We start from the raw sequence: 135,262 nt of genomic DNA on the forward strand, positions 1-135,262 counted from the left end.
CTTTAGCACAGGCTGCTTTAGAGCCCAACCCTCCTGGCAGAAGCTCTCCCTTGCCTTCTCTCTTTCGCTCAGCTGGGCCACCCACCCACCCCCATCTGCTGGTTAATTCTCCAGTGCTCCATGGACAATTGCAGTGTGGAGCCCCTTTCCATGCACTTTTCTTTTTCTTGACATGAGACCGAGTAGGCATACCAGGTCTACTGCTACAGTAGGAGACCTTCCATCCTCTGTCTGCTCTCACTGCTGATTGACAGGGCAGTGGGAGAAAAAAAGAGCAGGAAAACCACTTCCAGCAAGTAAACAGAAGTGATGTTCTAAGATCCCCCCCAGACTCTATGGTTCCCACCCCCCCAGAAGTAAGGTTGTGACATTGGCGTGACATCATTCCTCCATCCCTTATCCCCACCCCTTCCCTCTCCCGTTATGACAGAGTTATGTGACTTGCTAGCACATAGTTCAGCTCAGTGGCAGGGCCGGATCTAGGGTTGCCAGCGCCCAGGGCAACCCAAGTCTGGCTCCGCGTGCTTGCACACAACGCACGCACGCTCCCAGCGCTGCGTGATGACATCACTTCCGTGATGTCATCACGCAGGGTGGAGCGTGCCACTGGCGTGGCAAGCTGGGTGCCCTGGTGTGCCACAGAGTTGGTGGAGGCAGCGTGGAGGGCTGGGAAGCCGCCCGTGCCATTCGCCTGCCCCACAGGACAGGGGGTGGCCAGCTGCCCCCTGTCCTGCAGGGCAGGCGAATGGTGCGGGCAGCCTCCCAGCCCTCCACGCTGCCTTTTGCTTGCACCGCAGGACAAGGGGCATGCAGCAAGCCAGCTGCCCCTGTTCTGCAGGGCAGGCAAAAGGCAGCATGGGGGGCTGGGAGGCCGCCCGCACTGCTGCCTGCACGCTCCCAGCAGATGGCAGCTGTGCCCGGTGCCCCATCCGTGGCAGCACCGGGGGCAAACTACCCCCCCTGCCCCCCTCGATCCAGCCCTGCTCAGTGGATCCCTGTGCTACCACATGGGCATTAAAGATAGATCTTAGTTCTGGAAAGGTTGGAGACCTGCATGCAGACTTGAGGGAACACACACAGACACTTACCGCCTTATCCTGAGCAAGACCATTGAACTATCAAGGTCAGTCAGTATTGTCTACTCTGTTTGGTAACAGCTTTCCAGTCTCAGGCAGCCTTTCACATCACTACCCTCATCTTCATTCTCTGTTATGATAACATACAGGAGCTGAACTGGTGTCAACAATAAAAATATGAATCTTTCTCACTGAATTCCACTGACAAAAATATGCTGTCACTGAAATTGGCTTAAACTGCAGACAATCTGAGCGTTCTGCACACACATGGAAATATGAATTTCCAATATGTACAAAATAGTTTTACAGGTACTCATGAAAAATGTGGGAGGGACAAGGAAAAAGTAATATATGAAGGTTCCCAAAAAGATATGATTAGCTATTGAATTGCAGTCTCTGGTTGTTTTAATATTGGATATTTTAATACTGATTAAATTCTAATTATAAAGAAAAAATAAATTAATAGTACAGTAAAAACAAAAGTTTACTTTTAAAACTGTCTTTTCCATGATTTAACTCAATTTTAAAAACCACTGTGGTTTTTATACAGTGGGAACCACTGATGGCCCTTCCCTGCTTATTCACTGTGCTAGATCAAGATGGGTAGCCGTGTTAGTCTGTCTGTAGCAGCAGAAAAGAGCAAGAGTCCAGTAGCACCTATAAGACTAGCAAAATTTGTGGTAGGGGGTGAGTTTTCGTGAGTCACTCACAGCTCACTTCTTCCTTTGCTGTGCTGCATTTCAAGATGCCTCAGAAATCAGCATTAGCTGGTTTGCCTCCGGAGGGGGATGAGGGGTTGGTGGCGGTGAGGGTGATATGACAGCAGCAAAGGTGAGAGTGAAATAGTGGTGGTAGCAGCAGCAGCTTACCACCCCCCTCCACTGTCTCGGGCAATTGCTTCCCCATGCCTCATTATTGAGCCAGCCTCGATCTGAACCCACCGTTAGTCTCTGGAGTAGAAGTCCAACACTCTGTCCACAGCCATGCACTCAAATAAATGCAGGAATTAATAGTGGTCCTTGAGTACACAGGGAGGGAAATCAGGTGTCTTACTTTGTTTTCTAACTGACAGCCTTATAACCAGGGCTCATTTTGAGGGTGAACGCACAGGAACGCAGTTCCAGCAGTTCCCCAAAGAGGTCACATGTCAGGTGGCCCTGCCCACCTGATTCTTGGCCATTTTGGGCCCATTTTGGCCTGGATTGGGACCGAAACGGCCTGGATCGGGCCTCTGACGGGTGGTGGATCACTCTCCCGCTCATCAGCGGCCCAATTCTGACCATTTTGGGCCCCTTTTCAGCCATTTTCAGCCCCTTTTGCCATTTTGGGCCCAATTTTGGCGCTGAATAGCCAGGATTGGGTCCAAAACAGCCAGGATAGGTGATGTCAGGGGGTGTGGCATATGCAAATCAGTTATGCTAATGAACCACTTCCGGTGATGGCAAGGGGTGTGGCATATGCTAATGAGTTATGCTAATGAGTTCCTCCCACTCTTTTCCTACAAAATGACCGCTGCTTATAACCAAAAACAAAGCTGGGAATTGTTATGCACAAACTTGTGCCTTAGGTGTCCCTCTCGCCAATCACAATAAGAGACACACACACCACGGAGTCCTGTAGAATGAAGCAATATATGATTGTTTAATTTAAACAATGGAGGAGCCCCTTTTTCACAGGAGTAGGTGGTCTCCTTGTGTCCGGAGCTCATCAAAATTACAATAGAAACACAGGCCATTAATACTTTCAGATAATCATAACAATATTACAATATTCTAATATTTGATATCTTACTGGCTCGTAACATATCTAGGGTCAGTTCTGATTTGAAGATGCAGTTCTGGGCTGGCCCCTCTGTTTGGGGGAATTCCAGTCTTCACAGTTTTTTCTCCTCTGCCCTCATTTTGGAAGGACACTGTCTAACCTTTTACCTACTTTCTTCTGGGCATAATACTTTCAAGGGCGCCGATGAGTCTCAATCTGGTGGATAGGAAGGGATGTTTTCCTATTTGTGCCCTTTTCCCCAGTTTCTTATCAGCTTTAAGGAAGATAATACCACAGGTGGCCAAAACCAGCTTGCTGCGTCAAATCAGTTTTCTACAGAAGGCTCTCTGGTACTGATTTCTATTGGAATCTATAGAATAATATAACATATAATATAAGTGCAGCCCTAAAAGCAGTATACCAGTTCTTACAGAGTTTCAAGTCTTCTTGTTTCAAGTGTCAAATTCTTACAGGTTACATTACAAGTACTACTTTGGCTCCTGAGCATAGAAAAAGTGCAAAGCATGTAATACTGAAAAAGCATAGGTTTAGTATATAAAAATAAGTATATAAAAAACCTCCAAATCTATATCTATCAGAATACCGCCGCTTGAGCATGAGGCTAAGGCAACCACCTTTTCACTGGTCCTTAAAAGCCATACTGTAGGCTCACAGAAAGGTAAACAGCTGTAGCATTTTCCTACAAATAGACAGTGATGAGAAAAATTCCCATCTTGCATTTCTGAAAAACATGCAGCTTTAAAAGGCATGGGAGTGCTGACAGGAAAACAAAAAGAATGATGTGCGAATATAACAATGTCTCCTTTCCACGAAGGCTGCATTTGGACATTATTCTAAGCTTCAATTAAGCTCCGGTTTACTGTGACAGACACAAATGTAGCTTGCTGATCATGCCTGTGCACTCGCCTCCTTCTTGCACAACACATGAAAATGACCCCCAGTTGCTGTGACATCCAGATGCACCCAGCTGGGCAAATTTAATCTTAACACCCACAAGCCAAGATACCACTCTTAGTTTAGAATCGCAGCATGGGAGGGGGGAGAGAACAAACTCTAATTTGCCCAGGCACATTGTTTTTAAACATCATGCACAACTCAGGTTTTTTTCATATTCCATATGTGAAGGGAGGAATTGGGGAGGTCATTGGCAAGATGAACAAGCCACATTTGTGACCACTAGAGCAAACTGTAGGTTAATTGTGGCTCAGCATGCTGTCTGAATGCCCTAGCATGGGGAAGCTCTCTGATCTTAGCATTGTAGCTACAAGCAATATAACAGTCAGATGTCACCCTTGGTTTAGTACAAGTGGTTTATTTTTGAACAGGTGCATTTGCATAATGTAATGTGTGATGAAGTTGCATCATAGCTGCTGTTTGCTTCCACAAAGGGTCAGAGATATAAATAGTGAGGCAACGTTGGGAAACTTTGCTTTTTCTCATAATACAGGATGCTGCCAATCCTTCTAGCAAACATTGTGATCTTGTTTGATAGTAACACTGCCCAAAAGCCTGAGGAGATGGTGCCAAGGGAGAGTGGCAGAGCTAGTCTGGCTAGATCAGGAGTTTGCAACCAATGGCACAAGAGACAAATGTGGCTCAAAATGAAATCAAATACGGCTCTTTTAAAAAGAAACAGAAATCTTTAAGATAAGATATATTGGAGGGGTGGATGGGATGCTAGGATAACCCAGCATGTGAATGGAATGGCAGGCAATGCTTTGTATGCTTTACAGAAATGGAAGCGGTAGAGGGAACAGTTGCCTGCAGGGCTGGCGCCACCATTGAGGTGGTGAGGTGGGCACCACGGGGCTGGAGGGGGTGCCGGGGGCGGAGGCGCGTGCCACAGAGCTGGCGTGCCTGGCCCGCAGCTGCTGCTGCAGCCGGCCGGCCCCGCACCACTGCCGCCACACGCACCCAGCCGGGTGTAGCAGCTGCGGGCCAGTCACAGCAGGCGGCCAGGGCAGCGTGCGGAGCGCGGGCAGCTTCTTTGCGCCTCCCCAGCCACCTGCCGGCCAATGGGCCCAGCTTTGCTGCATGATGACGTCATCACGTGATGACGTCATCACGCAATCCGAGGGAGGGTGGCCGCAAGCACCAGAAACCCTGGCGCTGGCGGTGGTTGCCTGTAAACCAAATGCAAACCATGAGTAGATTTATGCCAGTGTACTAAAACAAGTGCATGTATTTGTGTATATTTATGATTTATTTATGATTTATTCATAACTGTGTATATTTATGACCTCATGGGTACCTTTTGCTAAAAAAAAGACTTGCAACAACCAGTGTTTGGACTGCAGAAATGTTATGGATATTCATCAACGTGTCCATTATGAATAACAAGTAGAAGACCCACATAGACTTGTGCGGGCCAACCACTTTTCTCCTATATTCCCCTCCGTCTCTATTGCCTTTTCCCTTGCCCTGGCTGCCCCCATAGCCTTGCCCTTTTCCCTGCTTCCTAAGAGTGGCCAGGCTATGCAGTGGCTGGATGGCTGGATAGTGGTCACCACCAAGGCTTTTTTTCTGGGAAAAGAGGTGGTGGAACTCAGTGGGTTGCCCTCGGAGAAAATGGTCACATGGCTGGTGGCCCCGTCCCCTGATCTCCAGTGGCTCAGAGGGCAATCTCAACTCCCCTCTGTCTGGAGATCAGAGGGCAGGGCCACCAGCCATGTGACCATTTTCAAGAGGTTCCGGAACTCCGTTCCACCGCATTCCAGCTGAAAAAAAGCCCTGGTCACCACTGATCTAGGCCAGGCAAGGATGAGGCAAGTTTCATAGTGGCTGCCACTGGACCAAGTTGTGTCGGTGATGAGTTTCCAGTAGCCACCACTGGGCTTGTCCCTGGTGAGTCCTCCTTCATCAGGACTCATGACAGTGTGGGTGAAGGGACATTTCCAGGGCTGATTTCGCCTTCCAGCCCACTCTTGCTCCACTCCCCACTTTTCTTTATGGAAACCATGGCTTGGAAGTCTTGGAAATATTATGGCTGCCTAGCAATCCAGTTCAGTAGGCATTGTTTTCTTAAAGTTACAGGTGTTGTTTATCTTATTTAGGGGGAATTATAATCCCCAATGTATTCTTTTTTCCCCCCAGACTTTTCTACAACCCTGGCGCTTCCTTCAAGTTTGTAGCGAAATCTCCCTAGTCTGTCCCTAGATCTGTTTTTCAGCTCTATCAATCATATCCTCTGTAGTATGGTTCAGAAATAGGTACACTGATGTTAAGTTGTATATTTTCAGTTATGCAACTGGACTCCTCCACTCCTCCGCTTGAAGCCAGCTGGGTGACCCTGGGCCAGTCACAGCTTCTAGGAGCTCTCTCAGCCCCACCCGCCTCACAGGGTGTTTGTTGTTGTGAGGATAATAATGACATACTTTGTAAACTGCTCTGAGTGGGTGTTAAGTCATCTTGAAGGGTGGTATATAAATCGAATGTTGTTGTTGTTGTTGTTATACTGGCTCTTTGTTGGTCTCTTGCTGTGAATGTCGCTATCATATGGTTATTTAATTATAAAAAATTGCTGCCCCTTGATCATGGATTACCATCTATATGATCTTATCTTGCTACAAGAGGCTCCCTCATTCAGTATATGACTCTGAACTTACTGCTGGAGCTAGCCAGCTTGTTTAAAACCATAAGAATACAAAGTCTGTTCTCTCCTCTTGTTCCCTATCACCTGAAATGGTACTTCTCTTAGCTTTAGAAGTGGCAGTACTTTTTATTCCTGTTTCGGTTTGCCCAGCAGGAGCAAGACTTAATAGCATCACACTTCCTGTTCTTTCATCCTCTGTTCTTAAATGGTTGTACATCCACGCCTGAACAACAACAACATTTATGTAACCTTTATCTGTATTGTAAGGCACTCTTGGATCGAAAGGTGAGCAACTGAGTTATTTCAATGTCAAAGAAGGGTAGTGAAGGGGAAAGGGACTTTGGCTGATGTTAGTTGAACTGCTGTGATCCCTGGATCTTTCTTTCCGGGCTGCAGTTGGCTCATGATGACTGAAGCTAGGGAAGGAAGAATAGGAGGTGTAAGGGCTCTACAAAAAGCGAGCTGAGAAGGCAATATGCCCAGTAAGCAGGGCTAGAAATAAATAGTGAGCATCCCATGGGGAAAGAGGTGAAAGCAGAAGAAAAATGCAGAGAGTGAACAGAGAGAAGTACTCATCATGACTTGGAACTCAGAATAAAAAGCTTGTTTTGAAATAAAAAGACAAGGCTTTGGCTGTATGCCTTTATAACCCATGAAAAAACATCAATTTGTTATATAGTCCTTTCGCTTTAATCTCACTTCACTTCTCAGTTTTATAAAAGCCTTGTTACCTTCCCCCCCTTCCTTCCACGTGTCTTTGCCTAAGAAGCAGAGGGGAATCTGTGTATGTGAGGCGATGGGCTTTGGCTTGCCTTCCCTCCTTTCTTTGGTTTGGCGGCCACCACTCAAGCTATGCCCTTCCCTTTTCTACTCCTAACTTGAGGCACTAAAAGGGCTTTGTGTATATGTATGTCTGTGGCCTGGTTCTCTCCCTCCTCCCCAGCCAGTTCACTGTAGCCTAGTCAGGATTTTCTGGCCTGTGTGTGGAACGAGCAGTCAGGCTCCCTGGGTGAAATCTTTGACCACATCCCGAGATCAGGGCTGGCACATCCATGGAGGTGGGTCTGGCAACCACCTCAAACGCTGAGGCACTGGAGGGGGCGCCGGGGCAGGGGCTCGCACCACAGAGCTGGCGGGGGCAGCACTGGCAGCTGAGCGGGAAGCCTGGGAAGCCACCTGTGCACTGCCCCAGCCACCTGCCGCACCTGGCCCACAGCTGCTGCGCTTGGCCAGGAGCGCGTGCTGGCTGTGGCAGTGCGGGGCAGTCTGAGCAGGCAGCCTCCTCCCAGCTCTCCCGCTCAGCTGCCCCGTGCTGCTGCTGCCGCCTGCACACAGCTGTGGGCCAGGCACGGCAGATGGCTGGGGCAGCACGGGGCAACTGTGCGGGAGGGCTGGGAGGCCACCCGCATGCTGTCCCAGCTGCCTGCCATGCCAATGAGGCCGGCTTGCAGCAGCATGCTGCGATTATGTCACATGTAGTGATGTCATCACGCAGTCTGGGGGTGGCAACAGCCCTGAAGCTGCCCCCGGCCTCAGGCGCCAGAAACTCTGGCACCAGCCCTACCTGAGATCTTTAAAAGGAAAAGATCTTTATTTACCAAAATAAAATCTCAATTCACTAGATAACAATGGCATTGGAAAACTATACCCAAACACAACTGGGCATTAGGATGTTAGATTTATAACAGTTGGATGTTATAGCAGTATAAAGGTTCTATTAAAATTTGAAATAGAGAAGTGGCAGTGCACTGTTATAGCACTATAGCAATTACCATTAAAAACAAACAAACCTCTGGTAGCTCAGCAGGATAAAATTCTGGTACAGTGTTGCCCAGAAAGAAACAGCTAGCAACAGGAAAATGATTTCAGTGTGAACAGGACCTTTGTAGGGCAGGAAGAAGTGCACCATTCGCCCCAGAGAGCGTGCCAATGTGCTTGGACTGCATTTTTTACAAAAAAGATCAGAATAAAGTAATATTGGAAAAGAGTGTACTGAAGATGAGGAAAATCTGGAAATAGTACTACATTGTGTGGAAGTGCAAAAAAAAAATGCTGAACCAAAGCAGAGAAAACCCTACATATGGGTGCAGGCTTAGAGAAACTACAAGTTTGCCTGCCGCAATTGGCACTCAATGTGCATTGATTGCTTCCCATTCATTTAAATGGGAGGAGGCAATTCTATGTACATATACATACCTTTGTGTGTGTGGAACTTCACCGAAGTGAATGGGGAAACCATCAGGAATTATTAGATTGGGATAAAGGGGTATATTTCCTCTCTCTGCCTAAAGATGTAGCAAACCAAGACAATAGCCTACCTTGTTCTAGTAAGAATTGCTCTACAGCTCAAAGGTCATTCAGGTACTGGGAGATACTAAGCAGTTACCATGGCAAGGGAGCCAAGTTGTTACTATGGCAACTTGGTGCAGGGACTAGTTGAGCAAGTTGTTGTGTAAACTGGGAATGCAAACATTCACGGACAAAGTTAAGGTGCTGAGGTTTTGACTGTCTGGGAAAACAGAATGATGTTCAAAGTGGTTTGGAGGATTATGTTTGTCTATTTTTAGGTAGCTGTGCATGAGCTGCTCTTTCTTTTTACCTGCTGAGTCCTTCAAAATATGCAATTTATGACCTTCACGTAGTATCTGAAGGCCTCATTTGCAAAGACTTCATATCTATCCAGGTACAGCGTGCATTTATTCACAGGCTTGTTGGCATCTTTTATCCTGGCCCTGCTCCTGGGCCTTCAGCAGTGGACCAACCCACAGAAATGTAACAGGGGAAGTATTTCCCATCGCTTATCTCCATGCCAGGAAAAATTTTCCTTACTTAATTTCTGCGGTGACTAGGGGTGCTGCGAATTTTGCCACGAACACATTCAACAGTCAGACTTACCCTATTCAAAGATGCAGCTCAGATGCCAGTCCATCACCCTATCTTGTTTAGGTCATTCCAAACAACCCCTAATGCCTTTCAAAATGGGTGGCATCAGGTGCACAATACTGCACATGTGCAGAGATGTTGTCGATTCAAACTGATCAGCTGCCATGAGCATCATTGGGTGTGGATTAGAGTGGGATTCTAATGTGTTTGGTGTAGTGGTTGGGAGCGGCAGGACTCTAATCTGGAGAGCCGGGTTTGATTCCCCACTCCTCCACTTGAAGCCAGCTGGGTGACTTTGGATCAGTCACAGCTCTTCTAGAGCTCTCTCACAGGGTGATTGTTGTGGGGATAATAATAACATATTTTGTAAACTGCTCTGAGTGGGCATTAAGTTGTCCTGAAGGGCAGCATATAAATCAATGTTGTTGTTATATGTTCAATGGTTTCAATTTTATCATATGGGCAGCTGCATGTTCTGTTAGCGTATGGTACTTTCCTGTATCTACCCTCCAAAACTGCCAAAGGAAGAGCATTCATTCTTGCCAGAGTAAAAGCTCTTCTGAGCTTTGGTACTGTCAAGTGATAAAAAAAACTTTGGCAGTTGCAATGGATGGGCAATACCTAAGTACAGAGTTGAAAATACCCTCTGTGCCCTAACAGACGTATTAGTAATATCCAACTTCCTAACATGCATTTTTATTATAACAAATTTGACTAAACAATCAAAAACACCAACAAGCCTGAGAAAATCCCTAGCAATTGGTGTTGGGGGTGGGCAGGTCATTCATTGCTTCAGTGCAAGGCAACTGATGTTCTCTGTGATGTGATTTTCTTTCTTCCAAAGCAAGTCCTAAAGTTAAAAGCATTATGCTGTGATGTTCTAGATATTCAGTGACTTCAGTCTAATGGTTCCAAAGTTCAAAGGAAATTACACTAACCTGCATACTTTGTCATCTAATGTTTTACATGAGCTTTTATGGGTCGATGGACAGCAGTGGTATTTAAGTGCAAAGTCTACAGTTACATATCAGCAATTACCACCCAAGCTTGCTCGCCAACTGAGTATGTAAACTGAATAGGTGAGGAAAGAATAGCTTTGTTTCTGTGCAGATGTACAGTGGTTAAACATTAAAAACCTTTATACTCCAGAATGCCAGAATGATACCAAGAATACTAGAATGATACCAAGGGACAACCTGCTACAAGATAGGCCCAAATGAGACAATGACAGAACACCACTGGTGGTCACATATACTTCTCTGCTCAAACCAGTTTGACCCATCATCAGACGATGTGTGTAACCTATGCTGGACAATGATACTCTTTTTCGCACAAGCATTGGGAGGCAAACCTTGTCCGTTTTCACACTTCTTACCGGCCATGGAACATTGTGCCAAGCTCCCGGAATGACAGCGTCTTCCTGGCGCAATTTCGTGCAAGAACTGTGTTCTCATGCAAAATCGCGCCAGGAAGACGCTGTCGTTCCGGGAGTTCGGCGCAATGTTCTGTGGCCAGTAAGCAGTGTGAAAACGGCCCTTTTCTTGCCCATAGAGAGCCCTCTAACCTTAAACAACTTCTTACTCATAATAATGTACTTCCCAACACTGAAATGGACTCTGGGACCAGGGCTTGTCATAAATCAAGCTGACAACTCTGTCCCCATATACCCTCTGACATCACAATCACTGGACCTAAAAATAACACCACTTATACCATCTCAGGTTCATTCCTTTGATCATCTTCCAAAGTTATCTATGTTATCAAGCGTCAGCAATGCCCCACTACTCTCTACACTGGACAAACAGGTTAGTCCCTACACAAAAGAATAAATGGACATAAATTTGACATTAGAAATCGCAACAAAAAACAGTGGGGGAACATTTTAATCTTCCAGGATATTCCATTGCTAATTAAAAGTGGCTGTCCTCAAACAGAGAAGCTTTAAGGGGAGATTACAATGTGAGATTACTGAAACTCGAGTTCATTCACAAATTCTGAACAATGGATCTGTCCCCACATACAAGGGTTGAATACGGACATTGAATTCTTCACTCACTACTGAAGCTAATTTCTGCACTAATCAAGCTGAATTTATTTGTTTTTGTTTGTTTGTTTGTTTATTATTTCAATTTATAAACCACCCATCCTCAGGGGCTCTGGGTGGTGAACAACAGTTAAAATAAATAAAAACAAGAAAACAATAATTCTAAAATCAACATACAATAAGCGATAATAAAATAAATTAACCAAATACATTAAGGTGCAATGGTGGGGAGAACCCCCCACCCCAAAGGTGGGAGGCCGACATGGCACCGCCCCCTTCAACCACCAAACGCCTGGTGGAACAGCTCTGTCTTACAGGCCCGGCAGAACGATAATATGTCCCGCTGGGCCTGGGTTTCCATTGACAGAGTGTTTCACCAGACTGGGGCCAGGACTGAAAAGGCCCTGGCCCTGGTTGAAGTGAGGCGGGCTTCCTTAGGGCTGGGGACCACCAGTAAACATTTACCCGCTGATCGAAGCAGTCTCCGGGGAACGTACAGGGAGAGGCAGTCCCGAAGATATGCCGGTCCCAACCCACTCAGGGCTTTAAAGGGCATTGTACCACTGATATCTGCTGCTACACCCCGTCCATCTAATCAAGCTGCACTGTACTTTTGCATTTTCCTTTAATACCCCGCTCACCTTCTGGCTGACATATAAAGGCTTAGGTATCTCCAATCTTACTTGTATCTGAAGAAGGGAACTCCGACTCTCAAAAGCTCACACCCTGAAAATCTCGTGGGTCTTTAAGGTGCCTCTGGACTCAGATCCTGCTATTTTACTGCAGACCAACATGGCTATCCACCTAAAACAGTACAGCGTGTAAAAGTCATCAGACAGCAGATGCAACATACCCCCCTCCTCTTAAATAACATCACCAGAAAGGCCTTCCCAGTGTATGATAAAAGCTTCATTCAAATTCATTCAAATTTTCTTCCATGCCTAGAGTCATGCAGAATACAAATATCTGGGAGGATTTTAAGCTAAACAGTACCCAGTTGGCAAAGAGTTATGCAGCATCTTCTCTCCTCACCCCAGCAAGTTCTGCACTCAAAAGTGCAGCCCCCCAAGGCTGTCTTTAAATTAATATTTGGGGTGCCATTAGATACGTTTAGTGCAGCTTGTAGCTGAGCCTTGAATAGGTTCTTGAATTGAAGCTGTTTTGTGTGAGACTGTTGTGTTGATGCCCTCCTTCATATGTGTTTTCTAATGCAAAAGCAACGAGGAAAGGGATCGAGGGCTGTCTTGAAGCACAAAAACCTCACTATTCTTTTCTACAAACCCCTCTTAAAATTCAAGGCCTTTGCGCTCAAAGGGCAGAGACTTGCATGTAGTCAGCGGTGGAAACGTTTTGCTCACTGCAAAGACTGGCCCCATGTGACTATGCATCTTCCTCTGCAGGGGTGTTCAGCCCATGGGTGGGGCCCTCTCAGAGCTGAACGCGCTGGGTTGCAAGCTCTTCTCAAGCCACTTTCCTTTCTTGCTGTCTGTGGGAAGGACCTGCTGCTAAAACACGAGGATAGAAAGCAAGTGCCTGCTTCTCTATGCACATAGGTTGAGAAGAGCCACAGGGTAGCGAGAGGAGGTCCCTCCGGCCGCACTGGGAAGGATTCCTCCAGGGTTCTTCTGACCATAATACCTCTCTTAGTGTTTAGCCCTGGATCGCCTTGATGCCACTGAGATCATAATGCTGCTTTCTGCCTTTTCTGCCATGTGACTTGGGGGGGGGTGTCACATGTTTATTGCTGAGTAAATCTTGGGACTGGAGATTTCACCGCACTAAGCAGAAGCCTTTTTTTAAAGAAGAAGAATGGTTTTTGTTTATAATAGAAACCAAACTCACATATAACCAGAGGGTTTAACCTTAAGTATATTTTACAGCAAAAGAATTTTTTCTAGAATGGACAAATCTGATACAGGGCTGGACACTGGAGAGCCAGTTTGTTGTAGTGGTTAGACTGGAAATTTAATCCTAGATCCCCACTCAGCTATGAGCCTGCCTGGTAATGCTGGGCCAGTCTCTCTCTCTCTCTCTCTCTCTGTGTATGTGTGGTCTCAGCCTATCCTACCTCACAGGGTTGTTGTGAGAAGAAGAGAACCATTTATTTTGCATCAAGCTCATTGGAAGATGTGTAGGATAAAAATAGACATGGAAAAGGACGAGTTCCAAAAGTCCTCGTGCCACGCAAGGCAGTGCTTCTGAATGAACAAGGTTCAAAGGAGAAAAAAATAACAAATATTTAACAGGACAGAACTTGGCTTGTAATTAATATAGTCTCCTTACATGGAAACATTACAGTCAGTCGACGGGGCTTATTATGAGTCCAGCTTAATGTCACTGTTAGGAATGACTTGGACTGTACTGATCCCAGTTAACTGTGCTTTTGAATTTTTCCTGGCCACGTCATCCCCCCATCAAACACACAGACGAACTTGGGCTCATCTTCCAGTGACTCAGAGAGATCACTTTGGAAGGGAGACTTTGTCATTGTGTGAAGCCTGCCGTCTGAATGTCTGGTGAACCTAAGAGTTAAGAGCAGTAGAAAGGGGAAATGAGGAAGTGGACTTAAGTCCATCGAAGCTTGTCACAATATATTAGTCATAAATGTGCTAAAGGACTCTTCTTTTTTCTATATTGTTTGATCTTGCAGTTTTTCTCCCTCTGTATGTAGAACCGCCTTCCCAAAACAATTGCCTGTTTTGTTTCTGACAAATATGTTTTTAGAATAGCAGGGGCTTTTTCACACTGCTTACCTTCACTCGCAACGACCCAGAACATCGCGCAAAAAACGCGGAAGATTGCGTTTTCATGCGCGAGATTTGTGCGATGTTGTGCAAATCTCACGCGAGAAAACTCGATCTTCCGTGGGTTTTTGCGCAATGTTCCGGGTCGTTGCGAGTGAAGGTAAGCAGTGTGAAAACGGCCCAGATCTGGAATTGTGATGCCTTATTGATGCAGCTGAATTTTAGACTTCCTCTGCAAGGAGCTAACTGGTCTATGGCCAACACAAGCAGCAGGCATTTTGTTGACTTTAAAAAATGGTACTAAATCACTGTAGTGAAATACTTCCATAGCATTCACATCCATGCTAAGAAACAGAATAGTGATGAAGCTACTACTGGTAGCAGCAATGGGGAGGAGGGAGGCACATGGGGACAGAGAGTGGGGAGGGAAGCAGAGGATTGGTGTGGAAGCTGTGCTGCTCCTGAGAATGCCTCAGCACTTGCAGTGGCAACGACGAGTACAGGATGGGGAATCATTCTAATCTGGAAGCGTCCTAGCTATAGTCCTCCTCCACTAAACAATTGATCAGCCAACTGTCTTGCCAATTATCTAACAGGTTATATGTTATCAAGCTTGCATGCACATGTAGCATATATCAGCCGGTTTGTTGTAATGGTTTAGAACGGCAGGACTCTAATCTGGAGAGCCAGGTTTGATTCCCTATTCCTCCGCTTGAAGCCAGCTGGGTGACCTTGGGTCGAGCTCTTTCAGGCCCACCCACCTCACAGGGTGATTGTCCTGAGGATAATAGTAACATACTTTGTAAACCACTCTGAGCAGGCATGAAGTTGTCCTGAAGGGCGGTATATAAATCAAATGTTATTATTAGTAGTAACCTGGTATAGCGTTGCCAACTAGAGATCTCCCAGAAATTACAACTGATCTCCAAGCCACAGAGATCAGTTCCCTTGAAGAAAATGGCTGCTTTGGAGGGTGAACTCTATGGCATTATGCGCTACTGAGGTCCCTCCCTAAACCCCACCCTCTCCAGGCTCCACCCACCAAATCTCTAAGTATTTCCCAACCTGGAGCTGGCAACGCTAAGCCTAAATCAGGCACATCATGTACAGAACCTTGGCAAAGAGGCCATGGGCTCAGCGATAAAATCTGCTTTGTACGCAGAAGGTCCCAGGTTCAATCCTTGGCATCTTCAGTTAAAGAAGTCAGACAGTAGGTGCTGTGAAAAACATTGACCAGAGAGCCTGGAGAGCTGCCGCCAATTAGAGTAAGCAATACTCACCTTGGTAGGCCAGTGGTCTCTGTATAGGATCGCCAGGTCCCCTTACCCTCCCAGCAGGAGGAGGGGAGACCTGGTGCTTACCTCCTTCTTGCCTTCTGTATTCTCTACTCACAGGGGGTGCACCCGCTTCACAGCAGGCCGATTTGGGGCTCAAATTGACCTATTTGGGGCCCAAATTGGCCTGCGGTGAAGTGCAGGAGTGCTTCTGGGGCGGTGCGATGACATTAGTGATGTTGTCGCGCTGCCCCAGGAGCAGTCCTGGGAGGCCCATTTCCATGCCTTCCTCCCCCACCAGCCAGGTAAGTAGAGGCGGGAGGCGGAGGGTGAAAGCGGGGGATCCCCTGCTCCCACTGGGGGAATGGGATCCCTATCTCTGTATAAGAGAACTAAATGTGTTCAAGCACTTATATTTGTAGCTCTTGGTAACCCCTTGGTGCCCTAGATAGCTCTCATCTCTTTTCCTACTCATTCTCTCAAAAAACTGTGCTAGAGGTCACCCTGTGACTAGATTAATTTGAACTGACCCGACTCTTCTATGCCTTTTCTATCCAATCACTATAAACATCTCCAAAATACAAGCATTTTGACTTGTAATGCCAGGAACCTTTGATTGGTTAGAACACTGCAGTGCAAAATTACTGTGAGAAAAATAAGACCTCTTTGGAAAAATCCGTACCGCCAGCAGCCACAAGTTTGAGGTTTTTGCCCATTTTATTTGTAGTTTCCTGCTTGTGCTTTGGTAATGGGATAAATTATCTACAGCCAAGCTCCCCCCGCCCCACAAACACAAAGTAGCAGGGCAATATTTGGCTGTTTCTGCAAGATTTCTGTTTCTAAATGCCAAAACCAGTAACAAAGCAATAATAGCAGGGCTGATGCACAGGTATACCTACAACTTTTAAAAATATCAGTTAAAGTAATACATTATAAAAGTACAGTACAAAAAGACAGGAAAAGTCCTTCTTTTTACTGATTTCTGCTGGGGGGGGGTGGAAAGCAGGCGGCAGGTTCAACTCTTTTCCAGGCTGAGTGGAAACACAGAAGATTTGCAGTCATATCAACCCTTTATATTCAGATTTATACCTACTGGAAAAAGTAGCACAAATTAGCCCTTCAGCAAACTCTAGATGGTTATGCAGCAGTACTTTTTCTCACCCTAAACTATCCTATAAATAAACAGGATTCTTACTTGTGGCACTGTAAAGATTAGCGTTTTTATTCCAGCATAACCTTTCATGGAGTCTAGCCCACCAAAGTTTGTGCTAGAATAAAAACATGTGAAGCTGTAAGGTGTCACAAGGTCCATTGGTTTGTGCTGCACTCGCTTCCCCTCTGAAAGTGCCACCCCATTACAATGGGCCAAACTACAAGTGACAAATGACACTTGAATGGCAAGTGAACAGACTTGCATGTATTCCTCCCTGTTCACTTGCGCTCCACTTGCACTCCACTCAGTCACGTAGTGGAGTGCAAATGAACAGGGAGGAATACACGAGAGTCTGTTCACTTGCCATTCAAGTGTCATTCGTCACTTGTAGCTTGGCCCAACTTGGCTCTGTCTTCCCTGGAAGAAAAGTGGAACAGAAATGTAATGCACGGAGATTAATTTAGCCATGGTTTACCCGATTTGTTGAGTATAATTATGCGAGCCAAGTACCTGTCCTCTCAGCATCTCTAGTTGCGCTGGTGTTCCAGTCAGACTTAGGATGTTGTAAACCATTTGGGTGAACAGTTCGACTGAGGGCGGTCAGAGGTGGTGTTACACAGTCGCCCAAAATTGTTGTGGAACACAGAACTGGGGCAAAGCAAAGGTGACTCAGAACAGCTACCATCTACCAGGAGCCTGCCAACTGAATGTTACAAAAGTATGAATGCTACAAAAGTATTTCACCACAGTCTAGTTTGGCCCTGATTGTTGCTGAGAATGTATTACCAAGGATTTGTAGCTAATTGGAAGCAAATTGAGATAAGACCTGCAACAGCAACACATCCAGTTCGACTTTCAGAAAGGTGATGAACACATTTCAGATAATGTGCACTGTTTCCACTACATGTCTATGAAGGATTAGATGATTATACATTTGGTTATTTCTCTATAGTCTATACACTTAAGGCAGTTCGAGTGGAGACCCAGCATGGTGTAGTGGTCAGAGAAAAGGATCTGGGAGACTCAGGATCAAATCTCCAGTCTGCCATGGAAGCTCACTGAGTAACTTTGGGCCAATCACACACACTCAGCCTGACCTTCTTCACAGGGCTGTTGTGAGGATAAAACGGAGGCACAGAGAATTATGCGAGTCAACTTGGGTCCCCATGGGAGAGAAAGGTGGGGTATAAATAAAGAAAATAAACAAAACAGGTTGAACAAGTGATATCGCAAGCCTCATCAACTTTTCCGTACCAGTAGTGGACAACATTTAAGATTTATAAATAAAGAAGATTTTGCCTTTCCTGACTGAATAATTAAAATCATACCTGCAGAAAAAGGAATTTGTATGTATAATACAAACAAAAGCTCTTACAGACACTTATACAAGAACTTTTTAAATGTTCTGTGCACTTCTATACATTGGCTTTAATTCTACCTAACATTTCTATAGATGAGAGCTCTGTCCATGGAAGAACAACTTTACCTCCCTCTGGCATAATGTTGCAGAAAGACAGTGACCCTCAGGAATAGCTGAGGGGTGGATGTCCCCTGTAGGCAGGGGTCATTTTGTAGAAAAAGAGCGGCAGGAACTCATTAGCATAACTCGTTAGCGTAACTCATTAGTATATGCCATGCCCCTTGACCAGGCTGAAATGGCCGGGATTTCACTGCTGTCAGAGGGGGGTGTTTCCCCACCTGGCAGTGGCCTGATCAGGGCTGTTTTGGCCCTGATCCAGGCCGAAAGGGTCCCCAAATGGCTCAAAATGGCCATTTTGGGCACATTTTGGCCTGGATCAGGCCCAAAACAGCCCAGATTGAGTCGGTGCTGGGCAGGGGAGTTCCCCATCAGGGTTCCCCATCAGGCACTGACTCAATCCTGATGAGGGTTCCCCATCAGGCACCGACCCAATCCTGGTGGTTTGGGCCCTGAACCCGTCCGAAAGAGGCCCCAAATGGCCAAAAATGGTCATTTGGGGCCCATTTGGCCCTGGATCAGGGCTGAAACAGCCCAGACCAAGTCAGTGCCGTGCAGGGACCGACCCGATCCCGGCCATTCCGACCCCGATCCCAGTAGAAAAGGGTGCCAAAAATGGCCATTTGGGGCTCGGATAGGAGCTGAAATGGCAGGAACTGGGTCGGTGCCAGGTGAGGGAGGCCAAAATGGGCTGTTTTGGGCTCATTTCAGCCCAGATTGGGGCCTAAACAGCCGAGACTGGGTCGATGCCAGGCGTGGCAGGCTTCACCTATCTGGCACCAACCCAATCAGGATGGTTTCACCCAATCAAGGCCAAAATGGGCCCCAAACTACCAAAAATGGCCATTCTGGGCCTGTTTCAGCCCAAATCAGGACCTAAACAACCAGGAACAGGTCGGTGCTAGGTGGAGAAGGCCCTTCCAGCACCGACCTGATCCGCATGATTTTGGCCCCGATCCAGGCCGAAACGAGCCCAAAATGGCCATTTTGGCCTGGATCGGGGCCTAAGAGGCCTGGATTGGGTTGGTGCCAGTCGATGGAGCATTCCCCCAACTGGCACCAACCCAATCCAAGCTGTTTCGGCCCCTATCCGAAAACAGCCATTTTGGCCCAGATCGGAGCCTAAACGGCTGGGATCAGGTTGGTGCTGGGCAGGGGAGGGTTCCCCCGCCTGGCACCGACCCAGTCTGGACAGTTTTGGCCCCGATCAGTGCAGTTTTGGCTCTGATCCAGACTGAAACAGTCCCAAAATGGCCTTTTTGGCGATTTTGGGCCCATTTCGGCCTGGATCAGAGCCAAAATTGCACTGATCAGTCGAAACTGTCCGGACCGGGTTGGTGCTGGGCGGGGGAAGCCTCCCATTTTGGGACCGTTTCGGCCTGGATTGTGGCCTAAACAGCCAGGATCATGTTGGTGCCGAGTGAGGTAGCATTCCCTCACCTGGCACTGACCCGATCCAGGCTGTTTTGGCCCCTATCTGTGCCGTTTCGGCCCCAATCCAGGCTGGAACGGACCCAAAATGGTTGAAACGGCTGGGACCAGGTCGGTGCCAGGTGGGGGAGCCTTCCCCCACTTCTCCCGCCTGACACCGACCCTGTTCGGATGGTTTCAGCCACAATTTGTGCCGTTTTGGCTCTGATCCAGGCTGAAACGGGCCCAAAATCGCTGAAAAGGCCATTTTGGGCATGTTTCAGCCCGGATTAGGGCCTGAATGGCTGGAACCAGTTCGGTGCCATGCGGAGGCTTCCCCCGCCCGGCACCCACCCGATCTGGACGGTTTTGGCCCCGATCCGGGCAGTTTCAGCCACAATCCAGGTTGAAACGGGCCCCAAATGGTCAAAAGGGGCCATTTTCGGCCTGTTTTGGCCCGGAGCAGGGCCTAAACGGCCGGGATAAGGTTGGTGCCGGGTGAGGGAGCATTTCCTCACCTGGCACCGACCTGATCCCAGCCATTTTGGCCCCTGTTTGGGCTGTTTCGGACCCAATCAAGGCCTAAACAGCCCCAAATTTTTCAAAGTCGGGTGAGCCCTGCCTATAGGAAAGGGAAATTGATAAAAATCATTTCATGGCAGAAATTGTAGGTGGGGTGCAACCCTGTTTGGTTTTTTCATGTACTACCAGTTTTGCTACCAGCTGTTACAAGAAAATAGACCTATATATATATATAGAATATAGAAATAGAAAATAGACCTCAAATAGCTATTTACTGTGATCCTGTTAAATTTCTTGAACTTTACTAATGACACTCAGAAATGATTTAATAGAATAACTGGTGCGTAAGCCTTCCAGCGTCCACAGGCCACACAGCCTCTGTTCCAATATATTACTTACATAAAACAGATGGCACAAAAAAGTCAGTGCTACCAGAATAGCTATCATGCTTACAAGTGAACATTATGCAATCTAGTTATAGTAGCCTCCGTTTAGGACATTTATATATAGGAGGCTTAAGTCACCTTTGAGCTTCTTGTACATGGTTTTATGGGATGTGAGGAACAGAAAGTAAAAGTGAGGCATTTGTAACCCAAGTAAACATTCTACTTGCTGTAGGCTTTATTTTTATATTAACATTCAAGCCCTGGTTTGGAGAGAGCAGAACAAACAATATTTTTTTTTCTCATCTGGATGTCCAAACCAGAAAGGCCTTCAAGCGCTGCACCACTTGCAGGGGGAGGAAGCAGGCAAACCTCATTCTTGGCATGAGTAACCTGAGGTTTGTTCATGAGGTCTACATGCAACCAGTGCCTCTCATTTTATACAAAATGTACCGTATGTTTCTACATTCAGAGGAAAACGTAATTCATCATTTTGAACATGAGCAGAAATGAACCACTTCTAATGTTCCACGCTCTTCGCTTCAGAAACATTATCAGAATTCTTTAAAGAATCCCCCAAACACAGAATTTTAAAACTTAACTATATATAATATTTATTATCAATCCACAGGGTAGTTTGATTGCTACATAAAGTCATTAAAAGCTATTTCACCTTTACAAACTGTAAAAAAAAGAAAGAAAATGTGCCACAAAGATGTAATAGTTGCTGACAACCAAGATACTGAATTGTAAAATTATAAATTTGCTGTAGAAAAGATAAAAAACCTGAAACAATTATATTCACTTTAGAATTTTACTTTGAATAAAATATTCCACTGTATAAAAAAATAAAAAAGCTTACTCTGGTTAGAATTAGAGTATTTTTTTTTAAACCTGGGAATTTGCATAATATATCTTAATAGACTTTCTTCTTCTATTGTACCACAAAGCTTTCAAGCATAGCAGATTAGACATATATAATACAAGCATTCTTTCATTTTTTAAAAAAATCTGTGAAATCTACACAAGAATTTTTTAACCTTCCTATTTAATTAGTTTTTCCACAGGCCAAAGCTATGTTAGCAAAGTAGCCTTGGGAAAGAATCAAGTTGGAAACAGGAGGCAGGACTTTAACAGTGCAGTCCTATGCAGTCTAAATTGATCCATTTCAATGGATTTACCACACAGTCCTAAACAGAGTTACATTTTTCAAAATCCATTGAAGTAATTTTGGTGTAGTGGTTAAGAGCGGCAGGACTCTAATCTGGAGAACGGGGTTTGATTCCCCACTCCTCCGCTTGAAGCCAGCTGGGTGACCCTGGGACAGTCACAGCTTCTAGGAGCTTTCTCAGCCCCACCCACTTCACAGGGTGATTGTTGTTGTGGGGATAATAACAACATACTTTGTAAACCTTTCTGAGTAGGTGTTAAGTCCTCCTGAAGGGCGGTATATAAATGGAATGTTATTATTATTATTAAATTGCCTTATGTCATGGAAATATAAGGAAATGCTAGATTTGATCAAGAAGATCATAGATGACGACTCTGCATGCAGGAGTTAGTCTAGCCTCACAGCTAGACGTACCAGAAAGGGAGTCTGCAGACTTATAACAGAATAGCCTTGGAGATGGGCATGAAACAAAGGAATAAAATAATTGTATGGCCTTGTGTAGATAAGAAGCCATTGAGGCCTAGGTGCAAAGAGCATCTGAGAATGGCAAGATTGTCCATCTTCACGGAAGTGAAGATATAATTCAAAGATGTGTGTATTAGTTAAGGGCCAACAGATATTCTTAAAGTAAAGAGTCCAGTAGCACCTTTAAAAGTAACCAACTTTATTGTAGCATAAGCTTTTGAGGACCAGTTCTCTTCATCAGATGCATGTGACGAAGAGAACTGTGGTTCTCGAAAGCTTATGCTACAGTAAAGTTGGTTAGTCTTAATGGTGCTACTGGACTCTTTACTATTTTGCTACTACAGACTAACACGGCTAACTCCTCTAGATATTCTTATGTATGAGAAACTTGTAATCACTGCTTTTACATAGACTTCATTATGACAAAAAGTAGCAAGAATAGACTAAATTTTTTTATATATTTTAAGAAGACACTTCAAGTATAGATAACCTTGTATGATGTTTGAAGTTATCAGATAGAATTATAGAATCATAGGGTTGGAAGGTACCTCCAGGGTCATCTAGTCCACCTCCCTGCACAATGCAGGAAATTCACAACTACTCCCCCCCACCCCCAACTGCCCCAGTGACCCCTGGTCCATGCCCAGAAGATGGCAAAACACTGTCAGGATCCCTAGCCAAACTGGCTAGATAATGAGTTAGCCAAGAATGTGTACCCTTTTCAAGTGGGACTATTACCATTGTTAGGAAACGATGCTAAAACCCTATAAATGTGAGAAGCTGAATTGATCGGAAGCTTCTTTTTAGAAGAGGCTTCTTGCTTCTTTAGGGTAATAAACTACTATGGACTCACGTAATTGCTGTCCTTTAATTATTTATGTAGCAAACGATGGACAGTATGATTTTTTGCTGATTTAGCCAATGTTAAGAATGTTGAACAGTTACATTTTAATAAAAGCTTAGAATGGAAACAGAGATTCTTTAATAGTGTTTTATTTGGGAACTATACCTGCTAACAGACCTAAAATGTTATTGAGGTGTACCACTTGCCAGAAGTTAAATGATCTGATATAGGAAAGCTGTCTAGATGCTTCAGGCTCCTTAAGTGCATGTCTATATTTGAATCAGGACTGACTGAAGTCATCCAGGACACTTAGCCACTCTGTTTAGGATTGTGCTGCTAGACCAGAATAACTGCATTGGATTGCATTGCTGGTGTGCCGTTAATTAGAGCAAAGTAAAGAAAGGCCTTTTTTTTGCAAGTGCTTTTTCATAAGGTGCAAAAGCAGACTGCAACATTGCTAGTACTGCGCTATGTACATATTCACAATAGATTATTTTTTAAAATCCAGCTAGTTCACATTTTCTCTTCCATTCCAAGGTTTTCAGTTCCATCGTGACCTTGACTGCAGAAGTGCAGCGACTCCATTTGTGGGGGCTATTGGTCCTCTTGAAGAACTGGAGGCGGCTGAAGTGGGCCTTCACTTCCTAGGCTGGAACCTTGTAACTCCTTCTGTTTCCTTGCCTACATTCTGACGGCTGGAGTCCTGAGTTTAAAACGCTCCAGTATTGGAGTTGGACACAATCATGCTGTAAAGGGTTTTCCCTTCGATTTGTTCAATGTACATTAGATGTGCTCTTCAAAGACACAAAATCAGCTGGGAACAGACCAGTTAATAGCTTAGCTGCTCTTGACTCGAGATTGGGTAATATCTGACGTTTTCTTAATGACGCTTGCCCGGTTTTCATGGTCGGGCCGGCTGCTATAACTGGTCGATGCTGAACACATGATTTGTTGGAGAGGGAGGTCTGGGAAAGAAGGCCACATGCTGTTGTAAGGCAGAGGGCAGTTTTCTTCTTTGATAGTGACCTGGAGGTCAGGCTTGTTGGAAGTCACAAAGGTGGCCATGCCAGGAAGTGGATAAGGGGGGGTCCGAGTCCCCAAGTTGCTATAGTACTGTTTGCTGCCAATGTTTTCTTTTTGCCACTGAAGTTGGACCTGTAAAAAGAGACAAGTCATTGAAACAGTCTGCTGTTTCTATTAGTACTAGTTTTCTACTATATTAGACACCACACAGAATACAGCCACACTCACAAAATGGCCACCAATATCCTGTGAAGAACTGGCAAGAGTCAACCTTGCCCCAAATTGAAGCTTCTTTATCTTGCCTCACATGTAGGGCCCCGTTTTTATGAAGTTCTATGTCTTGGCCATGCAAGATTATAGTAAAAACACAGAATATTCCAAATCAAACATGTGAGGCCAGATGTGTGTCCATGCATGCCCCCCCCCCGCCACAGTCCAGGCAAAGGCGAGACTGAGACAACATGCGATTGCAGGAGACCTGTGTCTTTAAATCAGGCCCAATCCTAGATAAACCGGGAGAGATGGTTTTCAGTCCCTCCCCTGAGGTATTTTCTCTCAACTGGCTTCTGATACCAGATGTGAATATGGCAATGAGAAAAGCAGTGGACAAATGAGACTTCAACAGCCTCTGTGCTTTCATCACAGGAAATCTGACCTGTTCACACACTCCCACCAAGGTCAGTAGGACGTGAAAGGGCTTAACTTTGGAAATTTACATAATTTGGCTTCGTTGCAAAGTTAAATACAAAAATTAACAACAGAAACTTGACTGCTATCATAGAACAAAACCTCTGTGTGGAAGTGACTGTAATCTCTGTGATTTCAGTGGCACTGCTCTTGTTTATTTATTTATTAAATTTATCACAACAGTTTAAAAGACATCAAATAAAACAGATAAAACCAGTTATCATAAAAACAGATACAATTTACAGATTCCTCCTCAGCAGCACACTAAACAGTTACGGGAGATTCCGAGATTATATGTGGATCAAATATATGTGGTCTGAGGAGAGCTTGCTTCAGTTTAGTATCATATATTGTATGCACCACATCACCGTCCTCCATACCGCCACCCTTCCCAACACAAGAGGAACAAACTGAAGCATATTTGAGGAACCCCCACCCCCCCAAAAAAGAGAAAGAAAGATGAGAATTGTTTTGTGTACTTTCGGTTACCTGTGCGTTTTCTTCCTCACTTGGGATGCTATCCGTTGTTTCACTCTCTGGAGGACAAAATGGGGATAAAAACAGACATTAATGTCATTCCATCTGAGCTACTATAAACCAAAAGGCTATGAGTGTTATTATCTTATGAACATTTGAAGTCTTCCTTGTCAATAGCGAGGATAAATGGGAACCCACTAGACAATTAAAATGATTTTTTTTTTAATTATAGGTTGTTTCCTCTTATACAAGAATGGACTCCAAGCCAGGCCTTCGAGGTTTACACAGACCTACAAGGTTTATGCAGAACCAGCCAGCTCGGGGTGAAACTGCTTGGGCAATAAAACATTGCCAGAGGAACAGACACACAACTGAAAACAGGACGAAGGAGTACCAAAATTAGAAGCATCAAAAGAAAAGCAAATGTAAAACAGTTCCTGTTTGAAGACTCAAAAAGGAATTGATTTTTTTTGTCAGCCTGCTAAAGAGGCAACAATCTTTTCTAATCTTCCCTGTAGCCACTACTTTTGCTACAGAGCTCTGTTTTAAAATATCACTTTATTTTGCATGTTTCTTTGGCTTGCATCCAAACCAGCACCCACACCCAAGGAGCAATAAAACTTCTTTGGCTTGATAACTTTTATCTAGGCTGCCAGGCTCAAGGACGTGCCATTTTTAACTGATCATGTGCTGGTATCATGCTATGCTGTTTTCTTCCTGAGCCAAGCTTGTGTCAGATGCACAAGCTTGGCGCTTGATCTTTCCCCATTTCACTGCCACGTAAGAGGGCTTGTAGTACCAGGCCAGATGCCAGTCCATGATTCCTAGATGCAGCAGCAGCCCACTGGTGGAACACTAGCTATTCTTCTGAGCCCCCACACAAAGCCCCTCTCCCTTCTGCTTGGTGGCCATGCCTATTTAACCATGCCTATGCAGAGTATATCATAAGGAAAGCTGGATTAGATCTAGAAGAAGGTGGAGTGAAAATTGGTGGAAGGAACATTAACAATTTGAGATATGCAGATGACACGTTGCTAGCAGAAAATAGTGAAGATTTAAAACGACTACTGATGAAGGTTAAAGGAGAAAGCATCAAAGCAGGATTACAGCTGAACATCAAGATGACAAAAGTAAGGAAGTACACAATTTTAAAGCTGACAATGAGGAAATTGAAATTGTTCAAGATTTTCTATTCCTTGGCTCAATCATCAACCAAAAGGGAGACTGCAATGAAGAAATCAGAAGACGACTGAAACTTGGAAGAGCAGCTGTGAGGGAGCTAGAAAAGATCTCTAAAGATAAAGATGTCTCTCTGGGAACCAAGATCAAGGTAATCCAAACTGTGGTATTCCCCGTTACAATGTATGGATGTGAAAATTGGATGGCGAAGAAAGCTGACAGGAAGAAAATTGATACATTTGAAATGTGGTGCTGGAGGAGAGTTTTGCATATACCATGGACAGCCAAAAAGACAAATAAGTGGATACTAGATCAAATCAAGCTTGAATTCTCCCTAGAAGCTAAGACCTAAAACGAAATGGCTTTACTCAATAAAAGAAGCCACGTCCTCCAGTTTGCAGGATCTGAGCAAGTCTGTTACTGACAGGATGCTTTGGAGGTCTTTCGTTCATAGAATAGCCATAGGTCGGAGGCAACTTGACAGTACATAACACACACACACAGAGCCACACATGTAACTATCTCATACTATGTAGCACATCACTTTAGGGTTAGGATCCAAATAGCCCCCACACATGGGGCTTCCCCGTGCACATCATGGCTTCTTAACCCCCTGCCCCTTCACAGCAGCCCCTTGTGTTTCTCCAGTAAAGACAGAAAGTAGAAATTAGGCGAGTGCTTGGTCACATATACAGGAGATTATTCTCAGAGTTTAAAGAAAACCATGAAAATTACATGACATTATGGAGGGAGGAAGAAAAAGGGTTGGAGTGTTTCTGCGGACAGAAGGATTTCTGCCCACTGAGCACAACTTCCTTGCCTCCTCACACCAGCTGCTCCTTGAATGCTGTTCCGCGGAGCTTCCTGTCCACCAGGTGCAGCATTTGGTACTGCAGCAGGAGGGGGGAGGTGAGAAAGTCATGCTCTACAGGTGGAAATCCCTCTTTCCATGGAAAGGCTCCAGTGGAATCAATCCATTGCTTAGGACACCATGTACAGAGGTTCTCAGGCGAGGCAGAGCAGCCAGAGGCAGCGTGAAGCAGGACTTCCAGTGGTCAAGGGGTTCAAGGCTTCTGTGTCTTGTGCATCTCTCACAAATGGGGGCCCAACTGGGTTGGATCCAAGAAGCATTTACATCGGTGAAAGAAGCGGTTCCCTCTGATCACCAAAAATGCCATACTGGGGATCATGGGACCTACATGGACAAAAGCCATGTAAGATGAGAGCTGCAGCAAGAAGGGGAATGGGCTGAGATGGAGTGAAAAAGCTGCCTGAGTCTAACCTATTATATATGATGATTCATTCACTGGCATGAAGCTCCCCACTCTGTGTTTAAAAACCAATTTACCATGTTAGGAGTGTGACTAAAGCTGCAGCTGCTACACAACAGTACGCATGAACAACCGCACGAGCACTGAAGCCTTCGACTCACACCTTGTCTCTACCTTGGGGCTGAAACATACTTTGGAATGATGTTTTGCAAATGGAAAAATATCTAATCCCTTTCTGTGCTTTCCTCTTATCAAAGAATTATAGACATGTACAGTGAGATTTTCTTAACATATTTTTAAGGATATATTCCATTTAAAATGTATATATTTATTTCAGCATAGGGAAAATGCTGGTATTTTATCCCTGAAAATGTTAATAAAATCCCAATAACAGGAAAATAACATAGAAAGAGCATCTACCAAAAATTCAACTCATGGCTTAGGCCAGGGTCTCCAACTGTTTCCTGGCGAAGGCTGCTTACCGGCATAGGAGGAGACCGGGGAGATCTGCAGTGGGTAGAGCTGACTCATACTGCTGGGCTGGTCGTCACTCTCTGTTGTCACCTCCACCACTTGGCAAACATCAGGCGGATTGGGAACTATCATAGGATCGTCAGGAATGCCCTCAAAATGCGACTCTCCTATCACTTCGTATAATAATAGTAAGAGGGTTAGGATGATTTATACCAACCAAAAGCATGTATTACAGTAACACCAAGAACTGCGATGGAACAGAGCCATTCCCTAAAATGGATAGGCACCATGTCCTTAAAATGGTGTATTATGCAGAGGCTTAATTGGGTTTGGGAACTGGGGCAAAGGACAACAAAAAAGTGGAGGAAAAAAACACTACCCAGCAGTAAAAGGGTAACCAAAGAGGTTGGGACAAAAAAGTGAATTAAGTATGACTAAAAACATAATACAATTAATTAAAACACCAGTATATAATTTAATTTAACAAATAAAAGTGCGTAAGTATGATTAAAAACATCAATAGTGCAGTTCAACACATAAGCACCAGACTCTTGTATACACAGTGAGTAAATTCACATGTATACAGGTATATTAGTACATTTTCAGCACAAGCTAAGCCCCCTCCCCCCCCCTAAAGTGCTCAGGAAGTCGACTAGCAGTGCAATCCTAAGCAGAATTACTCCAGTCTAAACCCACTGATTTCAACAGGCTTAGACTGGAGTAACACTTCTTAGGATTGCCCTTTAGGAGTTATGACGGTGTATCTTGGACTTACGCTGTCATAACCCCCTCCTACAACGGTGCAGCAGCCTGGAGCTACTCCACTTGGGACCCCCATCAATGCTGGGCCATGGCAGCTGGGCATTGGTGGAACTGGGCCGTAACGCCTTCCATCGGTGGGCTGAGGAGGCATGCCAGGGGACAGGCAGGTGTTAGTCCGTTCCCTAAGCTGTTCTAGGCACGGAAATGCCCCCAGAAGCGGCAGAAAGTTATGCCTCAAAAAAAGGTGGCAAAACCTGTAGGCACCCATTGTAAAGAAAAAGTCACCTCTCCCTCCTGCCCGGCCCTGCCCACACGGACTGGTGGAGCATAGGATGCCAACTACCAGGGCAAGCAATACGCTTGCACCCAGCGTGCCTATGAATCCAGGTAAGTGGGGATGTGTCTGGAGGCTCTGCCACAGAGACCTCTGCCACGGGGACTTAAAGCATGAAGTGGGAGAGGGTGAACACCGTGGTGGAGCAAGAGTGAGTGGGGTGGGGCATGCTGTGAAATTCGAGGTGTTCCTCACACTCGCACACGAGAAGAGAATGCCCAACTAACAACGTCCCCTCAAGTTCCCGTACAGATAACCCATCCTGAGTTACGGCTCGGGGTGGGGTGAGGGCGCACTGACAGGTAAGAAAGAGCTGAGGAGCCAGCCTGTCCTCCCCCTCACTGGCAGCACCACTCAAATGCCAGTCACCGTGATTGAGGCTTGGCGGGGGGGGCGGGCGGGCATGCAAGAATGTGCGGGTAGAAGCCTCCAGGAACCAGGGTGTGCCTCGCACTCGCACACGGGAGAACAGCTACATCCTGATTGTCTGACTGACACTTCCATGCCATTTTTATTTTTTCCCATTTTGTGCTGGGTCAGGTATGTTTGATGTATTAGTTATATTGATAGAGTGTTTTGTATGAGATATGTATCATTGAGGAAGGCCCTTGGGCTGAAATGTGCCTGGTTCTGGTTCTGTACATATGGAAATAAAATGAGTTAATATACCTGAATACACACCCACACATCCCCCCCACATACACACAAGGTATGGTACTTATGTGTTGAACCACACTGTTTTATGTTTTTAATCACTTATACACTTTTCTTTGTTGAATTAAATCATATGCTGGTGTTTTAATTATTTGTATTTCATTTTTAGTTATACTTAACTCACCTTTGGAACTAGAGCTCCATCTTCGATTAACTTACTGCTTGTTAACCATGGTACAGATACAATGCATGTTAACCATGGTTAAGGCCAACAAAAGGAGGATGGGAGAGGGAACTGCACTGGGGGCAGGCACATACTCTAAAGGCTGACTCTTAACCTGCAAACCATGATTTGCAGGGAACTAGATTTATTCAGGGAAGGGGGTAAAAATTGCCATACAAGCTGAAACATTAAATAATAATTAAAATAACTTTTTAGATATTACCAAAATATTACACTTTCCTTATCTTAAAAAGCAAGTGGAGGACACAATAAGTTTGATTCAGTGCAAGCCACTACCGCAGTCTTTTTCTTGTATTTTGGCTGGCTCAAGTGCTGTAGTGTAGGAGAAAATTTGGCCTTGAATCCAAATATACATATAACTCCATATGAAGCTACTTCCTTCTCCTGTCCGCCACTCAAACAGTTTGGATATCGATGCTAGCTGAAGGGAGCAGTCCAAACTCTTGTTTAGATTGTTCACTAATGTCAGAGACTACTTTCCTATTCTACGCCACACATATATTCGTTGCCCATGTTTCCCACAGTTTCTAGTACCTTTTTCTGAGAAGTTTATCAAGCTATTTTTAAATGAGAAACACAATAATAATTCTTTCATTTTAGTGGCAAATATAGTGAAATTGAACTTTTTTTTTAACCATGAACAAAAACAACACGTGGACTCGCTTACCTACAATATTTATTGTACTATCAACTTCTGATTTTATTGTGGAAGATAAGCAGTAATCGGGAAACCCCTGGCTTGTCCCATTACTCAGCTCACAGGATGATTCCTCTGGTTCTTGCTACAAAGAAAATGTTTGGAATACATTAGGATTGTTGCAAGGTGGGGAAAGGATAAGAGTATTTGGAAACACTGCCTCCTTTCACTCCATGGCTATCCCTTGGACACCCAGTCTCTCATGTCTCATTAATACACCCTCTTCAGCAATTAACTGGACAGCCAAACTAAATGAAAGTAAGTTAGTATTTCAAGCTTTCCACAACCACAGCTCAAATTGCAATCCTCCTCTCTGTATTCTTCATAAAAAACATTCACATACAAAACTGCAATCTGCAGAATTTATAGGGTATCTTACAAGAAATGTTAATGCCCGGTTTGTGATGAAAGAAACATTAAGCTTTATGAGGATGAAGTGCTGCCCCAGAGGTTTATTTACAGCAGCTCTTCCTTATTTGAATGACCAAGGGGAGGAGTCAAACAAAGCGTTGACTTCATTGCGGCACCCATTACAAGCCATCTCCTCCACCCATGCAGGACACACATGTTGTGATTTAGCAGTTTTTAACGTCACAGAGCAGGGTACTGGGCACAAAATGCAACTAACTGAACATGCCAGTTTTCATTTAGAAAACAAGTTTCTAGCCTTGAGTCTGTGATTAATAATGACTCCCCAAATCTCCCAAGCCAGCACAGAGGCAATGCCTTACATAATTACTTGTCCACAATTGTGACAAACAGCAAAAACTGCAGGGGGGGGGCGGGAAATGCAACATTAGCAAAAATATGAAAATATGCTTTATTTGCCTAATACATAGGGGTTGCAGAATCCAGGCTTTCTTCATGCAAAATCTGGATTGCCTGAACACAGAATTTTTTGTGTGTTAGAGCAGAATTCACAATCCCAACAACGCACTGTGCAATGCCCCCCTGTCGTGATTCATCAACACTATGAATTCTGCACGCAAAGCATGTTCAGTAGAACCAGTTTGTTGTCATGTAGGCTCTAGTCTACAGAACTGGGTCTGATTCTCCACTCCTCCATTCGAAGCCAGCTGGGTGACCTTGGGTCAGTCACAGCTCTTCCAGAGCTCTCTCAGCCCCACCCACCTCACAGGGTGATTGTCATGAGGGTAATAGTAATACACTTTGTACACCACTCTGAGTGTGGCATTAAGTTGTCCTGAAGGCCAGTATATAAATTGAATTTTGTTGTTGTCATCGTCGTCGTCATCATCATTGTCATCAGTAGGCCCTCCAAGAGATACCAGCGTGACAGATTCCTCTTTTTGCCATTAAATGTCGTTACAATGGTTAAGTGCAGAAAACTACACATACCAATCAGTGATTTAGCACCACATACGTTATCATTTGGTCATCGATAATGCCAAACGGGGAGGGAATTTTAGCAGGTTTCTTTACCTCATCAGAACTCCAGAGAGCAAGAGAGTGGTAAACCTGTCTTTAACACGGAGCGTAATGTGACAGATGGCTGTCTTAACCAGCACACTGGGGAAGGGCCTCTCGGTGAAAGGATCGTGGCCACTGGCTGCTCCTTCTGCTGTTTAAAGAGCCTGGATTTCTGTGACAGACTTGCACAGATGTATGTCGCAACTAGTCACATTAGAAATGCGTCAACCGAGACTGGCTGCTGTGGCTACGGTATCATCCTTCTACAAAGCATACTAAGACAAGAATGCAGATGATTTTCGGGTTACTTCAGCAGGAACCATACCATTAATGTTCCAGAGTAACTAGAGAAGCTCCGATTGTAATACTGTTGCCCATGAAATGAAAAATGTACCTTAATTTGTTTCAGTTTTTCATCCTTCTCTGACTTGGGTTTCTTTCCTGTAGAAATGCAAGAAGAGTTGTTGTTTTTTTCAAACATCAATTTCCTAAAAGCCTAATCTATTTTGCCCAACTCCAACGTCAAAATGCGACGCGTCTCCAAATAACAGAGAACTGTTATCTGTCTACAACGTTTTTCTTCCCTCCAATGAACTCAGGGCAGCAACATGGTTTTCCCTCTTCCACTTTATTTCACAACGTACCTGTGAGGCACGATAAGCAAAGAGTGGCCTACATTACCCTGTACACTTCATGGCCAAGTGGAGATTAGAAATGGGTCTCTCTAGTCTGACATTCTAACCTTCGCCAAACCAACTGCTAGCCCCACAATATTCCTCTCATCTACCTTTTTTAGACGGCCTCTCCGATAATGGCAGCATCCGGTATACTCTGAAAGCATTATTTCCTTTTTTGATGCTTTTGTCTTTGACTTCTTCGATATCAGGTAAGGAGTTCATAGCACATCGAAAGTTTGCCTTCCATGTCTTCGGATCTGCTTTGTCAACTCCTGGCTGGTACTTTCCTAATACAGAAGAAAAAGCACTTAAAACACAGAAATTTGTCTTTTAAGTTGAGGAGAAAGTTCTGGCAACAAACGGAACGTCATGGCTTCCGTTTCATGCAAGACAGTGCAGCAAACCAAGTCAACACTAGACAGCAGGCTATGCAAAAAAAGATTACTAGATTGAGAGAAATCATTCTAATAAAGACATGAAGTGTTTTATAGCTCAAAAAGAAGACACTGTTGGCACAATCTACTGTTTTACACAAATCTAACACAAAATTGTATGCTATTAATTCATAAAATAATTCTTCCTTGTTATTTATTTTGAAACCTTACTAAAACTATCCGGTAAGCATGATTTTATGAGGAAACTTCAATATGAACTTGGCTTTACACCAACTATGCAAATATCTATTAGCTTAATTAATTGGGGCAAGCAGAAATTAGCTCCAGGCAACTGCTTCCTGAGAGACTCCAATTTGCATGACATGTCAGTGTGCACCTAGCGTTTTACAAATAAACACGGCTGCACTTCCCTGTAACTATTGTTCATCAAGTATTTACGGTGCAGGCATACATTACGACTGTGCAGGCAAGGCCAGCCACAGAGAGAGATTTCGAGCTTTAGGACCCTGCGAAGGGGATCTCCTTCTCCAGGTGCATGAACAGCTGGATTCCCACCAAAACAGGGCGAAGTGAGACAGAGCTCCCCTCATTCCTGAGTTTAACTGAGCCACTGAAAGCAAAGAGGAGCAGAGAAAATACGAGTTCACAGGGTAGGAGGAAGGGAATGTACGCCTGCACAGTAGATACTTGAAGAACCACAGCTGCAGGTAAGGGCAACCTTGTTTTCGTCGTCGTATCTGACTATGCAGTCCCACATTAGGAGTCTAACAAGCTACTTACCAATGGAGGAGGGATGAGCCTGCTCACTGAATAAGGAGTGCAAAATTGCTATTCCAACTGCTGATTCTCCTCTTGAATTTGTGTCAGCAGAGTAGTGCCTGTTGAAGGTTATCTGCTGACGATCACATGACCGCTCTGCAGACATTATGAAGAGGAGTGCCCCTGAGAAAGGCAGCAGAGGAAGCTTGAACAAGGGTGGAATGTGCAGTGACTGAGCCTGGACAGGAGATACCTGCTTGCTTACCTGACAGCCTGATAGCTGCAACCTGGGCTTTTTTCTGGGAAAAGAGGTGGTGGAACTCAGTGGGTTGCCCTCGGAGAAAATGGTCACATGGCTGGTGGCCCCGCCCCCTGATCTCCGGACAGAGGGGAGTTGAGATTGCCTTCCATACCACCAAGCGGCAGCGGAGGGCAATCTCAACTCCCCTCTGTCTGGAGATCAGGGGGCGGGGCCACCAGCCATGTGACCATTTTCAAGAGGTTCCGGAACTCCGTTCCACCGCGTTCCCGCTGAAAAAAAAGCCCTGGCTGCAACTACCCACCTTGACAGAGACTGGGATGAAACTGTCTGACCTGTATGGGACTCGGCGTAAGAGATGAATAACCCCTTGGATTTTCTAAACTGTTTAGTTCTATTCAAGTGAAACAATAAATCTCTTCTGACATCATTTGTGTAATGTATGTTCAGATTCAGAACCTGGTGAAGGAAAAAACACAGGTAACGTAATACATTGCTACATGTGGAACCTTAAGACTATCTTGGGTAGGAACTCCAAAATTCTGTGCAAAACAACCTTTTCAGGGTCAAATTGAGTAAGGGGGGGTCACATCTGAGGGGGCTGCTAGTTCTCCTACATTCTTGGCTGATGGGATAGCTACTAGAAAGCTCTTTCCATGAAAGTAGAGTCAAAGTATAGAAGGACATAGGCTCAAAAGGTGGGAGCACGAGTCTTGCTAAGACCAATGAAAGGCTCCACTGTGGGGACATGGATGGGGAAAGGTGCTGAAGAGCCCCTTCAAAAACTTAGAAACATAGTGTGAGAGAACAGTTCTGCCATCTATTGGTGAAGGCTGAAGCCTGAAATGGCAGCTAAATGGACCTTGATGGATGTTACTGACAGACTAGGTAAGGAGAGTAGGTAGGCTAGAATTGTAGCCAGGGGATGGGAGAAGGGAGATTCTCCTCTATGTGCTACCCTGGAGGCAAAACAGTTCCACTTACGGCCATATGAGGTGCCTTATAGGTGCCATATGAGGTGCCTCAAAATAATTTGGGTCACTTCTCTGGAAAATTCACCCCTGGTGGATTGAGTAGCCGGGCTGCAAACCCGTGCACGTTGTGGTGGAAAGAAGGCCCGATTTGGGTGGTAGATGTATGTATCAGCCCTCTGGCTTGGAGGGGAGGGTGGAAAAACCATTCCTGTTGTGGCCAGAAGGGGGCTCTCAGGATGCAATGTGTCTTAAACTCCCAAATCCTGCAGAGGACCCTTGGCAGGAGAGGGGTACGAAGGAATGCGTAGAAGTGTCCTTCGGTCCAGGGTATCTGGAACACATCCCCTAGGGACCTACTATTGTACAGAAACTTCTCGATGTTGGTGGTGGAAGTGAACAGCTCTACCCGAGGGAACTCCCACTGGTGGAGGACTGGTAGGTTGTATTTGTCCGATAGAGTCTACTCGTAATGGGGTAGAAAATGCCTGCTGAGAGTGTCTGCTTTTGAGTTGTCCAATCCAATGTAAATGGCATGGAGTGAGACATTGTTTTGTATCACCCATTCCCAAATGGCTGAGGCTTTGGCACAGAGCTTTATTGAAGCCACACCCCTTTGTTTGTTCAGGTAGTACAGGGCTGTTATATTGTCTGTGTGAACCTGAACTCTCTTGTTGCATATTAAACCTGTAAAGGAAACAAGGGCAAAGCGAATAGCTCTCAACTCTAGTATATGAATATGTAAATCAGATTCAGGGAGGTCCTATGTATACAGTACTGAGGTGTCCTTGCAATGGGCTCTCCAACCCTGGAGGGAAGCATCTGTAGTGATGATGTCTATCTCAGGTGAATGGATGCTAACATCTCTTGTCAAATTGTCCCTATCTGTCCATCATAGGAGGGATCTCGTAACTGGTCTTGCAATAGAGAATTTTACGTCCTGGGAATGCTGGAGGGGATTATACTGCCTAACAAACCAATTCTGAAAGTGTCTCATTCGTAAACATGCAAATGGAACTGTAGTAATGGTTGAGGTTGTAAGTCCCAACAGCTTCTGTATCATTAGAACTGGTTGGAAGCATGCTGAAATAAAGAGGCAGGCCAATGTTTGCACCTGCTCATCTGAAAGGAAGGCCCTACCTGCTACCGAATCAAGTTTGGTGCTAATAAATTGGATGCACTGTACATGTTTAAGATTTTACCTTTTCCAGTTAACAAGTAGTCCCAACTAGGACACAGTACAGAGATTCAGAATGGGCCATTAACCAATTGTCCAGGTAGGAGTAGATTGAACATTCCCAGGATCTGAGGAATGCTACTACCACTGAGATGTATTTTGTGAATACCCATGGTTCCGATGTCATCCCAAAGAGCAGTGCTGTGTACTGACAGCAGACATCTCTGCACTGGAAATATCTCCTGTGTGAGGGACTGATGGAGATGTGAAAAAATGCATCATTGAGATCTAATACTGCGGCCTAAGATTTTGACTGCAATAACTGTATAACCTTAAACAACATTAACATGTAAAAATTCTCAACTTTAATTCAGTTGTTTAAATGTCAGAGGTCCAATATGGGCCTCAATCCCCTAGCCTTCTTTAGCACTAGGAAATATCTGGAGTAAAAACCTAACAAAGAGTCATATTTCTGAAATTCTTCCATAGCTCCCTTGGAAAGGAGATCAGTTAATGTCAGGTAAAGTCCTTCAGGGCAATCCACACGGGCAGTCGGCAGAAAACTTAGTAAAGGGAGCTCACTGAGGGGTCGCCTGTAGCAGCCCCACTTGATGATGGCAAGGGCCCAGGTGTCATCAGTGATGTTCTGCCAGGCTGAATAAAACAGACTTAGTCTGTCTTTGAAGTAAATGGAGGGGAACTCCTCAGACTCCTGTAGTCAGAAGAGGAACTTTGGTCCCTGTTGTGAGGTTCTGGGAAACTGAGGTTGTGATTGTTTAGGCCTCAACCTAGTAGGTCTCCTAATGCTCTGAAGACATGAGGTAGAATATGACCTCAGTGGGTGGAAAGGCTGTGTAGGGCGCCTGGGAATATGGTGGTGGCATTGCTGTTGTCATTGGTGACCCTGTAGGAAAACTGTGGGGGTGGTACTGTAACACCTAATGACCTGGCTGTTTGTTGGTTTTTCTTCATTTGTGTTAGTGATTTGCCAGTTTTCTCCAAAAGTAACAGGTGCCCTTTGAATGGAAAATCCTCCATTTTTGCTCTCTTCTCCTGGGGTAAAGCTATGGATCTTAACCAGGCATGCCTGCAGTTGCCACTGGACCACACTGAGTAGTCAGTGGCATGTTTCCTGGCATTCATCTGTTGCTTGGCCAGACCTGTTGCTTGGCCAGACCTCGCCATGCAGCACTTTGGCGAGAGCTTCGGAGTCTTCAGGGAGGTCCTGCATGTAGGTGGCAATGCATTCCCACAGAAACAAGTTGTACAACCCCATCATCGCCTGATAGTTTGAAATGTAGAAACTCAGGGCCGTGAGGCGTACACTTTCTTACCTATAGCATCCAGCTTCTAGCCCTCTCAGTCTGCTGGGGCTGAATGTGAGCCTTGTCAGTAATGTGCTTGGACCTTCCGCATGTAGCAAGGAGGGAGGTGGATGAGTGAATAGAAATCCACAGTCCTGCTGCCTCAGGTTATATGAATTTTCAAGCTTCCTAAAAGTGGCTGGAAACCGAGGCAGGTTTCTCTCAAATGTTGTGGGCTATGTCCAATAGGTCCTCTATTGCAGGAGAAGCTACAGTCAAAGGAGAATCTGAGTAAAGCACTGGCTCTTAGGTTTCAGAGTGGATGTCCAGCTCAAGGGCTCTAGCCTTTCGTGCCATTTGTTCTGAAAAAAGATGGTAGTTATCGTTGGAAGAATAAGAAGCTGTGTCACCTACAATTTCCTCCTGTGATGAATCCGATGCCAGCTCCGAAGCTATATCAGAATGTGAGGTGATTTCCTCATTGTTAGATTCGGACATCGTTGGAGGTGCTTGAAACCAAGGGAGGTGGTGCCATAGATGGCTGCCCCTGTGTGGAAAGAGCAGCTGCTCATTGTAAAAGATTGAGAAGCTCCTGCCAGTCCGCAATCTGATATGATTGCAGAGTCAGATAGGTTGGCCATGAAACCTACAAAGATGGAACCAGCTGCACCAACCACAGTGATGATATAGGAATTGCCTGCAGCAGGGAGATAGGTATCAAAGATGAAGCCAGAATCGGAACCAATGTCGGATCTGAGGTTGGGTCATCAGTGGTGACTGCCTCCTCTTCACCCCCACGCATAGATGGAGTGTGGGGTGGGGCAGGTGTGTGGAGAAGAATGACTGAATCCTCTTAGTTAATTGATGGAGCCAAGCTTATGGGATGGGTCAACTTTGAGTGCCTGGGAGGAGGTTGAGGCAGCCCTCTTCAGGTGTTTACTCTTCCCCTTTGCTTTTTTTGCTGGAGGCTTGGAAGCAAAGTGTTCACTGGCCGGATGGTCACGATAGCAATGCTGCTGCTCTGGATCTGGAAGCTGTGGACCCTGGGAGCGTCGAGGTCAGATCTGAGGACTGAACCAAAACAGCTGGAGACCAGTGCCCGAGTGGAGCCATCAGAACTGAAGCAGTCTTATCGGATCCGAAAGTTTGCTCTCACGTGGCAGATGTATATAAATCAAATGTTATTGTTATTATGCCTCTGCTGCCAGGGTATGTGAGCCAGATTGAATTTTGTTCGATAGGGTGACCTTTAGGCAAGAAGCCCTATCACCCCTGGCCTTGGGTGTGAGCCACTGACAGCGATGACACCCAGACACATTGTGAGACTCACCCAGGCATAGTAAGCACAAGTTGTGCTCGTCCATGTGCAGCACTTTAGTTTAGCACATGCAGCACTTCTTGAATAAAGATTTCTGTGACAGCTTGGATCTCGGTTGAACAGAAAGAAAATGATACTCCTGCAAGGAAAAGGAGAGGAACCCTCTTCACAGCAGCGAAAGAACAACTGAGGGAACGAGGGGAGCTCCGCCTCACATCACCCTGTTCTGGCAGGAAACGAGCCGCACATGCACCATGAGGAGGAGCTCCCCTTGCAGGGCCCTAAAGCCCAAAATCTCTCTCTTTGGCTGGCCTGTGCCTGCTCAGTCTCAATCCGGGACTGCACAGTCAGATATGATGATGAAAAACAGTTACTGCCCAGAGTGAACTCTTGGGATACATATTTCAGTTTCTGGGACACGCAATGCCTCTTGCTTTTGTTTTGAAAGCTTTTCATGCCTTATGAAAATCTGGAAACTGCCAGTGAGTCAAAGTCGGTCTTTTCTCTGTTCATTAAGTTCTGGAGTTCCTTGGAAGGAACTTCTCTTGCCTTTGATCACATTTCTCCTGTTTGCTCCATGCATGTTTACGGCAAAAGGATTATTGAGACACCGCAGCTGTACCGAACAATTTTTGTATGCTCTTTACTGCAGAATTTTTAATTGTAATCTGCTCAAGGTTGTACACTTAGTAGGAAAGGCTCTTTGTGTATGTTCAGATTCCTCTATTACTTAGTGTCCTTGAGCCAAGTCCCTGATAGAGAAAACCGATTTTGGGTTAATATTTTACATGACGGCAGCAGCTAGACTTTTGTATGCGCAAAAATGGAAAGTACAAGAAGTGCCAACTATTGAAGATTGGATCTACAAATTGCTGTACATGGCAGAAATGGACAAGATGACAAGAAAACTGAGAAACCTGGACTCAGGGCAGTTTAACACAGACTGGGAGAAGCTGAAACAATATTTGGAGAAGAAATGGGAGGTGGGAGGAGAACTGTGGCAGTTTAAGAACTATTGAAAAATAATAAAATGTAGAGGGGGGTGACTTTACCGGGGGGGAGAAGAGATAAACGTGAATCTCTAAGCAGTTAGATTAATAGATTGATATATATAGATTAACAAATAGAATATTGATAGAAAATAATTAACCATAAGGGTTAACTATAAGGACTGATTAACTAATAATATTTCTTTCTGGTAAGATTTGTATAATGTACCAAATTGAATATGTTTATCTGAAGATATATATGAGTTAAGTTGATTGATTATATAATGACAGTAATATAGATCTACTATTGAAGGGGAATAGAAATACTAAGGTAATTAAATATAATTAAAACAGAAAGATGAAGATAGAATGAGTAACACATAGAGTATAAGTCAAATTGTTTGATTTATATGAATGTATGATTTATATGGTTTATGATCTATATAGAAATTTGAACTATGAAAAATGGGATAAATTGTTTGTCTAATATGGAAATAAGGACTCATAGTTAGGGTACAGAGTTTTAAAAAATAGTTAAAGAAGTATTGCTTAGAATAAAGGGAGAATATACATTCGTTAGATAGAGGAACTTAAAAGGAGTAAGGGAAAAGGGACAAAGGGTTGGAAAACTGTTGGAAGTCAACAAAAAGGGGGGGAAAGGGAGGGGGTTAGAAATTGGGAAATGGGAGAATTGATTGTAATGTGAAAATAATTGATTCTAACCCAATAAAAAAATTTTCAAAAAAAAAGAGAAAACCGATTTTGGGGTTGATCCCCACTCTGGATGGGTCAAGGAAGAGAGTCACCTTTGCTGAGAAGAATTGCTCCTCTGAAGTTAATTCAGGGTAGAAATAAAATGTCAGATTTTTTTGCTTTTTGGCTTTTCTTTGAAAAACTACTGTATCGTCCCAGAATTCCATAACTCTGATTTGTAGAAGTTTGAGTCGTTTTTTTTTAAGCCATGTTTAAAACTCACATATATGTGAATGTAGGCAAGATGACTGACTAGTAAGATGTTTGGTGTGCTAGTAATTTTTGTGGACTTATCTGAAATGCTGTTGTGCAGATGCAGCAAGCCACTCGTTGTGCATTTTGGAGTTCTAGGCACTGAATCACAGAAACGGTGGCAGGTCACTGTGAGTTGTCCATAATTGGAAGGAGCAACCCAAAAAAACTGGCTAGCTTATAAGTCTAAATCAACCCTATGTTACAAATTAAAACCTGTGATTAGGGGTGAGAAGCAAGCATACTGGAGTCCTTCAACTCTGGCTTGGATCCATGAGAAGATTTCTGCATGTGCTAGAGTCCTTGTGCAAGTGGAAGTATGAAAAAAACCCTCCACTGTGCTAAGTTAAACACAGTGTATCCCTAACTGCTTCTCTGCTTGTGCAAGACAGTTTGCCAGCAATTTCTGGGCACTATATGGAAGAATGCATTGGATGTTGCACAAGATCTTGAGGAAGCAGAACTGTACTGATTATATTGATGTGAATATTTATATTTATTTTATTTATATTTATTTATATTTTCTATGAATCGCCGGATCCAAACCTTTAGAATTAAGCTGACCCTTTCTGAACCCCATTCGACCCATCAGCAGACAGCTGGGACAGGGACACCTTTTTAGGTGTATATGACTCTTCCGCAGTCACAGGGCTTCCCTATTCCTTTGAAAAGAAAGAACATTCCAGGCAAAAGGACACGAGTGGAAATAGAGGCAAGAGCCCTGTGTGCTGCTTGCACGGCACATGGGAGACAGGATCTGGGTGTGTGTGTGAAAAAGCAAAATCGAAAATGATATTACTGAAAGAAAAGAAGAAAGCACCACAAAAAACCTAACTGGTTCTTACCTGTGTGAATGGCCCAGTTTCGAAATAAAGGTGCATCTTTTTCAACATCCCACCCATGTCTTGCAGCATGCATCCAAGGAATCTGAAAAATCTTCTTTTCCTGGAAAAGGAAACAAACGGGAGATGCCAACCATTATTAGCCTGCAGACTGTGTTAAGCCTTCTTGGTTTTGTAAAGGAAATCCCGGGGGACAGACTGAAGGTGCATGACCCATGCTGAAGCTGGGTCTGTCTGCTTCTGCAAGACAGTTTGCCAGGTCTGTATCTGAACAGCGTTTTGCTGGGAGTCTACAGGATACTTCTAGTAGATGGCCTGGAGATACTTGATGGGAAAAGAGCAAGATATGAAAGTGCCAAGTCAACAAGCAATGAAATTCATTTTCACTTGCAAAATATTTATATCACTTGCTCATTTTCTGGCTCCATAAGGTTTACCCACTGAACAGAGATCAATGACTGAACATCTGTTGATTCTATTGGGATTTAGAAAAAAACATTTAACAGTGCAATCCTAAGCAGAGTTACACCCTTCTAAATTCTTTAAAGGCCTTTCTGAAGGCCTTATTATTTGCCTAGAATGGACCCCTTGAGAACGAAAATATGTATCACTGAGAGTGGCTATAACCTGCTCAGAGCACACTGAATGTATCCCAATATAAAACTAATATAAAATATGCCGTGGAAACCATGACTTCTAGGCATAGAAGGCATTAGCAAATCTCACAGATCAGTTTAGAAAAGCACAGAAAACTCTTAAAGTAGCAACCAAAGCCTATTTTTTTAAAAATCACTGTTTGAAAATACAGACACGCCTTACCTCATTTAGCCATTTGAGGCCTGGGATTTTGTTTGAGTTTATTTGTTCCTCTAACCATGGCCGCATCCTCATTCTCTCCACCGGCATTTTGTCCTGGGTTGAAGAGAAAGCACTGATAAATGATCTCAGGGTTAGACAATTAGATCTGTTTCTTTTAAATGGAACTAATCAACACTGAATGGACCCAGCTAATTCACAGAAGAGGCCCAACAAAGATGGCAGCCATGGAAGTCTTCCCATTTGGCTAACCTTTGGTCTAGAGAAGCAATCTCTAGAACAGAGATCCGCAACTTTTTGGGGGCCTCTAGGTACCTCTGGAATTCTGAGACAGAGCGGGGTGGGCACAACCACAACTGGCTGCCACAGGAGGCAAAGCCAACCACAAAATGTCAGGGAGTGACGTTATGCATAAATTTAATAGTAACTCTTCAACATTTCAGACAGCAGCTCTACTTATCAGGATGCCTGTTAAAATGAACATATTATTTAAAAGTGTTTGCATACACACAGCTTAACTTCAGTTACACAGTGAAAATTTTTGTGGTGTGGTGGCAGCCACTGCTAAAAGAAATTCTGCACAGCCAACCAGATCTCCAATGGCCATCCAGAAGCCCTGCTGGGCAAAAGTCCTACTCCCCCATCCTCACTTTCTAAAAAAACTTGGTAGGTGCCAGGAAAGGTAGGCACCATGGTGGACATGGATGCCATGCTGGGGACCCCTACTTGCGTTCAGTCAATAATTTCACTAAAATTTCAGCTAAGGCTACAGCCACATGAAAATTAAAAGTTAAGCCCTTTTAAGATCTATTGATTTCAATGGGAGAGGCAAGCACACTCTTTACTCTTTGCAGCGGAAGTCAACAGTGGTTCGACAGCACTTCTACATCCATTTATTGGGAGCTAGGTTTTATTACAGTGGATTTTTAACTACTATGCCTTTTTTAGTCTAGTGTGTTTTCCTTTTCCCCAGGCTGTACTTTTAGTCTGATACACAATAGGTTGAGCTAATGTTGTTTTTAGAAGTCAGCATTTAAAAGATTTTAATTAGTTTCTGCAATTTTAATATACTGTAGGCTACCTTGGTTACAGTTTTGTGAGAGATAAGCTATAAATAATATTTTAAATACAACTCAAATTCAGTAAGATTTACTTCCAAGTAAAACTACATAAGATCAGAGTGTAATCAATTGCCCTCTTTACTGGGAATGATCCAATGAACTCAATAGGATTTATTCTCAGTAAACATTCACAGAACCAGGTTGTAAAGCACTTCAGACTTTGGTCTGATTTATGCCTGGCTGTTTTTATTTGTTGTTTACACTACAGAAAAGTGGAAATCATACATTACATGTGTTCATATATACTATAACGGTGACCAATAAGCAGATAATAATAATAAAATAGTAACATTAATAGCACCAACTCAGAGCACCAAATTATGTTATTATTATCCCCACAACAACAAACACCCTGGGAGGTGGGTGGGGCTGAGAGAGCTCCTAGAAGCTGAGACTGACCCAAGGTTACCCAGCTGGCTTCAAGCAGAGGAGTGGGGAATTAAACCCGGTTCTCCAGATCAGAGTCCCGCACTCTTAACCGCTACACCAAACTGGCTCTCACACCAGTGCTATACAGTATACAGGGCTAAACTGCTATTCAGTAATTATCAGCCTGTAATGTAGCGCATTAGTAAAAGGAAACCAGTAAACTTTAGACAGCATACATTATATCTAAATGTTTTCATGAATCAGGAATGCACTAGCTTTTAAGTAGCTGTTATGTCATCCTTCAAGAAAACAGCCAGGCATGTTATGCTGTTGAGATCATGGCTAAATACAGAACTGAATCCAGGGTAAATCAACAAATGCAACATAGTATAAATAGGTATGATTAACACCATCAACAAAAAAGTTCCCTGACAATCACTAAATTACGTTCTCCTTGCTTGGTCAACATATCACCTAAAAGAAAAGAAACCAGTCACTTATTAGGACGTTGTTCTTGAGAGTCCTGATCTTCATGGGAAGATCTAGATAGCTTGCCATGGCATCCACCATTTCTGCATTTTTTAACAGATTAGGTCAATAGTTTCACAGTGACTATTGTTTTTTTGTTTTTTTTTACAAGGCAAACAGATGGTCCTTTGGAGACTTAATTTTCAGAAAGAAAACTAAGAAAATTATTTAAATTTTCAGAATTTTTTCAGGAAGAAAATTAAGTGCTAGTTAGACTGTATTTCTAAGAACACTTTCCTGGGAGTAAGCCCCACTGAACAGCATGGAGCTTATTTCCACGCAGACCTGCTAGGGACTGCTTCCTAAAAGCAGGGACTCTTCCTGTTGACTTGAGTGGATTTAGAAGGATGTAACTGTGTAAGAGAGCACCGTGAACATGTCAATTTACACAAATACTCTGAATCATTGGTTCCTAACCTGTTGGCCTGAGACCCGTGCGGGGTGGGGGGCATGGAGTTATTGCAAAGGATTCACAAATTCATACAGTTTGGGCAGTTTCTGCCTTCCCCCACCCTGGGCTCACCCTCATGCTGGTGACCATGCCCCCCAGCTCTCTGACAGTCTGGCTGTCTGCTGGCCTTCATCCACCAGTTGGCTTGTCACAGCATAGCCACATCGCCCCATTTAGGTCTACCTGCTCTGAGCCCCCATCCAGACATGCAGCACCAGCCATTTTCAGCCAGAGGTCCCCAAGCGTTACTGCTATGAACAGAATAAACTGTACGTGAAGGAACAAATGAATTAATGCACTGTTTAATCCCACTATGATGTTAAATATAATCAATCATTTAAATGTAGCCAATTTCAAGGTAGTAGCCAAGCAAACATCTTCCAGACACAAGCCGCTGCTACATAAGAAAACAGTATCAATCTTAATAATAATGTAGTCCAACAGGTAAAGTCCAGTGATTTCAGGCAAGCGCAAGTCCAAACAGTAAGTGAATACTTATACATAGAACACCTTACAAAATCCTGAGCAATAAGATTTTTTTCTTGCTCTTTATATTGCAGGTGCAGGTGATGCCAAAACGCAGGTCGCCCGAACAGACGAACCCGGCCACCCGACAATCAGGGCCGGCTGTGGTACCTGATGTTTTGTATAATACCTCTTCAGGGGTGGATATACTTTTCACCTATAAAGTCTTAAAATATATATCATACGTCCATACACAAAATTAATCAACCAGCCAAACTCAACAGTTACAAATCAAAGGCGGCAGCTAGGCTAGACTTTATAGGTCTAGCCTAGTGCTTACCTGAAATCGCTGGACTTTACCTGTTGGACTACATGATTATTAAGAGCGATACTGTTTTCTTATGTAGCAGTAACACTTCTTTGTGAAGGTGCCTTTTTTGTTGTTTGTGCAGAGGTCCCCAAGTGTGCAATGGCCCAGGAAGGGCTGCCTTCCTATTCGCAAGGAGAACTGCTCCTCATGTGGATTTGGGGGGGGGGCGGCATATTGGCTCCCATTGCCCACCCCCTTCCATTTCCACTGACAGTGGAAAATGCCTTGAATGGTGTGAGCTACAGTCCTTTAAGAAGCCCCTGTTTAGCTAGGCCCATCAGTTGGCTTCCCTGGTCCCTCCCACATCTCTGGCAGCTCAGGAAGGTCCAGACAGCATCAAGGATCCATCGGGGGCCAGGAGTTTCACCGGGATATGGCATCTCCCTCTTGACCACTCCAGGGTAGCCTGGTAAGAAAGGGGCAGGAGGGGCCACCCCCAGAGAGTTCTTGCATCTGAAGTGAGCTCTGACTCAAAGCTTATGCTGGAATGAATTGTGTTACTCGTTAAGGTGCCACTGGACTTCTCATTTATTTTGCCACCTTGATTAGTAATCACAACATTATCAGCTGTGGGAAAGCCCTCCAGTTTAACACATGTGCCTAGACATCTGACATGGTATTCTGGAGATGAGGTCCCCCTTTCTCCAACCCAAGTGCTGTCACTAAGGCACTGGGGTGGGAAGGGGGAGCAGCCAGGCACCCCTTGATCATGCCTGGATCCATCGCACAGCTGAACATTCTGTCCAATGATGAAATTAGAGCAACTGGGTCTTAAAAGGGCCAAGGTGATAAGCAGCCACCCAGCAGGCCTTTCATCCCCTCTCTGTGATGGAGCTGAAGCAGCAGGAACGTACAGCCCTCGGGGTAAGCAGCCTCTCCCTTTACTGCCCCGGGCAGAATACTTCAGTTTGGTACTAGTTGAGATGGAATAAACATGGAGAGATTTTGAGCCTCATATTTGCTGCAACCGTTTGTAATCATCAGGATTTCTGCCAACGTATTAAGGTTGCTTCTGGCATACTGAGAGGCCCATATCCTTACACTTGTCTGACAAGAATATGGAGATAATTGGCATGATGCTGGTGATCTGTGCAAAAAGTTACTCCAAGCATTATGACAGAGGACTGGGAAGATGAATCATCCAAAGGTTCATTAAGAAGCTCGTTCTTCCACAAGTTCCTATCAAGGTTTGGCAGATAAGGGCATGTGACGGGGCCTTCTCAGTGGTGATGTTGACACCCTGGAGTTTCCTCTCCTTGACGTGCATTTTTCCCAATCTCTTCTGAATTTTAAAAGTCACTGAGAAGGCCGTTGTCTTTCCAAGGGCATTTGAATCGTATTCATTGTGATGGTGGCTGAAATATTCTGTAGATATTGGATCCTGCAGATGCTAGATTTTGGTTCACGATGGGTTCTGATTTGGTTTGGATTTTGTTTTTGTCTTTTAATGTGATCTGTGTTTCTTTATTCGTGCTGTAAGAAATTAGAGCAACTACTTACCGCGCAGTCCTAAACAGAATCACAACCCTGGGCTTAGAAGAGTGTAACTCTGTTAAGGAAGGCGCTGTTAATTTCCTATTGGAAAATAAGCTTGAGTACAAATGAAAGTTGAGATATATGCTTTTAAAATAAAAATTAGTATCACTTAGTACTGGGAGACTTTTCAATAGTACGGGGAGACTTTTCAGTGGGAAGTGCATTGCTCATTTGGAACCTTATCGGAGTACACATGCAAATGGCACAGTGCCGCAGTGTATTCCATGCTGCTTTATGCTATGATGGTTACATGCACAGCTCTATCCTCCCTATTCAGGTCAGGGCATGCAAGGATAGACCCAGAGACAAGGCCAGAGGGAAGGCAGGCAATGTCAAGGAAAGAGGGAGAGGAAGTACAGGTGAATGCAACTGATGAAGACAACGATAATTTTTACTAGTGCCTGTGGCTTTTGCACAAGCACAAAGGGAGGAAGGAAGAAAAAAGTGGCTCTAGTGGTCTTTTAACACCCATGAAAGAAAAACAGGCCTGCTGCTTTTGACTTTATCCTACATGTGCCAATTGATCTCAGAGTAGATTAGCACTCTTCCTTTTGGCCCTATCGAGACTGAGGAGGAAGAAAGAAGCAAGAATTGCTTGGCTGACTGTATACGGCTTTCTCGCACTCTGAACAACTATTCTACTGCTGACTGAAAACTGCACTAGAGCTCAGGGAAGTCTGTAACCTGAGATAGACTTTTTGCATTCATGATTCCATTGTTTTTCCAAGCATCTTCATGATAGCCCGACTTGTAATACTAGAAGTAGCCCTCAAATAAATTAGCAACCTGATAGCTGAGTTGGGTAACAGAAAGAGAAGCTTCTCTTATCCCTCAAAGCCCCAGCATTTCTTTCCGTTGTCCCCCCAAAACAGGAGGTGATTATACACAAACACCAGTTGCACAATCTGTCCTCCCACGAGGCTTAGTGCCAGAATTCCTACACCTCATTCCTCCATAAAGGTTTACAGTGCCATCCGAAGCAGAGGTACATACATCTAAGCCCACTGACTTCAATGGAGTTAGAAAGGTGTCACTCCATATAGGATTGCACTGTTAAGCTCAATGCCAGAATTCTTGCCAAAAGACAGACAACCGCTTTTCATGAGCCCCAGCCTTTTTTCTATCACTGCTGACAAGATGTACAAGCAGGATGCTCAGTCAGGAAGCACTACTATGGTTTGCAAATGTGGAGTCCTTTCTGGCACATCCTAGATGCAGTATTTTTCCTTTGCAGTGCAACAGCCTGTTCTACTGGAACACCAAGAACAAGTTCTTGCTTCTAGTTCCCATCAGCCTAATGTCTCATACTGTGGTATAAGCGCCCCCCCCCCCCCGGTTAAGGCAGCATGAAGTTCCAAAGAAGGTGACGATCCCAAGACAAACTGAGCATTTCTCTTTTGCCAGCTGAGGTTTGGCAATATAGCTGCTTGGTCCAAAGCAGAATCAAGAAAGCCCTGGTGTCAAACAGAACCATGTCCTTCCCCATTCTGCTATCGACTAAAAGTTCACTTTGCAAGCAACTCTTTTTCTATACTTCGGAGAGATTTCCTGCCCTGGTGAAAGTTGTATTTGCATATGCACTTGACTATGTACAAGGCTCTCCATACAGCTCACCTGCAGAACAGATGGTTGGCATTTAGGAAGGGGGGCAGAAAATACCATCAAATTTAGAGAGGGAGGAGTTCAAAAAGTTTAAGACGCTTTCTTAACGTGTGTCTTAACACTAAGAAGAGCCTCTCATATAAGGCTTAACTGATGGGAAAATTCACAAGGGAGCCAACAATCCTTAAGGTGTTTCTGTCCCCAGTCATTTTGGGCTTTATAGGTCAACACCAGCACATTTAAATGTGTTGAAAAATGAACTGGAACAGGTGAAAATCTTTTTAATATTGTGCAGTTATGTCACAGCTTTGTAACTACAGGAGGGATTTGTTGTATGGTTGTGTGAGCTTTCTAATAAGCTGTTGCCCACTTCCTTCCAAGGTGACACAGTTCCATGCAGAAAGTACCCATGAGTCACTTAAACATTCGCATTGTGTCTACGGTAGTCATCTTATAAACAATCCATGTGCTTCTAACTGCTAAGATTAATCCTGAAGATCAGCAAGTAAATCTTTTTCGGGCACAGAGACGCAGAGAGGAAAAACTGTACCTGGTATTCTGGAATTTATTTTGGTGCTTACCTGTTTTGGGGGCTGGCACATTGGCATGTGGCATGCCTACTTTATTAACTGGTAGAGAGAAGCGATGACCCTCATATATGCAACTGAGCCTCCAGAAAGAAGGAAGTGATACAAAAGTGACAGAACTATGATCTTTCCCAAGAAAGCTCTCCTAGCTGGTTCCCTACAAATGCTGCATTTCACAGGCTTGACCTACACCCAAGAAGGCTGGTGCCTCAAGCTGGTATACAAAAGGTAGCAACTGAGTCAGGAGTAGAAGACGGCACGAACCAAAACATGAACCAAAGTTCATCACGAACCATGCCGTTTTTTGGTTTGTTGGAGGACATTTCTGGTCTGTTTTTCAGTTCGTCACTGCAGACAGCCTGGCACCGACTGATCAGTTTCTTAGGCAACGGGGGGCTTTCTGCAGACCTTCTGCTGCCCCGGAAGTGACGTATTCTCAAACCAAACGAGCTGCTTCGCAAACTGGGAAATTTCATGCCAGTTCGTGGTTCGTGAAACGCTACGAACCACAAGCTGCAATGAACTGCTATTTTCCCAGTTCATGTCCATCTCTAGTCAGGAATCATAAATTTCACCCAGAGGCAATTAGCAGGCATGATAAATTCTTCTGCATAAATTTCAACACACAGCACATACAGAATTCGAAACAGAACACAGCATGAAACTGCCCTCTGTTAACATTCCCATCTTCTGCAGCCTACAGTGTTCAAAGCCTTATCTTCTCCAAGGAAGACCCTCCACTAATAGCCCTGGCAAATTAACTATCACAAAAATACACATATCCGCAAAGTATAGTGCAGCTTCAGAATTATTCAGCTGTTATTCAGCCTCAGGCAGCATCTATACATTTTGCCTGAGAAACATATTAGGTGCCTGTTCTGTATTCTGCCAAATGAATATAATGCCAATATAGTTACCTCCATAATACAGATAGGTATGTGTGTACGAACAAGGATTCGCTGTCCCCCCCCCCCGAAACTACTTGCAGCTTTAGGAAGGGGAGATTCTGAATGGGGGATGACATGGGAGGAAATGGCTGAATGTTCCCAGCCCCAGTTACCACTTCCCCATCAAATTAGCCACCCTGCAAGTCTGCTTTGAAGTTTTAAAAAAGTGAAAAAACTTCTGATCACAGATCTCTTAAAGCCTGGTATATGCATGCAACAGGACGAGGTGGTAGAAATGTAAGGTGGTCAAATGGGCTGTACTATTTCAGACTGCACACAGAGAGACACTTTAAATCTCTTGGCACCATGTAAAAAGTCCCTGATTTTTAAAAAAACGTAACAGGGAGTAAGATTCTAGCCTAACCCTGTGTTTGCTGTGTTCCCTTTCCACATATAGAGAATCATTCATATAGGGGTTCTAAGCACAACCTTAAATGGCAATGCATATTTTACCACCTCAGCATTCCGCCTCCTTATCGCCACCTTATTCCACTGCACATGTACACCAGGCCTTTGTCTTGTCTAGTTTGGTGTAGTGTAGAGAGCCAGTTTGGTGTAGTGGTTAAGAGTGTGTAACTCTGATCTGGAGAACTGAGTTTGATTCCCCACTCCTCCGCTTGAAGCCAGCTGGGTGACCTTGGGCCAGTCACAACTTCTCGGAGCTCTCTTTACTTTATTTGGTATTTAGCCCTCCTTCCACACAAGCGGGCTCAGGACGGGGCACAACATTCATAAAATACATTATATAAATAAAATTAAAACCGTATCATAAAATCATAACTCAGATGGCCTATTGCACATTCCTGCCCTCAAATACAAAGAAGGAGACACCCGGACAGACGGGATGTCACAGGGTGTTGTTGTTATGGGGATAATAACAACATACTTTGTAAACCACTCTGAGCAAGTGTTAAGTTGTCCTGAATGGTGGCATATAAATCTGTTGTTGTTGTTTAGTCTGACTCCTAAGAGGGAGCCACATTGCTAATATTAAATATGGGCCCAAATGTCTGTAGGTCACTCACGCTTTATGCAATAGTCACCAACATTTGGACTTATGTAACTGCCACAAGGGTCTGTGAAAACTTAAGAACAGCACTGCTAAATTGGACCAGTGGTCCATCTAGTCCAACATCCAGCTGCCAACCAGTTGACTTGGAGCGCCAATAGGCATGGCATAGATACCAAGAACTCCCCCAGATGTTGCTTTCTTGCATTGCTTAGAGGTTCACTGCCTCTGAATTTGGAGGTTCCCTTTAGTCACTATGGTTAGTGACTACTGATCTTCCATGAATCCATCTAATTCCTTCTTAAAGATATTTAGGCTCTTGGTGTCACACTATGTCCACTTGCATTGAAATGAATTCCACAGTTTAATTACTTGTACCATGATCTGTGTTACTGCAATGGTGCAGCAGCAAGTAACACACACGCCCCATCCTAAGCACCTATTTGCTGAAGCAGTTATATCCAATCCAGACAATAAGGAAGAGACTCAAGGGACTGGATTACCTCTGAATGCAGGCACAGAACGCTGAACATCTGGATGCGTCTTATATCAAAATCACCCTGAATCAGGGAAAACTTTCTTGCCTAGTTTTCTTCCTTGATGTCCTAGCTTTCCATGTGCTGAGACCTGATGAGGTCAGCAGATTTACTATGTTAGTCTGTAGCCCATTTCTTTATGGAGCTATAAAAGAACATGTGCAAGCTGGCTGTCACCAAATTGCCTTAGGAGGGATAGGGGAGTAAACTGGCTTGACTTGAGTGAGCAAGAGTGCTGTCCTAAACAGAATTAACCTTCTGCTCACGACTGCACTCTTAGAGCCAGACATGCCCTGTTCCGTAACCTTCTCTCCTTTGTTTGCTTTCTTCTCCCTCACTCTACAACATCAACAGAAAGGGAGGCACTGAGCAGAAATTAGTTCTATACTACTTTGGGCCTGCATCTTCCTTTTTCAGTGGGAAAATTGCTTTGATGACTAAATTTGGGAGGGGGAGACAGAAGAGGCTGTGGCTCAGTGATACCGCATTTGCTCTGAATGCAGAAGATTACAAGTTCAATACTTGGAACTCCAGTAAATAAATGATCCTGAAGTCTGTGATGTGAAAAACCTCAATCAAATCCACAGATGATATTGCATAATCCACGACACTGCAACCCCGGGGGGAAATAAAGGTATAGTTGCCGAGAGGGTCATGCTGGGGGGAGCCGTTTAGAACTGCCAGGTTAAAATGGGTGCAAAGGTCTATCAGAAAATGGCCAGCCTGACTAACAATAGAGTCTTTAGACTGCCTGGGGAATAAAAAACGAAAAGGAGTATGGGAATCATCATCCCAGTGTAAAAGGCTACTTAGCTGGATATTGCTAGGACCCAGTCTTGCATTAAAATCCCCCACTGCTAGAAAAACAGCCTCAGGAAATTTATTAAAAAGCATATACAAATATGCATTCAAAGAGTTCCAGTGGGATCTTAAGGTATCATAATCGGAAAGAGGAGGCATATAGGTGTTAACTAGTAGTAGTTGGAAGTCCCTAAAAGAAAGGAGAAAAGCTTGGGCAAGGGGTGTGAGTCCAGGTAAGAAACTGTAATATTAATAGTATTCTTAACCAAGCAACAAAGGCCAGCCATCGGGCGTCCCTTCCGGTTCGGTTTCAAAGCAGGTAGAGGATAGGAAGTGAAACCATTGATTGAGATGTCACTGGTGGATCAAGTTTCTTGGAAGAGAATAATATCAAAATTCTTGAGGAAATCCATAAAATCTAGGTCACCCTGTTTATTACCCCACCCCGCAATGTTCCAGGAGATAAGTTATAGTGCTAGTCTCTGGGAGTGTCCCAAGGGCCCACTGGTCGAAGTTAGTCAATTGCATTCAGTGATTAAATCCAGAGGAGTATTGTGTTCTGGGCAGACACAGCCATTTGTTACTGCTTGAGTCTCTGGAGGCATCTGAGCTGGAGGCTCCTCCAAGATGTTTGGCAAGAGTTCTAATACTGTCACATCAGGGGAGCCATCAGTTCTAAGCAGCAGTTCCCAACTCTGTGGGCCAGTGTCTTCTCCACACCCCCTTTGGAGGGCTTGGTTGCTGGCCATAGGCACCCTCTAGTTCTTGGGTGCCTCTAGTAGAGCAGTTGTAAAGAGAGGGTTACCTCCGCTCTTAGGGGTGGCGGGTGGTTGAAACTCTAGGTCTTTGATCTCACCTAATTTATGACTCATTTGTTCTGAATGCAGAAGATTCCAAGTTCAATACTTGGAACTCCAGTAAACAAATGATCCTGAAGTCTGTGACATGAAAAACCTCAACTTGAGACCCTGTAGAGCCACTGCGTATCAGAGTAGATAATACTTGCTAGGCCAATGGTTTGAGTCAACATAAAGCAGCTTCATTTGTGTGTTCAGCTGAATTTAGTATCAGTTTTTAATCATTAATTGCAAGCCACCTGTCTGCTGCTCAGCTGTGTGAAGAAAAGAATGCCGCTGAGCATATACCAAAACATCTTTTGCTCACTGAGAATTTCTTCTGTTCGGTTCCTGAACTCATTTCCCCCAAAATTAAAGGACTCAAGATGGAATAACAAATCTGGGAGGTTTAAAGAACAGAAAAAGTACATTGCACAGGGAAAAAGGAACAGAGAGAACACATAATATTCAAGCAGTTTTAAGTACACTCCCTTGTCACTGAAGAAAAATAAGGTATGGGGGAGGGGTTTAAATCTATTTGACCAAAGGGTAAACCTTACTTTCAATGCCAAGATTGTAAAGCAGGTGAAACTCCAGTATCACCATTTTAAAGTAATTAAAATACTGGTTCATAACCATGGCTCCACCACACTCTCCCATCTCTCCCCAACACTTCTGAATTCTACCCTACACACTGCCTGATTTATCTACCTGCAACATCTCTTGACTATACAGTTACAAGGAAATCGTTTCAGCTATTTAGTTGCTTCGTTTACTTACATCTTTCCTGCTGAGGCTTCAGGTGGTTTATAACTAAAAATTATGCAACATGATTTGTACAATATATAGAATTAACAAAACCAGAGAATTACTTCCTTTGATAGCTGAAGTTACACCATGTTTATATCTAGATACCCAAACCCCCAAAACACAACTTTAAAAAACATTTTTAACAATCGAATCCTATGTGGAACTATTCTAGTTTACACACACCAAAATCAGTGGGGTTAGACTGGATGAACTCCATACAGGAGTTTGCACTGCAACATTATTATCTTAAGTAGATTACACCCTCCCAAGTCCATTAAAGTCATTGTTAGTCTTTGAAGTTTGCGCTCTTTGTGGTCTCATTGCACTACATGGCTATACAAAATCTAACGTTTTAAATAATTTCAATATGAAACAAAACATGAGCTAATGTTTCCCCAGTTCAGCAAACCCCTTTTTCGTTTTGACTAAAGTACATGCTGGTGCCATGTTTCTCTCTGGCCTCATCAACCTTCCGCTTTCCTGCCTTTAACTGAAAACTTAAAGAGTTTGGGTTTTTCAGAATGCCACATTTCCCTTTTAGATTACTGTCATGTCTCCAACAGTCAAGAGGCCCCATATTTATCCACCACACAGCTGGATGAAGCATTATTACTACACCACTAATGAGGCTGTGGTTTTGTATTTGTGAAATACACACATTGTTTAGTCAGATAATGCTACCCTGGACTGATAACTCCTCTGTTTCGTATGGAATATCAGCCAGTCGTCACCACAGAGCCTAGGGCCTGAATGAATACTTGGGCAGCTTGCATAAAATATCATTCAACGTAAATTAATAAAGTTGCTTCAAGCACATTAGACTTACATTTGGGTTTTTGCTGTTACAGGTTGACTTGATTCCTCCCCAATGTATTTTTATGTCTTCCCATTAAAAAACTGCTGGCTATGGCCTGAGCCAAGTAAGTTTTTCATGCTAAATCTCTTAAGAAGCATAAAAGAGAGCCAGAATTTTGTGTGATCTAATAAAGCAGTTGTACAAAATTACCCACTCCTTAAGTACGGGTTGCCATTTTTAAAGTATACATGGATGTTGTTCAAAGGGTAATGCAGGCTCCCCCCACACCCTCCCATACTGAATCTTCCTCCTCTGGAACATCTTTTCTTCCTATGACAAGTGGGCTCCTACCCCTTGCTCTTCTGCAAATAGGGTATGCTTATAAATCCCTACAGAACAACACCTCTGGCAAACAGCTTTCGTTTTTGACTTCACAAACAACCATTTGTGTGGCAATTAATTCGTGGTATTCAGTTTGCAATTTTGGACAAATCCTGAATTATGAACTAGAATACAAAGTATTTTACATTTAATAAAATCCAGATCCATCCAATATAAATATTAAGCCTTGGCGAGATTGTTGTAAATCTCTCCCCATCAACATTTTAAAAGAGAGGGTTATATTTTAATGTTGTAGTTAAAGTATATTCATTTGTATTCAAAATTAGAATGAACATTCAGACGGAGAGGCGTTACCCGGTCTAGCAGAACAGTATCCATTCGTGTGAAATAAAAAAGGTACGGAGATGGAGCTGATTTTATATCCAGATTTATCTATTCTTTATTTGGACCCTAGCAACAACATAACAAACCTAAACGCATTTTTTTGGGCTGTCAGCTCTTCTGAAATACTGTGGCTAAGCCTTCTGTCAGAATCAGAAACTACACAGAAACTGAAACTAAGTACTGAAGAAATTAGAAATGAAACTGTACTAGATATTTTGATCAGATTAGTTTCAATTTTTGTCAGTGGCTGGAAAGAAAAAAACATTTTAAGGGGAACCACAGCAGTAACTGAATGAATGACATTTCTCTGCTCTGCTCTCCATACTAAGTCCTCTGCCTTTATTTTAAAGGAGCCTTCTGGTATGTGGGCAAACTGTAAAACTCTGCAGATAATACTCAGGGCTTTTTTTCTAGGAAAAGAGGTGGTGGAATTCAGGACTGCACAATGAAGTCACTTTGGGTCAGCTGGAACAAGGGGGGGGGTTAAAGTTTAAATCACCCTCAGCAAAAATGGTCACATAGCCGGTGGCCCCACCCCCTGATCTCCAGACAGGGGAGAGTTTAGATTGCTCAGTGCGTGAGGAGGACAATATAAACTCCCCTCTGTCTGGAGATCAGGGGGCGGGGCCACCAGCCATGTGACCATTTTCAAGAGGTGCCGGAACTTCGTTCCACTGCGTTCCAGCTGGAAAAAAGCCCTGGATATACTTTGCTAGAGAAATCAAAATTTGGAAAATATATACCAGGTCAGAGAGTTCCTCACCCTAAAGGAGGGTGAGGAACATACTGTTCTCTGTTCATTTTAAATTAACCAGTGGCAGCTAGAAAAGACATGTAAATGACTTCTTCCCCCCACAACAGGCATACTGTATTTCACAGCATATAGATTCCTTATGTAATGCATGAACCAGATCTTGAGTTATGTGACTGCCCCGAGGGATATATTTGTAACCAAAGCAATACTGTGTGAGCATTTCCCTCCTTAGACAAGTCGCAGCTTCCTGGTAAGAATTCCCATGACTGTGGCAGAAAGCTTCCAGCTGTCACCTTCTCAGGAACCGCTGCCAAAATGAAAGCAAGCAGAGTGATGAGCTTACAAACAACAGTTCTCCACACGAATGAGTTTTCCAAGGCAAGCGTGTTGCAGGCAGTCAAGGAGGCCCTAGGATGGAACCCTTTGGTAACAGATGAACCACCTCTAGAAGGCACAAGTTCTCCTGTAGCAAGCGGGAATCCAAAGGAAGCAGACACGTCCTCAATTATTCACTCCCCAGGCAGACAAAATCCCACCCACCCACAGCAGCTGTAACTTCCACCTTGGGAAATTTTCCATCAGCAATTTAAATGGGCCTCAATGAGTATTACTCAACTGCAGACTAAGCCAATTGTTTCCAGCTTTGCCCGTTGACCACAGGTCTTGGGCGCATCACTGGTAGAACATCTACTTTACATGGAGAAGGGCTCTGGGCAGCCACCTGAAGCCTAATCCATTGTGTTTCTGTTTATGGGCTAGAGATTTGTACTGTATTTTAAACGTGTTTTAATTAGTTATAATTGTAATATTTGTTAATTCTTACTCTTTATATATATACGATTCATATTTTTCTTCTAGATGAGCAGCTGTGTTAGTCAGTCTGCAGCAGTGGAAAAGAGCAAGAGTCCAGTAGCACCTATAAGACTAACAAAATTAGTGGTAGGGTATGAGCTTTCGTGAGCCACAGCTCACTTCTTCAGATATTTTTTCTTTTGATTATAATATCCTATAAACTCTCCCTACTGCATTTAAAAGGCACCCAGTCCCCAACATTCCCAATTAAAAGGACTGAGTAGTAGATTAGGTGATGTAGAGCTGCAGCCAGGGGGAATAAACAATTCTGTCCCTGAGAGACAAATAGTCTGATTCATGTCTTCTTCAAAAAAAAAACCTCTTCTAGAAACTTCTTACTAACTTTCTTTATTGGGCTGCACAGGCAGGATTTATATATACACACAGAAAATCAGAGAACAACAGCTGACAGACAGAGCACCTATTTATTCTGGACGCTCCGTTTCCCTTCTGCAGGACAGTACTGCAAATTATGCAGAGCTTAGATCCTTCCCTTGATTCATTCACTTCTGAAGAACTGAAGTCCCTTGTATTATATAAACAGAAACTCGGCAGCCAGCCAACTGTTTAGATTGGTGGTAGAATATAAGTTTCACACCCTGCTCCTGTTCCCCGTTCAAATGGAAAAGGAAGGGTGGGAAGTGAAGGCATATCATTCTGCTCTCTAAAAACTATGCACACGTTTGTAGTTACGCTTATGTTTAGGGTGCATGAAAGAATTTACTGCTCTTCAAATGCTTGGCTTTACAATCTTGGTAATGCTAATGTGAGTTGCAGGGCAAGGAGGCTGATCTGCTTTTGATGAGAAGACCCTTGACCTAGGCTACATGCCACTGATATTTCCTGTGCAAATGGTCCCATCTCTGATGCTAGTTTCAAATGGCCCATGAAAAAAGGTGCCATCTGCTCGTTGGAAGCTCACCTGGGGATGGATCTATATCTATATCTCACCAGGACAGCTTGCAAAATAAAAACAAAATCATTAAAAATCATTTTCAAAAGCTGATTAAATCAATACTTGTTTTACTTATTTAAACCATTTATATGCTACCTTTCTACCCTCAAAGGTGGTGAACATCAAGTCATTAGAACTTTTAAAACATGAAAACATTTAAAATTTACATATGAATATTTACCAATACAATAAAAATACAGACATATAAGTAAACACAATCAGGGAGGAGGGCCAATAAGAGTTTACTAGGGGTAAAGTCTTTGCCCACTGGTAGAAGACTATGACAGAGATTGTAATAACTTAAAACATGAAAGAACTAAAAACAACAACAAAGAAGTAAATAAAATGTTTAAAAAATAAAAATCCAAGTAGCGGCTTTTGTTATTTTTCTATATGCCTCTCAGAATAAAAATGCTGTCGAAGGTGAAGACAAAACTTGCCTGATGAGTTTTCCTAAGCAGGGAGTTCCAATAGGAAAACGTTGTTCTTGAGAATACCCCTGCCAGCCTCTTTTCTCGAGTACCAAGGTATCCAAAATAAAATTTCCCCTCAAGACTTTGATGCCTCCCTTAGTTAGGGCTTTTAAGGCTAGATTCACTACTTGAATTGTACCCGAAAATGAACTGGGACTCAGTGCCATTGTTTTAACCAGGGCTTTTTTTCTGGGAAAAGAGGTGGTGGAATTCAGTGGGTTGCCCTCGGAGAAAATGGTCACATGGCTGGTGGCCCCGCCCCCTGATCTCCAGACAGAGGGGAGTTTAACACGGAGGGCGATCTAAACTCCCCTCTGTCTGGAGATCCGGGGGCGGGGCCACCAGCCATGTGACCATTTTCAAGAGGTTCCGGAACTCCGTTCCACCGCATTCCAACTGAAAAAAAGCCCTGGTTGTAATTTTTATCTTTAATTTTGTGAAGAGGCAGCAGAGTCATGTTTTCTAAAAATAAATGCTTTATCCAACTGACCTCCAAAATTAAACTGGAGGCCGCCATTTGAGAAGAGTTACATTCTTCTAAGCCCATTTACTTCAGACGGCTGGTGCAACTCTGCTTAGGAGTTCATTGATCAGCTAGTACAGCTGCTGATCAGCTGGTACACACCATGCCAAAGTTGGTATAAACTACTTTTGACCAATGACATTACTTGAGATGGAATCTTGGAGCCATGTTGTGTGTTTGCTGTAAAAATGTGCACACTGCATGCCTGGACTAGCATTTGGGAAGCATATGCTCAGGGTTGACGACATATGACTAGCATTTTGCAACCAGAAAATTCATTCTCTATATTTAGAATGCAATTAGAATAAATTTTGCAAATCACCATTAAATCTTTGAATCTGACACTTTATTGCAGATGCAATGGAGAGCTGTGGTCAGTGAGCCTTCAATGGTTTGAATTTGCTTGTAATTGGCGTTCCTTAAAATAGGGCTGGTGCTTTCTTACATCCTGGAACAGCTCCAGCTTCTGACCAGACCCAAATTCTCTGAATCCTATAATTAGAACATAGATCCATGTGAGAGATTCTGTTTCGTTGCACTAGACACTTATGAATGTCAATGCATAGCAAAAGGTGGGGTTTCTTGTTATAAAACATGCCCTGTTGTTTAATTTCATAAAGTTCCCCTTTCTTTCTGTTAACTAAGACGCTGTTTCAAAGGTGTGCAGGCAAAGAATAACAGAACAAACCATGTGAGCCAAATCAAGAGCTCCCATTTCATTTGGCCTTGCAACATGCAACTTGGTACACCAAGTGTTCATTTGGAGAGTACTGTGTTAAAAATACTTTTTTGCCTAATGGCATGACCAAGGCTGTTATCAAACAGGATCCGCTAGGGGTGGGAAGGAGTCAGTTTTGACTAGTGTAGTCAAAGCTTTAGCTTTAATTTCCAATTTAATCTGGCAAACATACCTAGAACCTGGCAGTTATTCTTGTTTAAAGCACTAATATGAGGGATGCTGTGTTAGCTGGTTGTGACAGCAACACAATCCTCCTCGAATGGACACAGCTGAATAAAGTTAGGCAATCCATACATTTATGCAGACTAGCTGAAGATTACTGATATGGATGGTTGCCACTTGCCAGTGGGATATGCAACACCGCCACGAACTATATAAGGGTTTCCCCCATCTCTTCTTACTCAACTCTGCCAGAAATGCTACCAATAAGAATTATCACCAAAGGAAAATAAGCCACATAGTTGTTGTTCTGCTTAAGGTATGAAAGCTCCAAAAAAATACCTGAGAGGCAAATACGTATGCTTAAATTTTCAACCCAACTCAAAGCAAGAACACATGAAAACTGGAAATAAATATTACAGAAGGAAGAAAAGAAAAGCAACAAAGAGAAAAAAGAAACACTATGTTGCTAGTGAATTAACAGTTTAAAAAACAACCATCATGTGCCAAAACATCTGTATCATCACACTTGTTTCAACCAATCTCCAAACACAGCAGTAATGACAAAGAAGGAACTATTTATTTCTTTGTTAGAGTGTAAACTGGGATTAAGATGATATTGTGTCTCAGCCTCACCTACCTTTAAAGATTGTTGCTGGAAATGCTGTGAGAAACCATGTATATTGCCCTGAGAGCTTTGGAGCAAAGGCAAGGTGAAAATTAATTACTAGAGCACCCCAACCATTTCAGCAAATGTACTGTCAACTGAGAAAAAAACAGGGTAACTGCAGAACCAAGGTAAAAAGTCTAACCCAGTGCCAAATATAATTGGGCCCTATGCCAATGAATGTCATGCCATTCCTGTGGCTAACTGCAGTCACCAGATCATCACAAAAAGAAAAAAGCATTAGCTGTAAAACACTGTTACTGTTGACTCTATGACTGCGTGTGTGGGGAGGGGCAGAGACAAAGACGCTGAGCAGATACTGAGCAGATACAGCGTCACTGTCAACTACCGGAAGATGCAAGTGGAGCGGATTCCATCATGTCTTCACCTTAACTGCGTGGGAAGGCTATAAAGAGCGGCTAGGAAACTTTGGCTAATCTCACGATTAACTCAGGCCACCCACTAACTCTGACAGAAAAGTGTAGGAAAATAACAAATGTCTTTAAAACACAGCAAATAGTTGAAAGTGGTTTATGGTTTTCATTTTTTTTTACTTCCTAAGACTATTAATTTGTGATTGTTGACTTCTGAAAGGCAACTGAACCACAATGCTTGCTTCAAACACAGTGTCTTTGGTCTAAAGCAGTGGTCCCCAACCTTTTTGGCACCAGGGACCCGTTTTGTGGAAGACAATTTTTCCACCACCGGGGGTGGGGGGGGATGGTTTTGGGATGATACAATTGCGCACTTTATTTCTATTATTAATTATATAATGAAATAATTATACAACTCACCCAGAGGCATGATGGGAGTCAGTTTGCCGCTGCTGCCTGCCTCAGCGCCCAGCGAGCCGGGCGCTCCAGTGGCGTGGCAGGCTCCCCTTCCCACCCCTTCGCCAGCACTGGTGCAGCCGGGTTGCTAACAGGCCATGGACCAGTACTGGTCCGCAGCCCGGAGGTTGGGGACCATTGGTCTAAAGAAGAAAATCTATGCTAATGTCACAGAGCAAAGAGTCTCGCGGGGGCCTGTCGAATAAAGGCATCTGCTCCCAGGAGCCCTCTAGCTCCACAAACATCCCCCTTTCCCTCTTGCCCCCTTCCGCCCTGGAGCAGGCAAAAGCCTTATACTGACTGTCACCACTCTAATCTGGGAGTTTAAGTAGGGAAGGCCCAGAAAGGCCCCTCTTCCTCCAACTTTCCAAGCAGCACCTCTCTACTGGGGACAACCCCCGCTGAGCTAGAGATGTGAGAACCCAGGCAGAGTAAAACAAACTGTTTTATTTAACAAGATGGAGGGAATTGGGACGGATGACGACTTGTGAGCAACAGATACTTTTCAACAAGCAGGGCAAGTTTAATACATAAAGGAGCTAGCAAGAAAACAACAAAGCTTCCTAACATGGCTGACTGGTCCCCACAATACTTGGCTCTTCCTGGGTCGAACCCACCCTCCCTAACAGATCCTATTCTACTGTAGATGCATCTCTGTCAGGCAGTGCCAGCCAGAGAGCTTCTGGGAGAAAAACGTCTTTTCCCCTTCAAGGGGGCCTTATATTACTTTTCCCAAGGCCCAGCCTCCTCACTGATGATTGGCCTTCCTTTTCCAATTTTTCCTTAGTCCTATCCTAAAGTGGGGAAGAATCTTGGGAAATGTAGGCCTTCAAGGGAATTCACAATCAGGCTTACTGGAAATTTGCTCTAGGCCTCAGGCTTCCTTGAGGCCTACAGGCCCAGATTCATGACAGCTATTTATTCCGCAGTTCTGATATATTCCATGCAGTTCCAGTGACTTCCTACAGCCACTGTGCCCTCACAAGAGCAGAAGGAGCTGGAACTTCATGTTGGAACAAATGTTTTGTACACAGAAGGTGCCAAGTTCAATCCCTAGCATCTCCAAGTGTTAGGGAACATTGTTCTCTCTCTGAGACCCCAGAAAGCCACTGACAGTCTGGATAGACAATACTGAAACACTGTTAACCAATAGTCTGATTTGTTGTAAGACAACTACATAACAACAACAACAACAACAACAACAACAACAACAACAACAACAATTCATTGGTCATATTGTCGAAGGCTTTCACGGCCGGAGAACGATGGTTGTTGTGGGTTTTCCGGGCTGTATTGCCGTGGTCTTGGCATTGTAGTTCCTGATGTTTCACCAGCAGCTGTGGCTGGCATCTTCAGAGGTGTAGCACCAAAAGATAGAGATCTCTCAGTGTCACAGTGTGGAAAAGATGTGGCAGGTCATTTATACCTCTGAAGATGCCAGCCACAGCTGCTGGCGAAACGTCAGGAACTACAATGCCAAGACCACGGCAATACAGCCCGGAAAACCCACAACAACCATCAATTCATTGGTCATTGTGTAAAAAGTATAACTTGCCAGTATCAAAGAATTCATGGGAACATCAGGTGGGAAAGGTGCTAGAAAATTAACAAGTCAAGATCTTGTGATATGTCAGAATTCAAACTGATCAGAACGTTGAACATAATACACCAGACAAAACAGTCGTGGAAAATCGAAAAGTCTGGATAATCGACCTTGCAATTCCTGGGAATTCCAGAGTCGAAGAAAAAGAACAAGAAAAAATGATTAAATATAGAGATCTAGCAATAAAAACCACCCGACTATGGAAGAAGAATGCAACAGTAGTCCCCATTGTCATCGGGGCACTTCGAAACATCTCAAAAAACTTTGCAATTCATATGGAAAAACTGCAGCTTTCTGACATAACACCTACAGAACTCCAAAAGACGGCACTACTTGGAACAGCGTACATATTACGCCAATATCTGGTTGAAACTTGGGTCTCCAGTGGAAACTTGTATCAGCTTAGTAAGGCCAATCAATAATAACATGTGACCTCTGTTTATTGTTGATTGTGTTATTATTATTATTGTGTAGTAGTAGTAGTAGTAGTAGTAGTAGTAGTAGTAGTAGTAGTAGTAGTAGTAGTAGTAATAATAGATTTATATACTGCCTGTCAGGATGACTTAACACCCACTCAGAGCAGTTTACAAAGTATGTTATTGTTATCCTGAGGTGGGTGGGACTAAGAGAGCTCCTAGAAGCTGTGACTGATCCAAGGTCATTCAGCTGGCTTCAAGTGGAGGAGTGGGGAATCAAAAAACCCGGTTCTCCAGATTAGAGTCCTGCGCTCTTAACCACTACACCAACTGGTTCAGTATACACCAACATGTGCAAACTGGTTTTAGTAGATTCATTTGGAAGTCTAAACATCCATTTCAGGTGGTTGTCATACTGAATCTTTTCCCCTCAAAGAAGAAAACACACATTCAAGCCACTGTCACAGAAACACAATTTCATGTAGTGAATCAAACTAGCTGATTGATACTTTTATGAAATATGGTATGACATGTCTTTTCTGACAGTCCGTTCACAAAATACATTGTACTTATGGAAGGATACTCAGATACAAAGTACACTCACACCACATCAATTATGAAGACACAGATACAGGATTTCCCCTGAAATTATAGTTTTCCTCTGAAAATACATAGAAGCAAGAAACTGATCTTTTCCTACACACTCTTTAAATATAGATGACTAAGAAAAGCTGTGATTGAAATATGAATGTTTCTACTATAATTAAAACATGTTCGACAAACATTTTGTATTTTGATGTCTGTACATGAATGTAGTATATAACATGTAGTATCTATCATGGAATGTAGTATATATCATGGACAAGTAGTGCTAACTCCGCTATAAAGTAAAGTTCTATAAATCGTCATAAAATATGGAGGGGGCTCTTTTCAATGGGAAGAAGAAAACACATAAAATTTAAATCTATGGCTTGGATCCATTGAAGGGTTTCCTTGGAAGGAAGTGTTTTCCACCAGTGGAGTGTGCCTTACTCAGCTCCTTCTTACTCAGCTCCAACTGCTCTTGGGAGACAGAGGACACCCCAACAACAACATGAGGTTGCAGCCAGATGTCTGTAAACATGTAGTTCAAATGCATTGGGAAGCTTTAGCATCTGCTGTGCAACCTACTGAGTTCACAGGCTTGGTTATCTCCCTAGGCATTATAAATGTTCACAGGGAGACCCATAACAGAAACAGAAATTTATTTGCTTCATGAAATGCTCCTCAGGCCTTAGACCTGTCTCACTCACCATTCACTGAGGTTCATCTTATATAAGGTATAACTCTACAATTTTTTTCAGTTATCCACCCCTACTTCCCATTTTACCGCACAATACAGACTTCCAAAGCAGTCAGGCCCAGTAATAACAGGATTATGTTTCTTATAACAAGGGTTCAGAGTGTAAGCATTTCAGTCCTGGATTTCTAGCCAGCACCAACCTCCCTATCAACGCTTAGTACATAAAAAAGGATTAATGAGCTCTTAAAAGAACATTGCCTTTGTTCCACTAAGTGATGTTGTATAAGAACTGGGATATGTTTTCTTTTTGAACAGGAACCTGGAAAAGTCCACAACACGTTTGACTGGCATTCACCTGCAAAATATGTTTGACTGCAAGATATCTGATGAACGGTGATACAATCTTGCTCAGTTGTAATTGAACTTGCTATTCATACCTAATTTTGTTTATGTAAAAGCGTTGTCTGTAATCAGACGCAAAGGCTATTTGTACAATCCTGTAAAAGTACGTGACAATGTTTGATTAAAGAGTTTGTTTTATTAGACGGGTGGGGCCGTTCTAGGTATTCTGTTCATAGCTAAATTCTCCTGTTCTGAAAACCGATCGAATCAGAGCAAATTACAGATCTCTCCTTAGAAAACCTGTGTCTAAACAGATGGGTGGAAATCTAATTATGGTCTCTTTTGAGACTGGAGTCCCCCCCGCTCCCTCTGTAAGTACCCAAAATTTCCCAAGTGTAAATGTTTAACTGTTGAATATGTCTCTCTCTGTTTGAACTTGCTCATTTAAGTTCTGATTCTTAAGTCTTGCTGCACCGTTGAGCTGCAAAGGTGAACACACCAAGAGCACCTGAGTCATGCCAAAATACCCCAAAAGGCATAAAGAAAACATACATTTCTTGGCAACTGCAAAACATAAAAAAAGAAGCAGCTGTGAAAAAGGAAATTACAGTCTGTTTCCAACGAAGATCAGGGTTGCAGAGGCAGGCAATGGCAAACCACCTCTGTTAGTCTCTTGCTATGAAAACCCCACCAGGGGTTGCCATAAGACAACTATAACTTGAGGGCAGGATTTCATTTTTTAACTACTGCAAGGAGTTCAAAGAGCACAGAATTTTACTAGAAATGTCTGAGAAATAATGGGGAAAAAACCTCTAAAAACTATTTTTTAATTTTGGAATGAGTAAAATACTTTTAAAGGCAATATTTTATTCACTCAAAATCCTTGCCATTGTCCCCTCGCCCTTCTGCTGCCTTTCTCATTTTGTCCTCCTGCCACCACCACTGCCTCTTGTTCTACTTGCTGCCATTTTTCTCTCCCTGCCACCTCCTCTTCAACCTTACCACCTTTCCCCCTTGCCGCCATCTCTTTCCTGATAAGTCTTCCTTTCCCTGTCTTCACAGCTGTTTCTACACTACATTGGAAAGTTCCACCATTTGGGGGGGAAGGGGTTAAAACCCCTCCCTCCCTTTTTTCCCCACCTGTCAGTTTTTTCTGCAATCCTAGGGGCTGCTCCAAATTTGGGGGGGGGGGGAATCCCCCTATCTATACATAGCCCCTCTTGTGAAAATATTTTGATCTGCACTCTGGGGCCATCTTCAGAATTAGATCTCTAGAAATATACAACATATTTTTAAGGATATGTTTACTGTACCATGACCTACACAATATAAGCTAAAGGATCATAAGAGAACAGACGTTAACTGTTGCATCATGACGGAGGGCATCTGTTGCCAGAGCAATGCACCAAAGTATGATGTCAGGCCAACAGTGGCAGTGTAACATAGGCAGGGGAAGTAGGTAAAGGGTAACGGTAGTTTGCTGTGCAAGCACGGAGTCATTACTGACTCATGGGGGGACATCGCATCATGACGTTTTCTTGGCAGACTTTTTACGGGGTGGTTTGCCGTTGCCTTCCGCAGGGCAGGGGAGATCTATCTTTAAAAATCCTTGGGATTTTGTTGTGACCACATGCTACAAACGTTCCATTTTAATATGATGTTGCTGATATCTCATACAATTGCAGACAAGTTCCTAAACCAACACGTAGCACATTCCTTGATCCCAGGTCCAGACTTTCAAGAATATTCACCTGTCCAGCAAGAAGACAAAAGTAATGACTACTGAGGAATTACACAATTTTAAAGTTGACAATGAGGAAATTGAAATTGTTCCAAGATTTTCTATTCCTTGGCTCACTCATCAACCAAAAGGGAGACTGCAATGAAGAAATCAGAAGACGACTAAGAGTTGGAAGAGCAGCTGTGACGGAGATAGAGAAGATTCATAAAGATGTCTCTCTGGGAACCAAGTTCAAGATAATCCAAACTATGGTATTCCCCATTGCCATGTATGGATGTGAAAGTTGTACGGTAAAGAAAGCTGACAGGAAGAAAATTGATTCATTTGAAATGGGGTGCTGGAGGAGTTTTGTGGATACCATGGACAGCCAAAAAGACAAATAAGTGGGCAAAAGATCAAATCAAGCCTGTATTCTCCTTAGAAGATAAAATGACAAGACTAAAGCTATTGCACTTTGATCACATCATGAGAAGACAAGATTCTTTGGAAAAGTTAATAATGCTAGGAAAAGTGGAAGGCAGTAGGAAAAGAGAAAGCCCTAAAACGAGATGGCTTGACTCAATAAAAGAAGCCGCATCCTCCAGTTTGCAGGATCTGAGCAAGTCTGTTAATGATAGGATGTTTTGGAGGTCTTTCATTCATAGGGTCACCGTAGGTCAGAGGCGACTTGCCAGTACATAGCATACATACACACTTGTCCACGTTTAAAGCCTGCAACACTTTTGCCACTTAAATCCAATGCAAGGGCAAATAGGTCCTGACTTCCAGGCTCAGCAATGGCTCATTTGGTGCCCATTTGGATTCATTGTGATTTGACCTAGGAAGGAGACCCAAAACTGGCACAAGGAAAAGAATGGTCTCCTCATGGTGGCAGTCGGATCCCCCACTGCTAATCCTGTGAGCGACTTACTTTGTTCAGCAGCTCATACGGTACTGAAGCCCGTTTTTCAAGGTGCCAAGCAATTTTAGGCAATTACAAAAATATGAAAAGTCAGCCAGAGTTGAACATTCAGTATAATACAATAAATACTAGTCCAAGTATATGTGTGAAGAAATGCAGTTTCTTTCTACTTATTTCCTTGCAGGTGCGCAGAAGAAGGGTGCTCTAGAAAGAAACCGCTGCTGCCAGGTGAGTATTAGAAAACAATGTCTCATCTCTTTGTCTCTTTTCTTTTGCAGGCAGAACCAAAAACAGAGGGAGGAAAAATCCTCAAGGACCCAATAAGAGTCCGGCTAATTTTACATGTGTTTCATACAAGGACTTCTTCAGGGGTTGTATCCCCAATCTACCATACATAGAAACTTCATTTTTTCACACACATACTTGGAATAATATGTATTGTATTATACTGAATGTACAACTCTGGCCGACTTTTCATATTTTTGTAATTTCTATTTATTGTGGAATGTGGACACACTGTAAGATGTTTTGTAAGAACTTTTTAATGATATTTACATATTCAGTATGTACATTAGCACTTAGCCACCTTGCACTTTAAATATATTTATACTGGACTAATATTTATACAAACATCTTATTCTGTTGAGACTGATTTTTGATTCCCGTGCTTGTGGCTTACCACCTTTTGTTTCAGGTTGTTTCAGATTCCAGGGGAGCCTCTGTAGTTTGGATTTCTGAGCAATTTTAGGCTGCAAACCAACCCCATTGACTTCAATAGGACAACACCAATGTAAGTTGCTTGTGATTGCAACTGGCAAATTACTACTAGTAATTGTATTTATGTATTTGTAATGTAGTATCCTTTTAATTTTGTTTTTCTTTTTTTGTAAGTGGATAACTTGAATTGTTGATATATGCCAATAAAGGCTAACTTGAACTTGAACTACTAGTGGAAGCTTAATTACTTAATGCTAGTGTCACATAGATGACAGCAGACAGGAGAAAAGCAAAAGGCTGCCACTGTATTTTGCAAAACTACCCCTAAAGTTTAATCTTGAACTTCTTCAGAAACATATGCAGCTGCCAAGGGGAATTTTGCCTGAGAAGGTGTGCTGGACTTTCTCATAATAAAGCAAATGTACTGAGAACATATCTTATTATACCATTATGGCCATCTCATTGTTACTGGCTATTCTGTCAGTGGGGATTTTTGTATACAGAGGTTTCTTCATTTTGGGGGCTGTTCAGCAAGGACTGCAATACTACTTGGTAAGTTTAGGAATGTGTGGCTGGTTACCATGGAGCACATGGGTTGTGATCTATTGCCCTCTGAAGGGTACAGACTAGAGCATCCAACTCCATAATGAAAACATAGTGTTTGGGACATAACAAACATCTTACAATTTCTATTACACAAAATGCCAATGCAGCCTTACCAGATGGAAGTTGAGATTGAAAGTGATGACTTACATAGGGCTGTAAATTACATCTTAAGTATACATGCATAGAAGCTCTTTTGAAATTAATGGGAAAGGAAAATGAGAAAAAACTTACAGGAAAAGACATGGTGATCTAGGTCTTTCAAGCTGCATAACTTCAAAACTATATCCACTAGACCAAACAGACATTACTGGATTATCACCATAGGAATCTGGTATGTAACATTTCCTGACAAGAAACCAGGTCACCATTTTTTGTTTGCTTGCTTGCATTAAAGACAAGTTTCTAAATTTCATGAAAAGCTGACTAGTTCTTCTCCACGCTCAGCCTCTACAACCTGACTGTGCTTATTCTCCACATTGTTTCCTCTTTCAACATCCTTCAGACTTTACCAAAGAGCTCCTAATGTTCCTTTTAAATAAATTAAATTGCAAGTAAAATGCAATGCGTTATCTGCATCGTTACTTTGGATTTCAAAACCTTATTTGCTTTAATACGGAATCTAGTCAGGATGCAAAGAATACCATGGTGACAAGCAACTCAAGAGGCTTTGGACACTGTGCTCTTTCATGGGAATGCAGGATCCCTGCTCCCACCCAATTCCACATGGCAAAAAGCCTGTGAATGACAAGGAATCATTTAACAGCAGTTTGTGACACTGCATTGATGGCAGTCAGACTAAACAAGTCGAAAGCCACTGGGAATGCTCAAAAGCATGGGCGAGTCTAATGCATCTCTTTGGATTCTGGCTTTCTGTTTTCTTTTTGCACACAGCTCACATTGCCAGAGTGCCATAGGCAGCTCTGCGACTTATGGCATCAAGACAAAAATGCTCTCAAACAGAAAATAAAACTGCTCAAAAGGAGTTTTTTTAAAAAAAGTATTCCTTACTACAGTAGCAGGCACTGTAAAAAACCAAAGTAACTGAGGCTGAATGTTACTATAAAGAACATCAACAACATGCTGGGAGCACAGTTTGTTCTTCTTTGAACACTAGAAGAATGAGTCATACTTGTCCATCAGTGTCCTGGGCTGTGCTCCTAAAAGCATTTGTGCTGCTAATGCAAAATAGACAGCAGTGCAGTTTTGACGATGCAAGCAGTTCTAGAACTGTGGCTTGGCAATCCAATCCTCCAAATGTCCGACTGGTAAAAGTCACACTCAATGGAGTAAGAGCTCTGTTGGCAGCGGCGTCTAGGGATCAGTATTTCCCAGTGTGCAAACTCATTCCAATTGGAACACGGAGTCTCTATTTATTTTTAGTTTATTTTAGAATATTTATATATGGCCTAAAGATGCAATCTGATGCACACTGGAAACCAGTCCCACTGAAATCAGCATGGCTTACTCTTGCCTATTCATGTATAGGATTAGGTTGCATGAATCTCTGTAGATGCTTATTAAATAAAATGACCAGGCCTTTACTCCCTTCTTCTGCACTAGGGATTTTTTTTTCAAAAGATCACTAATTCTGCTAATGCCAGTTGAACTGATGATAGAAACAAGCCAAGCAATGACTAGATAAAAGTGGTCGCCACTGATTTCCCATCTGCTTCTGTCTTCATACCATGTTATGTGCCATTAAACTGTGTAGTGCAACGGTTAAAGAGCTGGACAAAGATCTAGAAGAGTCATGTTGGAATCCCCACCCTGCCATGGAAGCTTGCTGGGTAAGCTTGGGGCAGTCATACTCCCTCAGCCTAACCTACCCCACAGAATTTTGAAAATTAAAGATATGATGGTCCAGGGAAACAACAGGGTTTTTGGGGGGGGGGGGTTAGGGCTTTCCCTCCAATCTTCCCAACAAAACACTGGAAATTTTGAGGGACCACTGGAAGGAAAAAAAAGTCTATGAAATATTTTCTCTTCTAGATTAAGTAAAATGCTTCTTAAGGCAAGGTTTTTACACTCAAAATGTATATCATGAAAAATGTTTGAGGATTTTTTGAATTTTTCCAATGGAAAAACTGGGAAATTTGGGGGAACGCTGAAAAAAACCCATTATGGACAGTATACTACAGACAGATACAACATTTTTGTTTAAATGTAAATAATTTTGGCAACAATTAATATGCTATAATATGTTCAAAAATGATATATTATCACAGAGATGAGTATTTTCAATGTTCTAAACTTTAGCTCAGTATTCAAACATGCAAGCAGTCCTACCTACTTTTGATTCTATGAAAGTCTCTGTCCAAATCATAAATTGTTTACTACAGAATTTATATTCCACCTTCAACTTTTATTTTTCCTACCACTCAGATGGCAAAAAATCAAGATACACGCACTATGACAGCATAGAACGCAGCAGTTTGCAACTCTTTCTAATATTATATAAACATGTTTCCTATAGGGAAAAAATCCCATAAATATTCCAAATAATACAATTTTATATGCTAATTAAGTTATAAATGATGGATTTTATGTTGTTGAATCAGTAAAAGTTTGAGTTTGATAGGAAAGCATTGCATTCATTTCAATTTTTCAATTTCCTCACATTTCTGTTATTTTCTGGGGAAGGGGGGGAAGGGAATTCCTCTCCACACCATGGCTTCATAATTTCCAGACATTACATCTCTCTAGTGACTCACAAGTAGTGAGAATAATGTAGCGGAGAGGAGAATGAGGTAAGCTGCTCTGGGTCTCTACTGAGGAGAAATGCAGGCTACAAATGAGGTAAATAAACAAATAAATAGGCCTCAGAGCAAGGGCCCGTTCAAACTGGTGTGAACTTCTCTCCACATATGTGTATGCCCAATAGTCAGATTGATTAAAGGTTCTTCCTGGAATGTAATGATTGAGTGTGTCCCAAGTTTAATCAAAATGGGAGAGCAGAAAAACAGCACAACCTATGACACATCCCCATCTAATAATTCTGAATCTGTTCAATCGATGAGATTATCTACGAGCCAAAACACATGAGAAGAAATACCTAGGTTCAGCACGTGTTCTCTTACCTCAAGGTTTGCCGGGATCTGTAGGCGTCCTGGAAGCTTAAAGTTTAGCATTTACAGAGCAGCAGGAAGGGAAATACAGGCGCCTTCCTGCTGCTCTGTAAATGCTAAACTTGTTCTCTTACCTCAAGGTTTGTTGGGAAGTGTAGGCGTCCTGGAAGCTTAAAGGTCAGCATTTACAGAGCAGCAGGAAGGGGAAGGGAAATGCAGGCGCCTGTATTTCCCTTCCTGCTGCTCTGTAAATGCTAAACTTTAAGCTTCCAGGACACCTACAGATCCCGGCAAACCTTGAGGTAAGAGAACACGTGCTGAACCTGGGTATTTCTTCTCGTGTGTTTTGGCTCTCCTACAGCTTCTACTAACTGACACAGAGCCCCATTCTACCATGGAAACTCACTGGGTAACCTTGGGCCAGTCACACTCACTCAGCCTAACGGACCTCACAGGGTTGTTCTTATGAGGGTAAAATCGGGTGGGTGGGTGATGTTGTAAACCAATTTTGGTCCCCACTGCGGAGATGAGCTGGGTATAAATATCTAAATAAACTTGGGGCAGGGCAAGAAAGAGCTGCAAATTACACTGTGGCCAAGGCCTGCATGATAGGACTTACCAAGTTAAACATGGCCCATCAGCCAAGTATTTTTGGCCTAATTGTAGTTATTTATTTTCACCATTCATATTCTATATTTGAATCCAGTGTCTGATTCGTGAGATCATTCAGAGTAAAACAATGAAAGACATACAATCTCAGGAAAAAAATTAAAACCACATAACCAGAAAGGGCCATTAAAAAAAAAACACAGCCAGTAGTTTTGGCAGCATCAAGTAAAATTGGAGCTACAGTTAGCAATAGATAACATCAGGGCTTTTTTTCTGGGAAAAGAGGTGGTGGAACTCAGTGGGTTGCCCTCGGAGAAAATGGTCACATGGCTGGTGGCCCCGCCCCCTGATCTCCAGGCAGAGGGGAGTTTAGATTGCCCTCTGCGAATCTCAACTCCCCTCTGTCTGGAGATCAGGGGGCGGGGCCACCAGCCATGTGACCATTTTCAAGAGGTTCCGGAACTCCGTTCCACCGCGTTCCAGCTGGAAAAAAGCCCTGGATAACATTGGACAAGAAGCATAAAAATACCAGCAGGATATCCTTAAAAGGTAAACAGCAGGAAGAAAAATAAAACACTACAATCCCATATTGTTTTTGTTGTCACAGGCAGGCAGCAAAAATTCAACTCCCTGGCGCATGGATAGAGAATTCAAGCTTGGTCTTTACCAAATCAGGCAAGCTGGTTAGATGGAAACCAGCCTGTCTGGCAGCAGCCCTTTGCTGCAGACTTAACAGTACAGTTCTGAAACACAGTCATCACCAGACAGACTAGTCTAAGCTTCAGCAAAGCGATTTTTAACCTGGAATATCCCCCCGCTTTAGTACAAGCTACAGAAGAACTCAAAAAACTTGTGAGCTTCACTTCCTTGCGTCCTGGGAATCTGGGTCAGACATGGGAAACTATTTTTGATCAGGGCATTTCTTAAGCATGTGACTGAGAATTTGAAGCACTTTTTTCCAGATCGTAAGATTGACTTACAGACACTTTGCCATGAGACATTATCACTTTGAAGCACATCTGGCATCAACAACTGTCCTTTATATATGCATAGGCTAACCTCTATATATTCCACGACTGCACTGAGTAAAGTCAGAATTTGGTACTAGGCACAATCCAGTATCTTAAGAACCTCTGTCTTTGTTTTTTTAAAACACACAAGTCATCTATCAATAACATTAAACCCATTTTAATCAATACACATAAAGGGGGAGCAGCCTATATGAAATTGCCAACTTGTGTGTGTAAAGTGTGTGCACATATACCCTGTGATTGTGAATATAGCTTGTTCTCGTGTCTGAAAAAGGGAGCTCTGACTCTTGAAAGCTTACACTGAAAACCTTGTGGGTCTCTAAGGTGACAGCGGACTTAAATTCTGCTGTTCTGCAGACCAACAGAGCTACCCACCTAGCTTTTTGAAATGTTTCTGACAATGGGAAAGGAGCCTACAAGCACATGTAGGCAGAGGGTGGGGCCAGCATGCTATTTCCCTTCTACAAGTGTTGATTTCAACAGGCGTGACATTTATAGAGAGCTATACAACACTTTTGCTGGCTGGGAGCCCCTGCCTCTTGATCATGATCAAGAAGACCGTTTCCTCCTTTTCCAACGTGTTCCTGAGCTCTCCCTTTGTATTCAAAATGGGGACTAGCGCTAAGCCAGGATTCCAGTTATTGATAGGTGAAGACCACATTGATTAAAACTCCACAGAATAGCATCCAACAGTGAGATCCATATATGATATTGTCTTTACTGTGTTTTCCACTCTGATTTTTTCCCCCTTTCAGTTCCCTGGAAAAATTTAGCCACACCCACATAAAAAGCTTTGGGGTGAAATATCTAAGGACTAGACATTCTGCTTTGGGCCAAAATAAAACAACGTACTACCCTTTTTCATTTTGTTTAAGCAAACTTCTAGGCCTAATGTTTATAAAACGTGTCAGCACTGCTTGTAGAAACGGGAAGAGTGTCTGATTAAAATTTCCAATGGACGGAAACAACAGAAAGCTTCAATATCTTACTGCTTTTTGTAGTATGTGGTGGTTTCTGGTTTCTATGGATTTTGTTAGGAAAATTCTCTTTTTTCAGGTGTTAGATATAGTCTATAGTGACCATAATCCATTGAGAGTCACTTCTGGCTGCAGAGTAGAATCACCTCGGTTATCTGGTAATCTCAACAGTAATGTTTTAATTTATAAGAGACCTAAATGGTCAGTTCGTATGCAGAATTCAATTGCTGAAGTCTTGAAAAACAAGGTTGTTTTATACAGGAATCTTTGAGTTCCAAACAAAAAGATTTTGATGTGATTGAATATTACGATAAAATTGACCAACGTTTAAAATCTCTGTTACTGTGTAAGGAACCAGCTACGTCTTCATGTCCCTTTAGAAATTCTTGGTTTGATGGGGAGTGCTTGCGGTTGAAAAGATATCTAATGAAATGTGTAAGGGTCACAAGGAAACAGGACCAGAGTTCCCTAAGGATGGCAAGTAGGGCCGAAAGTCAGTACAAGGAGTTATTAAAGGGAAAAAAAACAGGAATTTGCTACTCGTTTTTGGGCTGAGCTCCAAGAAGCAGTGATTAACAAAAACGAAAGCAGATTTTGGACACTGGTGACAGCTGGTTTTGAGAGTGAATCTATGGGCTCAGAATCCCTTATTCAGTTTGACTCTTCGTATAATCATTTTTTGACGATGTACAGCTGTGAGTACGGGAACACGATTTTATGCGATTTATTACCAAGCATGCCGAATTGGCCCCCTGTGTCAGAATCTGAAGTGAGATCCTTGGTGGAATCTTTGCCAAGAGGTAAATCCCCAGGAGAGGACCTGATTTTAGCAGAATGTTTTAAAACGCATAACGATTGGTGGGTCCCTCTGTTGACAAAACTTTTTTGTCAAATTAATGACACGGGTAACTTCCTAAAGCTTGGACTACAAGCATTGTGGTTCCGATTTATAAGAAAGGCGATAGGATCAACCCTGATAATTTTAGGCCGATTAGCTTATTGTCCATTGCTTCTAAATTGTATATTAAATATTTGAAAAACAAATTAGAGGACAGTGTTACTGAGAACAACTTAACTCATCCCCTGCAGATAGAGTTTACAAAAGGGCACTCTACAATTGAACATTGTCAAACATTATATTTGTTGGCTGTGGATGCAATTAGAGGCCCAACAAAAGTACTTTATGTGGCCTTTACAGACCTGGCCTCGGCTTCTGATTCTCTTGACAGGGATAAATTATGGAGGAAACTGATAAAACTTAATATTGATCCCAGGTTGGTCTACTTGATAACTCAACTGCATAGTAACACTATTGTTAAGGTTAAAGTTGGAAAGGAAGGTGTGTTAACCAATGATATTCCAGTACAGAAGGGGGTAAAGCAAGGTTCTATCTTGGCTCCTACCCTGTTTAATCTGTATATTAATGACATAGTATATAGTTGTGAGGGCATGGAATTTATGCCCCCGGCAATGGGTTAAACTAAGGTACCAATAACGTTATATGCAGATGACATGGTTTTATTGTCACTGACCAAAACTGGCCTGAGAAGGCTATTGGACAGAGTGGGTCAGTATTGTAAAGAAGAAGGCCTCTGTATAAATTATGCCAAGTCCAAGGTAATGGTTTTTAGGAAGCCCCCTAGGAAGTCAGTTCAGAGAATTTTAGGTGTACAGATCGAACAGATCGAATATTTAGGAATAACATCTTCAGAAACTCTCTCATGGTGGCCTCATTTAACACTGCTAAAGTCTGCTTCTATGAAGACTGTGGGGGCGGTAGTGACATTTTTCTTTTCCAAGGGAGGTGGTATGGTTGATCCTGTTATCAAGCTGTTTTGAGAGAAAGGCGATCCCCAGTTTGTTTTACGGGATTGAAATATGGGGCTGGGAAGAAAAGATTCTGGATCAATTGGGAACAATTCAAAATTACTTTATGAGATGGATCCTTGTGTTGCCAAAGGGTTCTCCAGTTGCACTAATGAGGGCTGAGCTTGGTATTCCTTCTCTGAAAGTTAGGGCAAATTTTAGAGTTCTATCTTACTGGAAGAAAAATCTAGAGTGTCATCAGGATTCACTGGGAGGCCAAAGTTTCTGTTCTCTTTTGAATCATGTTAAAACCTATAAGGAACATTTGGGATTTATACAGTCCAAGTATGTAATACCGAATGACCTGATCAGATCTAATAGATCAGGTCATGAGCTGAAGGATTGAGTCTTTAAAATGGATGGGAATATAGATAGATATGCAATTGTTCAATCTAAAGTGGCCCCTTCTTTCACATTTTTAAAAAAGATCATACTAGGTCACGATACCTTAGGACCTTAACAACAATGAAATTAAGGATGGCCTTTACCAGCTTAAGATTTCAAGCTATGCCTTCTGCAGTATGTATGGGCCACATTTAAATATTCCCGCCCCTCTACAACTTTGTTTGTGTGGTATAGGAGGAGTAGATGATTTGATTCAATATGTCCTGAGATGCCCTCTCCTTTTGGACCCCAGAAACAAATTTATTTCTATTATTTTGTCCTCGCAGGAAGGGGTTTTAGATATGGAAAAAGTATTTTTGTTAGCTGATGAGGACTCTTATGTTTCTAAGAGAGTTGCTTTGTATGCATTAGCGGCAAGAAAGATTAGATTGAAAATGTATGGTATAATAGTACAATTGTGTTGTGAATATGTTTTAATCTGGTTCTGACCCGGTCTGGCTGTCTTTTGTATTACGGTGTATTAAACTGTTATGACCTATGGTCGATACAATAAACTACAACTACTACTACTACTACTACTACTGCTTTTTGCCCTGCTCTCTGACCAGCAGAAGCAAATTTATTTATTCATTTATTCATTTCATTTGTATTTTGCTCATCCTTCCATTCTGCATGGATCAACCTGCTTAACTTTTCCAGTGAACTTTTCCACATATCTCAGAATGATACACATCAAGCCAATCGATGATGGACATCAAGCCAATTCATATCATTTATACAAACTGCACAATATAGCTTTGCCTGGCAGAGAATTAAGATTGCCCCGGTATAGAACTTTTATTTTATGTTTTTACTGAAGAGTCTTAGTATTTGCCTATTCCCCTAAATTTCTTTTAAAATGGTCAATCTTCAGTACAAGCACAACTTCTACCCCAATGAATGCCAAGTCATACCTAGGCCCAAAGCAATAATAGATACATCTGATGAAGAGAACTTGATTCTCGAAAGCTTATGCTACAATAAAATAAAATTGGTTAGTCTTAAAGGTGCTACTGGACTCTTTTTGATTTTGCTACTACAGACTAACACGGCTAACTCCTCTGGATCTATATACAGTATGCGTAATTCAGAATTGTCTGAAGAAGGGAGCTCTGACTCTTGAATGCTTACTCTGAAAATCTTGTTGGTCTCTAAAGTGCCACTGGACTCAAATCCTATTGTTCAGAATTGTAGTGCCCAAATTTGCTTTACACAGGTTATTATGAGAAATGGCTTGGTTGGGCTTATGCCTGCATTGTTACTGAGCAGTTATAATCATCATCATCATCGATTTATATACCGCCCTTCAGGACAACTTAATGCCCACTCAGTGTGGTTTACAAAGTATGTTATTATTAGGGATGTCTTAGATCCCAGAGTCAAAGGCAGGCCCTTTTCCTAGGAATGATCCCACAGCAATAGATCAAAATAATAGAAAAAGAAAAATTATAGCTTCATCTCTTGCCTATGACTTGAGGGCACTCCCCACTACCAGAATAGATTACAGACATACCAAATGCATCTTCGGCAGGCCAGGCAGCTTGCTCCCTATCTCTCGACCTATGACCTGGAAACAGTGATCCATGCAACGAACATCTCCTGACTGGATTACTGTACTCGCTCTACGCAGGGCTTCCCTTGAGTCTGACCCGGAAATTACAGCGGGTCCAGAACGCTGCTGCCCATGTCCTGATGGGTGTGCCTTTCAGGACACATGTAACTCCAGTGCTGCAGCAGCTACACCGGCTTCCCATGGCGTTCCAGATCAGGTTCAAGGTTTGAGTATTAACCTATAAAGCCCTAAATGGACTTGGACCAGCTTACCTGAGGGACCGTCTCTTCCCATTTACTCCCTGGAGGGTGCTGAGATCAGCTGGTAAGCACCTACTGGGGTCCCTGGCTCCAGCAAGGCTCGACTGCCCTCAGCCAGGGCCAGGGCCTTTTTGGTCCTGGCTCCAACCTGGTTGAACTCTGTCTGAGGACTCCCAGGCCCACCAAGATCTTGTCTCCTTCAGGCGGGCGTGTAAGATGGAGATCTTCCGCCAGGCGTATGGTTGAGGGCATCAGGGATTCCATCAAATGAGCCTCTTTCCCAGTCTCCCCTACGTCTGTAAGGGGGTATTGACTATCTACCCCTCATATATGAGCAACCATGCATGGTTAAGCAGCACTGTCACCTCCATCAGATGCTATATGGTTTTTATATGGCGAGCAGATGTTTTATTAGAAGCCTGAGTTAAATTATTGTGATTTTATCTCTGTATATTTTTATTGTTGTGACCCGCCCTGAGCCTGCTTGCGGGGAGGGTGGGATATAAATATAATAATTTTTTAAAAAGGGACTTTGTTATTTCAGATTAGGTGACAATTTGACACAAATAAAAATCAAGTTTCAAAAAGATCATAAAACAGAATATCCAGAACCATCGTTAAGTTACAACTGCGCACAAGCCAGGAAAAGCACGATATTTCACTTTGGGCAGCATTAGCCTTCTCAACCAGTATCACCTCTTGATCGATGCTGCCCAGGAACTTTTCTGGCTCTGTTGGGTGCACTGTTTCTTTCTACAACTGACTGCTAGAGTGGTAGCATTCACTGACTTTTTATCACTCTACTGTAAGCATTAAACAAACAAAAAAGCCATAATGTAGCATGTGAAATTTTACATGTACATGCCTCCATGCCAGCACACAAATGCCTCTACACATGTCACTGGCAGCTGGAAATTACCATAGGAAGTGGCTTGAAGAGGTTCTTGAAGAGGTTGGCCCTTAGAAGTGACATAACCTGAACTAAGAGATCCTTATTCTACATTAATTAATCATGATTAAAAGGCACAATGTGTGTGCATGTGTGTGCTTTTGTAACTTTCTAGATTTCTGTTCTCTCCTGCCTACACTGGGAGTATCATGACCAGGAAAGGATGCAGGCTTACTGAATGAATAGTTGTATCAGAGGCATAGTTTGCTGCAGCAAAAATAAACAGGATACCTGTAACACCTTAAAGACTTAGCAAAACTTTTACTCCAGTATACATTTTAATGGACTAAAGACCAACTTCTTCAGAAATCCATGAGTAGCTCCTCATTAGGTATACACTATATGAAAGAGATATAAAAAAATAAACATGGATAAAAGGGCTATGAAATGCAAGTAACTAAAGGAAGGAACATAATGCTGCAACTTTCAAATTAACCAAGAAATACACAAAGGCCATTCATTTCTCTGTAAAGGGAAGACACATTTTTCTTGATGACATTTGAATTTCACATCATTATATTTCGCCCTGCATGTCACAGCCTCTTAAGTCCCGCTGGCTGTAACCCTATATAACCCCTCTATAAAACGACAGCACGTTGCATTTCAAGAAACGGGCCTCAGCCCACAAAAGCTTATAGGTATATATATGGCCATAGGCCTTTACCCATTAAAACATATTTACCTCCCTAAGATTTTGAAAAGCTTGTACTGAATTGAAAATACCAGACCTTTCAAAGGCGACTAGACTTCCTGTTTGCTTTCAGCGGTATCTGGTAACCTTTCTATTCTAAGCACAAGAACACTGGGCGAGTAAAGCGACCCCAACCGCGTCGCTCCCCTCCCCTCCTCCCCCTCACAGACCCCTCCAGTCCTTCCTGGAACAAAATGTATACAGGCTCGCGCTCCCCCCGCCCCCCCTAAAATCATCCAGCGGCGCGCTCGATGGCGGCCAATCCGCGTCCCCATTGGCCCCGCGCAGGGCCACGTCACACTGTGACCTGGGGGGAGGCAAGGCAAGGCAGCGAGCTTGGGGCGGTGGGGGGCGAAGGGAGGGGAGCCTAGGCGGCGCCCCCTCCCCGGCCGCTCCTGAGAGGCGGAAGGGCCGCGGCGCCTCCCCTCCAGCCCAAGCCCGCTCGCCGCTTTCTCCTTTGCACAGGGAGCGGCAGGCGAGGCTTGGACGGCTGCGGCCCCCGCTGCCCTTCGCCGGCGAGCGCCCTGCAGCTCCTTCGCCACCGCCCAGCCCCAGGCCCACTGCAGCGCAGGAGGGGAAGGGAAGGGAGGGAGAAGGCGCGCGGCGGTGCCTCCAGGGCCTGGGGCGGCCGGCGGGGGCGAGGGGACTGGCAGGGGCCCCGGCCTCTCGGGTCACACAATACGCACCAGGCTCCACCAGAGCTGGGCCGGCCGCCTCGCGGGCTCCCCCGGCCGCCCAGGCTGCTGACCCGCCGCCTGCGAGCACCGCCGCCTCGCGCGCCAGGCCGGGGTCGAAGACAACAAGTGTCCAGGCCGGCGACGCCATCCGCGCGGCCAGCTGGAGAAAGTTGCTGCGCCCCGGAGACTCGCCCGTGGCTTTGTTGGGCGCCGGGGGCGTTTGGCGTCCCCCAAGTCCGGCTTGATTCGCCTTTACGGCCCCCCAGCCAAATCCGGGAGAGGCTCGCTGCCCGCCTTTGTTTCTGTGGAAGGGGGTTTTCCTCACTCCCGCGGCCCCGAAATAAACGTCCAAGGCCCCCAAACCGGGAGACACACTCCGGGAGCAACACGCCCTCCCGGCCGATCCCTTTGCCGTCGCTGCAAATCCAAAAGTGAAATTAAAAGCCTCGCTTTCTCTTACCAGTAGCTGCACCTCAAAATCATATGACCCACAACGCGCCGGCCTTTTATTTTTGTTTTCGACCAGAGGCGTCTGTTTTGCTGGGCTGCAAAGGTGTCACGCGCAGGGGGCAAATGCAACCCCCCAAAAAACAAGCCCCAAAGCCCGGGAGACAATACACTTTAAAAAATAGGAGTAATTGTTTGGGTACCTTACCAACAAGTTTGTTTCAGGGTATTAACGTAATTCCTCAAGGTTATCACGGTTGCCAAGAGACGCCAAATGGAAAGGAAAACCAGGCGCCTGAATCAATCCGCAGGAACAAAACTAAAAGTGACTCCCCTCCTCTTGCTTTGGGCTGCGACGAGCCCAGATCGAAAGCAAAACAAGGAAAGGAAACCGCGCGGCGCTGAACCTTGGAAAGCCCCCCTTCCCTCCTCCGCCGCTTCCAGGCCTGTTTGTGCGGCGGGCGGGCGGGCGGGCGAGGGGAGGCGCGGGCGGGCGGCAGGGAGAGGTGCGGAAGTTTGCCGCAGCCTTTCATTGGCAGCCTCGGCCGCTTTCATCATTTCTCAGAAAAGTCGATTTCATTTTCACTTCCCTCCAGCGGCGGCGGCGGCGCGGTGTGGAAAGCGGGGGCCGAGCGAGGGGGCCGAGGCGGAAGCCGAGGTTTCAGTTCCTCGGCGAGAGCCTCGGCCTGCCTCCCTGGCGCTGCTTGGCTGCCGAAACGAGGGCGGCAATGGCGGAGGGGATGGACTGAACAGCCTCCCGAAGCCCTGTGGAAAGGGACGCGCTTTGGGGAGCCTGAGGTGTTTTTTTGTGGGGGGGGGGGGGACGTGGAAAGCTTCAGGAGCCGCGCCCGTCACCGCGCCTAATTCGCAGAGAAGAATCAGATATTTGAAAAAAAAGCACGTTTCTGGTCATTGTGAGAAAATATCCCTCACACAAATCCAGAGGAGTTAGCCGTGTTAGTCTGTAGTAGCAAAATCAAAAAGAGTCCAGTAGCACCTTTAAGACTAACCAACTTTATTGTAGCATAAGCTTTCGAGAATCACAGTTCTCTTCGTCAGATGCATGGAGGGCAAGAAGAAACTGGTCAGATATAGAGGAGGAGAGGGGAGGGAGGAGTAGATGCAAACAGCTCCTGATACGGAGATCAGTTTGCTTCTGTAAAGGGACCATTCATAGTCCCTATTCAGACCAAGCTTGACAGAGTCAAATTTACATATGAATTCCAATTCAGCAGCTTCCGGTTGGATTTTGTTTTTGAAAGGTTTCTGTTGAACTACAGTGACCTTTAAGTCTTTGATGGAATCTGACCAGTTAAGTAGCATCCTTAAGAGATTTTTCTCTGTGCTGCTTGGCTGAGAGCTTCATTTCTGGTGCTCTTCTTAGTCTCTGGGACATAATAAAACTTGGTAATATGCTGTGGGGGAGTACCTTGAGATATTTTTCTTTACTCAGAAGTAGCTCTCATTAAAGAAAAGGTTGGTGACCCCCTAATTTACATGCATCCACAAACTGGCCTCCTTCTATCAGGTTCCTGTCATATAGCATTTTCCAGAAACTGTAAAGGTGGAGGCTCACATGAAGTCTTGGGAATAAAGGAGCTTGTGGGATTTTGTAGAACAGATTCAGAAGGGCCTGCTTTGGAATGAATGGCCGGCTGGCATGGCCAGCTGGGGGGGGGGGGGCGGGCAGTGGCGATGGATCTTCTGTGCTCTTTACTGTGTGTGCAGAATTGTAACAGTCTCTGTAATGATTAATATTCTAATATCCCTTTTGTGTTTCTTTCTACATGCCGGATACTACAAACTGGGGGTACAAAACTCCCCCACACAACAGGAAACCAGCTCACTCAACCTGTTTTGAAACACCCACTTTTTAAAGGGCAGAGAAAATATCCAATACACTCCTGTAATAATAAAAGCAAATAAATAGCAATGTCTGTCCTCCATATTCCTATTATATTACCACAAACTCCTAGACTCAATTACTTACATGCATGTCTACTCACCCAGACCCAAAAGGTCTACACCCAGCGCAATCTCCAACAGCAAATACTCAAATGACAGCCCATTTATCTTTGCAAAGACTGATACCAGCCTTGATCTAGAGCAGTAATCTCATGTTTTTGTTTTGCAGCAGATTAATTTTCTTTGTGTGTAATGCAGTGATATGCTAACCGCTGGCCATTTCTGGAATTAAGACCTCTGATGATCTCACTAACCCTTTGACGCTTTCTGTATCCATTCCTTTCTTTTTTCTAGCAGGTCATTTTGGTCACATTCATACCGCTCTTTACTTAGTTGATCAAGAAATACAAGTAAAATCAACTGTTTTTGTTATATACTAGAGAAACCAAGAGGAATGGATAATCAGCACTGATGCTTTGGGACAAGGGAAGGGAGAAGCCTTTTCCTGGACTGTGTTAATGTCAAAATAAACTACCATTCCTCTGATCCCAGAAAGCCCTGTCAGCATGCCACCTTTATTATGCTTTCAGTTTATCAAATCAGCTGACACCAGAAGAATCTCTGTGCTGTTAGTGAAGGCAAAAAACTGCTTGAATGAAAGAAAATTATTTTCTGTGAGAGAGGATAATGACTTCAAATATATATGGTACTGAACACAGCTCCCTCAAATGCTTTTATATGTTTATTTCAAAGCAGAAATTAATCATACAGACAGATGTGAAATCCCACACGGCAGCAGAATTGGAATTTTGGTTTCATAAACATTTAACTCTTAACTCCTTATCTGTAGAGTGAAAGAAAAAGACTACTTGTGACAGAGAGAATTTATGATAATTTAAGTTTGCTTACTAAGGCGATCTTATTATAAAAAGATATACAGGGGTTCCAGGGCTTTTTTTCAGGGGGAACGTGGGGGAACGGAGTTCCAGAACCTCTTGAAAATGGTCACATGGCTGGTGGCCCCGCCCCCTGATCTCCAGACAGAGGGGAGTTGAGATTGCCCTCCGCGCCGCTCAGCGGCGCGGAGGGCAATCTCAACTCCCCTCTGTCTGGAGATCAGGGGGCGGGGCCACCAGCCATGTGACCATTTTCTCCGAGGGCAACCCACTGAGTTCCACCACCTCTTCTCCCAGAAAAAAGCCCTGAGTGGTTCTAAGGTAATATTTTGTCCTTTCCGACAAGTGGAGAACAGTAGCAATGTCCTTATGCTCTCAGTCAGTATGCTAATTTAAATGAGGAATGTGCATTTATTACTTAGCAAATGAAGGAATGTTCTTGTCATATTAACTAATTTTTTTCATTAACATTAGCTTCTTTTCATTATTCTGGATCCTGACTACCTGGTTTCAAGTTCCAGGAGGTCAGAAGGAGAAAGAGAGAGGGAAGAGAGTCAGGAGATAAACTGACAGGGGATCTTTTAAATCATTAAAGCCAAACAGATCTTGTAACAGTAGAGAAGTACATTGATAGAGCTTTCTTTTTGGTGTTTCTATAAATCATCAGAGACTTTGGGATGGCTTTCTTTATTCTAAGTAAGCAATATCATACAACCGCACCTGCACGCACTATCTCTTTGTCTGACTTGGGACAGAATGGGATAGCCAGAGAACATTTGTAGCAATGGGAAACGAAGACACATTCAGTGAAGGCAATGTTGGCGCATTCCCCCTGCCCATTGTGGCATCAGATCTAGACTTAACCAGGTGGATACAGCACAAGTCACCAGTAAATGTACATACATAAAATATAAGCATCCAGTTTGGCCCTGAACAGCAAAATTCAAGTCTGGTTGCACCTTATAGTCCAATGAGATTCTCAGGGTGTAAACTTTTGAGAGTCAAAGCTCCTTTCATCAGATACAAGACGAAAGGAGCTCTTGTAACTAATGAAGGGAGTTTTGATTCTCAAAAGTTTATACCCTGAAAATCTTGTCGGTCTTTAATTTATTTATTTATGTCATTTATAGTCCACCTTTCTCATTGAGACTCAAGGCGGATTACACAGTATGAGGTTAGTACAGTCAATAACAGGAACATTTCCATAAACAATGCCATAGGGTAACTAGAATCAAGTTCACAAAGACATAGTGAACTTACAACATAGTGGTGAAGTCTGTGGTTCCTAAGTCATTAGCGGATCATCTGAGATCCTCTCCCTCAGCCCTCCTGTCTGAGTAAAAAGCCTTTTTTGAACAATTTGGTTTTGCTACTGGACCCAATTTTCCTGTTCTACTGCAGACCAACATGGCCCCTACCTGAAACGATCCTCTTTGAAATAGGTTCTGCTTCCTTGCTTTCAGCATTGCTATCTACCATGTGACTGACCTGGGCCGATTCCAGACGACTAACCTGAAGGTGCTGCATGCTGCCATGTTGCGGATCGCGACGGGGAAAACGCGAAATATCGCTTTTTCTCGCGCGAGTTTGGCGCGACATCGCGCCAAACTTGCGCGAGAAAACACGATATTTTGCGTTTTCCCCGTCGCGATCCGGAACATGGCGGCATGCAGCGCCTTCAGGTTAGTCGTCTGGAATCAGCCCTGCACAACAGAGTGAGTTGTTATTTTTTGCATGTGTAAGTGTTGCTATTCAGCTTGTGTTAGAGATCCTACTCTAGTCCCTTTTCCTTTATTGATAGATGAAATACAAGTCTGTCTGCTGATTAAATAATCTGCCTAGGAATTTGTGTCAATTTGTGTATGTGGGTGTGTTATTTATTGATGTCATTTATAGTCCGCCTCTCTCACTGAGACTCAAGGTGGATTACACAGTGTGAGATTAGTAATTGTTTTCAGTGTATGCACATAGTATCCTCTTTTGTGTTACACATTCATAGTTTGCCTGAAAGCGTCACTCATTGCACTGTGTATGTGCATGCCGCCACACACTTAGTGATTTTCACCGAGCATGGCGATTTTTCACCAATGTTTATTTTCCACCAGCCGCTCGTATTCTTTGAGCTAGACAGGCCAATGCCTTGTGCCTCTCAGTCAATTGCAAGAATGAAAAAATGCATGCTACCCGTCAGCGTTACATTTAGATTCACCGTGGTACCAGTAAGAACATCCAGTTCTCAGGATTTCCTCCTCCTGACTTCTTCCCTCTCACTCTCTCTCTTCCAGGCTTTGATCCAGGCAACACTTATCTCCTTCTCCTCACTCCGTCTTGGCAGCATGGATGTAGGCCTTGCCCTGCCATCCATGTCCATCCTTAGACTAGATAGGTAGTTAGGATCTCTCTCTCCTCCTTTCCTATCAGAGTATGGAGTTCCTGCAATAAAGAACTCTTATTTCTTTTCTAAATATAAACCAAGCATATGCTTTTATTATTTTCATTCCTGTACACACACCAGCCACCAGAACACGCTCACAATCATCTATAATCACGCTTCCTATGCCAAACGATAGACTCTGCTAGTAGCCCAAACATGGAATCCTTTAATTAGGTTTCTGGGGCCTACGTAATTTATTTATCAGCCTTGCCATTGCCTTTCCCTGCAGAGCAACTCCAGTCTTCCTTGGTAGTCTCCCATTCAACTACTGATTATGGCCAACCCTGTTTAGCTCCCAAGCTCTGACAAGCTTAAGCGAAGCTGGGCTATTTGGGCTGCTTTTGAGAATTAAGGAAGAGTATTTATTAACCTTCTCACCTAGTATACTCAACCAGTTAATCCCAAAAATTGTTATTATCAACTACTAGTATTTTAACAGCATCCTTGGCAGGGCTTCTGGGAAAAGAGGTGGTGGAACGCAGTGGGTTGCCCTCGGAGAAAATGGTCACATGGCTGGTGGCCCTGCCCCCTGATCTCCAGACAGAGGACAGTTTAGATTGCTCTCCACGCCACAGCACGGAGGACAATTTAAACTCCCCTCTGTCTGGAGATCAGAAGGCGGGGCCACCAGCCACGTGACCATTTTCAAGAGGTTCCGGAACTCCGTTCCACTGCATTCCAGCTGAAAAAAAGCCCTGATCCTTGGCATTTCCAAATGCTTCCTTTCTTAAAGATGGGTACTCATATGAGGTTTCTTGTATATGAAAACCAAGACGCCCTTTACCAGGATAGCAACAGCAGCAACTCTTGTGGCTGGTGAGCCTCAAGGATAGATGAGTGTTAGGAGAGGGTTGGCCAGTTGAAGATACTGCAGATTTTTCCAGCTCTGGTGAAGTTATCCAACCACAATGTATACTGTGACTGCATTCAGAAGGTACAAGGTGCAGTTAATCACCAATTGGCCATGAATACAGCTTGATTGTGTGCTCATGCACTCCTCTCTCTCCTCCCATCTTGCTGCTCCTCTTGTGCATGACACTTGATTCAAGGATGTTTGTTTGTTTGTTTGTTTGTTTGTTTGTTTGTTTGTTTGTTTGTTTGTTTGTTTGTTTGTTTGTTTGTTTGTTTGTTTGTTTGTTTGTTTGTTTGTTTGTTTGTTTGTTCACTCTCCCCGCGAATGGGCTCAAAGCGGATCACGACATAGATAAGTTTACAATAAAATCAGCATTAAAACACTTTTAAAAGTTTACACAATAACATTTGGCAGCCAACCATATTGCTCAGCCCTGGCCCAAAAACATCTCCTGAGATGGGTGTGGGCAGACAATAGTGATATATTGGTGGAGGAACTAGGGGTGAAGGAGTGTTTCTAACCCCCTCAACAGGAGACTAGCAGAGGTGCGTGCTCCTTCTTTGGCCTGGTTGCCTAGGGGGTAATTATTACTCATCATTTACAATCAGGCAACGGGTCAGCACTGAACTGTATTTTGTCATCAAATGCTCTCCCCGCCACCGCCATTTAAATCTATTTTGGCAAGCATCTTGTTAAGCTCTGGAGATATTTCATTCACTTCTAAAAAGTGTTGTCTGTGTGCCCAAACATTCCTGTGTACTTCTGTGCAGTGCAGAATAATGACTCACTGATAAGTGTCTATACAGACTGTGATCAACAGCCTGGATCAGAAGTACTTTCTCCATCTGGGCTCATTTTCAGACACTTCTCCTTTGAGGCAATGCACTAAGTAAGTCAGTACCTACAGTCTCAAGCACATTCCCCACGTCCGCTTGGCCGCAATAGCAAATTTCAGTTCAACTACCAACAACTGCACAATCTATTTTTAAGAAGCTCTCTGATTACAGTCTTAGGTCCATGCAACAAGACTGTACGGCGGTGGCAATGGTATTCATCACCATGCCTAAGCTTGCTCAGACTCAAAGGCAGAAGACTTCTTTGCATGAAAAAATGGTAAACATGACTGTATATAATCCTGCATAGGTAGAAGGATTGCTCCCAATCCGGAGATGCTCATGCAGTAAAAACACAATCCGCTGATCCACAAACTGCTTAAAGCCAATCATAGGTTGGACCAGGGCTTTTTTTCTGGGAAAAGAGGTGGTGGAACTCAGTGGGTTGCCCTCAGAGAAAATGGTCTCATGGCTGGTGGCCCCACCCCCTGATCTCCAGACAGAGGGGAGTTTAGATTGCCCTCCACGCCGCTCAGCGGCGTGGAGGGCAATCTAAACTCCCCTCTGTCTGGAGATCAGGGGGCGGGGCCACCAGCCATGTGACCATTTTCAAGAGGTTCCGGAACTCCGTTCCCCCACGTTCCCCCTGAAACAAAGCCCTGGGTTGGACGTAGATAAACATCTAAATCCAGAGATTCCCCCCATACATTCCAGAAGACAGAAACACCTAAACTGGGAGGTCTACACATTTGAAAGCTGATCAAGGAGCTCCCTTGACAGTGTGATAAAGTGGCTAAGAGGCTGAGCTGAAGAACCTGAAACTTCCCAGTTCAAATCTTACCTGTACCAGAGCCATTGTTGTCTAGTGGTTAGAGTGCCAGACTAGGACCTGGGAGATCCAGGTCTGAACCCCTTAATTTGCCATGGAGTTCACCAGGTGACCATTGGCCAGTCAGACACTCTCAGCCTAATCTGCCTTATGAGGATGTTGTTGTGAGGATAAAATGGAGGAAAGGAGAAAATTAAGCCGCTTTAGGTCTCCATTGCTGAGAAAAACAGAGTATAAATGTCTAGGTTAAATAAATACCATGAACTCATCAAGGTCTTTAGGCAAGCTACTTTCAGCCGCAGTCCCTCTTCTGTTAATAATAGTGGCCTGTTTTACAGGGTTGTAAGTAGAAGTGGGTATGGGCCGTGGGTCCGTAGTGTTTCACGGACCACAGACCATGAACTTTTCATGGTCCGATCCTGGTTTGTGAACCAACAGGTTCATCGGTCCAGGCCAGCACTGGGAGTGCTCTAACCCCCTTTTCTCCAGCTGACTGGTGCACCCACCAGTCAGCTGGAGCAAGGGGGGATTTAAATGTTAAAGTGCTCCCAGCACTGCTTGCCAGCAGTGCAGGGAAGCTTTAACAGACCATGGACCAACGGACTGGCGAAAAGTCCGTAGGTCCATGAAAAATGGGTGTCTCACAACCCGCTGGTTCGCGAATGCCGAACCAGCCCGGTCCATGCAGAATTTTAGTCTGTTTTCTGGTCTGTGCCCACCTCTAGTTGTAAGTTATTCTGATAATGTGTATGAGGGCTGTATTATAGGATGGAGGTCTCAGATGCTTCACTAATGAGTTAGGGACCATTTATGTCACCATCATGTTGCCTTGCATACTATAGTATATGCTTCTCTACCTGTTGCTTTAAGTATGACCCTACTGATTAGTTCTATCTTGGCTAATGTCAGACCTAGGGTTGCTTATACTCGTGTTTCAGCATTTCTTCAACTCTATATTGGATTTTTGCTAATGTTATATCTTTGTAAACTTGCATTTATTTACCCTATGGCATTGTTTAATGAAATGTCCTTGATATTGACTGTGCTAATCTCACACTGTGTAATCCACCTTGAGTCTCAATGAGAAAGGTGAACTATAAATAACATAAACAAAAAACAAATAAAATGTTATAGTCAGGAGTATACTTTATGCCTAGTTTTCAGGGGAGAGTACAATCATATACGTTCTTAAAGTGCACCGTGCACGTAATATATTAACAAAACTATTTAATCTCCAAACAAGTTACAGTTACAATAATAGTACTTCAAGTGCAGGGTCCTTTGTTGTTTGTGACTTGTAATGGCCTATGGCTGAATACAATAAACTTTTCTACTACGAAGTGCAGAGTGCCTACAAAAATTACAATAGTATACAAAAATCCGAAGTCTTATAATAATGTATGTTCACATCCTAGAATTCCAAGAACAAGAAAGTCCACAATGCTGTTTCTTCTTTGTAAATGTCATTCCTAGGGTATCAGTCCCTGGCAGCTAGATCCCCAAGTCCCTCACAGCATGCAAGCAGGTGCATTGGTTAAAGAACTTTAATTAGAGATCCATACAGTTCAGATATTCACTCATAGGTATAAGTTGGCAGAAGTGATTATTCAAACAATAGCACTAGTAATTATAGGGAATATTCCCCTGCTTTGGGGGGCTGATAGCATTTAGGCGCGAGAAGCCAGAACGTTACATGGGAACAAGGCAGTTTAGTCTAGACAAAGTTCAGAGAGAAATCATTCCCTTTAGTGAAAAGATACAATTCAGCCCACAGCTGCAGCTTCAGCCGCTCAAGGTCACTCAGAAATGAAAGCGCATATTTCTTAGAGATAACAAAGAGGCCATTGGCTTCCCTGTAAATTAGTATTAGCAGTTTAGACACTCTCAGGTGATCGGTATAAAATGCATAGGATACAGTATACAACTTTGGCATATAAGAGTCAGTACAGAATGCAAAACACAATAATGGCATGGATGCTGGCATACATGACAGTAATTCCTGAGACTTGGAGTCAAGGTAAGTATTTCAATTATAATATCATCTCGCTTGCTCTTAGACAGATGTAATTTCCACAAACGGAAGTGGCTGGCACGGATGCCGTCTCCCAGGCGGGAGAGTCTACACGGATCCACAGGTCTCAGAAGAGAGGCCGCCTAGATCCACTCAACAGGAAGCCAGCAGCTCTCCTGTTTTGAACCAGCTTTTTCAAGAGTGTTCTAAAAGCAATTATCTCCCTGTATAAACAATAATACAATAAAAGAATCCCTTTTACAACACATTTCCCATGCAATGGTTAATCCAGACATAATGTACTCACAGCTCCAGTCACTCAAAATGCTTATCGCTTCTCTTAGCCCATATGGAAACTCAGATACAGCAGTGAAGATCCACCCGTTCATTTCACATTTATACCAAACGCCAAAAAGCCCACTGGGAGGGGAAAGATTCATTAAAGGTACATGCCATGGTACGTGCTAGTTACAGATAGTGTGACCAATCCAACACCTGATTCAAACCTTTGAGTATCATTGGATCGAGTTGGAAAATCCAGAACTCTTCTCTTCTTAACAATTCCTGCTGTAAATTAATAAATCTCGAAGCTTTGATAACCTGCAACACTGAGAACCAGAAGTCTCTGGGGTCCCTGTGCACATCTACAAATTGCTGCACTAAAGGGGCATCTAATACCTGATTTTTAATTTTAGAGACATGCTCTTGTATCCTCACTTTTACGGGTCTAGAGGTGCTGCCCATGTACAACAGATTACACGCGCACTCTGTGACTCCTGGTGTACTGCACGTAGAAAAATTTCTTAAGGTGATAGTGCGACCTGTAGACCTAGCTGTGAACTCCTTTCCAGTAATTGCTAGGTCACAGACATTGCACCTTTGGCCACCGCCGGTGCCAGGGTTTCTGGTGCCTGTGGCCACCCCCATGTGCGCACGCCCCCAGTGCGCGCATGGGAGCCGAGACTGAGTGATGACATCACCACGTGATGACGTCATCACACAGCAAAGCTGGGACCATTGGCCGGTGAATGGCTGGGGCAGCACGTGGAGGCTGCCCGTGCTCTGCACGCCACCCCGGCAGCCTGCTGTGCCTGGCCCACAGCTGCTGCGCCTGGCTGGGTGTGTGTGGCAGCGGCGGTGGCATGGGGCTGGCCGGCTGCAGCAGCTGCAGGCCAGCCATGCTAGCTCCGTGGCATGCACCTCCACCCTGGCACCCCCTCTGGTGCCCCCTCCAGTTCCCCAGCACCCGCAGCACCCACCTCACCACTTCAATGGTGACGCCGGCCCTGCCTATGGCATCTGTGATGCCCCACAGTCTCTTGCTCTCTTCTCCCCTTTTTCTGGGTGAAATCTGAGTGCACCAAGGTATCCTTTAAATTTTTAGTTCGCCTAAAGCCTATTGAGGGTATGACCTCACACCCCAGAATATCACTTACCAGGTGCCAATGCTTCTTGACTATGATGGTTAAATCCTTAGTTAAAGGAGTGTATTCAATAGACCAAAAGACACCAGTGTTCTTAACCTTGTCCTTGACTTGAAAGAGACTCTCTCTACGGGCACCTGCCACTCACCTAGCCACGGCTTCTAAAACATCTGAGGGATAATCTCTATTAAGAAGATCTTTTCTTAATCTATCCCTTGCTTCCGAGTAGTCCTGTTGCAGGGTGGCATTCCTCTGGAGACGGAGGAATTGGCAGTATGGTAAATTGTGCTTGAGGTGTGGAGGATGAAATGAGTCAAATGACAAATAAGAATTCCGATCCGTTTTCTTGAGGAACGGACGGATACGGATGGTATCCTGTGCATTTCTATAAGTAACAACGTCCAAATCGTTCACGCTATCCCTGCCGTATTGCCATGAATGTTGGGGTTAACCATGTTAAGCCACTGGCCGAAAGCATCCACTGTGGGCCAAACTACAAGTGACAAATGACACAGGTTGGACACTTGTCAGCTTCCCTCAAGTTTTGATGGGAAATATAGGCAGCTTGGCGGAATGTTGGACAAGTGACAGTTGAAAAGTCCATTGGACAGCTGCAAGACCAGGGTGCCTACAAAACTTGAAGGAAGCTGACAAGTGTCCAACCTCAAAAAGAGTCCAGTAGCACCTTTAAGACTAACCAATTTTATTTTATTGTAGCATAAGCTTTCGAGAATCAAGTTCTCTTCATCAGATGCCTGATCCGAACTGGTCAAATACAGAAGAGGAGGGGAGGGGAAAGAACAGGACATATATCACAAGAAGACAGGATGCAATTAGTGTGAAGGCAATCAAAACATTCCTTTGCTTGTAAATGTAAACATCTCCTTTTGGTGTGGAGTCAGTGAAGTGTCCAACCTGTGTCATTCGTCACTTGTAGCTTGTCCCTGTGTTGCCATCTACAAAAGAAAAGGATGTTATGCTCGGGGCTGCCGCACAGCCCATCACAATGCCCTTGGCTTGCATGAAATATTCTTCATTGAAACGGAAGTAGTTCTTTTCCAAGATAATATCTAATACATTCATGAGGAATTGAGACTTGGTTAGTTATTAAAGCCTCCTCTACCACCTCTCGGGCCTCATCATGGGGTATTGAGGGGTAAAGTGCCAATACATCCATTGTTACTAGCACACCAGAGGGTGGACTGGGGGTGGACTCTCCCACCTGGGAGACGGCATCCGTGCCAGCCACTTCTGTTTGTGGAAATTACATCTGTATAAGAGCAAGCAAGATGATATTATAATTGAAATACTTACCTTGACTCCAAGTCTCAGGAATTACAAAGAAGAAACAACTTTGTGGACTTTATTGTTCTTGGAATTCTCAGATGTGAACATACATTATTATAAGACACTGGATTTTTTATACTATTATAATTTTTGTAGGCACCCTGCACTTCAAGTAGTATTACTGTAACTGTAACTTGTCTGGAGATTAAATAGTTTTGTTAATTTAATATTATGTGCACGGTGCACTTTAAGAATGTATATGATTGTATTCGCAGTTGCAGTTGATTTCTGTATTTCTGGTCAGTTTACTCCGTAGTGCCCCCTTGTTGTTGGATTTTAGTTTTCAGGGGAGACAAGTTAGGGGAAGCTTTTTCATTCATCCTCCCATGCAGGTTTACCTGTCCAAAATTACTACCATCAAAGTGCTTTCACCCTTGCTGGGGGGAATTTTTTTTTTGGCATGCTGACCTCATGATTAGTTCTGCCCATATGCCAAATTTGGAAATGGGCCAGGGGACAATTTACTTGCTTTGGTTACAGTTATTCAAATGATGAGGGTTGCAATGGCATGCAGCAGAGGAGCACGTAATGCTCCAGCTGTAAGATATGAGGAACTGATGTGCCCTTGTAACTGCACTGTGTTCCTTAATGTGCCACTCCTTTCTGACTGTCACAGACTGAATTTGGCTTGTGCTGTTCTCTAAACAAGCAAAGCAGGGCAAGAACAAAATTGTAATTGCTTGTTATATCCTTGGGGAGTGATACCCTCATAATTGTGCTGCTCTCTGCCCGTACCAGAGAAAGTACTCATAGGTTGATACCGCACACGTTGGATAATGCACTTTCAATGCACTTTAACAATCGTTTGAGGTGGATTTTTTGTTCCACACACAAAAATATCCATTCCAAATGATCTATAAAGAGGATTGGAAGTGCATTATCCAACGTGTGTGGAATCACTCATAGAATGGCTAGTAACGATGTAAGTATCAGCAACAGGAGGGGGGATTGGCAAATGAAGGAGTAAAATTTGAAATATGATGATAATGTCATAAAACTGGTAAGTTTTGATGTTGGCCGAATCCACACTTCCTTTTTGTTTCCACGCCTTTTTCGCAAGCAGTGCGCTGTTCATGCAGATACTCACACACTTTCCCATTCCGCGTGTTCCCCGCCATCACCACACCACAATTGCGCCTTCCTTCCAAACCACGTGATAGTGGCAGAAATCCGTTTTCTCCCCGACGTTTTTTTTTTTTTTTGCACAGTGCAGAAAGGTCTGTATACCGGTAAACCAACTGTAGTGAGCAGAGGTTTGTGCAGGAAAAGAAACGGTCACTGGAGCATGCGCATGTCACACGGGGACTGTTTCCCTTCTGTGTCCCGCCATTTTCAAGAGCACAAGGAGCCAAGCCGAGCAATCCTGTATTTCCCACAACGATCGTCTCCAGTAAACGGCAGGTGCAGAAAACAAATATATTCCTGAAAGCTTAGGACGCGGGTGGGAGATTCTACCATGTGCGAAAGACAGAATGCATCATCTCGTGGTGTCCCATGGCTGTGCTGCGAAGCACGCCAACCACAATCTGAGCCATCATCACAAATATCACACGCTGAGCATCCATGTTGTTAACTACTAAAAGCAGAAAACCACTCTGAGCAGCAGAATTTCCGGACAGTGCCTTTAATGTGACAATCTAATTTCAAATTTTCCCACCATACCAAACAGCCAATTGTTAGAAAGCGGTCTGTGACGAGCAAAAAATGAGCCAATCAAAGATGAGGAGGAAGGTAGATTGCCATTTCTTAAAAGTCGGAATATTGGTATACTGGAAAATTGACCTTTTTAAAAAAAAACAGGGAAGTGACGTGCGCCGTCAATTCTGACGGCGCAGGATGGAACAGCCCACTGTAACGCTTTACTCAGTGGCATGTGGAGAAATGATTGCGCCATGAAGATGCACTGGAAGGTTGAATGTGATGATGCACAGCATGGTAGCAGAATGAACCCGATTGCCACGACTGCGCAAGATAAGCGGATGGTGAGTGAGTGTGGATTCGGCCGTTGTCTGGTAAAACTAGAGGTCAGCAGGAAATGACAGAAAATTCTGACATTCTCCAGTAAATCTCAAGGCAACCCAAGCTGCTTTTGAGAAATGTCCAATCTTATCTTAATGTCAATGATTTTCTTGCAAAGGACATTTCCCATGGATTAGATCACAATGAAACGATCAAGAGGAAAAGAGCAGGTGCATAAGCTAGCAGCTGCTACTCCTGTCTGTTGCCAATTACCTATTGCTTTATTTGTTTTAGTTATTATTTATGAACAAAATTTTACCTCACCTTTTGGCCCTCATAGGACATTACTGCATCTGGACCAACCATCATTTTTATTCCCATAATATTTTATTTGCCAGTTTAGCTGAAACAGGTTCCCAAACACAGAACAGCAGAGAGCAAAGGTCAACAAACAGCAGCAGCCATAACAGCTATGTTTATTGGCTAATTGCATTACTGTAGCTGCTTTTGATGACTAGAAGCCTCGCCAAATCCTTCCTATTCCCATTGTTCAATACTTGCTATTCCTTCTCTTTCTTGTTGCTGTTGGGGCAATTTCATTCAGTAATTTATTTCATTTATACAATTTTGTCTGGTCTCCCCATGGCAGGCTCAGAGTGGTGTAACAACCAGGTTAAATCACATTAAAACATACATTAAAAAGTTCATACAATGATAAAACTCAGTTCGTACAACAATAAAAGTGAGGTGGTGGTACACAAAATATGCCCTGCCCCATTAACATTCAAGGGTTAGGAGGAGAGAGCAACCAGTCTGATGGACAGGTCAGAGGGGGTCAACATACCACCACCACCACCTAGGGTTGCCAGCTCCAAGTTGGGAAATTCCTGGAGATCTGGAGGGTAAAACCTGGAGAAAGTGAGGTTTGGGGAGGGAAAAGACCTTGGCATGGCATAACTCCATAGAGTCCACCCCCCAAAGTAGCCATTTTCTCCAGGTGAATTGATCTCTGTGGCCTGGAGACCAGTTGTAATTTCAGGAGATCTCCAGCCACTATCTGGAGGCTGGCAACCCTACCACCACCACCCCGGAAGGAGGCTGGCGGGGAGGCACACCTACACCCTAGCCTCAACCATATGCCTAGCGGAACAATGCCATCTTACAGGCCCGATGAAAGGATAATATATCTGGTTGGGTCTGAGTTTCCACAGACAGTGTTCCACGAGGTCAGTGCCAGGACCAAAAAGGCCCTGGCTCTGGTTAGGAGTTCTGTCCAGTTTTGGAGGTTCTTCTGGGTCATGGGCTATAGCAGTTGCCTTATGCTAGCTTGGAAATGAAATTTGGTTGTTTACCAAAATCACTTATTTCATCTTGCGATTCATTGCTAAATGTTTAAAATGTTTGCAGCGTAAAGTTTGTTGGGGATATTTAGAAACTCGGCCCAGTAAATCTCATTTATATTACTGGTAAATGTCAGAATTTTACTGGCCTAATGAAATAATCACAACTACTGGTAAACAGCAGCACTCACCAAACTTTTAAGTATCTTTTCCTCATTCTGATCTTATCTCAGAAGATCCAGATGTCTTCCTTTGCCCTTGTGGTAACCAATTCCTAATGTATGTAAGTAAGAGGAGCCATCCAATTTCCTGACAAATTCAGAACAAATTGATCGTTGTTGTGGGTTTTCCGGGCTGTATTGCCGTGGTCTTGGCATTGTAGTTCCTGATGTTTCGCCAGCAGCTGTGGCTGGCATCTTCAGAGGTGTAGCACCAAAAGACAGAGATCTCTCAGTGTCACAGTGTGGAAAGGATGTTGGCAGGTCATTTATATCTACTCAGGAGGGGGGACCCTGCCAACATCCTTTCCACACTGTGACACTGTGAGGTCTCTGTCTTTTGGTGCTACACCTCTGAAAATGCCAGCCACAGCTGCTGGCGAAACGTCAGGAACTACAATGCCAAGACCACGGCAATACAGCCCGGAAAACCCACAACAACCACCGTTCTCCGGACGTGAAAGCCTTCGACAATACATCAGAACAAATTACTTAGGAAACACTTTCCAAGTCTTAGATCTGTATTCAGTTTGCTAGAATTTATTTTAACAGATTAGAGGCCCATAAAAATGATGGAGGCGGGGATAAATTCCTCTTCAACATAAATCTCCCCTTGGGCCCAAAGCAGCTTAAAACATCACTCTTCTTTCCTCCATTTTATCGTGAGATCAGTAGACTTATGAGGTAGGCTGAGAGATTCTGGTAAAAGCTGACGCAGTGAGCTCCCACAACACAGCATAGTTTCGACTTCCGGTTTGGGATCCATGGAGGTCTAACGCAGCTCCATTCGCGGAGCTGACCGGACTGCCGTTTTAACCGGCCGGAGGGGTGAAAATAGCCCGCGGCCGACTGCTCTCAGGCGGGGAGCAGGCAAAGAACGCTCAAGACCCTAGGGTGAGCTAGATCTCGGACGAGGGGGGGCTCTACACAACGAGTCTCCTCCCGATCCTTGAGGTCCCACCTTGCGACGGGTCGGCTATAATCTCTGCGGCAGTTTTGGGGCCAATTCGGCTGGCATAAGACCTACATACCCAAGCTTCGATTGGGGGAAGAAGCTGAGAGGAGAACTTAAAATCGAAACAGCGATTACAACCCGAGAAAAGTGAAGAGAAGGTAAAGATTGTTATCTTTCGATACGGGACAGATTGACAAAAACAGAGAGCAAAAAAAGTAGATTTTTAAACTGCAACAGACTAGTGAAAAAAAGGGGAAGACTCGGCAGGAGTTGTATTTGAAAAGAGACTAAGTTTAAAGAAGTTATTAAAGAAATCGGACTATTGTTTTGAATACCTGTGGCTTTGGAGCTGTGAGAAAAAGATACCATCGCGAGACCTGCTGTGGGAAGACGGGAGACAGGAAGTGCGTAACAACAATAGAGTGGCTGGAGAGAAGCGGCCCTTGCTGGAGGGCAGGAAGTAGGGAATCGCCATTTTTGAAAAGGGAAGGGTCGCGGCTTCAGCGGAAAAGGAAGTAGGCCATTTTGGATTATAAAATCATAGAGAAACCATAGAGAAAAGACGCCCGACATTTTGGACACTTTAAAATTTAATTTTGGCAAGAAGATTGGGACATTTGAAAAAGAAAAACGTTTAATTTTACGCCACGGAGTTAAGGAAGAGAGCAGAGTCGTGGGAGCGAGCCAAAGCAAGCCCCACAATGTCGAAAAAAGAGTGGCAATCGGCAATAGAAAACCTGGATAAAAACCTGGACAAAAAACTTTTAGATATGATTAAAGAGCTTAAGGACACGAAATTGGAGCTGATTAAAGAGGTTAAAGAGGTTACACAGACAGTAAAGTCGGAGCTGTCAGAAGTGAAAAAAGGTATGGAAACGATACGAAGTGAATTACAAGGAACGCAGCAGAGAGTTAAAACAGTAGAAGACGCGATGGAGAATTTAATAGACACGCAACAAACAGAGATGAGATTGGTGAAGGGGAGAATGTCAGTTGCAGAAACTAAACATATGGAGAAGCAGCTACGTTTTCGTGGTTTGCCAGAAGTGGATGGAAAGTCAGCGCAAGAACAGATGACTGAGGTGTTGGCTGAATACCTGGGGAAGGAGGAGGAGGAAATTGTGGCTATCCTAGATGTGGCATACCGTGTGAACTCGAGAATTGCAACCCAGAGGAAATTACCAAGAGATGTGATTGTGCAGTTTACAACACGAAATATGAAAGAGATGATTGTGACAAAACAGTTTCAAGATCCATTGGAGATTGATGGCAAGACGATTATTATAATGAAGGAATTGCCCAGATCAGTGTTATTAGACCGGAAAAAATATAAAGTGCTAATCCAGATTTTGAAGGACATGAAAATCAGGTACAGATGGGAGTTACCGGAAGGAGTGTCCTTTGAGTTTGGAGGGGCCAAAAAACGCATCAGATCTGAGCGAGAGATGGAGCGATTTATTAAGGACAATGAAAAAGACTTACCAACAAGACCATGAGTATGGAGTGTAAAGTATTATCTTGGAATGTAAACGGACTAAACTCACCGAATAAGAGGAAAAACATTTTTCACTGGCTACTAAAACAAAAATGTGACATTGTGTGTTTGCAAGAGACCCATATTAGAAAACAGGATGTAAAATATTTAAAATCTGGAAAACTGGGCAAAGAATTTGTAGCGGCCTCTAACAAGAAAAAAAGAGGAGTGGTGCTGTACATAAAAGAGGAGCTACAGCCAAAATTTGTTATGAGAGATGTGGAAGCTAGATTTGTAGCAGTGGAATGTATTTGGAATTTAAAGAAAGTGTTGGTAGTCGGACTCTATGCACCTAATGGTGCAAAAGAAAGCTTCTTTGAGGACTTGAGGAAGCATTTAGATGACTTTGTATATGACCAGATAATTCTTGCCGGAGACTTCAATGGAGTGACAGACTTGGAACTAGATAAAAAAACTACAACTGCACAAAAGAAAAAAGGACTTTTACCAAAGCTTTTTTTTGAGTTGATTCAACAAGAGACTCTTGAAGATGTATGGAGGAGAGAATATCCTAAAAGCAGACAGTTTACTTTTTATTCTGCAAGGCATTCTACATTATCAAGAATTGATATGATCTGGGCCTCAAAAGACTTAGCGTTATGGACTAAAGAGGTGGAAATAATGCCGATGGTAGGCTCAGATCATAATCCAATTATGTGGAAACTAGGAAAAAGGAGAAAAAGGAAACCATGGAGAATAAATGAGGACTTGTTACAGGAAAAAGAGAATATGGAAATATTGAGAAGAGAGACAAAGTTTTTTATACAATACAACGTGAATAAAGAAGTACCAACTAATAAAGTTTGGGATGCTTACAAGGCGGTTGTAAGGGGCATACTAATGGATTTAAATGGTAGAGCAAGAAAGAAGAAAGAGGAGAAAAGACAAGAGATTGAGGAGAAAATAAAAGCCAAAGAAATACAGCTAAAAAAGAGACCAGGGAAAAAGAAAATATACCAGGAAATTAAAATACTTCAAGAACAGCTAACAGCAATGAGTAATAAAGAATTGGAATGGAATCTTAAAAGACTGAATCAAAAAGTGTTTGAGGGCGCTAATAAACCTGGGAAGTACCTGGCATGGCAATTGAAGAAGAAAAGGGAAAAGAAAATAATAAATAAAATTTGTGAAGATAACAAAACGTATTTGGAGCAGACTACCATTAGTAGAGCCTTTTATAAATTCTACGCTAAGTTGTATAATAAGAAAGAAGTGAATAAAGAATCAATAGCGTCATATTTGGAGAAGACTAAACTTCCAGAAATCTCGGAAGCTTGGAGAAATAAGCTGAACAGTGAAGTAACTGACGAGGAAATAAGTAAGGCAATACAATCTGCAAATCTAGGAAAGGCGCCAGGGCCAGATGGACTTACGGCTAAATTTTATAAGGTAATGGCTAATGAACTGGCACCATTCCTAAAAGAGGTGATAAATGGAATTTTAAGGGATCAAAGGACTCCAGCTACTTGGAGTGAAGCGAACATATCACTGATCCCAAAAGAGGGCCAAGAACTGACTAACGTGAAAAATTACAGACCCATATCGCTACTTAACAATGACTATAAAATTTTTGCGAAGATATTGGCGGAGAGATTGAAGGGGTGGCTCTCGGAAGTTATAGAGGAGGAACAAGCAGGCTTTTTGCCAGACAGACAAATAAGAGACAATTTAAGGACAGTGATCAATGCTATTGAATACTACGATAAGCGTTGTGACAAAGAGGTTGGTTTCTTCTTTGTAGATGCTGAAAAAGCGTTTGACAATTTAAACTGGGACTTTATGTTTGCCACTATGGAAAAGCTACAACTGGGAGAAAGATTCATCAGAGCAATTAAGGAAATCTACAGAGACCAGACTGCAGCAATTGTGGTGAATGATGAATTGACTAAGAAATTGACGATAAGTAAAGGAACAAGACAAGGTTGCCCGTTGTCTCCATTGTTGTTCATTTTAGTGTTGGAGATTCTGATGATACAAATACGTCAAGATGAGGAAATTCGTGGAATTAAAATAAAGGACTATTCATATAAGGTCAGAGCATTTGCGGATGACATAATGTTAATTGTAGAGGACCCACTGGAGAACATGCCAAGAGTGATAGATAAGATTAAGGAGTTTGGAGACTTGGCAGGTTTTTATATCAATAAAAAGAAGTCAAAGATACTATGCAAAAACATGATCAAGCAGAAACAACAACTATTAATGGAAACAACGGACTGTGAAGTAACAAGCAAAGTGAAATATCTGGGAGTTGAATTAACTGCAAAGAATATAGATTTGTTCAAAAACAATTATGAAAAACTATGGACTCAGATAGAGAGAGACTTGATTAAATGGAACAGATTGAATTTGTCATGGTTGGGTAGGATTGCAGCAGTTAAGATGAATGTGTTACCAAGAGTAATGTTTTTGCTACAGACAATACCAATCATCAGAGACTCTAAACAATTTGAAAAATGGCAGAGGAAAATATCAGATTTTGTTTGGGCAGGCAAGAAGCCTCGAGTGAAAGTGAAAGTTCTACAAGATGCAAAGGAAAGAGGCGGAATGCAACTGCCCAATCTGAGACTTTCAGCGCAATCCTATGGCCGGCCCCAACGCCGACGCGGCTGCACTGGTGGTGTGGCGGCGCCGCCGGGCCGGATCCTGTGCCAGCAAAGTGTGGCCGCAGCGGCGCCCGCAGCGGCGCAGAGATGCAATTTTGGAGAACCAGAAAGTGTTGTGGGCGGGTCTAATCCACGGCCGCCGCCAGGCGCAGCCAAAGGGCGCTGTTCCTGACAAGCGTCAGGGGGAGGGGCCAGGAAAGGCGCAGCCTATGGGCAGCACGCGATCCCGGCCAGGCCCCAGAGCAGCAGGCAAACCGCGCCCATGCTGGCAGACTGCCTCGGCTCGTGTGTCGGGCGGGGCTCGCAGTTGGGAAGGAGAGGGGTGGGCGTAGTCTGAGAAGCCTTTCCCCCGTTTGCCCAATGTAGCACCAAGTCCCTGGCGGCCGCGTCCAGAGAGGTTGGCATGGGACTGGCAGGCGCCCTGCCATGAGGAATCCAGGGCAGCAGCCAGTCTCTGGCAGCAGGGGACAGCCCCCAAGTGGCGCCGAAGGGGAGGGCTGGCCTGAGGCCGCCACCAAGAGGCAGACACAGCGGGCCTGCCCCCTCGTCCCCATCCCAAGGCAAAGAACACAGACACCCATTGCACAGAAATCAGCCTTTATTATTATATCATCCCACCTCCCCCAGCAGACGTGAGGAAGGGGAGGCGTGTAGGAGAGCCGTCTGTGCAGCAAAACACCCCACCCCACCCCCAAGGCGGCAGCGGCGGTCACCGGCGAGGCCGGCGGCCGGACCCCCTTGGCCGTCCACGGGCCCGGCCTCTCGCACGCAACTGGGCCCGAGGGAGGGGTGCCTCTGGGGCGGGTGGAGCTGCTGCAGCGGGTGGGGCCGGAGGGTCGAGGATGGCGACGAGCCGCCCGAGCAGGGCTTCGGCACGGACTTGAGAGGCACGGACCCCTTCCCCCACTTCCAGTACCGCAGCCATGAACTCCCGGCCGCGGTTGTTCGCCTCCTCCCATGCAGCGTGCACCTCTAGCCGCTCCCTCTCGATCGCCGCCCACATTGCGGCTAGTGTCGGGGGAAGCCGCTGGGCAGGGCGGGGGCCGCGAGCCCGTGCGCCTGGAAGGATCCCCTCCATGGGCCCCTCCCCCTCAGAGGCGGAGCCAGGTCCTTCCCGCACACGGCCCATGGCACCCGGGGGCGGGGGGGCTGGAGGGGATGGTGCTGCAGGCTGGGACAGCTCCTCGAGCGGCTCTGTCGATGAGGTGTCCTGAACCGGCGGAGTCCCAGGGCCACCTTCACCCTCCACCGACACAGGGAAGCCGAGCGACTGCAGGAGAGCCGCTCCGGCAGCAGAGGTCCTCCGGGAGGGTGGCAGCTCGCGCAGCTGGGCAATCACCTCCCCGCCTATCTCCAGGCGCATGGTCCCTGCTGGAGCGAGACATGGGTGGGAAGAGGCCCCAGGGAGGGAAGAGCAGCGGCCCAACATGGGCTGCCACAGGCCACCGAGCCGGGCCAAGCACACCCATTCCAACTGCGGCCGCAGCCCCTCGTCTTGAGACCGGTCGGCGCCATGAGTGGCCTTGGATGTGTGGCCGAGGCCGGCGGCCGAGCCGGTCCCTGGCCCCACCAGCAGCAGGGCCACAGATACATACCGTGCTCCGGATCCATGCCCCCCGACGGGCCCGGTTGAGGCTCCTCGTCGCTGGCAGCAGGGGCTTGCTGTGGCGGTGGAAGGGCTGCCTGTTCCTGGGCCCCGCTCTCTGCCAGGGGGGGCACAGACTCCGCTGCCTCTGCCTCCGCCTGGCTTGGGTCTGGACCCTCAGGGGCCGTGCCTACTCACGGGAGAGGCCCTGTCACACATGTGCCACGATCCATACGTCCCCCCCCCTCGCCTCCCTGAATCCACAAATACTAACCGGGCAGGACCTCAACGCCCAGGCCGCCCACCACCGCCTCCGGGATGACCGCTCGCATGACCGCCTCTGGGCCTGGGAGCCCCTCGTCAAGGGCCCGCTCATAAGGAACCCCCTGAGACATGAGGAGGCGCACTCGTTTGCGCGCGGGCCCGAAAGAATCATTCCAGCGCTTCATTGCCGAGTGAGCAGTGCGGGGCGCGTTGCCCACAGCCGAGACCCTGTCAGCTGCCATCTGCCAGAATGCCCGTCGTCGAGACCGGGACGAGGCGCCCCTGTGCGTGCTCAGGGCGACCTCCGCATTCTCCACCACGAGCCCAAAAAGCAGCACTCTCTCGGCCTCTGTCCAGTTTGCCTGGCGCTGGCTTCCGCCGCCACTAGTGCTCTCAGCAGACATGGGGGTAGTGCCCGCTGGAATGTCCGGTCCCCGAGATAAGTGGTGGGAACCAGCCACCTAGTCATGTGCTCACCCATCCCCTCGGCAAGATGGAGGAGGGCACAGGGGGTGCAGGACCGGGAAGGGTGGCTGGGACGGCCCATGCAGCGGACAGAGGACCTGCTCCTGAGCACCACTTGCAACGGGCCGCTGAGACCGGTAGGCCTGCTGCTGTGCGTGGGGGGGGGGGGTTCAGGGTGCTGAAACTCAACCTGCGTTCCTTCCAGGCAGGACCTTGATCATCCCCGCCTGGTGCCCGCCACTGCCGCCGCGGCTCCCAGCCATCCGGACCAGCCACCTCCTGCCAGCCGTGTTTGTCCGAGCGGCCCTCAGGCGGCGCCGCCTCAGACGCCGCCGCCGGTTCCAGGCCAGGGTGCCATCCCTGCTCCTGGGCGACATGACTTGCCTGGACCGCTTCCGCCTGGACAGGGCAGCCATACAGGCTCTGTGCGAGGAGCTCGCGCCCGCCCTTCAGGGGCAAGCTGCGGCTCCCCGGGGCATCCCCGTCCTCCAGAGGGTCCTGCTGTCCCTCCGCTACCTTGCGACCAGCTCCTTCCAGGGAGTCATGGCTGAGGCCTTGGAGGTCTCCCAGTCATCCGCCAGCCGCTGCCTGCATGCCTTCCTGGACGCCCTAGTTGGTCGGATCCACGAGCACATCCACTTTCCCACCTCGGAGGCAGAGTTGGCACCCATCCGGGCTGGCTTCTCCTCCTTTGCAGGCTTCCCCAATGTGATTGGAGCAGTCGACTGCACGCATGTGGCCATATGCGCTCCCAGAGAGGAGCCGCAGGTCTACAGGAATCGGCACCGGTTCTACAGTATCAACGTCCAGGCAGCCTGTGACCACCAGGGGATCTTCACGGACCTCGTTGCCAAGTTCCCGGGAAGCGTCCACGACGCACAGATCTTCACCACCTCCGGCCTGAACAGGCTCCTGTCATCATGGCCTGAGGGGAGAGGCTGGCTCCTAGGTCAGGAGTTGGTGGGGGAGCTGTGAGGGGACGGGGATGGGAAGGGAGATCCTAACTCCGCCTCCCCTTGCAGGTGACCGTGGCTATCCATTGCTGCCTTACCTCCTGACGCCATACCCTGCGGATGAGCCCGCCGACAGAGCCAACTACAACCAGGCCCACCGGCGCACGAGGATGGTGATCGAACGTGCTTTCGGTCAGCTGAAAATGCGCTTCAGATGCCTCCATCACACGGGCGGCCGCCTGGCCATGCAGCCGTTCACCGTCGCCAAGCTCGTGGCTGCCTGTGTCATGCTGCACAATATTGCCGTGCGCCAGCAGCTCCCCTTGCCAGCCACAGAGGGCCCAGGCGAGGACCCCTGGCTGCCGCCCGCCGGTCACCTTTCTCCTGACGCCCCTGCAGAGCCCCAGGAGCATGACCGAGCTGTGCGAGACAGGGTCGCGGAGCACCTGTGGCATGCTGCGCGCTGAGGGCCATGCCTGGCCATGGGGGGCTCGGCCGGCCAAACACTCGCCCTTTACGCCCCTATGGTGTCCCAGGCGGCCCCTCCGAGTCCCCGCTCCCTCAACCCCTGCATGTAGAGAGCATGGGAAAGCCGCCCCGGCCAGCAGCCACCGCCCCCCATGGACGGGCTGCACGGGAAAAGCGGTTAACGAACTTGGCTTTATTCCCAATCGATTCCAGGGCCGCATCAGGCGCCCAGAGAGCAGCTTGCCAACCCAGAACCCCGGCCTCAGCAGCCAGGAGGGTGAGGGCTAGGTAGCGCGTCGGAGCAGGGGGAGGCCAGCGGCCCCGCCACGGCATCCCCGTTACAGAGCAGGGGCCCGGCTGGGGTCCAAGATGCCTGTGCCTGGGATGGCATATCGGCAGCTGCCCGGCCGTCTGCGGGGACGAGCTCCAGCTTCGGCCGCTTCCTGCCAGGCCCCTCCACTGGGTCACCCTCTGGGTCTTCAGCGGGTGGCGGGTAGCGGGGTGGAGACCAGGCGGTGAAGCCCCTCCCAAGTTCCTCCTCATCTGGCGAGGGGCTCCGGGCGGGCACCGCTGTGGGGGCAAGAGGTGGGGGATGGGAGCGTCAGGGCCCCTGTGGGCTCTGGGGTTGTTGTCGCGGCCGCAGGCCGCCCCACCCCACATGCCCGTGCCCCTCCTGTTGGCGAGACTCACATGGTGCCGCTGCCCGCGCCTGCTGGAATGCCCCGTGAACCCGGTCCATGGCAGCCATCCACCTGTCATTGATGGTCCCTGCAGAGGGGGGAGAGAGGGAGGGGGGGCACCCGTTGGTGGCAGCCCGGCATCTGCTGCAAGCACCTGCAACCTGCGCCTCGACGGAAGTGGCTGGGACGCCTCCGGGCCCTTATGGCCTGCCCTCTGTGGCAGCGGAGGAGGCTCCCTGGATGGCGCCGAGGACCCTGACTTACTGCGCGCAGGGCCCGCAGCCACCTCCTCTTCCAGGAGGTCATGCTCCACCTCGCACAGCGCCGTGTCTAGCCACGCTCGTATGAGGTGGGCCTCCTCCGCACGGCCAGGGAAGAGCTCCTCCAGGTAAACTGGCCGCGCAGTCATCGCACCCTCATCTGCCAGGAGGTCATTCCCGGCAGCCTTGGCAATGAGCTGGGCCCCGAGCCTGGCCGCCCACTGCTCCCGCCACCCGTCGCCCTCCATGCAGCCGGGACTGCTGTGGGTATAGTGTTTCTGTGCTGCCCACCGAACTACACCGCCCGCCGGCATGACCTTGGAGGGTCTGAGATGTAACAATTCCCTATCTTCTGTCTGGCAGCTGCATAGTTCATGGATAGGTTCAGCACAGGCCCCCCCCCCCGTCTCAGACCTGTGGGTTGGAGGGGAGGGGGCCGTGGTGGTTGGCTTCCTATGGCCCCAGGGCCCTCTTCCCTTGCGGGGATGCTGTGCTGCTCAAGTGCATCCTTGCGGGACGTGAACCCTTGGGCCTGGCTGTACGTTGCGCCGTGGGACTGGGAATAAAGCTCATCTACACATGGACCCGTGTCTGCCTGCGATACTTTGGTGAACTGCCAGCCATATCCTGCCCTGGCACCATGAGCGCATGACCAGGCCCGCGGTGACAGCGCATCCCTTCCAAGGGGGGGGGCTTAGGATGCACAAGGACTGGCCAGGGGCCGCTCTGGCATGTCTTCCATATTGCCCTAACGCACCTGCCCTGCCTGGCATGCCGCCCTGAGCTGGGGCAGTCACGCAACCTGCCATCGGGGGGCCCTCCCGGGCCTGGGGTGGCCACCCAGCCTGCATGGCCCGGCCGGGGAAGGGGCACGCTGTGGCAGCCAGCCGGGAGGCCTCGGGCTCCCGCATTTTAGCCACTTTGCGCAGCTGATGCGCTCTTCCACTGCCCCTGTGGGCGGGGCCAGCGGCCTTCCCTGCAGGATTGGCGGGGCTGGCAGCCTCGGAGTGGTTCCCCCCCCGGCAGGGCAACACGAGTGGCCACAATTGCTGAACGCAGGAGACGGCGCCGAGCCAGGGCGGAGCCACGCGCAGCCTCGGACACACCCCACCCCTCCCAACAACCATGGCCTGTTGGCGTGGGAGGCTGGCAACTGCTCCACGGGATTGGATGCGAGGCAGGACGCCCTGGGGTGGAAGGTGTTGGAATGACCAATGGGGCTGCTGCAGACGCCCGAGGGGCTGGACCCACTCTGGGAGGCGGCCGCTCATGGGACTGTGTTGCTGGGGCTGCGGCTGCGATGGGGGCGACCCTCCCCAGGCGCGCGAGACCTCCTGCCCGGGATATGGCATCCGCCTGCCACCACCCTGGATTCTCCATTGGTGGGGGCTAGGGTTCCCGCGAGTGGACCGTTTCCCCTGCCATCTCCCGCTCCCTTGCAGCGGCAGCTCGCACCACCCTCTCCCTTGCTTATCGGGTGCCAGCTATTCTCCCCACCGGGGATTGATCCCCCTCCCCGCTCACATGCCCCGCCCCAACCCTCTACCTGGCCATAGATGCAGGGGGGTTAGCCGTGTTAGCCTGTGGTAGCGAATTCAAAAAGGGTCCCATAGCACCTTTAAAACTATCCAATTTTATTGTGGCATAGGCTTCTGAGAATCAAGTTCTCTTCGGCAGATGGGTGGTACAGACACTGGTCAAATACAGAGGAGGAGGGGGGGGAGGAGGAGGGAGGGAGGGGGCGGGGAGGCAAGACGGGGTGTGTCGGATACATTTGTGGCAATGTGCAGGTGGGGAGATGTGACGGGAGTGTTGGGGGAGGGGCGGAGGACGAAGTCAGACTCGCAGACACAGAAAACAGTTGTTGTACATCTCGTTTTATTGCACTGGAAAGAGCGGGCTTGCGTTTAGGCTGGCGAGGGAGCCGGAGCATTCCACACAGCCCTCCTTCCCGCTCGGAGGGGCGGGGCTGGGATGCAGGCCGCGGCGCGACGGTGCTTCCTGGGCTGCAGCCAACCGTCCGTCAGAGATGTTTGGGGAGGGCGGGGCGCAGGGGAGCAGCCATGCCCTGGACGTGCCTGTGGGGGAAAAAGACACGTGTGGGCTTTGCCTCGTTCCACTGGCAAGGCAAGCCCCACACTCCGCCATCCGGGGGGGGGGTTGCACATGGTCGAGGGCAGCAGCTGATGCATGACGGTCTGGTGAGGATGCACTCGGCCTTGGCAAGCCTTTACCTTTAAGGGAGAGAATGAGCTGGTCACAACAAACACCTGGCCACATGTGGTTTTCGAGGCGCCTGCCTCTGAGGCAGCCAGGGGCGGCCATGGTTGCCCCCCACCCCTGCTGGGCCTCACCCAAAGCGGCAAGTGAGCGGGTGGGTTCAGGTGAATGGGCGGTTTGCACTAATCTGCGGAATGCCCCCCCACCTCCTCCTTACCTGTCAGCGCTCTGTCGGTCATCACCAGGTGGGAGCGCAAGAGTCAGGGCACCTGCAAGGAAACGGGAGAGCATGCGGTTAATTTGCAAAGTGTCATTCCCTTCTGCCACGGAAGGGTTAGTTTGTTTGTGCTTAGTTAGAAGCAACTAGCATGCATCAGTTAGCTGTGGAGTCATTCTTTCTATCACGGTAGAAAGAGAGTTAGGCAGTTAGGCACCTCTTCCCCTTTATGCGAAGTTCCCCCAGTTTTTCGCAAAGTCCCCCGAGTGCATTCTGCGCCTGCCAATGTGAATGCCCTCAGCCCGTTTCGGTTTTCAAAGGGGCAATGCCACTCAGCAGACGGGCAGAGCCTCCGGCCGAGTGCTCACTTACCTGGGGGTTTGGGCGGCGCTGGCCGGATGTTTTGTAGGGCGCGGTCGCAGGTGATTGGGTGCAGAGAGGGGGGCTCGTCCATGCCGGGCGCGCACGCTGATTGGTCCCCGGGATAGTTCTCATCCTATGCTCCTTCGGGCCATAGGGGCGGGGCGAGGCGCTCAGAGAGGGGGCTGATTTTTCGCCGTTCCATGGACGCCTATGGGCTACGCCTTCTTTTTCCGTGGCGTAGCTTTTTTGCGCCGCTGTGGGCGTTCCCGCTTCTGGAGGAGCTTAGGGAGCGGACTAACTCCGACCCCGCCTTGCTCCCCGCCCCCCCCTGCGTCGGCGTAGGGCTCTACGCCACTTCTGCGCCGCCGCCCGGGCGCCTGTGGCTTGCACCGGTGCTGGCCCGCCGGCGGGCCAGCGCCGCGTCCCAGCGCAGGCGGAAGGCCACTTACGCGGGCGTACGGGCTAGATGCGCCCTCGCAAGCCTTAGTTCGGTTCCTGTTCACTTTCCGTGCCCTTCTTAGGATTGGGCTGCCCATCATGATGCAATCTGCCTAGTTTGGTTGAAAGAATGGATGACATTAAAGAACAAGAAACTACTAGCCCTAGAGGGATATAAAAAAATATTTGGATGGCACGCATATCTATGGCATGACAAAGTAAAGGTCAACTCGATGTTCCTGCATCATTTTGTACGGAGAAGTTTATACACAATCTGGAAGAAGTACAGAATTTATTTACAAGAAGGAACTCCCTTGTGGGTGGTTCCGTATGAGGTGATAGACCCGAGAGCTGTTGATAATGAACAACAATGTTTAACATACAAAGAAATAACTAAAACTGAAGCATCTAAACTTAGAATAAAGACGCAAGAGGAACTATCACCTAACTACGACTGGTTCCAGTATAGACAGATTAGAGACTTATACAACTCGGACTCTGTAAAGGGAGGTATACGAATAGAGAATTCGGAACTAGAGCAGACCCTTCTTAAAGAAGATAAGAAAAGAATATCCAAGGTATACCAAGTACTGCTGAAATGGTATACCGAGGATGAGACAGTTAAAACACAAATGGTGAAATGGGCTATAAACTTTAATAAAGAAATAACAATGGAGGCATGGGAATACTTGTGGAAAACTACAATGAAGATAACGACATGTACTAATATTAAAGAGAACATTTACAAAATGATTTATCGTTGGTACATGACACCAAAGAAGATTGCGCTAGGGAATTTGAATACTTCTAATAAATGTTGGAAATGTAAGAAGCATGAGGGCTCCCTCTATCATATGTGGTGGTTGTGTGAGGTAGCTAGGCAGTACTGGGGGGAAGTAATAAGAGAAATGAGTGAAATTTTACAATTTCAAATAAATAAGAACCCAGAACTCCTGCTACTAAACTTGGGAATGGAGGGAATTCCAGCCCATCATAGGACGTTGATATTTTATATGACAGCAGCAGCCAGACTTTTGTATGCGCAAAAATGGAAAGTACAAGAAGTGCCAACTATTGAAGATTGGATCTACAAATTGCTGCACATGGCAGAAATGGATAAGATGACAAGAAAACTGAGAAATCTGGACTCAGGGCAGTTTAACACAGACTGGGAGAAGCTGAAACAATATCTGGAGAAGAAATGGGAGGTGGGAGGAAAACTGTGGCAGTTTGAGAACTACTGAAGTATAATAAAAGTATAATAGAGGGGGGTGACTTTACCGAGGGAGGAAAAGATAAATGTGAATTAATAAGCAGTTAACAGATATATAAATAGATATATATAGGTTAATAGATAGAATATTGATAGAAAATAATTAATGACAAGGTTTAAATATAAGGAGTGAATAACTAACAATATTTTCTTTCTTTGATAAGATTTATATGCACCAAACTGAATGTACAGAAGAGTCAAATTGATTGACTATGTGATGTGCTATGTAGAATTACCATAAAAAGATAGAATGAGGAATATATAGAGAATAAGTCAAATTGTTTGATTCAAATATAAGATTTTTATGGTTTATGATATATAGAAATATCTGAAACTGGAAAAGGGGATAAATTGTTTATCTAAGATGGAAACAAAGATTTACAGTTTGGGTATATAATGAGAAAAGTAGTTAAGGATGTACTGCTTAATATAATAGAGAATGTATATCTGTTTTAGATAGAGGAATTTAATAGAAGTAAGGGAAAAGGGACAAAGGGTGGGAAAGCTGTTGGAAGTCAACAAAAGGGGGGGAAAGGGAGGGGGTTAGGAATAAAAAATTTGGGGAAAATTGAATGCAATGTAAAAATAATGGATTCTAACCCAATAAAAAAATTTTCAAAAAAAAAAAAAAACCACAGCATAGTTTCAAACCTGTGTCTCACAGATTCTAGTCTGATATTTTAACCACTATATCGTATTGGCAATCAGTTCTTATAGACTTGAGTAAGCTGGAGGTACACAAAGTATCACAGAGGGAATAGCTGCTTGGGAAATCATCTGCCATTCACATAAAAATCTCAGGAGCTTCAGTAACCAAATCCTCCTCCTCAGCACCCCCCTCTTAAAATGATGCTCAGGTGCTGTCAACATCTCTTCTAGGGTTGCCAACCTCCAGGTGAGGCCTGGCGTGATCCTTGGCCACAGACATCGGTTCTCCTGGAGAAAACGGCAGGTTTTGAGGCTGGACTAGAGTCCATTATACCTCTCTGAGGTCCTCCTCTCCCAAACTCCATCCTTCCTCAGCTTCACCCCCTAGGAATTTCCCCAACTTAGAGTTGGCCACTCTCTGCTCTTCCTCGTGAGATTGTTTTTGTGGAGTGGATTTATTATGGTCAATTTGCAAGGAATCTTTTGTTGCATCCCTGGGGACTCTCCTCTGTGTGTAGAGTGTGTGTATGACCTGGCTTTATTACTTTTTCAAAACTTATCAAAAGCAAAACAAGAGGAGCTTAAGACTGAGCGTCTGCTCAGGTCACCATCTTGACCAAATTAGCTATTTTTTTCAATTGAAATGGGGGCCAGGTGCTTTTCTTTAGATGCCCTTCAAGCTGAGTGACTGTGAGGAATCTTAGGACAGAGTTAAAATTTGGAAATGTTACCTAACCCACCAAACCCATGAACTTCCCCCTCCAGAATTCTGTCTGCTTTCAGGAGCTTGAGCAGGCTGATCTCCAGCCCCCTCCCCCTTAACCAAAACTCAGCCGCTCTCAACATTTTGTGCTCCTGAATCATGTTCAGTCTTCAGCAGGCTGTTAATTTGGTTTGCTTGCCCACTTCCCCCCTTTTGGTTAGTTTACAAAATCATGTCTTTTCCTTCCTCTGCAGTACTTGAATGTGTAGAGAGCCCTGCTTTGTCTCTGTGTGGCCTAGTTTAGATGCTTTCATGATTAGCAAGAATGTCAGTCACTTTACTATTAAATATTGTAAAGGAAAGCAGGGAACAGTGATGGCATTATATTATATTAGGATGTAGTCCAGGCAAACCCAATCTTGTCAGATTTAAAGAGCTAAGCAGGGTCCGCCTCGGTTAGTAATTGAGTGGGATATCTCCAAGAAGATGCAGAGACAGGCAATAGCAAACCACCTCTGTCATTCTCTTGAAAACCCCACGGGGGGGGGGTCACCAGCTATGACTTGACAGCACTTTCCACTACCATTGGCCTGACTATATTGCCCCAATTTTTCAACCTAGATTAGGAGAAATTAAGAGATGATACTCACCCAGTGGACACATTTCAGTGAAAGTGCATACAATCAAAGTACCAAATACATGTTTTTTTCTGGAATTAAGAAGTGATAATGTTTAGCATTACAAATACACTGGAAGTTTCACAGCCATTAGACACCAGCGAATAGGAATGTAGCTTCCTTTTATGCAGCTAATCTTAGTAGCTGTGTTGCTATTTACAAGATGTAACTTAGAACAAGTGGCTATTTGATAGCTTGTTTCTTGGGGTATGTTGCACTAGCAAAATGTAACATCTCCTTGCATCCTTATGTGGCTTTTCAAATGTCACCACGCTTTTCGAATGCACACCATCCCAAGTAAGTGAGACCAATGCAACAAAGATAAATGGCCAAAAGTGCTGTGCTAAGGGGCATAAGGGGCAATATTTGTGTTGTTTAATAATTCATTGGGTATAACACCTCTGAATCCATGGCTGCCAGGAAAGTGTTTTCTGGGAGGCTGTTAATGGAATGTAGGAAGACCGTAAGTGCCCCCAAGCAACTACAACTACACACAAATACATATAACTGCTTTATATTGAGTCAGACCATTGGTCTATTAAAGTCAGCATATTGCCTCCACTAGCTAGCAGCTTTCCAAGGACTCAAGTAAAACTTTTTCACATCACCCACAACATGATCCCTTTAATTGGCAATGCTGAGGATTGAACCTAGGGCCTGCTCCATTCAAAGCAGATGTTCTACCACTGAGCCATAACCTCTTCCCAAATATTTGTAGCATGGTATGGGAGGATTTAATTCAGACGGCCAGGCATCCTATCATGATAGTACCCCTGCTTTCTGCTGGCGAGGCGCAGGCCCAGCTATGGGCCGTCAATCCACCCATCGTTACTGGCACTGCAAGAACAAGCCCTACCCAAAGTCCCGTTTCTGCAGAGGTGTGTGTTCCTGATGCTAAGATCAGAATCTTTGACCTTGGCAGGGAAAAAGCCAAGGTCGAGGAGTTCCCACTTTGTAGGCACGTGGTGTCAGATGAATATGAGCAGTTGTTGTCTGAGGCTCTTGAGGCTGCCCGTATCTGTGCCAACAAGTACATGGTGAGGAGCTGTGGCAAGGGCAGCTTCCATATCCATGTGCGCCTCCACCCCTTCCACATCATCCATATCAATAAGATGTTGTCACGTGCTGGAGCTGATAGGCTTCAGATGGGAATGCGTGGAGCCTTTGGCAAGCGTCAGGGCACTGTAGCTCAGGTACACATTGGCCAGGTCATCATGTCTCTTCGTACCAAGTTGCAGAACAAGGAGCACATCGTTGAGGTTCTGTGCAGGGCCAAGTTCAAGTTCCCTGGTTGTCAAAAGATCCACATCTCCAAGAAATGGGGCTTCACCAAATTCAATGCTGACGAGTTTGAGGAAATGGTAGCTGAGAAGCACCTCATCCCAGATGAGTGTGGAGTAAAACACATCCCCAACAACAAGGGCCCCTTGGACAAGTAGCGTGCGCTGCATGCAGCATGAACAGCTCATGCGCTCTTAGTTCCCCCTGCCCAGCTGTCACCTTCAAAGATGTTTAATTTAAAAAATACTGCTAGTAAAAAAAAAATGATAGTACCCCTATTCACAAGTTAAAGTGAGAGCACACACAATTTATGTGCGCTTCATTTTTTTCCCTACACATGTTTAGTACACCCTACACATGTTGAGTAATTTTCATGTTACATTCAATTCATGTACAGATGAACAGGTGAATGAAACCTCACCTCTATCCATGTTCTAGTCCCTGGTTTCCTTTGTAAAGTGAATATGTATTGCCTGTTTCTTACAAACTGGTATGCACATGTTCATGCAGATTAGATGTGTTTTCACTGTAACATGAACAGGGCTGGTTCCCATGTACAATACAATAGAATGCCTAGGTTTGACTCCTTTATGTATTTTGGGTAGTAGATAGAAGAACCCTTCTCAAGACTCTTGGCATGCATCTGTGCAGATTTGTTCCTGCATGTCTGTAGAAAATTGCTTTCATCTACTTAAGCAGTTCTTTCCGGTTTTCCCTGGTTGACCTATAAAATGTGTTGTGGAAGAGTTGCCTCTTAGCCTTCCACAATGATGACAGCACCTCCTACTTTCACATAATCTTTGATTATGATGTCAGGATTGTTTCTGAGATTGACGGCGATATTATATTATGCACAGTGGAGGTTACGTGGCAAACAAAGTGGTGCGATGAGTATCTCAGCTTGACCACAATATGTAAAAATCTAAACTGCTGTCTTGACCATCAGGAGAGATTCATGCAGAATTCTACTTTCAGTAGAGCTGGAAAAGAAGGTCACTGTAGGTTGATGCGCTATTTAGGGCTCTGGAAGAAGTATTCATTGAGTTGAGTCTTCAGATCATCACAAAATAGGACATGTATGGATCTGGAAGGGCAAACCGAGAATCCCTGAAAGAATATTGACCTACAGTAGTGTACTGTGTCTGGTACATGCTGGGGCACTTGTAACGTCTGCTAGACCTCTGGTTTATTTTGCTGCATCTGACTTAACGTGGCTACACCTCTGAAATTGTTTCGGCCTCAAAAGGACACAGAAGCTTAAATAATCTATTAAAAGTATTTGTATCCCATTTTTCTATAGAGGCCAAATTCAAAGAAGCTTTGCATACTATATCCTTATAACAATCCATCAGAATTAGAATACAGCAAGTGGGGGGCCTGCAAGGACTCTTATTCCCCATTCTTCATCATTTCCTCTTTCTCTTTCCTGACCCGTCCCTGCAGACTTTCATCTTTTTCCTGCTTCCTTCTCTCCTTCCCACCTGTATCCCTTCCCCACATTATTTCTTCTTTCCCTCTTCCAGGCAGCCTACATATGGTTACTTCTCCGTACATCCTTCTGTCCTTCAAACCCACTAAACAACTGACCTTTTATCTGCCCCCCCATCTTCATCTCTGTTTATTAATTTACTTCATTTATATGCTGCCTTTCTCCACAATGGGGACCCAAAGCAGCTTACATCGTTCTCCTTGCCTCCATATTATCCTCACAACAACCCTGAGAAGTAAGTTAGTGTGACTAGTCCACAGTCATCCAGCAAGTTTCCATGGCAGAGCAAGGATTGAAACTTGGGTTTCCCAGATTCTAGTTTGACACTTTAACCACTACACTACACTGGGCTTTGGTGGGAGGGGTGCTGTTGAACAGTAGCAAGCAGCTAGGCCTGGTTGAGTCATGCAAATCATGTGGTAGCAAATCGCCTTGTGGTTGCTTCTGCATTTGGCCCCAATAAGTCCTCCCTCAAAGTCCAAAAGAGCTCTGGAAAGAGCCCTGCCCCCTCCCCCTGCCTTTTACTGACAGAAAGCAAGCCTGGAATACCGGCAAAACAGTTACAGTTGTCTAGCAACAGCCACAGGGTATCTGGTTAGAGCTACAGGTGCTCCTTTTATTATTTGGGTTTTTTAATGTATTTTTTTAGTATTTCAGATTTTTCTGCAATGTATTTTTTAAAAATATATCAGATTTTTCTTCAAACCTGGGGCATGTTTCAGGTATGTCTTGTCCATTCATGGTCCCAATCTCCACATTTAAGTATCCACAGATCAGGGTCACTTGTCTATCCTACTATATAAAAGGCAAACTTTGTTGACAACGATTCACTTTTTATTCCCATGCAGGTGCAGTGAGTCATTGGCAACATAGCAACAGAGAAGCCCGGAGAAGCAGTGGCCACAGAGGGGTGAGAAGGCCTGGCATGCCAGCATGTCCCTCTGGAGGCCCTGAAGCGACAAAGAAGGCTGCTGTGCCGGTGTCACCCTCTGGAGATCCCGCAGCTGCAACGGAGATGCATGGAGGCCTGGCATGCCAGCGCGGCCCTCCACTGGCCCTCCAGTGATGAAGAAGGCCACCGCACTGGTGTGGCCTTCCGGAGGCCCCACGGAGGCCATGGAGGCATGGGGAGGCCTTGTGCAATGGTGTGGCCCTCCAGAGGGCCGCACTGCCATGCTGGCCTTCTCCGTCGCTTCAGCAGCCTCGACGGAGAAGCCTGCCACAGTGCTGCACCCCTCCCAAGCCTGTTGTTTACACAACAGACTGGGTTGTAAGTCCAAAGCATCAGAGCAACAACATATAGGCCTGAGTCTGAACTGAAACATATCTTACACTATACATAAAGGCACTATTCATGTGTCCTGGAATGACAACTGAAGTTACTGTGTGGGAGCATATTAGGAAATGTGGTTCCTAAGATATGAAGGTCTCAAGTCATAAATGGCTATAAAAGTTAAAACCAAAATCTTTAACTGAACATGGAAACAAACAGTAAGCCAATGCAAAGATCTAAGAATTAAGATCACATATTTCTCCCCTGTTGACTGTCAGGTCCAGTGTATATGTAAACTGTACTGACTCCATTTTCTAATGCTTCTAGTGCTTAAGTGTTTTCCCACAGGTGCACCAGTTCCCAGGCCGACTTCTCACCATGCGAGATTGTTATGTCTAACACCGTTCCACCAAGGATTGGCCTTGAGAGAGAGAACAACTTTCCTGAGACTGAAAGATGTTGTTTTGAGAACTATGGGGGGAGGCTGGTGCAGCTGGGAACTGTTACTTTGTACCTCATGCTTTGCTCTTCATTGGTAACAATGATCTTGTACCATCCTGAGTCTCCTATTCAGGACAGTGGACTATAATGAACCATTTCTACAGTAAAGTTTCCTTATTCAAACAATGGACTCTTGTTTGCTTCTAAGGGGAAACCTGGGAGAAGGACATTATTTAGCCACAGTCTGACATTTTGTTACCAATCATGCCTGAGTCGGGCCCAGCGGAATCCAAGGCAGTCCCGGACAGGGATCCTTTGTTTGATCCGTATGCGCCTCCCGACGAACAACCAGTGCAACCCCAGGAGCCTGTACCACCGGGGAACGGAGCTTCGACTACTACCCCGCCTCTCATCGATCTCGGCCGTGGAGGGGAAAGGCCGACGGCCACCGCCCTCCCCTTGTTCTCGTTACCCACACCGTCGGAGTGGGGACCCAGACCCCGAGAAATGAGGGAGCGCAGGGCCAGTGGGGTGCACCAACAATTATCCATGGACGGGCGCCGGAGCCTAGAGACAGTCCCTGAATTTGACAGCAGCCAACCGTGGCTGTTTTGGAATAGAACGACCGAGCACACGGAATGGGACACGTCCCGCCGCGGCGTCCTAAGTTGGGATTATTCGGAACTTGCCCAGTGGAAGGAGCCACAGGAGGTTCCTGAATCAAGTTGGGTGCAGATGCAAAATCGCACCCTTGCTGTAGATTCCGGCATTTCGGCAGTGACGGGCCTAGCCAAAGGAATTCTAGCAGCGAGATCGCAAGATGATCAGGGAGACCCTCCACCCTGGGGGCCGTTTTCCCCGGTAGCCGCCGCCGCAGGAGGTGCTACGATGGAACAATCGGGTCCAAGTCGAATCCAACAGCTGGAAGCTAGATTGATCGACATGGAGGACAGCCTAGCTCACGCCATACATCTGCTCTCGGTGATGGTAGCAGGCGAGAGACCATCACCTGAAGAGATGGCCGTACAAATAGCAACTCTACAAAGCGTTATTCCCCATATGAGGGATATCGTCCCGTGGCAGCCGCTGCACTCAAGTTACCCTGCTGAGAGTGAAGAAGGATCCCGCCTCACTGGCGAAGGCCCTATCGACCCTCCCAGATTGGAAGGAGAGGAGGAAACCTATCCTGGAGAACCGGGAAAAATTCCCTCGGAACTCCCTAGACTGGATGAAGTTCCGTCTCCCGGGGATACTCCAGTTGAGGTGCATGGAGAAGCTCCAACGGAACCCCCTAGACCGGACGGAGATCCACCTCCCGGAGATACTCCAGCTGAGGTGCCTAGAGACGTTGAGGAAGGGCCAACCCGTCCGACCACGTCGCCGGTGATACCCCCTCCAGCTTCCCCAATAACGGTCCGGCCGGATCAGTCAGAAGAGCCTCCGGCTCCTCCAAGGGAGGGATCGCCACACCAACCGCCAGAAGTGGTTCCCATTCAGCAAATCCCAAGGGAAGGTCTACCAGTGCCACAGGAACAGCCCCTGCTTCCCAGAGTAACGACGCCGGGAGGGGCAAGCCCGCGCGGTCCAGCACCCATCAGGCCTTCGCCGCTGCGGCCCCTCCCGCTTCGACCGCAACTAATACCGCTACAGCAACCGATACGTTTGCCTCTAGACCAACCAATATTACCACCTCCTAATCAACCGGTGGGGCCTCTACCACTACGACCCCACCGGCCCGCCCCTCAGCGGCCGATCATGGCCCAACCTCTACGGCCACCTCCACCTCAACCGCTACGGCCGACGCCTCCGGTGTTGCCACCACCAGCCCGGCCGCGGTTGCCGCCTCCAGCCCAGCCGTTACTACCGCCACCAACCCAACCAAGACCACCACCGCCAGCCCAGCCGGTGTTACCGCCGCCAGCACAGCCGGTGCCGCCGCCACCAGCCCAGCCGGGGCTACCGCCGCCAGCACAGCCAGCACCGCTGCCACAACCATGGCCCCAACAACCCCTCCTCGTGCCGCAAGGGCCCTTGATGGTTCCGATGGACTTTTACCCAGCACCAGCTCCGAGACAAGACCTCCCCATGGGATGGGTGAAACTAGAAGCTACTTTTGACGGGGATCCCTCCAAACTGGGATTTTTCCTAGTGCAGGTAGTACAATTCTTCAACCGGTGGGGACACCTCTTTGGTTCCGAGGCCAGCCAAATTGAGCATCTCGGTTCTCGTTTACAAGGCAAAGCAGCAGACTGGTATGTAGGACTATACAATATTGGGGCCCCGGAACTTAATACTCTTCAGGGGTTGGTGGATGCTATTCGAGCACAATACGAAGACCCCTTAGAGGAAACTAGGGCCCGAACAGAATTGCAAGCCATTAGACAAGGCAGCATGTCGGCAAGAGACTATGTTACGAAATTCCGACAACTAGCTGCTAAATGCCCTAGGTGTGAGGAATCCACCAAAATTATTCTGTTCAAGCAAGGGCTGAACCCGAGGCTTCTAGATAGAGCCCTTATGCAGGACAACCCTCCTACCTTATTGGGCTGGATCCAACTCGCGTGCGAAGTTGAAAATCGCATTTTGGAAGTCCGCTTGGTTGAACAACAACAACAAACGGGACAAAGACGCCCTCTGACTTTACAGAAGGGAGGACGGGGTGTTGGGTTCGCAACTCGCGGAGCGAGAGATGCTAGATGGCAGCAAGGGTTGTGTTTGCAATGCGGACAAGCCGGTCACTTTGCAGCACAATGCCCCTACCGGCCTGTGCAAAGACCTCCACTCCAACTACGGCGTCCAACCCCTACCCCATTTCCTCCATTCCAACGCCCGACACCGGCTCCCAGAACGGGCAGAGGTCGCGGCGCTCCCCTGCGGCCTGCCTCAGACAGGGGGTTAGAGGTGGAAGAAATCATGGAATATGATCCCGCTTCCCCAAATGTAGAGGGGAATCCAGAAAGCCCTCAGTCGGGAAACGAAATGGATCTGTCGTAAAAGGGCCCAAACGACAGATCCACCCCAAGCCCGTCCCTACGCGGGACCGGCCGCCTGGGTCCATATTATTCATGCCTGTGACTTTGCTTAACCCGGAGAGGAAGATGCACATCCGTGTACAAGCTCTCATCGACTCGGGCTGTTTGAGAGACATCATTGCCCCAGCCCTAGTCAATGGACTGGTTCTACCAGTCCGCGAATTGCAAAACCCGGTGATTTTTGAACAAATGGATGGCACTAACATGAACCCTGTTACCACAGAAACAATTCCAGTGGTCACGGGCATGGGCCAACACTGGGAGAAAAGATCTTTTGTCATCAGCTCTACTGCCAAGTACCCCTTAATTCTAGGCAGCAAGTGGCTTTGTGATCACAACCCCCACATAAATTGGGCAGAAGGGTGCATCACCTTCAATCATGCCAACTGTAAAACCCATCGATGGGACCAAAATTGGGGCAGTGATCCCTCCCACACCGAAAAGGCTCTTCTCACCCGGGAGGACATAAAACAAATACCTGAATATTATTGGCCTTTCTTGAACGCTTTCTCCGAAGAAGAAGCCAATACCTTGCCCCCGCACAGAAGAACCGACTGCGCAGTCGAGATATTACCCGGGGCCTCACTGCCCAAAGGCCGACTCTACCCTATGAATCCCCGTGAACGGGAAGAGCTCAGGAAATTCATCGACACCAATCTCCAAAGGGGATTCATCCGTCCAGCCAATAGTCCCCATGCGGCTCCGGTCCTCTTCGTGAAGAAAAAAGATGGGGGACTCTGGCTATGCACGGACTTTAGAGGACTTAATGCTGTGTCAACCAACAACGCCTATCCCATCCCGCTCATCCGAGACCTCCTCAACATCGTGGCCCAAGGTAAGATCTTTACGAAATTAGATTTGAAAGATGCTTACTTCCACGTTCGTATAAAGGCAGGGGATGAATGGAAGACAGCGTTTAACACGCCCCTCGGACAATTCGAGTATTTAGTTATGCCGTTTGGGTTGGCGGGAGCCCCTTCCGTTTTCATGTCCATGATAAATGAAGTCTTACATGAATTCCTCTATAAAGGAGTGGTGGTGTACCTTGATGATGTGTTAATTTACTCAGACACCGAGGAAGACCACATTCAACTAGTCCAAAAAGTTCTGGCTACATTAATGGAAAATAAACTGCCCATCAAGTTGTCCAAATGTGAATTCCATAAAACCGAGCTCACCTACCTTGGTTACTGTATTTCCTCAGAGGGTTTGAAGATGGATCCATCTAAAATACAAGCGATCCAAGAATGGCAAACTCCCACCACCCGTAAAGAACTACAGTCCTTCCTGGGGTTTGCCAACTTTTACAGAGACTTTATTGCAAATTTCGCGCAAATCACGCTCCCCCTAACAGAACTATTAAAAACCAAAAATAAAGGGGACCAGGCAAAGAAACCCTCCTCCAGAATACAATGGACATCCGATTGCCAAACAGCCTTTGACTGCCTAAAAAGGCAGTTCATTACAGAACCCGTCCTCTCCCACCCCAACGAAAACTGTCCTTTCGTAGTGCAGGTCGATGCCAGCGATACAGCCATTGGAGCGGTATTATTGCAGAAGGGGGAGGATGAAAGGCTGCGGCCTTGTGCATTCCTATCAAGGAAGTTCTCCGAGGCTGAGAGGAATTGGAATGTATGGGAGAAGGAAGCCTTCGCTGTCAAAGCAGCCCTCACTAACTGGCGGCATTGGCTAGAAGGGGCAAGGCACCCTTTCGAAGTTTGTACTGATCATAAAAATCTGGAGGCCCTTCGAAGCCCTCGCAGACTGAATGCCAAACAATTGCGATGGGCAGAATTCTTTTCCAAATTTAATTTCACTTTAAATTACCTCCCGGGCAAAACTAACTTTCTTGCAGACGCACTATCGCGCATGCCCCAACACAAAAGCAAAAGGGAGGAGTCTATAGACACAGTCTTCTCACCTACGCAATTGGGAGGCGTGGTGACTACCCGCAGCCGAGCGAGCCAGCCCCTCCCGCACAGCCAAGAATGGAAAACGAAACTTAAAGCAGAAGTAGAAAAGGAGGGGGGGTAAAGCACCCAAAACTAAACTGATTCAATCCCCACAGGGGGATTGGCTAGCCGGAACCAAATTTTATGTCCCAGACAGCCTCCGGCGGGAGGTCTTGCAGCGATGTCACGATGCCCCCACGGCCGGTCATTATGGATACCTAAAAACGTTACATTTAATACAACGGCAATTCTGGTGGCCGGGCATGCGCAAGGACATTTCCCAATATGTTGGTTCCTGTCCTATTTGCCTCAGCGCCAAAACTCGGAAAGGGAAACCTCCGGGTCTCCTACAACCATTAGAAACACCTAACCGACCTTGGGAAATAATATCCATGGACTTTATCACTGATTTACCCAATTCAAAAGGACATAATTGCATTTTAGTAGTGGTAGATCTGTTCTCCAAACAAGCGCATTTTATTCCATGTACTGCTGTGCCCACTGCTCGAAAATTGGCGGATTTATTCTTGAAACATATCGTAAAATTACATTCTTTTCCGTCCAAGGTGATTTCGGATCGCGGCAGACAGTTCGTTGCCAACTTCTGGCGGGAGCTTTTACAAATGTTGAATATTGAACAAGGGATCAGCTCAAGCCACCACCCACAAACCGACGGACAATCCGAAAAAACTAATCAGATCTTAGAGCAGTTCCTTCGTTGCTACATTAATTTCCAGCAGGATAACTGGGTGGACCTTCTCCCTCTAGCTGAGTTCTCATACAACAACAGTGTACATGCTTCCACTGGGGAGGCTCCTTTCAAAGTTGTATATGGAGCTCACTTCAACCCTTTCCCGCTAGACGCTCCCCCTCTTCATTCCTCTAGTTCGCCGGATGTATCCTCATGGTGGGGGGAGGCCGCTCACCAATGGACTCTTATAAAACAACACCTCGAAAAAGCTAAGCAAGATTACAAAAAATACGCAGATCGCCATCGTGCGGCCGATTGGGATTTACATCCTGGAGATCATGTCTACATTTCTACCAAGAATTTGAAACTGGCCCAGACCAGCCGCAAACTAGCATTGAAGTTCCTCGGACCTTTTCCTGTGCGCAAAGTAATCAACAAAGTGACTGTTGCCATAAATTTACCCAAAAATTTACGCCATGTTCATGATACATTCCACGTCAGTCTCTTAAAAAGAGCCCCAACTGATGACAAATGGCACGTCAAAGCTCCACCCATCCCAACTCTAATAGATGACCAAATACACTATGAGGTACAACAAATTCTGGACTCTAAATTCAAACGTAACCAGCTTTTTTACCTCATTCGGTGAAAGGACTTTGATTCTGGTTATGATGAGTGGGTGAACTCTGTACATGTTCATGCTCCTAGATTAACTAAAGCTTTTCATACTCGCTACCCATACAAACCAGGGGGGAACTTATTTTAAGGGGGGCAGAATGTCAGGTCCAGTGTATATGTAAACTGTACTGACTCCATTTTCTAATGCTTCTAGTGCTTAAGTGTTTTCCCACAGGTGCACCAGTTCCCAGGCCAACTTCTCACCATGCGAGATTGTTATGTCTAACACCGTTCCACCAAGGATTGGCCTTGCGAGAGAGAACAACTTTCCTGAGACTGAAAGATGTTGTTTTGAGAACTATGGGGGGAGGCTGGTGCAGCTGGGAACTGTTACTTTGTACCTCATGCTTTGCTCTTCATTGGTAACAATGATCTTGTACCATCCTGAGTCTCCTATTCAGGACAGTGGACTATAATGAACCATTTCTACAGTAAAGTTTCCTTATTCAAACAATGGACTCTTGTTTGCTTCTAAGGGGAAACCTGGGAGAAGGACATTATTTAGCCACAGTCTGACATTGACAATTATACTGGCACATTTTGAACTTAATTGTAGGTTTTCTTAAGGGAAGCCCCATGAATAGTACATTACATTAATTTAGTCTTGAGGTTACAGTAACATGGATTAACATGGTATGGGGCTTCTCTCTCACTGGCACCCCCACCTGACAGTCTGCTATCCTGCCAGCTCACCAGTAAGGTGTCCTCTGGTTCCTTTTCCTGCCCTGGGAGTGACAGCACACTCCAACTGCCTCTCCCTGCGATTCCTCCTTGGCCTTTACAGGAACCAGAGAACCAGTTTGGTGCAGTGATTAAGAGCGCAGGACTCTAATCTGGAGAACCAGGTTTGATTCCCCACTCCTCCACTTGAAGCCAGCTGGGTGACCTTGGGCTAGTCACAGCTCTCTGGAGCTCTCTCAGCCCCACCCACCTCACAGGGTGATTATTGTTGTGGGGATAATAATGACATACTTTGTAAACTGCTCTGAGTGGGTATTAAGTCATCCTGAAGGGCGGTATATAAATCAAATGCTGTTGTTGTTGTTGTTATTAACCTGACTTTAAAGACCAACCCTTGTCCCACCTCCCTGGATCTTCTTCCAGTTGCCACCCAGCCTCCTTGAGTGGCCTTTCTCTCAGCTTATCTGATGGGAGGGCCGGTTAGACTCCACAGTCTCCTGCCCCCCCCCACTCCATCCCAGCCCAGGGTGGGGCATTTGCTCTGTTCTCTGCCTGGCTCACCTCTGTTGCTTCTGGGGCCTCTCCACTGGCTCCCTTGGCAGCTTGGGGCCGGTGCCTGCCCAGCTCATGCTGCCAGCAGTCTCCTGTGGGCCTGGCTGAGGTGGAGCTGTCTGGTCACCTGCAGGAGAAGGGTGAGTGTGCTGGGTGACTCCAGGCTGTTCCCCAGGGTTGTGCCTGGGCATTGGCTGCTGCTGGCCTAATGGTGAAGGAGACCTGGGGGTCTATAGAGGCACCTGAAGCTGAGGTACTGCCAGAGGCGGAGCTACAGGGCCTGAGGATGGTGCCTCTGCTGCAGGTATTCAGTTCAGTTCACCTTTATTGGCATCAGTTGGCACAATATTCACAGTACAAGAAACATAGGAAAACAAAGTTACTTCTGGAACCCTTCCTGATGGATTTTTATAGCCATATAGAGAAACATGGCTACATTCTCAGTGGTTTTAGGCAGGGAGTCATTCAGAAGGAAGGAATCCTTTAAGGAATCCGGGAAGCCCCTCATATTAACTAATTCTGCTTCTAAATATTTAAGACGCAAGTCTGCATATGGTTGGCAATAAAGCAGGACGCGCGAAACTGTCTCAATACTATTGTGGTGATGGATAGGAGGACGGCATCGCCGGACACATGGGTTGTTCAAATGAGACTAAAAAGGGAGGCTTTTGCCAATAAGGATCTTGTTTACCCCCCCTCCCCCAGCAGGACTTCTTGAGTCTGAGTAGGAGGGATGTTTGCTTGTTTCTTCATTATTATTCCACTTTATAAAGTTAACATTGAAGTATTTCTGAATTACAGATTCCAGAAAGGAAGCTGGTTTGATCTGTTGCAGCAAAAACAATTCAGATTTAAATTAAGATTCTTTCTACTGTTGTTAAATTAGCACAATGTACCTAGAAAGGTAGTATTATTACAACACCAGTAACTGTCACTGTGTTTGCATCAGAAAATTTGTATCCTGTATATATTTGGAGTCTACATAGAAATGTACTACTATTTCTATTTCAGGGCTCTTTGTTCCCCCATTTAAATTTTTGTGCATTTGCCAAAGTTGTTCTAATACAGGAAAGCTTCTTGCATAATACACTTACTTAAAGATGCCTCAAGGCATTATAGCGGTTTCTTTTTTTAATGCAAAATTAATAATATAGCCAGCCTTTGACATTTGTCCAAATCTGGAATGAAATTGGATCAGTAAAGCATTTCAATACCTGCCTACCTCTGTTTAGCACCATTTATGAAGCTGACATAATTTGTTGATGGCATATTCACTTTGGTAATCTTTGCTCCGTGAAGCAGACCAGAACTATGTCCCAGAATATGTATGTATGCACATATACGTGTGCTCGCACACACACACAATCCATGAAAAATGACATTAGGATTTGATCTCTCATTCTAACATTAAAATAACATTGCACTTTATGTATTAAAATGTGAATTTGCAATACTATAGAGCAGTTTGTGGACATTGACTCAGAAGTTAAATAACATACTCTTATTCAAGATTACTTCCCAAATATATGCTGTTTTAGTTATTAATCTGACATTCATCTGATTCTTATCTTGTGCAGATTATTCCACTATCTCTACTGACACCCAGTGGTAATTATCTGATAGCCATCTAGCACAATCCAGTAATGTGTATTGAGATATATATGATATGCCAAGAGTTCTTCGAACTATTGTTTTTATATGACATCAGAGTAAATTTTCTAAAAAGAAGTAGGTCTCTGTCTTTTAGATCTAAATTTCAGTACTTTTAGAGTGGAAAGCAACCATAAAGAGTAATAAAATAATCATACTTCTCTCAAAATCCAGTTAGGTTTCATGGCTTTTCGACAAATTAAGGTTTTATTTTGCGATGGCCAAGAGACTCTAGAATGTGCCCTTCAGTTGGCAGTGACATGGAGGAATCAAGGTAAGTCTGGAGGTAGTACTGGGCCCTGTGATAGAAAACTGGGGAATCCTGTTGAAGCCAGTACAGTGGAATCCATAATCCCATATACAATAGCTTTTATTTGGTACATGTGTGAAGGTACTCTGGATGCGACAGAAGTGGGAAAAGTTGATTGAGCATCTCCGGCTTAGTCTTGTTGAGTGTAAATCCTCCATTTTCCTCCTCCTCTTTCTTCAACAATTTCAGTGCTTTTTGTATCTTTTTGTATCTCCTCACACTTCTTGTGATGAGAATTCCTCTCCTGCCTGCTGATGGCAGAGCTGTTTGTCAGAAACACCTTAGAGGCCAACTAGATTTCCAGGGTGTGAGCTTTTGAGAGTTAAAGCTCTCCTTGCAGAATTCAAGATGGCAATTCTGGAAAGGGAGTTTTGACTCTCAAAAGCTCACACCTTGGAAATCTAGTTGATCTCTAAGGTGTTACTAAACCCGAATCTTGCTCTTCTACTACAGAACAACATGATGCTGTGCATGACTATCACAGTAGGCCCCAATAACCCATAGGCATATGCTTGTGGTCATAACCACTAGGCACTGAAATGTCTCTTTGAAAGAATTTGCACAAAGAGATGATACCAAGTTAGCCACCAGGATGTTGTTGCCCCCCTGGATCATTGGCATGTGAAAATAACACCAAGTTACAATTGCCTTCTCTAAGGTAGAATAAGTTGATTGCTAGTGGTTGGCAGAATTGGGACTTGGGGATTATGGTGTCTATTCGATAGGGTTAAATTTATCTCTGTCAGACTCATGTAAGAGCTTTTATGCAGTTTTAGACCCAGCTTTTTTCAGTATTGGAAATCGAATAAACTTCCAAATGTTGATGACTGGTTAATGAAGATGTTGGAGATTGCAGAAATGGCAAAACTAACGGAGTTGTTGAGGGATAAAACAACAGCCAATTTTGTGAAGAACTGGAAACCTTTCATGGACTTTCTGTATGCAAAAGAGAAGTCAGAACTAATGATTTGTGGATTGGAAAATTAGAATTGTAAGGTAGGCAACAAATAAGAGGCTGAAACATGGAAAAAATGCGGATATCTTTGCAGTAAAGTTGAAGTTATATATTTAGTAAAGATATGGGTATTACGGAAGAGTGATTAAGCAACGAGCTTAAAGAAATTCTGTAAAATGTCCAAAATGGTATATCTCCCTCTGTTTTTATTCATTCACTTGTTCCTTTTAAAAATATTTTTGTTTCTACATGCAAATTTTTGTTTGTTGTTTGTTGTAACAAAATAAAATAATTTTTAAAAAGAAAAAAAAGAGTGTCTGTGCAGTTTTAGACCCAGCTTTTTTATAGGAACAGGCTAGGAAAGCAGTAAAAAGTGCATTCTGTCAATTACATCTAGTTTTCAGATTGGCACACCTAGTTAACTTTAAGGCTAGACTACTGTAATACATGGGCCTGCCCCTGCAGACTAGTTAGAAACATCTAATTAGTGCCAGATTTAGCAGCCCACTTTCTCAGTGGGGATGGCTGTTTGATGCACATACTATGCATATACTCAATGTTATTTTGAGAACTTTGCATTCGAAGCTTGTCATGTCCTAGAACCACATACCCTGCAGGACTGCTTATTAGTGTCAACTTGCATGGCAGTTTCAATCCTCTGAATAATTTTCTCTTGTAGGGTTGTCAGGTTGGCCATTGTTACAACTAAAATGTTTTCAGTGGTTGTTTCTATTTAATGGAATATCCTTCCTGAAGCTGTTAGGAAGGCTTCTACTTTGCTGAGTATCCATAAATTGTACACAGCAAAGTTATTTAGGAGGGTGTTTGACAGTCATTCAACTGTTTTTGATGGTAGATTCATTTGTTCTTATGGATGTTTAATTATATATTATCACCACTGTGACCCACCTTGAGTCTGTTTCCAGAGAAAGGCAAGTTAGCAGTAATTTAATAACTGCAGAAGCCAGGAGTGAAATCTCCAGCATCTATGCAGGCAGTCATCTAATCCCACAGTGTCCTAATATCATTTACTTTGGTGGACTTAGGGCGAAGCTACAAGTGACGAATGACACTTGAACGGCAAGTGGATTGAGTGGAGGGCAAGTGAACAGGGAGACATACACTTGCCGTTCAAGTGTCATTCGTCACTTGTAGCTTGGCCCTGAGAAACTCATCTGAAGGAGACCCAGATATTTTCACACCTGTCAGGGGCTCAGGAAGATAATCTTTCAAAGAAGCTGAATTCACTGTTTTGGAACCAGACTACTCATTTGCTATTTAACTAGAAACTCATGGTTGTTGACGTGCTACAGGACCAACAGAACGGCCCCTTGGATACTCACCGTGAAGGGTCCTTCTCCTCTGAGGTCAGGAGGACATCTGTGGGTGTTTCCCACCATCCATTTGGGGAGGCAGGAAGTAGAAATATCTTCCTCTTCCTGTGTAGGTGGGATCACCCCTTCTTCTCCCAGTTCGGGTGACTCCCAACAGCAGTGCCACTGAAAAAACAATCTAACGACTAGAATAACAACTGTTAAACTGTAACATATAGAAAAAACTAGCTCTCAGAACCACAGAAATAGAACTAACAGGCAGAAGGACCAGACAGTGGAAAAAATAGTAGAAGAACAGGGAGGGCCAGATGTCCTCCTGACCTCAGAGGAGAAGGACCCTTCACGGTGAGTATCCAAGGGGCTGTTCTCCCTCTGAGGCGGAGGACATCTGTGGGAACTCCCAAAGCAGTTCTTACTTTCCGGGTGGGTTGGTATCTTCGTCTGGTACCACATGCTGGAGCACCCTTCTGCCAAACGCGGCATCTGATGAGGCGTGAGTATGTAACTGATAGTGTCTTACGAAGGTGGATACTGATGACCAGGTAGCAGCTCGACATATATCATCTACCGATGCGTTTCTGCGGAGTGCTGCATTTGTCGCAGCACTCTGTGCCGAGTGCGCAGTAATCCCCAAAGTAATGGGAAGCTTCAGTACCTTGTATGCCTCTCTGATGCATGTTGTGATTGAGTACGCAATGGCCGAAGAGGACATCTTTTGGCCGACTCGCGGAGGAGTGACGTTGATGAGTAATGTGTCGGTCTGACGGAGTCCCTCGGTTCTAATTAGATACGTCTTTAGAGCTCTCCTTACGTCCAACAAATGCCAGTCTCGTTCTTTGGGATGCTTTGGCTCAGGACAGAAGGACGGTAAGACAATCTCCTGGGACCTGTGGAAGTTGGAGTATACCTTCTGTAAGAAGACTGGATCTGTTCTAAGCACAACTTTATCCTTGTGGAAGATGCAGAGGTCTGGACGGATGGATAAGGCTCCTAGCTCTGAGACCCGTTGCGCTGAGGTAATCGCAATGAGAAAGATGACTTTTAGCCTCAGCCACCATAGAGACACTGACCGCAACGGCTCAAACGGTGATTTGGTAAGGGGCGAGAGGACTGTGTGTAACCGCCACGTCGGAAAGCGATGAATCACCGTGGGATTCAGTAGGGACGCTCCCCGAAGAAACCTCTGAACGTGGGGGTGGCTGGCTAGAGGTATCTGTTCCCTCAAAAGGATAATTGAGCTGATAGCCGCAACTTGCCATCTAAGGGTGGTGGGCTTAAGTTCTCTGTCCAGGCCCTCTTGGAGGAATCCCAAGATATCTCCCAAGGACGGATTCAGCTGGTCTACCTTCTTGCGCCTGCATCATCTGGAGAAGGCCTTCCAGGTAAATTCATAAATCTTGATGGTCGACTTCCTTCTGGAAGCTAATATGGTGTCAACAATTCCTGGTAAGTACCCCCTCTGACGAAGATGATGCCGCTCAATCTCCAGCCTGCTAATGCCAGCCACTCGGGACGTGGATGCCACATCGGCCCCTGATGAAGCAGGTCCGGTTGGACAAGAAGACGCAGGGGCCGGCTGATGGACATTGACTGAAGGATTCTGAAGTGATGACTCCCTGGTATTTGCCCTTATGAGCAGGTCGTCCAGGTAAGGGTGAAGATGTAGTCCCCTCTCCTGAAGCCTGACCACTAGGGTCACCAGGAGCTTGGTAAAGACTCTTGGGGCGATAGAGAGGCCGAATGGCATTGCCCGGAACTGAAGGTGGACGTCTCCCACGCAGAAACGAAGAAACTGTCTGTGGGCCGGGGCGATAGGAAGTCAGGAACTCCCCCTGACAGAGAGCTTCTGCTATTGATCCTGATCATTCAGAAGTGACGTAGTCGGATAAAGCAATTCACGTACTTTAAGTCCAGAATCGAACGCCAGTCCCCATTTCTCTTGGGAACTGTGAAAAATATGGAGTACACTCCCTGCCCTCTTTCAAGGAAGGGAACAGGTTCTACTGCATTGATTTCCACCAGATGTTGTATGGCCTTGAAGGTGATTTCTCGTCTGAGGAGGTCCTTTTTGAGAGGTGACTGTAGGAACCGCTCCGGCGGAAAGGAGATTAATTCTATAGAATAACCTTTGGACACTACTTCTCTGGCCCATTCGTCCGCTTGAGATTCTATCCAGGCATCCTGAAAGAGAAGCAGAGGTCCACCCACCGGAGCTGCGAACGAGTCAGGGCTTCTGGCTCTTGTCGTCTGCACTGAACATGTTGCCCCGATTGAGCTGTTGTCTGTGATTCCGGGGTTGAAATGGGCCCTTCTGAGTCTGGGGCTGCTGGAAGCTCCATGAACGCTTAGGGTTTTGACGTGTTCTGGGTAGCGTATGATGAGATCGGAAAGGTTGAGGATTGAAAGGACGCCAGTCAAAGCACTTCAGGGACTTGGGCATGGCCTTCTTTTTATCCTTGGTCTCTATCAGGATCTTCTCTAGCTGGTCCTTGAACAGCTTCCCTCCTCAGGACATCAGGATGAGTTTTGCTTGCAAATCCGCCTGCCAGGCTCGAAGCCACAAGAGCCGCCTAGACGCCGTGGCTGCTGCCATCGCCCTGGAGACGAAGCATAGGGAGTCTAGAGTGGCGTCGGCTGTAAAGGAGCTTGCTTTTAAAATTCTGTTGGCCCCTTCCAGGAGACGCTTGTTGTTGTCAGGAATCAGCTGGATCAGTCTCCTAGTCCAGACGACGGCTGCTCTAGAGACAATTGATGAAGCAGTTGAGGCTTTGATCACCACTGCCATTGCTTCATGTGCTCGCTTTAGGGCCACATCTCCTTTTTTATCCAGTCCATTTCGGATAGCCCCTTGACCATCTTCAGAGTAGGCCCTGTGATTGAAGTGCCGCTACCGGAGCATCGATGACTGGAACCTGCAACAACTCGTTTGCAAAATTAGGAAGATTATACAATTTTTTGAGAGTATTAGGGCAGTGCTTACAAGCTGCTGGAATAGCCCACTCAGCCTTGAGTTGTCTCTTGAAATATTCTGGGAAAGGGAACGCCTTAGCTTTCCCCCCTTCCCTTGGGAAGAACTCCCTGTTCCCCCTGGGTCTATCTTTGGATCCCCCAGCTTTGGGTTCCTCCTCCTCACCCAACTTGACCTTCTGAAGGTCCAGGGCTGCTAGAGTTTTTGATAAAAGGTACTGATAGTCCTCAACCTGAAATAGTCTATTGGACTGATCAGTATTGGGAATTCCTTCTCCTCCATCTCCTCTGGCAAGAAATTCCCTTAGTCAGAGTCTTCACTTGGGGAAAATTCCCCCTGTGCCCATCTGGTGGCATCATCCTGGTGAGCTACCTGGATCCCCTTCCGGGCAGCTTTGGTGGGCCATGGGGTGCTTGGTTCCCTACCCCCTCGGGGGGTGGAAGCCCAGGATGGGGAATGGCCAGTGTTGGAGAAGGGATCTCCACCGCAGAGGGACAGGATCTCCTCCCTCATAGACTGCCTAATGGCCGCTAGCACCTCAGGACACAAAACAGGGTCAAAGAGTCAAAGAGCTGGAGATCTGGGCGCTAGCTGTGCCAGGCTGTGCCAATCCACCCGCTGGGAGGTTGGCAAGCACGTCTTTGTTCGTCGGCGGGAAGATCGCGGCTGTGTCCTGCGTTCCCACCAAAATGGAGCCTCGATCAACGGCACTGCTTGTAGCTGACTGGGAGCTTCGCGCCTTTTTAACGGTCCCCTTCTTCGAGATCCGGGGCCATTTGGAGGGTCTGTCGTCTGGTTCCGCCGCTTGTGAGCCGGGGAGCCGGGTTGCCCAGGGCGGCTTATCGGCACCGGCAGGGTCTGTTCCCACGGCCGGCAAGACGACTCCATGGGAACAGCCTGGGACCCTTTCTAGGAAGCTCTCTTCCGAGTCAGAGGATTCCCGTGGCTCCATGCCGCTCTCCACAGTTGCTGTTGCCTTGCGTCTTCTGTCCCTCTCCAAAAGGATTTTTTTTTTTGTAGAGGCAAGGCAAGAGCCAGAGAAGAGAGAGAGAGTGAAGGAAGGCAAGAAACTGAGAGGAAAAAATCTGAAAAAGAAGTCAAGGTAGCTAAGCTAGCCTGCAAACTAACTGCTCTCCCCAGAGGCAGGAAAAGAACTGGGAGAAGAAGGGGTGATCCCACCTACACAGGAAGAGGAAGATATTTCTACTTCCTGCCTCCCCAAATGGATGGTAGGAAACACCCACAGATGTCCTCCGCCTCAGGGGGAGAATGTCCTGAGGTCACTAATGGAAGACTAGATAACAAGGTAAATTGACACAGGTAAATATGTATCTCCTGCAAATAGCCTGTAGGAGGACCGCATAGTGGGAGGAAGTCCATATGGAAGGACCTTGAACTGATAGTGGTTGCCACAGAAATCATAATCTATCTGAGGTGAACAGCAGTGTGGTACAGTGGTTCCTGTGTTGGACTAGAATCTGGGAGATCCAGATT

At 45.3% G+C, this 135,262-nt stretch overlaps 2 protein-coding genes across 3 annotated transcripts; one reads left to right on the plus strand and one right to left on the minus strand.

The window, feature by feature from the left end:
- Positions 1 to 22,586: 22,586 nt before the first annotated feature.
- On the minus strand, positions 22,587 to 82,574 carry IRF2 (interferon regulatory factor 2). 2 transcript variants are annotated; one of them, XM_054990444.1, is made up of 10 exons: positions 82,332 to 82,574; positions 81,686 to 82,093; positions 42,569 to 42,661; positions 41,753 to 41,852; positions 32,841 to 33,017; positions 32,448 to 32,494; positions 30,593 to 30,707; positions 27,940 to 28,104; positions 25,020 to 25,066; positions 22,587 to 23,975 (listed from the first exon to the last, which is right to left on the minus strand). In XM_054990444.1, exons 3-10 carry the CDS (start codon positions 42,653 to 42,655, stop codon positions 23,658 to 23,660), a joined length of 1,056 nt encoding a protein of 351 aa, XP_054846419.1. In that variant the 5' UTR covers positions 42,656 to 42,661; positions 81,686 to 82,093; positions 82,332 to 82,574; the 3' UTR covers positions 22,587 to 23,657. The 2 variants fall into 2 exon arrangements, with proteins under 2 accessions (XP_054846419.1, XP_054846417.1); XM_054990442.1 differs by lacking the exon at positions 81,686 to 82,093.
- A 32,712-nt stretch (positions 82,575 to 115,286) lies between these two features.
- Positions 115,287 to 115,920, plus strand: LOC129336960 (60S ribosomal protein L10-like). Its single transcript, XM_054990390.1, has 2 exons — positions 115,287 to 115,361; positions 115,468 to 115,920. Exons 1-2 carry the CDS (start codon positions 115,287 to 115,289, stop codon positions 115,918 to 115,920), a joined length of 528 nt encoding a protein of 175 aa, XP_054846365.1.
- Positions 115,921 to 135,262: the final 19,342 nt, after the last annotated feature.

Source organism: Eublepharis macularius, chromosome 10, assembly GCF_028583425.1.
Source record: "Eublepharis macularius isolate TG4126 chromosome 10, MPM_Emac_v1.0, whole genome shotgun sequence".
Lineage (NCBI taxonomy): Eukaryota > Metazoa > Chordata > Lepidosauria > Squamata > Eublepharidae > Eublepharis > Eublepharis macularius.

Bases quoted from the DNA above. Each gene is read 5' to 3' on its own strand.
- IRF2 (XM_054990442.1), bottom strand. From the start codon at position 42,655: ATGCCGGTGGAGAGAATGAGGATGCGGCCATGGTTAGAGGAACAAATA. The intron at 41,853-42,568 runs GTAAGGCGTGTC...TTCCTTTTCCAG, and splicing joins GCCTCAAATGGCTAAATGAG to GAAAAGAAGATTTTTCAGAT. The intron at 28,105-30,592 runs GTAAGCGAGTCC...TATTATACGAAG, and splicing joins TAGTACAATAAATATTGTAG to TGATAGGAGAGTCGCATTTT.
- LOC129336960 (XM_054990390.1), top strand. From the start codon at position 115,287: ATGGGCCGTCAATCCACCCATCGTTACTGGCACTGCAAGAACAAGCCC. The intron at 115,362-115,467 runs GTGTGTTCCTGA...GAATATGAGCAG, and splicing joins AGTCCCGTTTCTGCAGAGGT to TTGTTGTCTGAGGCTCTTGA.